General features: G+C 47.7%; 1 protein-coding gene across 6 annotated transcripts; it reads left to right on the top strand.

The window, feature by feature from the left end:
• The first annotated feature begins 12,836 nt into the window (after positions 1-12,836).
• PFKFB3 (6-phosphofructo-2-kinase/fructose-2,6-biphosphatase 3) lies at positions 12,837-83,082 on the top strand. Of its 6 annotated transcripts, XM_074942686.1 has the most exons (18): positions 12,987-13,005; positions 53,835-53,949; positions 62,076-62,201; positions 62,820-62,916; positions 63,790-63,856; positions 64,510-64,584; positions 65,132-65,188; positions 68,396-68,520; positions 70,170-70,377; positions 70,638-70,784; positions 71,365-71,469; positions 73,101-73,230; positions 73,959-74,021; positions 74,507-74,571; positions 76,039-76,212; positions 77,525-77,547; positions 80,805-80,855; positions 82,020-83,082. In XM_074942686.1, the coding sequence occupies exons 2-18, from the start codon at positions 53,871-53,873 to the stop codon at positions 82,024-82,026; spliced, it is 1,599 nt and encodes a 532-aa protein (XP_074798787.1). In that variant the 5' UTR covers positions 12,987-13,005; positions 53,835-53,870; the 3' UTR covers positions 82,027-83,082. The 6 variants fall into 6 exon arrangements, with proteins under 6 accessions (XP_074798790.1, XP_074798787.1, XP_074798786.1 ...); XM_074942689.1 differs by lacking the exon at positions 53,835-53,949 and having other exon boundaries at positions 12,837-13,005; XM_074942685.1 differs by lacking the exons at positions 12,987-13,005; positions 53,835-53,949 and adding an exon at positions 54,059-54,173.
• Positions 83,083-133,182: the final 50,100 nt, after the last annotated feature.

Here is a 133,182-nt window from a genome sequence, read left to right as displayed (position 1 = left end):
TATTACTTGTCTGCAGTAGCATCTAGGAGTCATGGATCAGCCCCCCATTGTACTAGGTGCTATACAAATACCCTACAAAAAGACAGTCCCTGCCCCAAAGCGCTCACACAACAACAGAGACTTTGGTAATCAATGTACTTTGAAAGACAATATGGCCATTGAATAACAGAGAATCCAGCATGAAACCAACTTAAGTCATGTTGAAGTGTCTATCATAAGATTGCACAGATATTGGATGAAATCCACCCCTATCCTGCCCCTCATCAGAAGGGTGACTTTCACCTTTGGAATACTGAATGTCCTCAAGGGGTGGTTTGTTTCCTGTTCCTCTCACTTGTAAAGTAATTTATTTGATAAATATGTTTGGTTTCCCAGTTTTCTAATGTTGACCATGGAAGAGCCGGTGCATTATTTTGCAAGGGATGGCGGCGGGGCATCTCCTAACATAGGGAGCTAGTGTAAGGTTCAGTGCTTAGAGCTGTGGTTAGGGAGGTAGGACGCCTGGGTTCTATTCCTGGCTCTGTTACTGACTTGCTGTGAGCACATAATCTCAGGGAAATCTCTTTACTTCTCTGAAGCTCCATTTATGCATCTGTAAAATGAGCTTAATAATAAGCATTGACCTCAGAGGAGTTTGTGCTTCTTAGATGAATGATGTTAGAGATGGGCAAATTGTGTGTAATTATAATAGTCTGTTATAACAATCTACTGCAGTGGTGCTGAAAATTTTAGCCCGTTTGGAGACTTTCATACACACACACAAACGCATCCATTTATCAGGTAGTCAGGAAAATATTTGTATCCTAAAGATTAATTCTACCTCCCCTCTTTTTTTCCCCCACCAAAGTCTCCATGAACTCTGAAATTCTCTCCAATCAAAAACTAACCTTGTAAAGTCACCTTCCTCTTCCTCTTTGCCCAGTCCCCCCTTCCTGCTGGTCTAGATAAAGTGTTTTTTGCCTTTATTGTTCCTTTAGTGAAATGATTTTTATACGCCATTTCTCGAGTCTTTGAGTCACTATAACCACAGCTCAGCAAGCAAGATAATGTAGGGGAAATTAATGAATGTTGGGCAGGGCTTTTTGCGTTATTAAAAAATGCCGGGTGAATCTGACAGCTCTCAGCTCTCCACAGATATACCTGAGTGCAGCCTTCCCTCGCCATAGAAACAGCCTTTATGATTCTTCCAGCTCCCAATGGCAAGAGTTTATAACAAACTTGATCATGCTAGTCAGTGCTAAAGCCAGCTTACTGGAGTGAGTCATGTGCATTACCATACGTATGCTAACCCTGATCTTGTTTTCTTACCGATTCCATGTCAGGGAGGAGTGTCTTGTAATTAGAATGTGGCTGATGCTCAGAGGAGCTCAACTCTTGAATCTTTTAGCATGAGGGAGCTAAAATGCTAACAGCCCTTCTAAACCAGAGAGCAAGGTTTTACGTGGTTAAGGAGAACAAAGAATGGGTGTGAAGATTGGACGACTGAAATAGAAACTTAGAGAGGGTGAAAGCCAAAGGAACAAAGAGTACTGTTAATTGGAGCGTGTGATACCAGGATAAATTAATGCAGGCTAGTTGTATCAATGGCTATTAACTAAGAGGGTCAGCGTTGCAATGCCATGCTCTGAGTTCCTAAACGTCTGACTGCCAGAAGTTGGGCCTGGATGATGGGATGGATCACTTGATAATTGCCCTCCTCTGTTCGTTCCCTCTGACACATCTGGCATTAGCTACGGTCCGAAGACAGGATACGGGGCTAGAAGGGCCATTGGTCTGACCCAGCACAGCCATTCTTTTGCTTGTGATGCAGTATAGCCTAGTGGACAGCACACTAGGCTGTGACTCAGGAGCTTGGAGTTCTAATCCTGGCTCTACTACTGGCCTCCTGGGTGGGCTTGGTCAAGTCACTTCCCTTTCCCTGTGCCTCATTTTCCCCATCTGTAAAATAGGGCTAATGATTCTGATCTCCTTGTAGAACCGTTTGAGATTGACCAATGAACAGTATTATTTTCTTCACATCTGCTTTCTCTGCTTTCACTGTTGTAGCTTTCCAGTGTTTCCTCCCTTTCTCTTAGCAGTCAGCAGTGGTGAAATCCAGAATAAAGCACAGAGCCCCACAGCGGGTTGATATCACATTCATTTCGGAATATACAAACAAAGCATTGTTCCCACCTGCAAGAATTCAGCTCTCCGAACACACTGAGTACACCAGGGATTTAGCTCAAATATGAAAATAAACTTACTCCTGAAAAGTTGGGCAGCAGTAAGAAGCCACTTGTATTATTGTTTCCGTTCTCCAGTTTACTTTCCATATAATAGTTTAGAAATGCTGCACCCAGTTTTATTTCTAATTTGTCCAAGAAAGCAAAGGCAAATCCTGACGCCCTTACCCTGCTAATAGACATTCCAAGCAAAACTCCCATTTCAGTGGAAAGTTTTGCCTGAATAGAAACTGAATAAAGACTTCAGGATTTAGCTCTCTGTAAATAACCTGCATCACAATAAGGATAATCGTAGCCAGGGCTACATGAAGCAGGATTGGTTTCTAAACACATCTCATCCAAAAGGTGCTGTAAGAATGGCTGAGAGATTTCATTATAGCAGGAATTTTATATTTAGTTATACATGTCGTATCAGTTCTAAACCCCTTGACATCAATAGAATGGTCGTCAGATTCTAAGGGAGAGCTAACTACATGGAAGACACAAGGCCATGCTGCTAAATCAGCTCATGTAGGCAGCTGCAGAAACAGAAGAAAAGCCATGGTGGCAGGGGAAGATGGGGCTGAAGAAGCTATTGCCAAGGGGAAATGCAGTTAGGTCTGATACATAGATTTTATGCCTTCATCTCAAGCATCCAGAATTGACCACTGTTAGAAACAGGATACTAGACTCGTCGGCCCATTGATTTGTACAACAGTGTATGGCTCTGCATTTTTGACAGCTCTCAGTCTAATCTGATGGCTTGTCTTAAGGCATTTATAAAACACCCAATCTCTGTGATATGATGAGGTGAGCTCTAATGCTGGAGTTCAGCAAAAAAAAAAAAAAAAATTCATCTGGGTTAGGCTGCAATACATTCGTTATACAGAAATCCTCATTGGAAACAACCTGTGCTTTACCTTAATCCATAAATGGTGCCCTGTTTGCATCACTGCTCCCACCCCCAATCTTCACACACATCTTTCCATACCCTAACACGTGCTTCAGTATAGGATGACTCTGTTACTTACTGGAACGTTAGAACAGTTCAATACTAATTTCCTGGCTGGGCAGCCACCGATATGTAATCGGCTGTTCCGCATTGAATGCCCTGGGAAAAGCCAGAGAGCTTTCTATGCCTAAAGAAGAAATGCTGAGCACTTTATCCTGGTGTTACATTTCAGCCCCCATACTCTTTACTTATATAAATCCAGGGCGTGCTTAATGTAAATTATTTGTTCAGTGCTTGGACACAAGATGGGCAGGAGATGAGGGTAATACCACAGAGTTGTAGAAAAGAGGGCTTGGTTGTAATGAATGTAAAGGGGATTCTTTTTCCTGGCTGCTGGACACAGAGAAGACCCTGTAATTCTCCTCTGTTTTCTATTTCCAAGGCTGACTGACAGCCTGTGTCACCACCCGGGGCAGACCCAGTCCAATAGCCATGGAAGTTAGTGGGATATTTGCACTGGATCAGATTGATTGTGTGGATGAGACAATGAGCAGTGCAGACTGGTAAATGCCATGCATCTGGGCAGATCACCAATTAAATCATTGACACCAAAATGTCCTAGACGATCTGGCATGCTCATTACTTCTGTGACTTCAGCACATATCACTTCTAGGAGCGTGCCCAGGAAGGAAAAATGTTTCAAGTAATTAGCAGCTCTGAGGGCCAGATCCTGAAGTAGTTTCTCAGGCAAAATCCTCCTCAGTTTTGGTGAGACTTATGCCTGATGAAGAATTTCAGGATCTGTCCCCAGCTCTAATTTATGGGCAGCTAGCTACCATCACCTTACTGCCACTGGCCTGTAGCACAGCAGCCGTCCCCATCCTTACACACCTCAGCTGGGATCTTAATTGAACTTGTGCTTTAAACCTGGGAACCAAAATAACTGAACGCTTTGGACGGCTCTTACAAACAAACCTAAGGGGGGTGGGGTGGGGGGAATATATTCCCATCCCTCTTTTCAGCTTACCCTAGAATCACCTGAGTAAACTCTTTAAAGAGAGGTCATGGGGAGGGTGTGGCTGGGCCTGTTAGGGAAGTGCTAGCAAAACAGCAACCCGCCCCGCATTGTTTCCGCTCTGGCATTGCATGGACAGGTAAGAGCAAAAATCCTTCTGCCTTTCTGCCTCCGAACTGCATTCGGTTTAGTTCAGCTGACGTTTTAGTATCTATTAGAATAGCTTCCTTCCTTTTTTTTTTTTTAAATCTGATGCAAACAGATGGGACCCTGCAACAGTGTGGGTGAGATTTTCAAAGTACAATGATCAAGAAATCCAAAGCTATGGGTCAGCTCTCCCCAACTCCTTTATTTACCTGTTTATAGTACCCAGTTTACACCCTAGGTACTGTCCATGGATTAAAACAACTGTATTCAATATATAAAAAATGAAGATGTGTCTATTCCCCAAGCCCCCTAAATGATCAGAATGTAATGACTCTTTGCTCCAGCACATCAACCTGTTCAATGCCTGGGGGAAAGGCGGGTTTTACAGTCTGCCTGGAAGATTAACAAATCTGGGCTCTCATGGGCTAAGGAGGGAAGTGAGTTTCAAACTTTGATTTACAACTGCACCTTAGATCTCCCACAAAAACAATGCTTGTAGCTAAGCCTACAGTAAACTATCTAAACATTTATTAAATAGGAAAAGGAAATGAGTTATTTACTGAGTTAAAGCAAGTAAACATATACACACAAATGAGATTTCAAAAGATAACAGAAACTTCTATAATAAAAAGTTCATATGGCCTTTGCAGCTGGGAATCTCATGCTTATGCCTAGTAAACTTTGCCCCCTTCCCCAGAGTGCAAGCAGCATAAAGATCCTGTTTCTTCTATTTGGGGTTTTTATCCCCCTCCTGCCACGTGGGGTCTATTTCCGATCCTCTGTCCATTCACGCCTCCGGGCAGAGTTCCTCTGGGCAGCATCCACTGACTCCCTTGACGCCTTTGAAGAGCAGTGGGCACTGTCCGGGGTCCTCTGCTCGGTGTCCCCCTCCGGTTCCCTTCGTTTGACCATTTGACTGCACTCCTGTCCCTGTTGTTCATTAGTTGTCCCCCGTAATTATTTGGTTTTCCAGGTCCTGTGGACCCCCCCTTAGGCTGGGGGGGGATCCTTTAGCAGTGGGCGGGCTTTGCCCGTCCACTTCCTGGATCCCAATAAGGCCATGTGCTCTGAGCTGCAAACTCAGCTGATGGGAGGAATCCACTTTGCAAGACTTGTCTTTATGGGGCGGAGTGTTATACCAATAAATAAAAACCAGCAGAATCTTATTAAAGGGAATAAGGCAAAATGCCACATTTATTGCGAATACAGAAAGAATCATAGTAAGCAGTTAGGTATAGCTATAACATTCCATTCAATTTCATATTTATTCACACATTCATTCATACACACACACAGGTTCTGCAAGGTTGTTATCATAGTTACCAGCCTTAGAGTTGCTCATGCCAAGCCACTGGCCAGGTGGCCTGGACACGAGAAGGGAGCAAGGCCTTGTCAGATGCACGTCTGACGCTCCAGGAAGTTGGTTTGCAGAATCAGAGCCCAAAGTTCTCAGTTTCTAGAGTCCATTTTTATAGGAATTTCTTCTTATGCCAGTCTATGGGAATTGCTTCATCATGCTGTTGCTGAATCAATCAGCAGATGGCACATTCCTGACGGCTCCATGTTGTTCTTCGGTTCTCCCATCCTTGAGGCTGTTGGGTGGATTCCAGTCTGCCCTCCGGGGGTCCTCTGGTTGTCTCCACTTGACGCCTTCTTTGGCCGATGGACACTGGATTCTTAGGCTGGCACCTCCCTGATCATTCAGTTATTATCCATACCAAGCATCCATCCACATACATCCTCTATCTCTATTTTAATCACAATTGTTAACAAAGCGAGATAAATACAACAAAAGGGCGGGGAGTCTCTGTGTGCTGTTTCTGTTGTTACAAAGTATCGCTTTGAGTCTCTCTCTGTGTGAGTAGTTGTCGTTACAAAGTATTGCTTTGAGAACAGACTCTGTCTTAGGATGTACTAACACAATTAGCAGCTTGCAAGTTTCACACGGAGAGGGTGAGAAACAGTAAAAACGAGACCAAAAAACAAGAGACCTCTTAGTTTAAATTCCAGGGTATTACTAATTATGGGGAATCAAACTCATTTGTGATTTTAATACAGAACTTCTTTAATATGATCCAACAGGAGGGCAGAACAACCAACATTGTTTGTTTGTCCTCTTTAACATCCCACAGTAGTCCAGCGGGTGTCAATGGACCTTTCCTGTCGGACAAGATGTAATACCTTCTGCTGGAGATCAGCACTTCATGTTGGTTAATGCCACTCTCCTGTCTAGTGATTTACACAGCCCCTGAGGCTCAAATACAACCACTCAAACATTACCTTGAATAAGGGATAAGGATGTTATAAGTGAGATTAATGCATCCAGCAACTCACAAGCATTCAATCAAGTCTAAACACATTCTTATAATTCTAATACCATTGTAACAATACTAACACACAGGTAAACCAGACTGATTCCAGCTACATATTTGTCAGTGTTCAATTGACACATGGGGACTTCGGCATGAGCTGGCACTTGTCTGGTGGCATCACAGAAAGTACAATTATAAAATTTTCAGAAGACAGCAAACTGGGAGGGGTTGCAAGCATTTTGGAGGAAAGAATTGGAATTCAAAATGATCTTGAAAAAACAGGAGAAATGGTCTGAAATAAATAGAATGAAATTCAGTAAGGACAAATGCAAAGTACTCCACTTAGGAAGAAATAATGAATTGCACAAATACAAAATGAGAAATGAAATTACTGCCTAGAAAGGAGTGCTGCAGAAAAGGATCTAGGGATTATAGTGGATCACAAACTAAATACATCAACACTGCAATAGCGTTCCAAAAAAGCCAAACATCATTCTGGGATATATTAGAGTGTTGTAAGTAAGACACAAGAAATAATTCTTCCACTCTGCTCAACACTATCAAGGCCTCAACTGGACTATTGTGGTCAGTTCTGGGCAGCATACTTCAGAAAAGACATGGAGAAATTGGAGAAGGTTCAGAGGAGAGCAACAAAAATGATCGAAGGTCTAGAAAATATGACCTGTGAGGAAAGATTGAAAAAATTGGGTTTGTTTAGTCTGGAGAAGAGAAGACTGAGGTGGGACATAAGTCTTCAAGTACATAAAAGGTTGTTTAAAAAGAGAAGGTGTTTTCCTTATCCAATGAGGATAGGACAAGAAGTAATGGGCTTAAGTTGCAGCAAGGGAGATTTAGCTAAGAAACTAGGGAAAACTTCCTGTCAGGGTAATTAAGCAGTTAAAGAAATTGCCTAGGAAGGTTGTGGAATCACCATCATTGGAGGTTTTTAAGAACAGACTAGACAAACATCTTTCAGAGGTGGTCTAGATAATACTTATTCCCATTTCAGTGCAAGGGACTGGACTAGATGACCTACTGAGGTCCCTTCCAATCCTACACTTCTATGATTCTCCACCTCCGCTGTGATAGCAAATCGAAGAAAGTATTTTCAATATAGATAAATAACTCCTTATCTATTATCTGTAAGTACATTTCACAATGAGATTAATACCAGTGTGACCCTGGCTTTCATTTAAGACCTCACATGAAGCTCTTTGGAGAGCCAGAATGTACATACCTGAATCAGGGTATTCTTGTATCCCCCTTGCCAGTTGGCCTGGAGAGGTCCATGGGTAACAATTTCTCTTTACATGTCCCTATTAAGTTCTGTTGGCCTATGATGAGAATATGCTGTGAGAAATTAATTGCTCATGTTTACCCTTCCTGGTGCATGCACCTGTTTTGATGTATACACAGAGAGCTGGATTTAGATACCCTTCATCCCACTGAGTAGCACCTTATTTCATGAGTAGCCTCCCTGTTGTAAACTGGGCTAATTGTAAAATAAGGTGCTACTCAGAATCTGGCATGGAGTGAATTAAACACACGTGAAGATGTTGGGGATGGAGAATGAGAACAATAAAACTACTGCTAACATTTCAATGTATGATGAAAATCCCTGATACAGGGAATTTAAAATAGAGATGCAGGTTTAGAGCCATGAATAACATCCTTTCCCCTCTGTGTCCAGTTATGGAGAAAGTGGACTCAGGCTCCTAGCTCAGGGAAAATCCTCGTCTAGGTCAAATAAATAATCTTCATCCCAAAGCATCCCCAAATGCTTTGCAACTCTTCCTCTTTGAGTTGGGGTTGGGTTGCTGTCTTCACAGCATGCAGAAATGTTGCAAGGTTCAGGGCCGGAAGTTAAGCAGCATGTGACCAACTGAATCCACAGAGGAAATGTAGGCAGGATTTAAGCATTCAGATAGGGAATTTGAGCACTGGGGTTGACACACCCTCTCCAAAACTGCCGTGACACTTGTAACAACATACTGCTTCCTAGCACCATGCTCAGTTATTGGCTCGTTACTGACTTGGGCCCTGAGCTTGTAATGAGCACCACCCTGGCATCTGTGCTGAGCCCCATTTACTGCAGTGCCCCACAGCGAGTCAGGATTAGAATCTGGAGTTCCTGGCTCTTACTATGTGTTATGTATATTAGTGGTTTTCAAACTTTTTTTTCTGGCAACCCAGTTGAAGAAAATTGTTGATGCCCACGACCCAATGGAGCTTAGGATGAGGGGTTTGGGGTGTGGAAGGGGCTCAGGGCTGGGGCAGAGGTTTGGGCTGTGGGGTGGGGCCAGGAATGAGGGGTTCAGGGTGTGGGAGGGGGCTCTGGGCTGGGGCTCTGGGCTGGGGTGCGGGAGGGGGTCAGGGCCTGGGGTGCGGATGCAGGCTCTGGGGTGGGGCTGGGGATGTGGGGTTTGGGGTGCAGGAAGGGGCTCTGGGTTTGTGGGGGGGGCTCAGGGCTGGGGCAGGGGATTGGGGTGTGGGCTTACCTCTGGCAGCTCCTGGTCAGCGGCGCAGTTGGGGTGCAGAGGCAGGCTTCCTGCCTGTCCTGGCACCGTGGACCGCACTGCACCCTGGAAGCGGCCAGCAGCAGGTCTGGCTCCTAGGTGGAGGTGCGCAAGCAGCTCCATGCGGCTCTTGCCTGCTGGCACTGCCCCCCGCCCCAGCTCCCATTGGCCTGTTCCTGGCCAATGGGATTGCGGAGCCAGTGCTCGGGGGCGGGGGGCAGCACACGGAGCCCGTGGCCCCCACCACCTAGGAGCCGGACCTGCTGGCCGCTTCTGGGGCGCAGCGCGGTGTCAGAGCAGGTAGGGACTAGCCTGCCTTAGCCGGGCAGCACCACCAACGGGACTTTTAATGGCCTGGTCGGCCATGCCGACTGCTGCCTGCGTGACCCAGTTCTGGGTTGCAACCCATGGTTTGAAAACCAGTGATGTAAATGATCATAAGGCCTAGGAGTCTCAGTCATGGACAAAGACCCCATCATCTCAGGCACTGCATAAATACAGAACAAAAAGAAGGACCCTGCCCCAAAGGGCTTACAATCTATGGCCTTGTCTACACTACAGGCTAAATCGGCACTGCTGCGATCGATGCAGTAGCATCGATTTAACGATTTAACTAGTGAAGATGTGGTAAGTCGACAGGCCAGCGCTCTCCTGTCGACTTAACTTCCGCCTCTTGTTAAGGGGGATTAATTATGTCGACTGGAGAGCATCTCCCATTGACATAGCATGGAGTAGACACCGCTTTAAGTTGATTAAGCTACGTTGACTTAAATTGCATAATTTACATCGACATAGAGCGCTAGTGTAGACCAGGCCTAAGTAGCAGGTAATGTGATTTTAAACACACAGTAAAACACTTATGCTCAATGTACATTTTTATTCTACATTGACAAAGACTGAAGTAGGAAGAAAGCCAAGCTACTGAAAACCTTGTACCTATGCTCTGGCTGTCCCCTCCTTTGTAATTATTATTGCACACAGGCATTTGCATAGCATCCATCAATGTACCCTGATGCCTTAGCACTGTCTTTAATACCGCTCTTTCTGTATTTAGCTGTCTAATATTTACCTGCCTCATGTGAGGAGTTGTGAGGATTCACTAATGACTTGTATTGTGGGGGTGCCTAGAGGCTCTGGATCAGAGTCCCATTGTGCTAGGCAGGTCACAGAAAGATAGTCTTTGCCCTACAGAACAATAAAAGAGATTGAGGAAGCACAGGGCAAAGTGAGACGGTTATGACTATCGTAATCAGCAGCAGTTGCCTGCATAATTGCCCACAAAATGTGGTGAGAGCCCCGGACGAAAGTCACAATAAGAGTGCTGTGACTCTAATAAATTCTGACCACGGGCAGTGCCTGGGCATTGCTGCGCTGCATAGAATGGCATGCAGGGTTTCACAGCGATGGCAGTGGTAGATTTCAGATCCTGCTGTACTAAGGGGAATCAACATTTAACAGTTTGTATATGGCCTATGACTCCATCGAGCAGTCCTGACTCTATTCAGTATAGGGGTATGGCAACATACAACACGCCAGCCAGCTTCTTATTGTTTTGTTGGAAGAAAAATATATTGGATACAGCTCTGTTTAGCATAAGAAGTTTCTCTTGAACGAGGTCTGTTAGAGAGGGCAATGAGTAACCACGGTGAATTTCCAAGGGTAGGTGGCTCGCCTCTTGCAGCTGCCTAATATCCTATTCCAATTTCCCCATCCTGTTCAAATGTAAACAACAGGTTTTACATTAATCCTGGAGAGAAATATCTATCAACTGCATTGCATTTGAAACTATGGGCTGTGCACACAAACATGCACCGAAATAACTAAATTCGTGTTCATTCACCTTTTGTGGTATTCAGTGTATAGGCTAGTCCTATGTCCTTGTAAAGATCACCCTCCCGTTGCATATTAATGCACTGTAATCAGTCATTATAATAATCCGTGTTCCCACATCCATTGCATTTACACATCTATGGCATAGGAAATAGAACTCCTCTCCTTCCTCCCCACTGCATATGCAACTCATTGCGATGGACTGGAAGGCCAACGCATTTACCTTGAGTTCCAAGGGGGGGGGGGGCTGAAATTAGTGATGATTGCACAACAGCAGTTGCAAATGCAATGAGAGGTGGGGTGGAGCTGGAGGTTGCAAGCTGCACACACAATGAGAGGAATTCTTTATTTTTACAGCTCCCCCCCGGCCAGTGCACCTGCAATTCATAGACTGGGCACCAACCCACTGCATTTGCCTCTGTATCACTATTTTGTGGGCAGGGTTTTTTTGTGTTCCTACAGCACTTAGCAGGAGGGGGCCCTGATCCACATAGGGTTCCCAATTTTGGTTGGACGTATTCCTGGAGGTTTCATCGCATGCCATAATCCTTAATTAAAGATTAATCCTGGAGGCTCCAGGACAATGGCAACCCTAGATCCATGGCTGGGGCTCCTAGGTACAGTGGCTGAGTAACGCACTGGCCAGGGGCCCCAGCCAATCTGGGGGCCCTGCAGGAGCACTGGAAGATGTCTAGAAGTGGGGGGAGGCACCAGCAGGGGAAGTGTGGCCCTGCCCCTTGCTCCTCCTCTTCCCCGTAATGCCCCACCCCGGGACAGGCTGGAAGCCAGAGCCAGGCCAGGGAGCTCAGGCCACTGTGGGGAGCCTTGGACCCTTCACCTGCCCAGGGGCCCAAGAGCAGCCCTTGGACCATGTCCCCTCCTCCCAGGGCACATTGTCCAGGGCAGGTGGAGTGTCCAGAGCTCCTCCCAGGGGCCAAGCTGGCTGGCTCTTACTAGGGCCCAGCTCCAGCTTCCAACCTGGCCTGCGGGTGGGGCCTTGGGAGGGAGGAGGTTGAGGAGAAGCAGGTTGTGGGGCCCTGTGGTGAGGGGGAGGGGCTCAGGCCCACCTCAACCCCCCCACTGGAAAGAGGCTGGTGCCGCTAGCAGGGGCTTTGCGCCTGCCTAAGGCTACACCGCCCAGGCTCAAAAGTGAGCGCCAGGCCTGGCCCTCCTTTAAAAATGTGTGTGTGTGTGTGTCGGGGGTGGTGCATGGCTCCTGAGGACTTCCCCAGTTCTTGGGCCCCGGGGGAGCAGGGGGCCCAACTGTTCTCTGTGCCCAGGGTAAATACATAAATCTGAAGCCACCTTTGCCTCGGGGCTGAAGCCAGGCAAATATTAAATAAGAAGGAGACTGGAGTCACCTCTCCACAGCCTCGGTGCATGGGCAGTTTCTGCTCCCCGGCCTGTTTCGCTGTAAACGTCGCCTGCCCCAGCCACGCCTTGGAAAGTTGCCCGCCCTGCACCCCCAGGCAATTGTCCTCCCGGCTGCAGATAGTTCAGCACCCGCCAGCATCCCTCCCGGCTCGATGTCCCCATTTTATAGGGGCCGTCCCGATTTGGGGGTCTTTTTCTTATATAGTAACAATAATACCTAGCTGGGCACCAACCCACTGCATTTGCCTCTCTATCGCTCTTTTGTGGGCAGGGGGCCACAAAATTACCCCCCCTCCTGTTACCCCCCACCTCCGTCCTGATTTTTCACATTTGCTGCCTGGTCACCGGACTCCCTGCCCTCCCGATCTCTGCAGACCGAGCACCCCCGACCCCCGGCCCCCGCCCCGTGCGGCCGCCAGCTCTGCCGGCGGCTGCGGGGAGAGACGGGTTAAAGGGCTTAACTTCCTCCTCTGCCTCCTGCCGCGCTCCGGTGACGCCGCTTGCCGCCGGGACTTGACCAAGTATGTCAGTTCCCCTCTGAGAGAGAGACAGACAGACGGACGGACAAACCTCGCCGGCAGGGGGAGGCTGCGGAACCCAGGCGTCCGGCTCCGAGCGATCCCTGCTGCCGCGCGGCTCATCATGCCCTTCCGAAAAGGTAAGGGCGCCCCTGCGGGCACATGCCCCTGCCCCTGCCCCGCCGGCTCGGCAGGCGAGGCGTGGCTGCCCCACCCGCCCCTGCAGCGGGCTCGGGGGCTGCAGGAGGGTTGAATGGCAAAGAGGAGGACGCTGGGATTTGGGGTGACCCCCCCCCAGCTCAAGGCCGGGGCTGCGGGAACAGTGGGCGCCGCTGATCTGGGGGCCTGGGCCGGACTGCTGCTGCTGGTTTCCGCGCTGTGCTTAGGGGGTGGTTTATGATCATTGCAGCGTTTGAAAAGCTGGTTGGCTTCCTGTTTGCTTGGGCTGGGATTTGACTGTCCGCCTTGCCCTGGGCTATGCTGCGTGTAGGTACAGTGTGTGAGTTAGTCACACACACCCTTTCAGCTAATAATAGGTACATAAACCGATCAAGGTTTAATTGACTTAGAACAAGCACCTGGGATATATGTATTTCCTATTTGAAAGGCGCTGTCTCTCTCTCTCTCTTTTTTTTTTTTTTTTTTTTTTTTACTGCATTGGTCGCCTTGATTAACCGAACCGCTGTTGTACAGTTCATCTCCCACTGAAATGGGGGAGCCAGTCGTTTGAAAATGGACAAAGCAATGGAAAAACATACAGTAGGGACCAGTCCTGCCTTGTTGTGGGATGGACTTTGGCCACTTAGGCTGAGAGGACCTGGCTAGTGTGTGTGTTGTCCTTGCTCTCTGCTGGAGAGAATCAGAACTGCTCAACTGTGTGTCATAGGACCTAGACTGCTAACAGAGATTCTCTTCTAGCAGGGGACTGGGCTTCTGGAGCCAGAGGAGCTGAGTTCTATCCCAGAAACCACAGTGAAATTGTCATAATGTGGCAGTCTGGAATTCCTAGGTGGTCGTGGATTTATTACTGGGTTGAATTCATCCCCCATTTCTGTGAGGTTCCACTTCAGTGATTGACTGAGGTCAGTCCCGTCTGCTTTTCCCAAAGCTCTGCAGGCCAGCATGGGGTTAAAGTGCTATGGGGAACGGACACAGCTTACAGGGGACAAAGGCACCTACTAGCTGTCTTGTGAGCCACTCGCAGATAAGTGTAGGAGTGGTGAGTGCTGCAGAGGGAGTAGATTCTCATCCTCCTGGGGCTGCTGCGATGCAGTGTCTTTACTTTAAGGGAAGCAGACTGCGACGCTGGAGACCTGCACTCAATTTCAGGCTCTGCCAGTGGCCTGCTGAGTGACCTTGGGCAAGTCACTTCACAGCCCTGTGTCTCAGTTTCCCCATCATAAAATGGGAATAGTGACTACTGAGCTCCTCTGCAAAATGCTTTAAGATCTCGCAATGAAGAGGGTTATATAAAAGCTAGGTGGTATTGTTAGTAATTCCCTTCCCATGTACACCCATGTTAGCTCTGTGTGCCAGCAAGTTCTGTGACAGCGGTGACATCCTAGCATGGTGCGTGCCGGGATGCAGAATGGGAATCGGGCAGGACATCTGTGGGAAACCAAAAGGAAGAAAACCCCAGTACATTTCAAATGAACATTGTACTGCTCCTCTCTGAGCAGACGCAGTGTAGCATATAACCCCACAAAGGCTTAATCTTTCCAGTCGCTGGTCGCCTTTTAAAAATGAAGGGCCACGTTCTCCTTTCACTTAACTTGGTGTGTGTCAGAAGTAATGCCAATGAAGTGAGTGGTGTGAGAGGAGAACTGGGCTCGCTGTCTCAAGAAAGTGGGATTGGACTGCAGCTATGAATAATGCACATACTCATTCAAAGGATTAGTACATCAAAACACTTGTGACATAAGCTTCTCTGGGAGGAGAGGGCTCTGTTCTGGTGTCCCTGCTGGGCCAAAACAGCATGACAGTTAGATCTGCAGGCAGAGTTCACCCAAAATGATTGAGGGGACTAGAGGGGTTGACTGATAAGGTAAGGTTGAGTTGAATACATAAAGTTTGGTTGAGTGATAGCCACGGGGGAAATAGTCCCTTCAAGCAAGTGTAGTATCTAACCCTACAGCGCTGCTCAGAGAAGGGACTGTTTAAGGTGGTGTAAAGAGGAATTAAGGGATGAAATTGAGAAAGGGGAGTTTCAGGCTGGATGGTGTGGGTGTGGGTGTGGGTTGGGGGGCAGCAGGGCTGGGACATAGGATTTAAAGTTTGAGCCTCCATCCTATCCTGCTGTGAGCTCTCTCCTCCCCAACCTTTTAAGCAGCTCTCTCTTTCTCACTCCACCAGATCAGCACAGCTGGGCTGTTTGACAGGAGGCGCATTGAACAGAGATGATGACCCAGTGTGATAAGAGTGAGACAGGGTAGGACAACTGCTGGCAGGAGAGGAGAGGCCTGGAAAACTGCAGTAAAATACTGATACTGAACATGTGTGGGGAAGACCAGGAGAGGCCTGAGGAAAGATGGGGGTGACCCAGAGGGAAAGGGAAATGTGGGGAGAAGAGAACTGGTTCTAAGTGTCCGGGTGATCAGGATGTGTACAGGCTTGCTTGCAGGCATGTTAATACAGAGCGTGATCCCAGCCTAGGAGTGTACTTCTGTTCCTTTCTGAGACTCGGAGCAGCATGTGCCGGTTTACATCTTTGCGGTTGGATTGGGCAGCCAATTTCAGATTTGTATATGTATTTCAGGTGAAGGACAGAACCGTTTGTAACAGACTGAGAAACACATGAGCCTGCGGGGAAGAAAGACCAACGGGTCAGAGAATGGAGGCCAGACTTTCAAAAGTGCTCAGCACCCAGCAGCTCCCAAGGAGAATGATGAGGCTTGAGCACTTGTGTTAATCTGGGTTTTTTGTTCAGGTGTCTAAATGGGGGCTGAACTCTTATGACAATCAGGTCGCTGGCCCGCTACTGGTGGGGGGGAGGGGGGGGCTTTGATCAGAGAGAGGCTGCTGTACAAAGGGACCTTGGCCCAAGGATCAGCCAGTCTTGCAATCTCCTGCATTGGAACTGTGAAAGAATACAAACCTTGATTTCACAGTAGCAGCTGTGTTCGTCTGTATCCGCAAAAATAACAGGAGTACTTGTGGCACCTTAGAGACTAACAAATTTATTAGACCATAAGCTTTCGTGGGCTACAGCCCACTTCATCGGATGCATAGAATGGAACATATAGTAAGAAGATAGATAGATAGATAGATATACACACATACACATACAGAGAAGATGGAAGTTGCCATACAAACTGTAAGAGGCTAATTAATTAAGATGAGCTATTATCAGCTGGAGGAAAAAAAAAAAACTTTTGTAGTGATAATCAAGATGGCCCATTTAGACAGTTGACAAGAAGGTGTGAGGATATTTAACATGGGGAAATAGATTCAATATGTGTAATGACCCAGCCACTCCTAGTCTCTATTCAAACCCAAGTTAATGGTATCTAGTTTGCATATTAATTCAAGCTCAGCAGTTTCTCATTGGAGTCGTTTTTGAAGCTTTTCTGTTGCAAAATTGCCACCCTTAAATCTTTTACTGAGTGGCCAGAGAGATTGAAGTGTTCTCCCCCCCAGTTTTTGAATGTTATAATTCTTGACATCTGATTTATGTCCATTTATTCTTTTACGTACAGACTGTCTGGTTTGGCCAATGTACATGGCAGAGGGGCATTGCTGGCACATGATGGCATATATCACATTGGTAGAACCTTGATTGTGTTTTATAAAAACCCTACTTCCACATACATATTTAAGCCTGGCACGCACAGTCCTTGACAAAGCCAACCCTGTGAGGGAGAAACTGCTGCAGGTTGGTTGCGTCACTGCAGAAAAACAACCCAAACTCCTCCCAACCAACCCCTGCTTCCTCTTAGCATACGTGCAACATAAGTGTCAACCCCTGACACTTAGTATGAGCCTCAGGTGACACGTGACCAGGATTCATTACCGAATTTGGTCCACTGGTTGGATCATTAGCTTCCCCGGCCCGGGCTGGGTACTGAAAGCTGATCCGTGCCCTCCATCACCCGATGAAATTGCAGAGCTTTGCTGGGGTACAGTTAAAAGAAAGGATGCCACAACATTGCTGACTTTTCATCTCTAACCTTGACTGGGTTTAACTGGACTTTTTGCAAATGTTATGTGCCAAGCTAAGCTTGTGTGTCACAGCAGTGGAATATCAACACTGTCTCCTGCGGGAAACGGGGGATTATGTTCTGGTTTTGCAGGATAATGATGATCAGTGGCACAGGGCTCCGTGATCATCTCTGCAGTGTTTAGGGCCCAGTAGGAGCCTTCCTGCCTTTGTTTCTTTTTGTTGCGGAGGGAGATAGGAGGAAAGTCACAACCGCTCTCTTAAGATGAGGGCTAGAGCTTTGTAACATGGCCGCCTAACTGCCGGGAGTGTATCTCTAAGGTAGATCAACTTTTTAAGAGCCAGGACATAAGCCAGCCACTAAGTGCCATGGGTTAGTAAGATGTTTCCCCTGTGGCCATGTTATTGCACAATCCTCCATTATGAAGGCACTAGTCACTGCGGGATGCAGGATGCGTGTCTGCTCTGGTAAGGAAGTTCCAGCAAGAGGAAGATGGTGATACCGGCAAGCTTGGAGCAGAGCAATAAGCCCTTTCTTCCTTCAGCAACAGGGCAGGGAAGCTGGCTGCAGTATCTTCCCCTGACAGCAGAGTGCCCACCCAGCCTTCTTAGACATGGGTTTTCTGGGCAAGATGCTAATGTAGCTTTCAGCATGGGTGCAGAGAGCACCTTGGCAGGGCTGCCTGCGGGGGATATGGACCAGCCAGTGGTCTTCCCCCAGGTTTCCTTTTGCCATCAGAGAAAGATACTGGCATCCAAGAAAATGCGTACAAAAATAATGTCATTTCCCCCTTCCCTCACCAGAACACCCCAACCCTAGACAGTAGTGAGGTTCAAGTTGTCTTCTTTGTGGCAGGTGTGGTCCCTCCCTCCTCCTCTCCACACCCCAGCCTATCTGTGGTGGTGATACCTGTCCATGCTTATGTGCCATATCTGTGTGAGATCAGATATACCTACAACACCCACAGCTCTGGCATCCTGAAACTCTGGAGATTTGTGAGGCAGCCCTGGAAGTTTATGAAATTTCCTCCTTCCACCCATATCTGAGGCTAGGGGAGTATGAGCCTTAGGTTATAATTGAGATTATGCCTCCCTTCTCAGCTTCTGGCCTCGAGCAGAAGGGGTATTGGGTGAGCCATTGTGGGGGATCCTGTTGGCTGCACTCTTTTTAAGAGTCCTAGCCAATTCCCATTGTGGTCAATGGGAAGTCTCCTGTTGAACTCAGTAGGAGTTGGATCATATCCTACAGGAGGAGATCTGTACCAGTCAAAGTCCGGAATGCGAGCTGACCGGGTGCTTCAGTGTGCAAACCTTCTGGCTGCCAGAGGAATAGGCTGTGAATGAGCTCCCCAGCTACTTCCATGTTAGGAATTGTCCCTAAACCTCTCCTGATCTCAGTAAGTCCAGACTGACTTCAGTGGAGTTACTCCAGAATTACATGTGGGTGACAGGTCAGATCTGGCCCTTTAAAAACGCTGAATTGGAACCGATCTGGCCCATCCAGGCCTGAGCTCCATGCGCTTGCTGAGTTAACGTTCCAGTGGCCTCTGTGGAGTGGAAGCTGCTGAAGTTTTTCAATAGAACATCACTTTGCTTTGGGCTGGCAGCTGAAGCATGGTTGCGCCTGAAGAATGTTCAGGTCTACCAGGAAAACCCAAAGTACTCCCAAAAATGGTATGCTGTTTGGACCTCTTCTCTGAGTTACTTCGGAGCCAGCACCCTAGCACAGGGCTAGGGGACGCTGTGCTACTGAAGTAACGTCATGTGCATGGGATGGAAAGATCTGAACAGTTGAAAACAAAATACAAGCAAACAAAACCAGAGAGTAGTGAGTGGGGATAGAAAGTAGCCAGGATACTAAGGCTATTTCCCACCTCTGTTCAGGCATTATATTAGCTGTGCTCACCATCACAGCATCTGAGCCCCTAATTACTCATTTGAGCTGATCTGAGATTTGTCCATCAATTGAGGTCTTTCAAGATTGGCTGGGTGTCTAACGGAGAAGTTATGGGCTTGATGCAGGGAGTCCCTGAGTGAGATTTTCTGGCCTGTGTTGTGCAGAAGGTCAGACTAGATGATTGTAATGATCCCTTCTGGCCTTGAAGCCGAGGGCAATTCCCCTGGCAGTTTAAACTGGAGAAGTTATTTTTTAGCCCCTCTCCTGTGTAATGAGGCAGGTGCAAAACCGGTGCCACGTTTTCACGGTTGAGATGGCTCCTTTTTAGTGCTGGGCAAGGTGATGCGTTTAGCTACTGCTCAAGCATGTTGGGGTCTGTCTCATCCGATGAAAGATGCTAAATGCACATACCATATCATTGTTGCTTGTACATTTTCTGGATGTCCACAAGTCAGTGCATGCTGTGCTACACCGAACAACCACTGTATGTCATCGCAGTTCCGCACAGGCAGCCACGCAAGCTTTTACCTAGCCGCAAAGTGTGTTTCCTTAGGAAGACAAATGGAATGGTTTCAATTTCTGCGGCACTTCTTTCCCTGTCCTGTGCTTTAGCCACTAGACAGTAATCAGGAGGTCTGAGTTCTGCTCCCAGCTCTACTAATGAGTTGATATGTATCCTCAGATAAGTCACTTAGGTTGGTATTTTCAGGAGCCTGAAGAAGCCGGGTACCCAACTCCCGCTGAAAGACAAGGGGTTCCTAACTCCCTTGAGGCCATTGAAAGTCACAGACTCGGTTTTCCCATGGCAAATGGCAGTGATAATATCTACCTTCTGGGGGTGCTGTGAGGGTTGATTCATTAGTTTGCAAATCGTTTTGAGATCTTTGCACGGGAGGTGTAATCGGTGCTCAGGTACTACAGTGATGAGCAGAAAAGAAAATGCTAGATAGAGACACACAGAACTATTAGAGCTCAATAAAATCAGCAGATAAGCCACTTTGCAAACCCAGATTTCCCTTGCTCCCTCCCTCCCTGCTTTGCGACCAGAGGGCTGCCCTCAGGGAAGCATCTCCCAAAAAGCTGCTTCTACTAAATTGGACCAAATCTTTGTTCTCTTAGAGGTTCTCCCCTTCCCTACCCCCCCCTCGTTACCCTCCCAAAATGTCTAGGGAATTGTGCGTAATGTTGCAGGGGTGATTTCTGGGGTGGTTCAGGCCCCAATTTAAAGGTGTTTGCGGGGAAGGGCAGGAAGATGGGTTTGCCTTTACAACAATGCTCCTGTTGCTAGAAAGTCTTGCCCCGTGGGGTCAGAGAGCCGAATGCTCCTTAGCCCGAATTCTGCTCTCTGAAATGCACGTGTAGCCCCGGCTGTCCTCAGTGGGACTGGGGGGTGCTGTGGGTGTAGGGTGACCAGATGTCCCGATTTTTGGGCCTTTTTCTTATATAGGCTCCTATTACCCCCCCACCCTCGTCCCGATGTTTCACATTTGCTGTCTGGTCGCCCTGTGTGGGTGAACGGGAAGCCGCGTGGCCAATGGGCCTGGAACACGAGACGCCCCAGCCCCCTAGTGAATTGAAGCCCTCTGATTGGCTGCCCACCCCCTTTGCCCACCTCTTGGGGCAGAACAACCAATCAGCGCTGCCGCTGACAGAGAGGGCTCTCGCTCCCATGGCGACCTGAAGCCGGGTGGCTCTGGCCCCTCGTCCCCCCTCCTGTGAGCAACGGGGACAGGACAGTGCCTCTGTTTCCCCCCCCCCGCCCCCCACCCCGGAGGGGTTGCGGGGGTGAAGAGCCCTTGGAGCTGCCCCCCAGCCTGGAAGGGCAAGAGGGGGCCCCACTGCAGCCCCCCAGGCCTGGAGAGTGGGGTGAACAGCCCCAGGAGGAGCAGAGGGGGGATGAACTGTGGGGGTGGGGATTGTGGGGGGGGCAACACTGGGGGAGGTAGGGGCTGTGGGGGGGTTGAACGGGTGGGGCGGAATTAATAGCTGGGGAGGGGAGGGAGAGATGTTGGGGTGAGAGCTCCCTGCAGCGGGGGCCAATAGCCCCTTACCCCATACAATTGGGAAAGTGGGCGGCACTAATTTTCTCACACACACACCATGGCAATAGGCCGAAATCAACTGACAGACCAAAGAAACATGTTATTGGCTTTGTTTTAAAAAAAAAAAAAAAGATTTTTAGGGCCTGACTCAAGGCTTTTGATCTCTTCAGAGAGTCCAAGGCCAGAAGGCACCATTGTGGTCTTCTAGTCTGACCTCCTGTCTAACATGGGCCAGAGAACTGCCCGCCCCCGCCAAATTCCTAGAGCAGGTTTTTGTGGGAAAACATCCTGTCTTGATCCAATGTGTTGAGGCTGGCAATGCTGATAAAGGGACAGGGCCAAGCCAATGCAACACTCAGGTCCTTCCTCCACCTACGCTGTCCTCTCACATGAAGCCATGTGCTCTCCAAGTTCTGAGACATAATTGTGCTATAGCTCCCCTGTTGGGAAATTGTGCATTGTAGCAGGGTGACAAAGTCTGAGGGTAGAATTTGCCCTTCTTTAGATCTTCACTAGTACAATGGCCAGATGTGTCTTTGGCTATATTCCAGTTTGATGTTTTGTTTGGTTGTAAAGCTCTGTGGGACACAACCCTATGTAGGCTCATATGCCATTGTTTTAAATATCCAGATCATCCTGTGCTTCGAATGTCAGCTTTTAATAATATTTTGCACTGGTGTCGCATTTTCCATCGAGGGAGCTTACATGGGTGTACGAATGCTAATGAATTAAGCTCCTAACACCCCTGGGAGGTCAATGACTTCCAGATGAGGAAACTGAGTCCCATAAGAACAGGTTCCTGGGATGTGACTGTGCCCTGGGTGGCACCCTCCCAGGAGCGGGATGGGCGATGAATGCTCAGCATCCCACAGGATGCAGGAAACTCGTGGCAAAGCCAGACATAGATCCTAGCTCTCCTAAGTCACAGGCCTAGGGCTTCACCCCCAGCATCATCTTGCCTTCAATAAATATGTATCCTGAAAGATTATCCACCAAACTCAGTGATCACAGGCTGGAAAGTCCCCTTTCCTCCCACCTCCTGATTGTGCCAGTTACTTCCTTGCAGCTGTTTGCTTGGTGACGAGGTAGCGAGGAACACCCTGCCTACCCTCACCCCTTTCAGGGGAGGCCTTATCTTTCCCAGTGTGGAAACAAGACTAAGTGGGCAGCCCAGAGAAGAGGATTCCTTTCCCTCCCATCCACTGCCTTCTCCCTCAACTCTTCCTTGGGAAGGTCTGCACACACATAGCCCTCTGCAGCCTCTTCCTGTGAGAGGGCTGCTGTGGGGTTAAGCCTGCGTTGGACCAGCTCTGGAGTAGGGGTTGGGCACCAGCTATCCAGGGCCTGACTCCGATGTGCTGAGCGCTGCTAACTTCCATAGGCTTCCCACCTTGCTGTAGTAAGAGGGGACTCGGCCTACACTGGTTACATTCATCAGTGTCATGAGCCATGAGATGTTAAGGAAACATGGGAAAGGGGCTGGATAACTCAGGATCTTGGTAGCACAACACAGGTCCTTTAGGTTGCTTGTCCAAAGGCAGTACCATCCAATGGTCATTAGCAGGCTCTTGCAGATTGTCATGCGGTGCTACTCTGTGATAAACAGCGACTGTGTTCCATCATGGACGTGGCTGCATTTCAATAACGGTTGAAGCAATTGCTGTGTGTATACGTACCCCTAAAAGGTCGCTGGGAGACACCATGAGCTATAGGGACACCATCAGATGGAAAGCAAGTCCATTTAAAAAAAAATGAGTTAAAAGTAGCCGTTGCCCTTTATATCAAGGGTGGCTATAAAGGATTAATGAATTATTAGGATGTTTTAATAGACTCTCACAGAGCAATAGATTGCTTCTATCCATAGAATCATAGAATCATAGAATATCAGGGTTGGAAGGGACCCCAGAAGGTCATCTAGTCCAACCCCCTGCTCGAAGCAGGACCAATTCCCAGTTAAATCATCCCAGCCAGGGCTTTGTCAAGCCTGACCTTAAAAACCTCTAAGGAAGGAGATTCTACCACCTCCCTAGGTAACGCATTCCAGTGTTTCACCACCCTCTTAGTGAAAAAGTTTTTCCTAATATCCAATCTAAACCTCCCCCATTGCAACTTGAGACCATTACTCCTCGTTCTGTCATCTGCTACCATTGAGAACAGTCTAGAGCCATCCTCTTTGGAACCCCCTTTCAGGTAGTTGAAAGCAGCTATCAAATCCCCCCTCATTCTTCTCTTCTGCAGCCTAAACAATCCCAGCTCCCTCAGCCTCTCCTCATAAGTCATGTGCTCTAGACCCCTAATCATTTTTGTTGCCCTTCGCTGGACTCTCTCCAATTTATCCACATCCTTCTTGTAGTGTGGGGCCCAAAACTGGACACAGTACTCCAGATGAGGCCTCACCAGTGTCGAATAGAGGGGAACGATCACGTCCCTCGATCTGCTCGCTATGCCCCTACTTATACATCCCAAAATGCCATTGGCCTTCTTGGCAACAAGGGCACACTGTTGACTCATATCCAGCTTCTCGTCCACTGTCACCCCTAGGTCCTTTTCCGCAGAACTGCTGCCTAGCCATTCGGTCCCTAGTCTGTAGCGGTGCATTGGATTCTTCCATCCTAAGAAGGTGCCATCTTCTGTAGCACCTTCCACAGCTGTTCTTATAACCACGTATAACACACATAATATTTCTAACTATTAATTAACCTTTTAGAAGCTATTCATAAATGAACCTTTACCGTAAAGTGTGGCCAAAGTAGTTTTATGTCCTAGGCCGGCCCCTGCCCTCCCTAGCCCCTGCCAAACTTTATGGACCATTAAAATCTTATGTTTCTTAGCTGTGTCTTGTGCTGTCTTGGAATCTGGTAATCACCGAGGGGAAAGGTGAGCTGAGCTGTTTATAAGACAGGCTTGTTATTTCCTAGCCTGGCCCCTGTCGGGGAGTCCTGTGCAGTTGTGAGCTGCCTGTCTGAAAGAGTCCCCCCAGTAAACTTGGAGGGCATGCTACAGCTCAATAGCAACTATCCCCCAGATAGCTTTATTCTAGCTAGCTCTGGTGAGGAGCAGTGAGGGGGGAGCTCGGGCTGGCCTTGTGAGTAATTATCCCGGGTCCTGGGCCGGTTTGTACAGCTCGTGCTGAAGCGCATGCTGTCATGGCTTCACCGCTCCAGAACCAGAGCCAGTGAGGTGAAAGCAAGCTGAGGGATGCCTACCCGAGCTGCAATTACCCTGTGATTACAGGGTAGACATAGGCTTTATGGCTTGATAGCTGGATGGTGATTTACTTGCATTCATTCATTTGGAAGATGGATCTATTGAAATATCTTTTTCTTAACCTATATCAAACCACACCACAGATCCAGAGATAAGAGGCTTCTCCCTGAGCATTCGCTGCTGCAGCAGAGGTGGGGCTGGAAATCTGGCACAAGTCCCTAAAGGCAGATGGTTGTCATGTAAACATTTGGGCTCTGATTCATCCTTGTCTCATGAGTAAATATGCAGATATGCAGCCAGCCTTTAAAGGAGCCTGACAAAGGAGAGGCTCCCACGCCTCTTCACCTGCAGCATGCCTCCAGAGGTGGATTAGCATAAAAGAAAAGGAGCACATGATTTCAGAGGGAGTATGGGGGAGGATTTAAAAGATAGCAGCTGTCAGCGCTTGATCATGTCGCTGGGGCCCCTGCTGTATGACAGTTGGGTGACACATGCTCCCTTTGCATTCAAATTCCACTTCACGCTTTGGAGGTTCTCAGACTGGTGACATTTTACTCCTCTCTAGACTGAGACTCCCTCGTTTGAGGTTTATTTTTCACGTCTCTCGTGCTTCTATGGAAGGACTTTGCAATGGGGCTTCATTGAGATATCTGGGGTAAAACTCTGGCCTGCCTGGCTCAGGTGAGCTACAGGAAGAAGGTGACTCAGGGAGCTACTTCCTCCCTGTCTCACCAAAAGCAGGAAGAGGGCTGGAGAGTCTGGGGGAACCCCTGGAGTGCTAGGATTCAGGCCCAGCAGCACCCAAAGGAGGGAGGCCAGACCTCAGCTGCTGTTGGCAACAGTCACTAGGGGGCAGCACAGACTGGAACAGTGGTGGTGAGGAATGCAGCAGCCTGCATTGAGCCAGGGCCTCCCCTGAGCCAGCCTGCTGCGTAGGTCAAGCACCTTTCCTGGGCCTGCTCTGCTGGCTTCCCCCTTGCAACCTCAGCATGCCTCACAAGAGGGAGGTCAGAAAGCCTCTGGTTTAATCTCGGTCATTTAAACAGTGCCATCTTGAGAGCCCTGAGCTTGACCCCCCCAGTGAATCTCAATCACTAACACCTCTCAGAATAGTTTATTCCCTTGTCTAATTCCATGCTAGCCTCACTGAGTGTGCTATCTGCCATGGGACACTTGTGGGTGGTTTAAGTAGAAAGGCAGTGTGGTGTAGTGGGTAGAGCACTGGATTGGGACCCAGAGACCCTGGATTGTGTTCGTGGCCATGTAACCTTAGGCATGTCCCTTCCCCTCTCCAGGCCTCACTTTCTCCTCCCACCCTTTGGTTGTTTGCCTTGTCTGACTAGACTGGAAGCTCATCAGGGCAGGACTCCCTAACAATGTGTGTGTACAGCCCTAGCACAATGGGAGCCCAATCCTGGTTGGAGTGTCTAGCTGCCAGAGCCATACTGCTAATAATCCGTAAAGGTGACTGTGACTCTAGTGTGCGCTGTCAAAGAGGGAACATTACTGAAGGTACAGAATCTGGGCACCTCAATTCTTTGTGCTACAAACACTGGTAACATCTGCAGGGTTGTACCTGCTGGTTCGTCATAGCCATCTTTGTTTTTCCAGCAAAGCTATTGGGTGTGAAGTTCAGGACAGGCCAAGATGAGTAGGGGACATGTTTGATTCTGAGCAGATAGCTATTTACAGGGATGTCAAATCCCATTCAGCACCTCTAAGAGGTATGATTTGAATTGCTTGAGGCCTCAGTGAGCTTATTCATTTATGGCATGAGTGTCCTATGTACAGAATATACAGGAAAGATGGTGACTGCACCAAGGAGTGCATAATCTACATCAGGGAGCGGCAACCTTTGGCACACGGCCCATCAGGGAAATCCTCTGGCAGGCCGGGACAGTTTGCTTACCTGCAGCATCCGCAGGTTCAGCCGATCGCAGCTCTCACTGGCTGTGGTTCGCTGTTCCAGGCCAATGGGGGCTGTGGGAAGTGGCATGGGCTGAGGGATGTGCTGGTCGCCGCTTCCCGCAGCCCCCATTGGCCTGGAACGGTGAACCACGGCCAGCAGGAGCTGCAACTGGCCAAACCTGCAGACGCTACAGGTAAACAAACGTCTCGGCCCGCCAACGGATTTCGCTGATGGGCGACGTGCCAAAGGTTGCCGATCCCTGATCTACAAAGACAGACAATACAGCTCATATTTTATCTATGGTATTTCTAACCCTATGGCATCTGTCGGATGTGCACTAGCTGACCAGACAGTGGGCTTATCACAAATCAGTGAGTAGTTTTTGTTCCCCCCCACCCCTTTGTCTTTTTCCTTTTTTCCCCCTAGGAGTGCTAGGCACTCAGTCTAGCAGATCAGCATTGGAGGATTTCATAGATATTATGTTTGAGTTGCTAAGTCCCTGGACAGTAATTTTAAATATGTAATAGTACCCTGCATTTCTTATCTTCAAATTTTTTACAAACATTAGTTCAATTAGTCTTACAAATCCCCTGTGAGGAAGGGAAGGCTTATTAGCTTGAGTTTACAGATGAGGGAAAACTGAGGCACAGAGAGTTTAAGTGACTTATCCAAGGCCACAGAAGTCTGTAACATCCAGGATCAGGACTCTGGAATTCCTGGCTCCCAGCCCCCTATTCTAACCACTAGACCACAGTTACTAAATTCTGCTGCCTTTTTTTCTCTATCTATCCTGTTATGTTCAGTGTGTGCAATCTGATAGGTCTGGCGTCTGTATTTCAGAAATTACTGGCACTGAAGAGATGGATGTTAACTGTTGGGCTGGGTTTTTTTCAGTGTTGCTGAGTCTAAGATGGATCATGAAGATGCAAATGCTATTCTGGCCTTCCCAGTGCTGCTCACTTGGGAGCAATAAACCTCTTCTCCTTTCTGACCCTGAAGAGTTTTTTTTAATTATCATCTTTTCTCACTTTCCTTTGTTTTTTCCCATGAGAGTTTAGATGTGAAACCCTAGACTCTGAAACTTCTGTTAATGCTCAGATGGGGCAGCGCAGATAAACTCCCCCCACTACTCCCTGAAGCCCAACCATTGGGGCCCATTGTCCTTGGTCCATTCCATCCTAAACTTCTCCGAGACTGCCAAGAATGGGGCCGATAGTGGTGTGTTTGTGTGGCAGAGAGATGAATGGATGTTTCTCCACGTGGAACTGCATTGAAGCCCCTTCTAGTGATTTGTCTCCCTCTAATTGTGGTTTCCCTTTCTCCCTTCGCCACATCTTTGAGTTCTTTTCCTCCTCCTTTCTTTTGTCAACCTCTCCGCCTCCTTTAGATTTCTTCTTTCTCTGGGCAGTTCATTTCCATTCCCTCTCCCTCTGTTGACTTCCTTTCCTTTGTGTCCCTCTGTGGATTTACCACTCTTTTCCTGAATCTCCAGCTGCTGCTTCTGAAGCCAACCGGTGGAAATTTACCCATTGGTAGCCAGGCTGTGTCAGACCCTCGGTCCATCTAGTCCAGCGTCTCTGACAGTGGCCAACCCCAGCTGATTCAGAGGAAGGTGCAAGCAACCCCGCAGTTGGCACATGTGGGATAATCTGCCCTCCATGAAGGTCTCATCCTAATCTCTAACAGAGTTTGGTTTAAACCCGAAAGCATGAGGTTTTCTCTCCCTCTTTTTGTTAGCAGTAGCTATTATAATGCTGGATATTCTGGCTATCCATGTAAACATCCAATCCCTCTTTTCACCTTCACAATTGTATCTTGTTTTCTGCAGCTTCTCCCTCCCTGCTACCCGTCAGCAACAAGTGCAGCTGGCTGTTGCTCTGTTTATTTCCCGCTGCTGCTGTTGGTGGCTCTTGCTGGCTGGGTTTCCTGTTGCTGACAGGAACGGAGTGAGCCGCTGATTGATGGGATCGTTCTGTCATGCCTCTGATCCAGTCTCCCACAGATCCCACAGACATTCCAGACCTGGTGAATGCACTCCCATGTGCAGACAGGGCACACACAGTGGGATTTGATACGGCATGTCAATACGTCGCTGTCCCGTCAGACTTACTTTACCTTGCTGATTGCTGTCATTTTGTAGCAGACGTACAGTACCTCTGCACGTGCCGTCCAGGTCGGCTCCAGAGTCCACTCCTTGCCTTACTTCAGCGGGGAAGCAGGAGCCAGGTGGAAGATGCTGTTGTTTAGTGTGGCTGCTGGGTGTCTTAATCTGGCAGAAAATAACCAGCACAGGTGGCATGGAAATTCATAGCAGCCTTGGCAGGGAGAAACCAGCTACTCATACAGTGGCTGCTTCTCCAGTGCTGGCTGAGGGTGTGAGTGAATTGCCTGCAGGGGGTGCCAGTTAATTTCAGTCCCTTGGTTTTCCAGCACCACCCAGTCCCTCACCTCCTGGATAACTCCATGAGGCTCCAGCCTGGTACTCCCCCTTCTGATCACGCCCGCTGGGAAGCTCCATCTTGCTCCCTAGCTGCAGCATCTCCCTTTGCCTTGCCTCCCCTGCCCTCACCATGAGGCTCCTGATGCCTAACTCCCCAGGGCAGATCTGTTGTGCTGGACGGTGGAGTTCACGGTTGGTTGCCTGCCTGAGTCAGGGGGCAGGGCTGCTTTCTGGTCATCCTCTCCTTTGCACCATGCGTTGCACTGACTAGCCATGTGGTGGTGACGCCATGTGTGCTGAGCTGCCATATCCCTGTAATAATTAATACCTAGCTCTTACATCATGCTTTTCATTAGCAGAGCTCAAAACACATTTTTAAGGAGGCTGGTATCCTTATCCCCCCATCTGTAAAATGGGGAAACTGAGGGACAGAGAAGGGACACGATTTGCCCAAGGTCACCCAGCAGGCCAGAGCTGCAAATAGCACCCAGGTCACCTGAGTCCCTGCCCAGTGCTAGACCACACTGCCTGTACATGGTTCTGGTCTCATCTGCACTACCTTCTGGCTGGTTATTTTGAGAAGCAGATGGGTTTGAGAAGCGGTAGAGAGGGCAGCATAAAACCCAGCTTGTGGCAGATTGGCCATAACTGGGGCAGAGTTCATGATAACGCCCTGAGTCCCATCATGGTAGCTGCTGTTAGCTTCCTCTCCATCCCCCATTATTTTGTCTCACCATGAGCCATGGATTCTTTAGGAGGCACAAACCCAGAAACTGGCTCTAAACCTGAGAGACTGGAGCTGCCGAGTCACTAGGTGGGACCTGGACTCTGCCTGTTACTCAGCAAGTGCATTCCAGGTTTTGCTGTTGAAAGCGGCCCGCTGAGGGGCACGGGAGGAGGTGCTTATAAGGTCTTTTATGTTGTATAAAGAAGGCCTGACTGTGTGTGGGGTTCTATAACAGGTGCCAACTTTCCTTGGCGCCGGTGGGTGCTCGTGGCCCTCCGCCCCGGCCCCACCCCGACTCTGCCCCCTCCCTGCCCCTATTGGACCCCTCCCCAAATCCTCACCCCAGCCCTGTCTCTTCCCCGAGCGTGTCGCGTTCCTCCTCCTCCTCCCCCGTCCCTCCCAGCGCTTGCCGCGCAAAACAGCTGTTTCGCAGCGCAAGCGCTGGGAGGGAGGGGGGAGAAGCAGGATGCGGTGGCGTGCTCAGGGGAGGAGGCGGAGGTGAGCTGGGGTGGGGCAGGGAGCTGCTGGTGGGTGCAGAGCACCCACCAATTTTTCCCCGTGGGTGCTCCAGCCCTGGATCACCCACGGAGTCGGCACCTATGGGTTTGATTATTGGTATGACGGTAGCACACAGAGGCCCCACCTGAGATTAGGATGACATTGTGCTGGGTGCTGTACAGACATGTAATGAGATACAGTGCTGGCTTCAATGAGCTTCCAGTCTGAATAGCCAAGGCAGGCAACAGGTGGGTGGGGAGACGGAGAGACACAGAGAGGAAGTGACTTACCCACAGTTGCACAGCAGGTCAGTGGCAGAGCCAGGACCCTCTTTGGCACCCCTGGCCATTAGACTCTGCTGCCCCTTGCTGCTTGTTTCTTCACTTAAACCTCAAATGCCAAGTCTTCAGATTTTTTGTGTGGCCTCTTGCTTTTCAGAGGCCCTTGTGGTTGATTCGGGGATGAGCACCGTTAACTCTCTCCCACCTTCGTTGCAGAGGCCATGTTGACTCTTTCACAAGGAGCGTTTTCCTTCGGGGTGATAGTGGAACTGGTGAAAACAAGGAAAAGGAATCCAAGCATTTTAAGCAGTTTGACTCCAAATCTTCTCCCCCTCACTGAATGACGTTTCACTTCCATGGCATATGTAGTTTCCTCATTCCACCACTCTTACATGAGAGTCTTCCAGGGATGGGCAACTCTAAACTTCCAGGTTATGTCTACGCTGCACTGTAAACCTGGGCTCAGACTCAGGTTTGAGCCCCCAAGCCCCTTCTGTCCACACAGAAATCAGTCTGACTCGGGCCAGGAACCCTTCTGGACTCAGGCCTGCGGACCCTACTGGGAGGGTGTGTGAGAGCCCAAGTCATGCTTAGATCTGGTCCAAGCGCTGTCACTTTGCAGTGTGGACACAGGTCATGCCACAGACCTGTCAGAAGGTCTGTTTACTGCAGTATGGACGTTCACACAGTTGTGAGGGCCAGGTCCAGCAATTGTAAACCTGGGTTTTACAATGCAGTGTGGACAACAGAGCACGGGCTTGGAAATGCCTGAAACCACAAGCCCGGGTCCCAAAGAACCATCTTTACAATGCAGTGGAGACATACCCGTAATGTCAAGACAAGAAGAAAAAAAACCACTTTCTTGTTCATGTGGGATGGGAAATATACAGACCAAGCTCCCCACCGCGCCTCAGCCATGTGGAGAGCCCAGACTTGGGGCTCGCAGTCCCCTGCCCAAACTACAACCCCATATGGCCTGTCCCGTTACTAATGAATACTGTAACGCAGAGCTTCAAAAATCAACCCCCTGATAAAAACCAGGGCCAGGTATGTTCTGCTCAGGTGACCTCAGACCCTTGGCATATGCCAGGCCTTTAAAGGTGAGCGTGGGGCCAGCTCCCTGGGTATAGGGCCCTATCCAGGCTGCAGCCAGCCCTGGAGCCAGCACTGAAGGGGTTAAGAGGTTCCTATATACCACTGGAGTGGCCATTCAGCAGCTGAAATGTGAAACCCACCCTTTTCTCAATGCCTCCCCACGCCCTGGGTAGCTTGTTGTAAACTTGTTTATCAAACTGGAACTGGAGTGAGCCTTTAACGGGGGATTTTTGCAGCAGCGAGGCAGGTGAAAGCCTCACAGTTCTGGGAAAGTTCCTCTGCTTGGCGCCTGGCAGGACCCTGCCTCTGCATCCCGAGAAATACAATTGTTTTAGTATGTAGGTAAACAGCCGGGGCTGCTTGGGGAGCTCTCCTCCCCCTCGGCCATGTGAGCACTCCAACCACAGCACTGGCTGTGCATGCCCTCTTCACATGTGCAACACGGGAGGAAATGCTGTTGGGCTCTCCTCTCCGTCCCACCCCCAGCTCTGTTAATAGCTCTGATAAAGCTCTTCTCCTCCCTGGACATGTGAAAGGGTCATGAACAGTTATTGTTGCTGCTTCCCTGCCTCATCTGCTTGAAAACTGATTTCCAGGAAACCTTAGGAACAGCTGCGGGTGGTAAACAAGAGGAGAGTGAACTCCCTGGTGCATTAATGTTTTGCTGAGCACTTGAGGGAGAAAACATATAGATTTTTCAAGCTTCCAGGCTTCAGCAGTGACTTTCTTCTAAACTGCTGCTGTCCTTCGAGTGTTGCAAAGTACATCCAATATGGCATTTTCAGGGCTTGGAAATAGCCCCCATTCAGGAAAGTGAGGGTTTGCTTTGGCTGAAGTCATCAGGGCTTTACCTCTGTTTGAAGCATGGGTAAGGCCTGATTAGTTCCGTTGGTGCAAACGCTGGCTTGCCATTTTCTGTGCTTCGAGGAAGGATTGCCAAGTGGTTAGAGCACTAACTTGCCACTCGGGAGAGCTGGGTTTAATTCCCTCCTCCGTCACAGACTTTCTGCGCGGCCTTGGGCAAGTCACTTAGCTTCTGTGGGCCCCAGTTGCCCATTTGGGCAATGGGGATAATGGCATTGCATTGCCTTTCAGGGGCGTTGTGAGGACATGTTCACTGAAGATGGTGAGACAGTCACTAGGGTAATGGGGGGCCATATAAGTACTGTGTCTAAAATAAGCTGTCAGCGAGGGTGTAACTGCTCCAATAGCTGACCGCTGATTGCTGAATTGGAGCTGTTGCTGGGCACCAACAAAACCTGGGAGAGTAAAGAGTACATCAGCCCTGATGTTTTCGTGCTGACCCTGCATAGCTGATGCTGCTGTGGCTGCCTAACTTCCTGCATCTGGTGTAAGCAAAAGTTATAACTAATAGTTTTAATCTCTTGGTTGCCCGTTTGAATCCAGCCCTGGTGCGGGTAGTGACAGACCGTCATTCTGCATGACAGAGGCCTATGTGAAACGAGTTGCCCGTCCGGCCAGTTCCTCAGACAAAGCATGACACTAGTTGGCAGCCTTGTCAAAAGAGTCATGGACTGGTCTGGGCTGTGGAGGCTGATTATCCTCTCCCCTCTGGAGTTGCTCCCACTGGGGCAGGGGGCAGACATGCATCAGGAGGGGACAGCATGGGGGAAGCTGGCTCTGTTGCTGCCGGGCGGGTCTAATTCTGGAGATGAGTCAAGGATGTCAGGTCAGCACTTTGCAACAGTGCAAAATTCATTGTAGAAAAGACTACCATACCATCGGAGGTAAAGTGTTCCTTTAAGGTGCCCCTCCTTTCAGTCTTGGGTTTGATGCTAGCGAAAATTTTCCATGATCTTGGCTGTGCTTAAGATTAGAGGATGCAGTAAAGAGATTTTTGATTCTTACAACTACTACTGTTTACTTGGTGCTCCTTTGCATAAGTGTTCGATATACCGAAATGGAAATCTGTTTGTCACACGACTCCCTGAATCTTAGGCATGTGCTAATTTGTTATTGCAGGGTCCTCATGAGGGCTGGATGGATAATGCTGCGGGGCACCCTGCAGACACCAGCATTCCCCTCCCCACAGAGTCCTGTGGGGCAGCCCCCAGCCCAGACATCAGTCCTTCTCTTCCCCACAGAGCCCAGCCATGGGGCAGCCCCCATTCAGATACCAGCAACCCCCGCCCCACAGAGCCCAGCCGCGGGGCAGACACCAGCACCCCCCTTTCCACAGAGCCCAAACACGGGGCAGCCCCTGGCCCAGACACCCCCTCCCAAGCCTTTACTCCTCCCAACTTCTTTACTGTCCTGGGGGAGGGGGGGATATGGTGTAATGCGGCCCTGCCCTTCCTCACCCTTTGCCAGAGCTGGGTCTCCTAGGCTCTGTCCCGTCCCGGGAGAATGAGGATCAAAGAGTGTACAGTCTCCAGCCCTACTAGGCTGGGTGCTCCGCTCACTGCGAGCTGGGCTCTGCAGAGTCCAGCAGCCCCCTACTGATGGCCAGAAATTCTGCAGGGGAAACAGGGAATTCTGCAAAATTCTGCATTGCGCAGTGGTGCAGAATTCCCCCAGGAGTAGCACACGAGCCTTTATAATGTGTGAGTCCTGGCAAATGAGACCTCAGCCTCTGCTAGCCTTACTCCATTTCTTTTGCACACTCTGTGGCATGTATGCACCATATGTGACTCAGATGCATGTATGACAGCCCCTGCAAGAGTCCTGGCTACACCATATGTGAGCCTCTCCTTCTCACGTATGAAGACAAATGTCCTTGCTGAGATCAGCTTTCACACGGGGGCTAGGGGACCCCAGAGAAGAGAATGGGGTCTGGCTGTAGTCATTAAGTTCAATGAACCCACCCTGAGCTGCACTGTTAGTGGCATGACACAAGCCCATGTTCCAGGAGGCCACCCCCAGAGTCCTGGCAGCAAGAGCAGGGGGAAAGCTGACATCTCTGCCCTGCCATCCAAACTCTGGGCATGGGCCCTTGGGGGTAATGTTGGAACAGTGGTGTTGGGACGATATCACAGCGTCGCGTCTGCTGAAGCTGAACTTGTAGAACATCCAGTGTGGCTCAGGTGTCAAATCTGAACAACACTCTCCACCCTGCTGCCATGTAGAGTGCAGCTCTGCATAGAAAGTCTGAGCTCAGCCGAAGTCCGAGCTATATGTTAGCAGGAAATGCTCCATGCTTTCCTCAGTAAAATCTCTATGGCATAGAGGGCTGAGATTTTCCAAGGTGCCTAAAGGAGATAGGCAGCAAACCCCCACTGGCTCTCAGTGGAAGTTAAACGCCCAACTCCTGTCTCTTAGGTGCCTTGGAAAATCTTTGCCCTAGAACTGATCATCACACTGATCAAGCTAAGGAATGTCCTGCCATGGGTATGACCTTGGGAATTGTTTATTAGGGAATTGCCAGCAGACATTGAATGGGACACTGTATAAGGACCTTCAGATCTCCTGTTGACTCAGACTCTTCTGTAACAGTTGTTTTGAGTCGGCAAGTGTTCCAGGCAAATCGCAGGACTGTGAAATGTGAAACGGTTCCTCTTGCGGTGGCATCCATGGGAGCAAAGCCATGAGACCAAAACTAGTAAACAGCAATTGTGACCTCAGCTTTTATGGAAATGAAGGTGCAGACTGTGCTGTACCCTCTGGAATCTAAGGTTTTGTTTTGAGGGATGGGGAAGAGAAACTTTCAGCCTTCCTGGATGCAATCAGTGTATCAATGCATGATATAGCAATGCATGTGCTTTGGAGAATAGCATTAACATTCAAAATGATCTGGACAAACTGGAGAAATGGTCTGAAGTAAATAGGGTGAAATTCAATAAGGACAAATGCAAAGTACTCCAGTTAGGAAGGAACAATCAGTTGCACACATACAAAATGGGAAATGACTGCCTAGGAAGGAGTACTGCAGCAAGGGATCTGGGGGTCACAGTGGATCACAAACTAAATATGATGCAAAAAAAGCAAAGATCATTCTGGGCTGTATTAGCAGGAGTATTGTAAGCAAGACACAGGAAGTAATTCTTCCGCTCTACTCCACACTGATTAGGCATTAACTGGAGTATTGTGTCTTGGTCTGGGTGCCAGATTTTAGGAAAGATGCTGACAAATTGGAGAAAGTCCAGAGAAAAGCAACAAAAATGTTTAAAGGTCTAGAAAACATGACCTATGAGGGAAGATTGAAAAAATTGGGTTTGTTTAGTCTGGAGAAGAGAAGACTGAGAGGGGACACGGTAACAGTTTTCAAGTACATAAAAGGTTTCTACAAGGAGGAGGGAGAAAAATTGTTCTCCTTAACCTCTGAGGACAGGACAAGAAGCAATGGGCTTAATTTGCATCATGGGCGGTTTAGGTTGGGCATTAGGAAAAACTACCTGTCAGAGTGGTTAAGCCCTGGAATAAATTGCTTAGGGAGGTGGTGGAATCTCCATCCTTGGGGATTTTTAAGAGCAAGTTGGACAAACATCCGTTAGGGATGGTCAGATAATACTTAGTCCTGCCATGAGTGCAGAGGACTAGACTAGATGACCTCTCGAGGTCCCTTCCCGTTCTATGATTTACTTGTTCAGTTTTATAGTCAGCAAGACTGGAACCATAGCAATAAAAATGGTGTGAATTTTCCCAGTCCATCTTAACAGTATATCAGTAAATATTGTAATGAATGGAGCAGCATGTGGATGAACCACTGCTATATATGTTATGGAATCTGCTCTGCTCAACTGCATGTTATAGACCCGATACTGCTAATCTTCTAAAAAGGACACATCTTTAGCTCAAGTGACAGGGGCCTTTTCTTTTGGAGCAAGGGAACGGGAGTTCTATCTCCACTATTGCTCTGAAATGCCAAGTAATGTGCAACACACTAACATCTGAAGTTTCAAAGTACTCAGGGTTCTGACTCACTGTTACATAATAAACCCCAGACCATAGCAGGTAAACATCCAAATGATTTTTTTTTCCAAATAGCTATTAAATATGTCATTGTGGGATGGGGAACGCCTTTGGGAAAATATGTTAACACGAAGCACTAAATATTGTTTATCTTGCCTCATAATTTCAGAGAAATTTCTTGTTAACATTATTTAGGGTGGGTTGGAAAATGTGAAAAGTGGAAATAAAATAGTATAAATATTTTTGTACAGTTTTCTCCCCATTTTCCAGCCAGCTCTCCCCTTAGTGAATGGAGTAAATTAATTAAATGAAATACACAAATTAAAAACAGCTTGTTCATGTTAAGAGTTTAAATTACTTTACTTTAAATCCCTGCCCTGTATTAAGGAAAATTCAAGCAGCTGCTGGTGGGGGAAATATTATTATTCAACTTCTGCATTCCAGTGATTAGTCTTATCTGGTTTCTTCCCCAGAAATTGGCTAGGAAAGCTGATTTAAAAACAACGGAGGTTCTGAAAGATTACATATGGCAGACTTCAATTGGAAATAGCTATGTTAACATCCAGTGGCACCTAGATTCAATCCCATCTCCACTTCTAAAAGAAGTTGGTTGGGATCTCAATTGCATGAGAGATACTGGCATACGGAGCTTTTCATCTCTAGCTTATTGATCCATCAAGCCCTAGCCAGTAGTATCCAAAAGTCATTGCACCTGATAAGGAGAGCAAGAGTATGATCAAGCAGTTCTGACAGTCAGGACTCTTGGATTTTATGCCCAGCTCTGATATTCACTTGCTCTATGGACTTGGGCAAGTTGGTTCACTTCTCTGTACCTCATCCATCTGTGCCTCATACAGGAGCAGCAGAAGTTCCCTAAAAATGGGGGAGGGGGGTCACAGGTGCTTGAACTGTGGCCCTGCCCCCGGCTCCACCCTTTCTTCCTGAGGTCCTGCCCTCACACTGCCCCTTCCCCAGGGTCCCGCTCCCACATCACCTGTTCCCCCCCAAACCTCTGTCCCCTGCCTGTTCCTCTCCCCTCTTCCCCACATCATTGGCCCTTATGGCTTTTGTGTGTGTGTGTGTGTGTGTGTGTGTGTGTGGTGGGGGGGGGCCTGGCCTCATACCTGCCCATCTGAAAAAAGGGAATAGTAACTCTAAGCTGTTGTGAGGTGTAATTCATGAATGTTACCTGCTTGGAGAACACAGCATGACAGGAGCCGTTGGTGAGACTAGGAAGGTTGAGGACTGTCAGGAATCCTTGTAAAATGAACTCTCTGTCTCAGTCCAGTTCCCAGTGAACACAGCTCACAGCTGGCACTAAAAGAGAGGCCAAGGATTGAATTGGACCTCCCCTTTCATGTCTGGAAGTGGTGCCTCCAGGTCAGGGCTGAGGCACATTGGTGGACTGGGGTGGGGGAAGCCAACCCTGCTGCTGCCTGGGCTGTATCTGTTCTGGGGGGTAAGCCCAGGAGTTCAGGCTCTGGCATTGTTAATGTGGTACCAGTCCTTTCCCTCTATACATACAAGGGGCAGGGAAGTAACTGGTTGCCAGGGGATCAGCAATCTCTTGACAGCACCTACTTTGTTTTGAAATGCAAATGGTGAGAAATGATTAACTTTGCCTCCCTAAATGAGCCAGCATTTTGGAGAATGAAATGGCACAGGATGATTACAGCCAATTCAGAGACACAAGGTGCTATGTATGATCTCTGATTATTTGGACTCGTGTTCCCCTCTGACAGTCTGCCCTTAAGAACACTCTGCCGTTTTGGAAGATTCTATCATTTCTAGCAGATGTCACCATTACAGAGTTAGGGACTATCCCTTGGAGAGAGCCAGTTAAGTTTAGACTGAACCAGACTTCAATCAGAAGTGATGGGCTCCAGGCAGGAATCACTGGGGTGAGATCTATGGCTTGCATTATGCAAGTCAGAACAGTTGATCAAAACAGTCCCTTCTGGTCTTAAAATCTAGGAATAAAAAGTTTAGTCTGATCCTTCAAAATTATAGGAATTCTCAGTGCACCCACTGTATGCCTAGGCATATTGTAGAATTACACACTGTTCTAAAGTCCCATCAGCATAGCAGCTTTGTAATCATTAGCACTTACACAGTGCTTTGTATTTCAAAGCTTTGTGCAAACACTGATTTTAATGAGTGATTCCATTAGCTAAGTATTACACCCATTTTATGAGTGGGGAAACTGAGGCACACATCTGATTCGTTAGTGTGTTGCAGCTTGTGTAGTTTACACCCTCGGGTGTAATCCCACCATTCCAGTAATCTCACCATTTCAATGGAAATTTGGGCCCAGAGAGTTTAAGTAACTTGCCCAAGGTTATGCACACACAGCCAGAGGTGATGCTGGAGTTAGAACTCGGGAGTTCCTGGTTTCTAGACCTGCAATTGGTTCGAGGTACTGTGCTGCCTAAAAGCCCAGCATCACCAATCAATAATAATAACAAACGCCACTTTTTCTTCCTCTTTTGTTTGCGTCATTGCTTAAACCAGCTGCTTGCAGGCAAACTTTAAACCACAGCTGATTTGACTAAAAATATCTATTTCCTTTTGCATCTTTGTTGATTATTGAAGTGGTTTTAGTCTAAAGAGAAGCTCCTGCCTCTCTAACTCTGCTACTCCATGAAGTCCCCAAGTTGTGTTCATATAGGGGGTCTCTATTAGTTCCCATGGTAGCAGTGGGGCTGTCACTGCCATTGGCTTGTGACATCACCGGATAAATTAGGCCCAAGAAAGTGGCTGGGTTGAAAAGACAGCCTCAGCTTTCCCACGTGGCAGTGATGGGATAACTGTGGCAATGGAACCTGAGCTGAATGAAAGGTAAATGTAAATGAGAGAGCAGAAAATGCTTCCTACCAGTGAGGATCATTGGATAATGGAGTAACTAGAGTTCTAAGGGTGAGATTCTGCCACCCTTTCTCAGGCTGAGTAGCACAATTAGCCCCATTAAAATGAATGGGACTAACAACAGTGTGAGGTACTAGGGCTTGATCTGTAGGCCACTAACTTCAATGGGCTGTGGATCAGGTTCTTAGTTAGACTGAGTTTAAAGGTGCAAGAATCTGACCCTAAAAGAAGCCATTGGGGCCCTGTTATTAAAACTGCATGACTAATAACAATACCCTGCTCTTAAAGGGCCAGGTTCCTAGCTGGTGTAAGTCTGAGTAGCACCCTTGACTTGAGTGGTCATTTTCACCTGCTGTGAATCTGGATCATCACACCTGCAATCTGAGATCTCAGATTGCTTTACAAACTCTAATTCTCCAAATGTACCCTTGTGAGGTAAAGGATTATTGTTCCAGTAAAGAAGATGCAAATCTAATAGCGATTAAGTGACCGAGGGCTTGGCTACGCTTGCAGATATAGAGCGCTTTGGGTTAAACTAGCCTTCGTACAGCGCAGGAGGGAAAGCGCTGCCGTCTCTCCACACTGACAGCTGAAAGTGCACTGGCGTGGCCACATTTGCAGCACTTGCAGTGGCATTGGCAGCGGTGCATTATGGGCAGCTGTCCTCCCCCCCCCCCCGTTCAAGTGGCTGCAACGTGCTTTTCAAATGGGGAGGGGGTGGGTGGAGTGTGTTGCGTGTATGTGGGGGGAGAGAGAGTGGGGTTTTGGGGTGCTGAAAGTGTGTCAGCATGCAGTCTTGTAAGTACAGACTCTCCTCCCCGGCCTCTCTCTCTCTCTCTCAAAGCAAACATTAGCTGTTTGTTTTTTTTTCCCGGAGCTGATAAGCAGCTGGCACTCCTGCCGGGAGTTCACCACAAAGACAAGAGAGGCCGCTTCAGTTAATGGGATTCTGGGACCTTTCTGGAGGGCAATCAGAGCGCTGTAACGTAACTCCTCATTCACACTGACGCTGTAGCGTCTCACCCAATCCGCAGCAAACCTTATTCCTCTGGGGGAAGTGGAGTATCAGCAGCGCTCTAGCCAGGGAGTCAGAGCGCTCTACGTGCCTTGCCAGTGTGGACGGGGAGTGAGTTAGAGTGCTCTGGCCGGCTTTATTGCGGTATAACATGCAAGTGTAGCTAAGGCCCTAGCTAAGGTCACAGTGAGTGAATGGGAGACCTGGGAATAGAATCTAGTTACAAAATCTTGAAGGCCCAATCTATGCTGGTATAGCTACAGGTGCCTGAGAACCGCAGGTGTAAGACCACGTATATCAGAGATTGAGCTGAATGCCTCCTGAATATTGATGTTTGGATCCAGACTTGAACTTTGCATCCAGCCTCTATTTCTATAAAGGACTGGATCAAATTCCCCAGCTTGAAACATGCTGAGGCCCCATCTTGACTTTCTACACATGTGAGACTGAAAAACTATGCTTGCAGGTTAGAGAGCCACAGTCCGTTACTTCATGACGTAGCAGTTTGCTATATGGCCTCACGTGCTTTGGTTTTGTCTAGTGTTAGATTTGTGCATGCAGGAACTTTCAGAGTACATTGCATAAGCCTCTTCCATACGCTTCCTAGAGGCCTTTTGGTGTTGAGAAATGGTCCTTTTCTAATACCCTAAATGCTGGCTTCAGATGGATGCGTGCAGCTGACCCTCCACCATTGAAGACTTTTTCCACAGAAATTGAGGCAAGACTCAGTGTGTACCTTTAAACGACTTAACTGGTGCCAGGGACTCATTCTATCCAGTGAAACACATTTGTCAGATGATCAAATGGGCCAGTGATGTCCCAGCATTCCACTGATTTCTATGGAATTATGGCAGCTTGGAGGACCAGTAGTCAATGGGTTAAATCTGTGGTTCATAAGCCTGCTATCTGGAAGGCTTCCATAGAGCAGTGGTTGAGTAACTCAGACTGAGTCATTTTAGAGCAATGACAAATGCATATTCTCTTCACAACCTTCGACAATCATGTTTCTTAAATGGAAAGATGCCTCTAAATACTCTAGTGGGTTTAGCAAAGTGCGGAGACCCAGCAACTCCTGAGTTTTTCGCCTGGTGCTGGTTTGCTTTGTGGCCTTGGACAACTCACTAAGCCCTTCATTTTCCAATAGAGGTGCCTCAAGTTAAGCACCTAAATAAATGGCCTGACTTTGAGCCCTCCAGCTCCCATGGACATCTGGCCTGGAGCATGATATCACTGGGATCTCTGCAAATTGGGCCCCTGTAGTTTGGGGCCTAAAATATGGATGAAGATGCCCATTTCAGACTCCCAATCTTGAAAATGTTGGCTTAAATCTCTCCATGTCTGTTTCCCCTCTCTAAAACAGGGATAATAATAACTACCTGCCTTCTTGCAGGGGAGTTTTGAGGTCATAGGGTGAAATCTTGGCCCCAGTGGCAGAACTCCCATTGACTTCCATAGGGCCAGAATTTCACCCATTGAGTCTGTCTCTAAAGTGCCCTGCAGATGTCAACTTTTGTGTGATTGGAAACGACTATTATTCCTGAATCTTGCGCACTGGCTTCTACTGCAGGGCACTAGGAGAGCCTGTATTACTAAAGGTTTCAGAGTAGCAGCCATGTTAGTCTGTATCCGCAAAAAGAACAGGAGTACTTGTGGCACCTTAGAGACTAACCAATTTATTTGAGCATGAGCTTTCGTGAGCTACAGCTCACTTCATCGGATGCATCACGAAAGCTTATGCTCAAATAAATTTGTTAGTCTCTAAGGTGCCACAAGTACTCCTGTTCTTTTTGTATTACTAAACAAACCCTCATGCTGGAAAAAATACTCTGGTATTTAGTCCTCAGTGTTAAATATTTTACCCAGGCACTGGTGTGAACTCCCAGGCTTACAAAATAGACAGTTGAATTTAATGTACAGGCAAGGCCCCTGTTTTTGAACGTCTCATCTGAAAACTACACCCAGAATAAGAACATAAGAATAAATAAAGAATAAACTGCAGGGAGCTCAACTTCTCTATCGCTGAATGATGTAGGGCTGAGCTGCTCTTGCCAGGAACAGAACAGGCAGTTCCCAGTGAGATTAGATGCTCCAAGCCTGATTCTTAGACCCCTAAGCCATCCCTTGGAGAGCAGCAGTGCTTAGCCGCTGCTCATAGAGTTGGTAGGAAAAATTCACATCCCAGTTTTTGTGGGTCCTGTGCAGTTAGTGACTTTTCCCTGTTTCTCAGCAGTGAAGTGGCAGATTTGGACTATTTAGAAATGGGAGGACAAACTTCCCAGGGCAGTGTTTGAACCGAGCTGCTTGTACTGTTATGGCAACGACTCCTCTCCAGTGCACGGGGACTTCCCTTAGCAGCAGAAGTTACTCTGCCTCCGAGCCCAATAAATCGGACTCCATCAAACTGCTCCACCGGCAGCAGCTTTAAGGAAGGCTAAAGTTTGACTCTGAATGTATTGCTCAGCAGTGGGCCAACTGCTCGGCTGCCATTTGAGTGTCTCATTTCTCATAATGGGTAGAATTTTTTTTTTAATGGGGAAGGAAGGAGTTTCGCTTGGTCAGATTTGTCATTCAACCTGATGTGTGTTACAAAACTGGAACAGCGAGTGCTTTGGTGCTGCAATCGTGCGTTTCAGCATAGTGTCCTTCTTTGGCTCTCTCAGGGCCCCAAATCGGTCACCCTCACGCACTGAGTATAGCACCTTCATCCTCCAGTAGTCCCACTGAAATCCATAGAACGACTCCCAGAGTCCAGCATAGCCTGGCCCAGGGAAGATCACACCAGTTCAAGGGCATAGATCCAAATCAGAGGCTTGTATGCCTTTGCTCAGCCACCGCAGAGTGGCGGAAGGAGGCATGGCTGTGAAGGGGGAGCATGGTTTTCAGGCCTTTGTGGCAGTTAAAGACTAGTGCATCCCTTGAGCTACTGTATCACAGTACACAGGGGATGACATGCACAGAGCACCAGGGTCAGGACCAAGGGGAGGTTTAGGCTAGCTTTGCACAGCACCCACTGTGTGCATTTTGGCCATAACCAAGGATTTGGCTCATGATCTTTGCACCTGGTTTTCACCTGTGCACTCTCTCACACTTTGTAGCATTGCGATGGCTGGACTGCAGCACCATGAAAAGAGACCCTAAAGTATTGTAGAGTTGGAAATATTCCTTGTATACCAATCTATTTACTGACTTTAAAAATCAGGGGTAGTTAAATGGTCATGCTGATCTATAGTGACCTATCAAGTGACAGCACTCCTCTCCAGATACCCCTGGCAGGAGAACACAATTTTATTCTGAATTTGTGGCTGGGCTCTGTCAGGCTCAACTATATGCTCTGTTGTAGTTTTTATTTTAAAATAGTTTGTATTAGGTCTTAGAAAATTCTGCCAGATGTGGGGTCAGGAAGGAATTCTGTCAGGAAGGGGTCAGATTGACAGAGATCTTGGGGTTTTTTCACCTTCCTCTATTGTGTGGGGAGCAGGTAGTTTGCTAGAATCATTTGAGCGTATCTGACTTAATCAATTCCCTGCCCCTGCAGGGGCCTCTGGCATTGGTGGAATCTCATAAGACCGGCCATACTGGATCAGACCAATGGTCCATCTAGCCCAGTATCCTGTCTTCCGCCAGATGCTTCAGAGGAAATGAACACAACGGGGCAATTATCAAGCTCCATTCCTTGTTATCCAGTCTCTGCTTCTGACAGTCAGAGGTTTAGGGACACCCAGAGCACTGGGTTGCATCCCTAATCATCCTGGCTAATAGCCATTGATGGACCTATCCTCCATGAATTTATTTAATTCTTTTTTAACCCAGTTATACTGTTGGCCTTCACAACATCCTCTGGCAATGAGTTCCACGCGTTGACTCTGTGTTGTATGAAGACGTACTTCCTTAAGTTTGTTTTAAACCTGCTTCCTATTAATTTCATTGGGTGACCCCTGGTTCTTGTGTTATGAGAAAAGGTAAATAACATTTCCCTATTCACTTTCTCCTTACCATTCATGATTTTATAGACATCTATCATGCCCCTCCTCCCCAGTTATCTCTTTTCTAAGCTGAACAGTCCCAGTCTTATTAATCTCATGGTACAGGGGCTGATTTAAGCGATAGGTTACATACCACAGTTAGTTTTGCAATTTCATATTTGAGTTTCTGCAGAACTCTTGGTGAACACCAGCTGGTCCTGGTGATTTTACTGTTTCATTTATCAATTTATTTCAAAACCTCCTCTGACGCCTTTGATTTGTCACCCAAAATGAATGGCTCAAGTGTGGGACTCTCCCTCACATCCTCTGCAGTGAAGACTGATACAAAGAATTCATTGATTTCGCTTCGCTTCAACGGCCTTGCCTTCCTTGAGCGCTCTTTTAACATCTCAATTGTCCAACGGCCCCACTGATTGCCTGGCAGTCTTCCTGCTTCTGATGTACTTTTAAAAAAATTGCTGTTAATTTTTGTGTCTTTTCCTAGTTGCTCTTCAGATTCTTTTTTGGCCTGTCTAATTAGAATTTTGTCATCCCCTTTAAATAACTGACACTATTGGTCTGTATGTTCTCTCTTTGTGGCACACAACAATTCAGGCTCCTGAGGACTGAAATGCTTTAGTCTAACCCCAGTTATTGGGCTCAACACAGGGGTAACTAGGTAAGTTGACAGGTTTCAGAGTAGCAGCCGTGTTAGTCTGTATCTGCAAAAAGAACAGGAGGACTTGTGGCACCTTAGAGACTAACAAATTTATTTGAGCATAAGCTTTCGTGAGCTACAGCTCGCTTCATCACTTTATGCTCAAATAAATTTGTTAGTTTCTAAGGTGCCATAAGTACTCCTTTTCTTTTTAGGTAAGTTGAGTGGCCTGCGATATACAGGAGGTCAGACTGGATGATCTATAGTCTCTTCTGGCTTTAAACTCCATGAAATTGCCTGATTTTGTGCCAACTTAAGCCGGGTGGGTTTGACTGTAGTTCGAAAGTTAATGGGTTCAACATCTATTTAATAGAGCATGGGCTAAAAAGAACAAAGGCTGAGAGGGGAAAGGCAAGGGGTAGGAAAGAGAGAGAAATCCAGTGGAAATACAGTGTTAAAAATGGAGAAGATGACAAAACCATTACCTCCACTGTAGGAATCACTGGGTGAATTTCTCTGGCCTGTGTGATGGATGAGGACAGACTAGATGATCTAACAGTCCCTTCTGGCCTTAAAATCTGTGAAGGTTGGAGAAACAAACAAGACAGAGAAACATGAAGGTTTGGCAGGGAAAGAGACAGAATCTAAGAGGAGACAGTTTATATCTCCTGTACATGCCACCCACTTGTACCAGCCTGGCTTGTGGGATGGGGTATGATTCGCTAATGCAGAGTGCTGGTTTCCTTGCGGACTTCCACTAGTTTTGCAAACCCTAATGCAAATATTTTCCAATGTTCGCAAAACCTCCTACTCCACAAAATTTTCCCATCTGTGATTTTTCACAGGTTTTTCCAAAGTGTAGCAAGAGAGAATTGTTGGCAGTGAAAATAGCTTCATAAACAGGTCCCAAGACAATGAAATGGCCATCGTCTCTCATTGTGCTTTTGAAAGTCCCAGATTCTGATAGGAGGTGGCAGACAAGTTCTGGTTTTCCAAAGGGTCTGGCTGCTTTTTTTAAAAAAATTTTTTTTTAAAGAAACGAAACCATACATACATGTATGTATGTACTGGAAACACTGGTTCATTTGTTACAGAAATGGAACAAAAGACACCTTTATTACTATTGTGATATAAAACATTTAGCACCTTGATGATTATTTATGAACATTAGGTGATAGGTAATAAGTTATGCACTTTTTATAGATCAGGAAACTGAGGCACGCTCAACCCCCATCCTCTTCTCATTGAGGTCAGTGGCAAAACTCCCATTGACCTCAGCAAGCCCTACAGAGGGTCCTACAGAGGGTAGGTGACTCTCCAAGGCCACACAGTGAGTTGTTGTTGGAGCTCAGGAATTTGGGCCCAGATTTTCAAAAGATTTAAAGTACCTAAATAGCTTTGAGGAGCTGGGCCTTGGGCACCAATTCAGCCAAGCACCTAAGCAGCTGCTTAACACTTCAGTAGTACATAAGTGTGTGTTTAATTTTAAGCACACTCTTAAGTACCTTGTTGAATCTAGACCTCAGGTCCTGGCTCCTTGGCCTGTATTCTGATCATGCCTTTGTCATCAACTTTAAAAAACTGAAACCCTGCCTTCTTTTCCTTCAGCTTCATTATATTACTTTCAGTCATTTCCCATGCGTCCCAGGGGGAAAGTACAGTGGTTTTAGGTACAGTATTTTATAACAGCATCTGATGTAATTCCCAATGAGAACAACATAAGAACGGCCATACTGGGTCAGACCGAAGGTCCATCTAGCCCAGTGTCCTGTCTTCGGACAGTGGCCTATGCCAGGTGCTTCAGAAGGAATGAACAGAACAGGTAATGATCAAGTGATCCGTGTGCTGAATCTGTAGTTACATCCCAGTGTAGCTACCAGTGAATGCCCACTATTTTTCTTGTAACTCTCCTCACTGGCCTGGAAGTAGCTCTCTTTGGAGTGTGATATGGGCCATTCAAGCCATTAAGCTTTGGGCATCTTTTGCATAATACTCTCAATACACACTGACCTCATCTGGCACGCATACTAAGTCCAGAGACATTGTAATGATAAATATATCAAGTCCCTCTCTGAGTCAGTGAGATCTTGCATATTATCATCAGATTGCTCTGACACACCCAGTCTATACACTGCACTTTTTGTGCCACATCATGGAGAAGTGAATCTGGATTCCTCTCCAAACTTCAGACCAGGAAACATGGATGTGACATAAGCTTCTTTGGGAATAAGAATAGGAGTCATGTCTTTTGGGAGCCAGCATTCTCAAAAATAAATCACTGTTAATCTTTATTTCTGTACAGTGGATATTAATAGGAGAGATTTTACCGAAAATGGGCCCAAACTGCCAAATTCAGGTCCAAGTTCTTCCAAAAGTCTAGAGCATTTAGCTCTGGGGCTTTGGGTTGACCCATCAGCGACATAAGGCCCAGCAGCTGCTATGTTTAGAGCCTGACTCATGCGTCCAGAAGGCTTGGGGCACACACACATGTGGGGTTTGGTGCCAGACGCTCATGTATCTAACAGCAGAGAAACAAAAAAGAATTAAACACATAGGCCAAGACTTTGAAAACACAAGCCTCGGTTTTTAAAGGAGCCCAGAGGACTGAAATTCAGTGGGAGTTTGGCACCTAGATCACAGCCATCTAAGACCATAATTAGGCACCTAAATTAGTGGCTTGATTATCAAAAGTGCTGAGCAGTCAAGTAGCTCTTACCGATTTTGCTAAGATCTTCAAAAGGGCGTTTGACATTCAGTTCCCATTAATTTTAACGTGAATTGTTGTCCAGAGCTGCCATAGGGATTGAAAAAATCTCAGGCACAGAGCATTTTACTGTAGTAATAATCCACAGGACAAGAGCATCCTTAAATAAAAAGAGAAAGAAGGAGAGAGATTATTACTGAGGAGATCAGAACTAAAAGGTTACTGGCCCAGAGCTATTTAAAGGCATTTCCAATTCCCTCTCTCTCCAACAGGGCTAGGAACCCTGATTTATCTGCCATGCTTAACTGTGCCGATTTCATTGGGGCTATTTGAAGGGGAAGGTATTACTCAATGTGAGTAACGTTGGTAGAATCTGATAGTAACTAAAAAGCATCTGAAATCCACCAAAATATCATGCATAGAATTCTCCCCCCCCTTAAGTGAAAACAGACCAAAATTACTCCCTCCCCACCCCCCACCAAAAATAACAACAACACCGGAAGTGCTCCTGTGTAGAGACATTGCAGCCAAAAGCCAATTTCACATGCTGAATTTTAAATTCCTAAAGCCAGTAAAGGGAGATGTCTAATGGAAATGGTGGTAGTGTACTGTAATTCCAGGTCCTGCTGTCTATGGTTGACAAGAGGTCCTTGTTTTTCTCTTAGATTCCACACATGTTCTTCCTTTTGATTCTTGCCTGGTTTAGGCTACTTTTTAAATGCAAATGTGCTTGTTTAATTTAAAAAGTAAGTACATTTGTTTCTCCTGATAGCACAACTCACTCTAGTCTAGTGCATGCTAGTTCCTTGCTTGCTATGTGGAGATGCTATGCAAGTATCCCATCCACTCCCCAAACTCCGCCAATGCACATATATCCTCACCCGCAACACCCCCTGCTACTCCAGTTTTGGACCCTGCACAGCTCTGCCCAAGTACCTCTAGCCCTGATCTTGGAAGCACTCAGTGCTATAGTGATGAAGGCTATATAATCCCCTGGATGCATAGATGGAATTTCCAAGATACAGGGCCTTAGCTGTGGCAGTACAAAACGGCTGTAGTGTTGTATATGAACTGATGAAGGATAAGAACCCTGTGCAGGGTAACTTTATTTCTGGAGCAGCAGCATGGCAAATCCTAAAGGGATGTAGCCTCCTTGCAGATAAAGCGCCACCTAGACCAATCTCTAGCTAGGTCCTTTAGTAGTAACATTTTTTAAATGGTGGGATTTGGCTGACCAATGGACAGGAAGCCTTTTGGGTCAAAATCACAGGATTCTTTCCTTCCTGAATATCCCATAATGCCTTTTGTTGTTTGTATTCCTCCCTCTGCATCTTTCTTTACAGCCAGATCCTGTCCATTCCCTCTGGCTCTGCAGTCCACAGAGAACTGGCTTTTTTCCCTTCTGTTTGATAGAGGCATCCCTCACCTTGGGTGACATGCAGGGAACGCTGCGTGACGGGCTGCCTGACACGCAGTCCTGAGTAATACACAGATGGCCACTGCTAAGTGACTTCCAGTCTTGCGCCCTCATAAAAGGGAATTATCTAAACAACTCATGGCCCCGGAATTGGGGAAGCGGTGTGTGAAGTTTACTTCCAAGTGTGATAAGCATGTTGGTGTATGAGAAGCTGTGCTTTTTACCACTGCACTTTAGACAGGAGCTGTTTTACAGCGCCTAGTGCTTTTCCTTATGTTCTGTTTACTTAGGTGACCCCACCACCGTAGCATCTGAGTGCTGCATAAACACCAACGAACATATCCTCAATTTGACTCAGCGGGTGTAGCTGGGTGCTCACACCTTTGAAAATCAGGTCACTTAGGTGCCTAAGTATGAACCTAACTTTAGGCTCCTGTTTTGGGAAATCTTGGCCAATAATTATTATGGAGCCTAATTGAAGGGAGAATCTGATTTTAATTCAATCAGGTTTCACTTCCTTGGTACTTGTGATGTCATTATCCTACCAGTTCTCCAGTCATCCACAAGTCTTCCCGGATAAACAGGATATATAAGTGTCACCGTGTTCTCTGCTCACCACTGGGGTGGCCTGCTTGTGGCTGCATCTGGGGAATAGCTCTGCCTGGTCTGAGACCCCTTTTCCATCTCTCGTGGGCTGCGGTCCTGTTCACGCTCCAGGACTTGTGGTACTTCCTCTATGTGACTTGGCCCTCCAGCCAGGTCACTATATGGTTTCTGGTTTCAGAGTGGTAGCTGTGTTAGTCCGTATCAGCAAAAACAACGAGGAGTCCTTCTGGCACCTTAGAGACTAACAAATTTATTAGGGCATAAGCTTTCGTGGGCTAGAACCCACTTCATCAGATGCATGGAGTGGAAAATACAGTAGCAGGTATAAATACACAGCACATGAAAGGATGGGAGTTGCCTTACCAAGTGGGAGGTCAGTCTAATGAGACAATTCAATTAACAGTAGGATACCAAGGGAGGAAAAATCACTTTTGTAATAAAAAAAAGGAGGACTTGTGGCACCTTAGAGACGAACAAATTTATTTGAGCATAAGCTTTCGTGAGCTACAGCTCACTTCATCGGATGCATGCCACAAGTATTTTTTTGTGTGTGTGTGTGGATACAGACTAACACGGCTGCTACTCTGAAACCTGTCACTTTTGTAATGGTAATGAGTGGCCCATTTCAAACAGTTGACAAGAAGTAACAGTAGGGGGAAATTAGGTTTAGGTTTTGTAATGACCCAACCACTCCCAGTCTTTATTCAGGCCTAATTTGATGGTGTCCAGTTTGCAAATTAATTCCAGTTCTGTAGTTTCACATTTGGAGTCTGTTTTTGAAGTTTTTTTTGTTGTTGTTGAAGAATTGCCACTGTTCTCCTACTGGTTTTTGAATGTTATAATTCCTGATGTCAGATTTGTGTCCAGGACTTCTACTCCCTCCCTGAGTTTCCTCCTTTTCCCTCTCTAAACCCAGAGACTGACTGCAGGCTTCCACACTGCCAGCCTCCTTCTACCCTCTCTTCCTGGCCTTATACCAGTCCTGCTTTCTCCTGTCTAGCTTCTGTTCATCTTCTGTAGGTGTTTGCCTATCAAGCTTAACTATCCTTTAAGTGTGGACCGTCAAGTTACGTAACACCTCCCTCTCTCCAGCAGCCACCTTAATCCTTTTCCAGGGTAGTGTGGCATCACAAGATCTGAATTTTTCATGCAAAGAAACAAGCAGAAGGAAAAAGTTTATACATCATCAGATAAAGGCATGAACACATTTTCCTGCCTTCTCAAGTCACCTTTAAATCAGGAGCAAAACTACAGACTTTAGTGGACCTGGTGTTGCTGTACATTAGCAGCAGCATCTCAGCCCATTGCAATTCAGACACAACTAAACTCTTCTGTGAAACTCACTGTGACTCCTTGGAGAAAGTTGACATGAGAAATTCTTTCACTGATGGAATGGAGAAAACTGAATGCCTTTGCCTCTATGGGTACAACCAAATCAGAGGCTGTACAGCTTGGCAGGGGGTTAGACTGACCCTTGTGGTCCCTTCTAAACCTATGATTTTATGATTCTACCTGTATCCTGTGGCTATATCAAGGATGGTTGGTACATAAATTGTATATTGTAGTATCTGTTTGATCTACAGGGTCTCCCACTTCCAGATTTTGTAACAACTCTCTCTGCTCTTGACATACAATTTTATTTTTTATCAGCCAAGCCCTTTTGGATTTTTTTCCCCCAACTCCCGTACTTGGATTCCCTGCCCCCCCGAGTGTTTCTTGGGACCTTGCATTTTAATCTATTCAATCGAGGCTACCTTTACATGGGTGATTGTATATTTACTGCAAAGTAAAATTGTGGCCAATTATATGCTCTTGCTGTATATTTGTAACAAAAATATAGAGATTTACTTCCAGAAATCAAGGGTGCACTATATAGTGTAAGAAACTAGTTAACACTCTGAATGTTGTTGTGCCAATTTCTTGGAATGGCTTAGTTTTCAAGCACGATAGGTATGTTAAAAACGATTAAAGCAGACTCATGACTCCCAGTATTGCATAAGGGGCTATAATGTAGCATCTAACACCTGTGGTGTGTTTGCCTGTCAACGTGTTTATGTTGTGCTTATCACCACGTCTTGAGTTCCTCACAGCTTCTAAACTTTCTACATAAATGAAGTAGATGAATGGGGGCAGACCCTCACCTGGTGTAAATGGTCATAGCTCCATTGAAGTTAATGGAGTTATGACACTTTACTCCAGCTAAGGATCTGCCCCATCATTCCCAAATGAAGCAGCTTTGGGAATGCTGGGGCCATGCCACTTACAAGCTTGGGGTATATTTTTCTGGCTCTTCCATAATTTTATCTTCACATCTTTATTTGCTATGTTAATTTATTTCAGCCACCCTGGGATTGATTTTATTAAGGCAGTTGTGGTACATCCCCTAGCCTGGAAGCTATTGTTTTAAACTGCAGGAATCTGGCCATCAGATAAAAATCTGTCAATTTAAACATTAAACCTTACTCAGCCTAGTGCATTGCCTTTCCTGTGAAATAAGGACCTGGCAGCACCGAGCTAATGGGCCCTATAGGTCATTCCCTGGAATCTAACCATAATCAGCCTTTAATCCTGCAGGGAATTAACTTTGCCAAGGACAATATTAAGAGTTTATCCTTCTCCTCCCCCCTCAAGCTCATGATTTATTCTTGTGCACAAAAGCTCTCTCTTGCCTTAGTCATTCTAGGCCTGACCCAACGTCCATAGAAGAACCCCCTTCCATGGGTTTTGGAGTAAGCCCCTATGTCCCCTTGGGGAGAGAGACCCAAAATTTCCACTGACTTCTATGAGTATGAAGGGTGCTCAGCACTTCACAGGGCATAGGTCCTGGGACCCTGCAAGTTGTGTCCTTAATCCCTGGATATTAGAAACGAGTGACTTTCCCCCCATTAATCTGACTATTGTATTGTGTAAATTACTATGCTTGTTAATAAAAGCATCCGATCAGTAGGTTATGCTGTTAATAGAGGGCTGCTGGACCAGCGGGAGTACTGTGCCTAGCACTAGGAACAACGCGCTGCTCCTACCGTAACAACCAAACTGAACTAAATCTTGAGTACTGAAGTTTCCTAGCCGCCTGCCAGCCAGCAAGCCTCGCTCGGAAGAGCTGCGCCCATGGGAGGGCTGGAGAGCGAACCGGTCCCAGCGCCAGCTGCTTCCTAGGGCTGCGTCTCCCTGCCGCAGCAAGTGCATCCAGCTGCGATGAAAGGAGCGTCTGTAGCTAGGGCTGAGGCTTCCCCGCAGAGTCATGCGGAACGTGAGGGACGTGCCTGCAGCCGGCAGCCCACACCTCTGCCTGCCTTTTGCCTTTTGTGTCTCTTCCCGGAGCCCCAAGGGGCGGGGGCAAAACTCAGTTCACGCGCTGAAATGCAGCCTGGCTTTCCATTAGGAGGGGAAACGATCGATATAAAATATAATTTTACTATAAAAAATAAGCTCCTGATCTCCGATCGGTTGCATAAAGGTTACATGAGCCTGAATGGGGCAGACGGCAAAAGGATAGTCAGGGATTTTTCTTTGTTGGTTTAAATACAAAATCTTTGCATTTATATTTCACCCCTTAATAGGGAGGAGATCATCCCCGTGCATTGTGTATACACAATATACAGGGAAATAATCCATTGATATTTGGTGTATATCTCAGGGAAATAATCCATTTGGGATTTAGTTTATTCACAATACAGTTCAGTGAAAATACTTATATGTAGCCATATTTTAGAGCTACTATAAAGTACATTAATTTCCCCTTCATCTATACAAATGCATATGAGAACTATCCCCTTATCGTTTCCAGATTTTTATATATGACTGTGCAATAAACGTGTACTGTGTATATATATTATACACGTAGTGTGTGTATAAAATATGCATGCAGGGGTATTTACCAGTGGGTATTGCACCCAGACTAGTATATAATGCTAGATCGAGAATGTATACAACATGCATACATGGGAGCGATACGGTGCTCTCTTAACATTATTCTAGAGTCGCGTAGATTATCCGTGCCATGCATGGATTTTTTGCAAACTTGTCTCACTGATGCGAGTCCTTTGTCTAAGAAAAAATTGATTGCAAATTCCCCGGGGTGGCTGCAACTCGCCTAGCCGCCACGCGACGGCAGCACGGTTTGCTTCTCCCATGCCGGCTGCTCCCTGCAAAGAATTTCCCCCGCCCTTGCCGGCTAGGGGCGGGCTGCGGGTGACGCAGGGTTTGCCGGCCGGTCTTTCGCTGCAGAAATAGCTGGGACGAGGTGGGAGCCGGGGCATTCACACGAGAGAGGCAGGAGGTGGAGGAACGCTCCCCAGAAACCGTCCCCCCGGCATTCCCCGAACGGCTCCCGCAGAGGGAAGCCCCCGGGGAAATTCCGCCCGCCGAGCAGCGTTGCAGGGGCGTGAGAGCGGCTGGTCGGCGAGAATCAAGCCCTCTTGTCCCGGGGAACACGTGCCGCTGGTTTTAACTCTCAGTCGCTGCTGGGATTCCCTCCCCGCCAGGCAGGGTCCCGGCCTTACTTTGCAATCACTGCGTGATCAGAAGCCTTAAGACTAGCTGTAAAGACATCAGGTGCTTGGTTAAAAAAAACAAAAAGCCCCTTTTTATTCTCTTCCCCGTGCATCTATCCACCAAGGCGGACGCGGAGCGCAAAGCGACCTTGGTTATAAACATGCCCATGGAGCTGACGCAAAGCCGGATCCAGAAGATTTGGCTCCCCAATGATAACCGCCCCGCGCTGCCCCGCAGATGTGAGTATAGTGCGGGGGGGGGGGTGCGGGGGCGGAGGGAGGACAGATGTGTGGGAATGGGGGGCAGGGAGGAGGGATAAGCCTTAGCGGTGCCCGCACCTACGTAGAGCAGAGCCAGGCTCTACGCGCGCTGATGCACCACGGGTGTATTTCACTTGCGGTGTATTTGCGGGAGTTGCTGGGCGTGGGGGGAGCTGCGTGCGCCACACGCCTTCCTAGACGATGTGAGTGGGATGCTGGGGGGGGCTCCCCTCGGTGTCATTGATTTATCCCTTCGGGTGAGCATCACCCCGTATTTGAAAACGGATCGTGGGCGCTGTTTGCAAGAGTACACAAGGGCGTAGGACGATTGCACTGGAGAGCAGTGGGAACGGGCACCGGAGACGCGAATACCGGCCAGGCTCCGGGGAACGGCGTTTCCCGAGAAATCAAGCGCGGTCCTGTATTTGGACAGGTCGCTGGTCCCGTGTGTCCCTCCGGCGGGAGGAACGTACTCCCACGTCTGCACCGACGGGTTGACCTGGAGCAGCGCATCCGTGTGGGGCTGAGCAGGGAGGCGCAGCTCCCGCGGACTGGGGGTTTGCTGCACGCAATGGGCCGGTGCCCCGGGCGAGCGGTGCGCCTGCATGGGCGCGTCTCCGGCCCGTGGTTCCGCGTCTCCGTGTCCTCAGTGCTGGCGGGGGGCAGCGCCGCCGGCGGCGGACACGCCGGTGACCCGAAGTGCTCCCTCGCCCCGATCTAGCCGCAGCGCGCCGCCTCCGGCTGCACGCATGGCTGGAGGCGGGGACTGCTGCTGGCGCGTGTCTCCTCCGTGCCCGGGGAGGGGGGGACACACGGGCTGGAAGTGGCGGTGGGTTTGCCGCATCCGACGGCGCATTGCTCCTCGGCTGAGGGGACGGGACCAGGGATCTGTAGTGCTGGGAGGTGGCTGATGTGGCTTCCCCACGTGTAGCGTTGCTGGATTGGGTTGGGAGAGGGAGGGGGGAGAGCATGGATGCTGCATTTTCCCTCCTTCGTTGTTCCCATTTCTTCCCCCATAAGGGAGATCTGAGCCCGGTGCAATCCCACCTCCTTCCAAAAGAAACCCCTGCGCCTAATTCTCCTCTTTGTTAAGGAGCTGCAGAGGATGCATTCCCAATCTGCATCTCTATAGCCCCTTGCACCAAGGGATCTCCAAGTTCTTTATAAATATTAATTAATTAAGCCTCATATACTATCCCCTGAAGAAGAGCTCTGTGTAAGCGCCAAAGCATGTGTCTGTCACCTGCAGAAGCTGGTCCCATAAAAGATGTTACCTCACCCGCCTTCTCTCTACTATCCTGGGGCTCACAGGGCTACAACAACGCTACATCATACCATCCCCGAGCTTTCCCCAAGAGAGCTGATTAAAGTGTTTCTCCCCTGGTGTAGCCCTGAAAAGTCCCATTGCCTTGGGCAAGAAGTAAAGTCTATAGCGTTCCTCCCTCAACTCTGCCAGCATGAGACAAGTGGCGGTGGCTGGGTGCTGCCGGAGTAGTGGGTCACCTGTCTATTTGCCTTCACCTAGCTTCCGATAGGCTCCTCCAATACAGAGAAATTTGAAAGGACAACCCACCGGTGCTATCAGGGGATGCTAATGCTGATCTCTCTAACCCACTTTCAGAGCCCCTGACGTACTGATGGCCTGGCAAACGCCACCTAATTTTGTAAAATTATATGTAGGATTACAGGGGGGTGATACACAGGACTCAAGCTGTTAACCCATTTCACTCATGGTTTATTTCAGCTGGGATTGTCAAAAGCCTGATTCTGCTTGGAGTTTTACCATTGACTTCAATGGGAGCAGACTTAGCGTTGGAAAGTCCCTCAACCTTTGCTTCCATGTGCAAAATGAGCTGCATAAGTGACTTGATTTTGTTAACTGACGGGTTGTGATTCCTTAGGAAGGAGGCGAAAGGGATAAGCGGTGTGAATAATAAAGCTGAAACATTAGCGTCATAATTTGATTTTTTTAAGAAACTGACATGAACGGAAAGCCTCATGGTCAAAAAAAAAGAACCATTCAATTAAAATAAAAAAGCAAACACTGGAATCATGTTGGGGCTGCTGCATCAAATATAAATTTTGACCTTTCGGGAGTTGGTCAACTTATATGTAAGCAAAGCTGTAAAGATGCAAGTCACATAACTTTGACCATTCTAGAAACCTTTGCACAAATACTGCTGTTGTGAGGTGAGGATTGCTTGTACTCTGCACTCTGGGAAGATACAGAAGTAACTTGGGCAGTCAGAGGTACTAGTCTTGTCTTTTAGCTAAGCGTTATCGTTTCAAAGTAGCTTGTGCATTTGTGTCCCTTGACCAGAAACACTGCCCCTTTAAACAGCTGGGGTTAAAAACCAGCCACTGATTGTGCTGGCTCTCTTGCCTATGAAATATGTAAGAGTATGTGTGTCTTGATGTGTGTGTCTTGAATGCCAATGCGATTTTACAACAAATAAGGAAAACAAATGTGGTCTCTGGTCCTATAGAGAAAACTCTGTGATATTTTCCCAATGGATTTGCTAGTCAAATTAAATGAGATTTTTTTGGCTGGAGAAATTATACAAGTGTTGCCAAAGCATAGGAAAAAAAGACCGACCCCTTGGGTTTCTGTCAGAGATGGTACAGTCTGCCCAGAACAGGGCTACGTGTGGGATTTGATACCCCCTGCTTTCCTTTGTCAGTCAGCTGTGTAGAGTAAACTGAGTAGGAAATAGCTTTATGGAGAAGGCTGCATATCTGTGTGGCAGCAGGACCTTGATTTCTGCAGGATAGCACGTCTCCTGTCTGGGGAAATTCACTATATAGTTAGCAGATGGGACTTTTACAGGGTACTCCACTTAGGTGTTTGGCTTTTTAAAGAAATCCTTATAAAACAGATATGGCCCTATACTCGGTACTCCACAGTCATCAACGTCAATTGCTGAGGGAGAGAGAGCTTGTGATGTATTTTGGTTTATCAAGACTTCCCTGGAAGTGCTAGTTGATGTGATAATGGAGTTTGTAATTACTCTGCGTTAACATGGAATGGGTCCCCTCGGGGGTGATTCCTAATAATCTGTTGGAATATACTTCTTTAATTTGATTCATTTGGGCATCAAGGACCCTCCCCCCTCCCGCAACTGCTCCATAAAAATAAAACAAGGAGCACAAACATCACTCCAGACTGCAGAGCAAATCCTGAGCTACAATAGAGATTCTTATCTAATGCAAATAGCATGAAATCCCAAGGAAAGTAGGGAGTGATAGTGTCTCTTTTAAGCATCATCAAAAAGCTTCCTGGGCCAACAGCTTTAATTATTTCATATGCACACACGCAGAAAAATTCATCTACTTGGCTGACTTCTTGCTAGGAGAGATTGAATGGATGTCAAAAGATGCCTTCCTCCCGCCTCTTGGATGGTGATCCATTAAATTTCTGTCAAGTTGCACGTCTCTCACGTAGTCTGTGAAGCCAAGTTATTGCAGACAGCTTAATGGGCAGAGCCACTCACTTTACAAGAGGGGGGGTGTGCATGGAGTATTTGAGGTTGCATGGCTGGTACTTTTCTTTTCCTTCATCCTAGCTCAACATGCATGTGTACCTGCATATATTTTGTGTGCGTGTGTGTGTGTGTACAATTATATACCTAATATATGTATACTGTGTGTGTTGTGCGCATGCAAGCAATTCTGTGGTGTCAACTCCCAGACTACATACCGACACACGCACCCACCATGCTGAAGAGCACCATAGAAATGCTATATGCACTAATTTTACCAAAGTGTTTTTATCTCTCTCTCTCTATAAATCTGTGTGCACATGTGCATATATATTTTTATAAAATATATGCATTGTAGAAAAGTCTAGACAGGTATATTACACGCACCTTTTTTGCAGCCCCTCCTAACCCAGTGTCATTCTGTTGTTTGTCGTGATTCTGCAGCTTGTATTCTTGCAGTCTGTTTGGCATAAACTAACAGTCTTTATTTAAATAGTAAAAATAAAAATTGATTGGGGGGATTTTCTATTTTAAACTCAGGTTGGTAGTAGCAGGAGATCCCCCCCACTCACACAGTTTGGTGAATATCATGGTACATTGGGAAATGTTTGCACTGATTTTTGTGCTTCTAAAGATCCTCGCTGAATCCTCTTTACAGTTGGAACTTGTTTTTGGTTATACTGAAATATGTATTATTTTTAGTGGAGGCCAGAAAGGATTAGCTGAATCTTTGGTTCATTTTATGTGCTCCATGGTTTGCACCTTTCCAGGTTTTTCATTTAGTTCCCGTAAACGTCACTGAAAGACTCCCACTGACTTTGGTAGACTTTAGATCAGGTTCTTAACAAGGAAGCGCACATACAATTCCCAGCTGCTACTTCTCTTTAGGAGACTCTCCCCAATCCTGAGTTTATAGACCTTCCTTAAAATGCATCTGATGGAAAAATTTCCAAATGAAGATGCTCAGCTCCTACAACTCCCATTAAAGTCAGTGGGAGCAGTGTGTGTGCTCAGACTCCAGCACCTCTGAGGATCAGACCCTCAGATTTGCAGATTTGCCTGTGTGTATGTGCATGCTGATCCTTACAGGGTCAGATTTAATTAACTGGAGTATAAGAATAATGAAATATTTAGTGGAGCGAACAGTCCAGTTCCCTTCTCTGTTCAAGTATCTGTTTATTTTTAATGTCGAGCACACTTGGCAAAACTCCTCTTGGCTCAGGGTTGTGGATCTTTTTTCTGCTGTGGGGGAAGGGAGCAAATTAAGTTTCTTCTTTCATCTCTCACCCTCTCTAGCCAATGGTGAGACTTCAGCAGTGCTGGTGTGAGTGTAGGGATGGGGAAACACCTGCAATGCTGCCCTGAGGTCTGGGATTGGGGATCTCTTGTAGGGTGACCAGATGTCCCAATTTTATAGGGACAGTCCTGATTTTTAGGTCTTTTTCTTATATAGGCTCCTATTACCCCCATCCCAATTTTTCACACTTGCTGTCTGGTCACCCTAATCTCTTGTAATAGCTGCAGCCCAGCTCTGATTTGGTGAGCTCAAATGGGAAAGTTGGGGGAACTCTTCTTTAATCCTGTCCTGCAGACCCCAGAGTCGAGATGGTAATTCAGGAGAGCAAGGCTGAACAGACCCGCCAATTAATTTCTCTTTTCAGATTTGCTTTAGCATTTTACTGGCATCTTTTAAGACCTGCTTAATTTTTTTTTCCTTAACACAAGAAAAACTTGTGTGTAGGTTTTTTTTTTTAGCTAAAGTTAACCATTCTATCATTCTTGGATTTTTTTCAGTGTTGACCCCCTATTGGCTAAGATCCAGTCCTCTGTTAGCTATATCAGGCACTGGCAAGAGGAATGACTCAAGGATATAATCGGTCTTTTTCATTGTTGCTATAATTTTGTACCAGGCTGTCCTTTTTCCAATAGCCTTAGGGGTTTTTTTGGATGCAAGGCGGTAGAAATCTGTCCTGATCTAGATGCACAGGAATTTACATAGACACTGAAAGGAATCTACACCCCTTAAATTTGGCTGTGGCTCCCAAATCTAGTTTGAGACAAGCCCCATCCCCCTTCCCTTTCAGCAGTCTGCCTCTTGCTTGCACCATCCAAAACTATTGGTGGAGCTCAGCAAATCACATGATCCAGATTGATCTGATGCAGCCAGATGAGATCGGAGTCCTGTTTATTGCGTGCACAATACTCAGCTTCATTCTATGTGGTTATTACGTTTATTTTTGTTGCTGTAATCACAAAAGACATTCGCTCCTTGCATGCCATTCTGATGAGGCTGACAAACTAGGCAGAACTATCAGTGTGTAAGGAATAGAGGGAAAATGTCCGTGAAAGGCTTGTGTATAAAAATGACGACTGCAGATAACTTCACTCTGAGTTGTCCATGGGTGACTCTTACTTAGGCTCTTTTTATGCTTAGCATGAAGACCAGGAGGTTTTGCATGTGGGATGCCAAGTAGCATTAAGGAACGCAACTATAATCCAGATTCTGTTATGCCATCAATGACAGCTGTCATCCTTTCTTGCATTTTTCTATACTTGGTGGAAGTGTCAGTCCTTTCCTTTGAGGTTTAGGAGCATGTCCTGTGAGTTTCTCTTCCCTTGTGGAGCAGTGGGACTCTTTCTAAAGACCTTGTTGGGGATGGAGATGTCTAAATATGAGAGAAATTTGGCTCAGAATTCTTGCTACTTTTTGGTCATGTAATTAGGTTAAAAGAGGAGGGATCTTTGTTTTAACAGTTAACCTGCTGCTGTGTCAGTGCTTTTACTGATCTCCTCTCTGAACTGAATTTCAATCCATTGACACAGGTCGGGCTTTAAATTTTAAAAAGTACCTGCTTCAAAATAGCTTTATATACATGTGGTAAGCGGTGGAGGCTGTAATGGACCATTTCATTCTTAAATGTCACTTTCTGAATGGCCACAGCTCTGCAGCTAATGTGTATCATTCTATTTCTGTCCTTTTTCAAGCTCAAGGGGGTGGTCAGTTGCATGTCTGTGTTCACTTAAAAGCTGTTACTCATTCTAAGAAAGCTGGTTGGAAGGGACTGTCCAGTGGGTTTATAGCCTTCTCTTTAAGGGCTTTAGAGATCTTCAGTCAGGTCTGCAAGTTTAAGTGCAGCAGTCACATTTTAGTCTTTCATGGATTTTTTTCCGCATCATAAATCCAGTACCTAATTTGGATCTCTTCCTGAGCACAGACGGACAGGACTAGAATGGGCAGGGCGGTTCTGCAGGACCCAATGGAGGTGTATTTGCTAAGTGGGGAAAGAAGTCTGAGCAAGGCCTGCCCTATGCCTAGGTCTGGCTAGTGTTGCTGTGCCTTGCATTTGTGAGCACCAGTTTTGCACTCTGTTACAGGAGTGAAGTAACTAAAGGCCATTTCAGTGAGAAAGTCACTTGCAGTGAAGCACGTTTACACTTCCCCGTGTCCCTGGGGTGTTCAGGACACCGTGCTCCCAAGCACCTCGTTGTGAAAGGACTTCAAGAACACTTGAGTCTTGTGGGAGTGGAGTAAGGAAGCAAAGTCACAAAGTGGGGACTGGGAGTGGTTTAACTTGACCCCATCCGCCTGCAAGTTGATGCTGTAATCACCCAACTCCAGAATGCCCTCGCCTGTGCGCGATGCCATCTTGGCAGTGGCAGCAGCAGAGAGCATTAGCCAGGTGCCAGTTCTGCTCGGGCATGTGTGATCCGTGAACTCCTTGCTGCTACGGCAGGCCTAGAAATGAAGCTGGCACCAGTTGGACCAGCTTTAGTCAGTGCCTTTTGAATCCCAGTGAACTACCCACTTGTATAGAAGATGGTCTAGATTGCTGGAAAGTCATATGCAGGAGGTGGCCCGTTAAACTCCCGAAGAGCTCGGACACTGAGTAACGCTTCTGGGAACCAGGTTCTGAGGAGAAATATCTTGTGTTTCAAACCAGCAAACCAAACATAATGAATCATACCATTGTAGCCTGAATTCCCCTAGCTCTTTATTGAAGTAGACCACCAGTGTCCCTGTGAGGTGGGGGAGGTATTATTGTCCTCATTTTATAAATGGGGAAACTGAGGCACAGAGGGGTGACGTGACTTGACCAAGGTCATGCAGGAAGCCTGTGGTAGAGCTGGGTGTCGAACCATGTCTCCTAATCTTGAGCTTCATCTGTAAGACTGTCTGCCTTCCCTCCCGGTACGTCAGTGCTTCGGAGGAGAGGGGTGCATTCATAGTCAGTTAACGGTTTCCATCTCCCATGCACTGTAGATCACAGAGGTGATGTTTCAAGTATTGCTTGGTTTCGTCAGGCCACTGCATCAGGCTTCGTTACCCAGTGACCCCAGAGCTGTCTGCTGCCTGTCTCTGCTCAGTCTGACATGTTCATTCAGCAGATCCTGTTGCAAAAATGAGTCAGCAAATTTGCAGACTCGAGGCTTCAGTGCCTGGCGCCAGTTGTTCGGATGGGGAGAAGGAAGACTAAAGAGGGAGGTATTAGATTTCCTCCTGCTGTTGATGCACTGAGGGGATGTTGGAGCTGTAGTAAGCGCCCTGATGCCTGCTTTGTCAAACCTCGCAGGGATGATGCTGAGGGATTATAATGGCTGCTTGTGTGTTTTCTCCCCTCATTGTAGCCTGCGGGCCGCAGCTTACCAATTCCCCCACTGTGATCGTTATGGTTGGCCTTCCAGCTCGGGGGAAGACTTATATCTCCAAGAAGCTGACTCGCTACCTCAATTGGATTGGCGTCCCAACAAAAGGTGAGGCCCCAGCCCAGCCGTTCCTGCTAGAAGATATGTGCCCTGGTCCACTGGGGACGTGCCTGTGGAGTTAAACACTCCAATGGATTGAGCCTGGCAGGATCTCCCTCTTCCGTATCCATCTGGGAGAGAGATCCCTGGGAGAGGATCCTGACTGCATGGTGGCTTCTGCCTACCCCCTACCCCTGCCATTGATGAGTGACTACAGAGATGTTAATTTTTCGCCGAGGGGGCCAAGCCCATTTGGTTTGTTTATCGAAAGGGCTTGTATGAGGGATTTCCCAAAGCCTTTTGCGCCTCCTCCTCCAAGGGTGAATCTGGCTCTCGGATCTGTCCAGAGAGTGTGGGCACTTGCCAGAAGCTCCTTGCAGTGGGCTGCTGGGCCCAGCCATGTTTGACACCCTTGTGGCTGGGATCCCTGGAGAATGTCTGCTGGAGATGCTATTTTCGTAGTGCGGGTGTTAGAGAGAGAGAGAGGGTTAACCCTTTTCCTGCCAGTCTCTGGATGGATTCCCGTACATACTGTCGTGCTCCTCCTGGAGCCTGCTGAGCTGTGTATGGGACATACCAGCTGTCCCCTTTCCAATGCTGTGCTCACTGCCTGCCTTCACCTTGCAGTTTTCAACGTGGGAGAGTATCGCCGGGAGGCGGTGAAGCATTACAGCTCCTATGACTTCTTCCGCCCCGACAACGAGGAGGGCATGAATGTCCGGAAGTAAGTTTGCTGTTGTCTTGTTCCGTTAAGCCGCCCGTTCTCTTTGAGCCAAAATCTGCTGTAAATTGGAGGTAACCCTTCCCCCTGATTTGAAGGGAATTTCTCTGGAGTTAGAGCAGTGTAACTGGAAGCACGGTCCGACCCGGTCTCTTAACATTTCCCCCGCTGCCTCACCCCCACCAGCTTCTCTGTCGGTTTCTCATTCAGGGCTTAGGCCCAGATCCTGAAAGGGATTTAGGCACCAGTTCCCTTTGATGATCTGAGCCTTCAGGCCTGATTTTTTCAGACATGCTGAGCACCCACAGCTCCCTTTGACGTTAGCTGAACTTTTGAGGGGGCTCCGCACTTCTGAAAAGCGAGCCCTGAAAGAATCGTCCTTGGAGCCCAGGGACGCCCCAGGCCAGGCTATTGACATTCCTGGTTTGGGGTTCTGTGGTGAGAAAGCGGAGTGCAGCTCCCTCTTAGCTTGTCAGAGCCACCAGAAAGTGCAAGGCCACCCACTGTCCATTGAGATGTTGAATAATATTTAGCCTGCAGAGTGGCTGTATGTTCACAGAGCGCTATAGCTGTTATCTAACCAGGCGCTCACAGGAAGTCAGGATTGGGGTCCCCATCTGCAAAATGGGCAAACCTCATGGATGTGAAGCCGCTTGCCGGTGGCCTCGCGGTAAATGCCAGAACAGGGGCTTTTGGCCGCACAGCTCCGGACCGTCAATCAGGGGATGTCAGTCCTTGCACATACCAGGAGTTGTGGGTTGTGGGAAGGTTAGGAGGAGTTGGAACTTTAAGACTTCTTCTTTAGGACCAATCCACTGGCTCTTACAAGCATCTCTAATTACTTAAGAAACACATCTCTCTCTTCCTCTGCTGCAGACAATGTGCCTTAGCCGCCTTGAGAGACGTCAAGTTGTACCTGTCGGAGGAAGGTGGCCAGATCGCGGTAAGTTCAGATAGGGGTCTGCTAGTTGAAACAAGAGGCCTCTTTCCATCCTCAAAATACTCCCTTGTCAGTGTGTGCTGAGACAGTCCCCCAGTGAAACTCCATCCTGTGGCCCGTTTTCTACACACTGGAACAGTGCCTTGGGGAAGAGGCCGTTCCCATCTTTACAGGACTTCAGATTCTGTTTTCCTTAGATGCTCCCATCACCACAGTATCGAGAGCCTCACAAACCTGAACAAAGTCTTCCTCACAGCCTCCCTATGAGTATTCTACCTGCTGTCTGTAGGGTGAAAACAGGCTGAGGAATTAAGTGATTTGACCAAGGCTACAAAGGAAGTTTGTGGTGGGAGAGCCAGGAACTGAACCCACAACTTCAGTGCCTTAAGACCATCCTTCCTTGCACACTCCATTAGATGCACAGGATCCCTTTTGCTCCCTTACTTGCCTTCTGGAGGTTTTTACTGCCATGGTTTTGTTCTAAGATAGAAAGGCTTAGAACTGAATACTGCCTGAAGTGATGAATTTATTACTTTTTTTTTCTGATTTCTAAACCCCAGCAAATATATTGTCAAACAATATTCCCCTCTTCCCCTCCCCCGAGAGCTATTTAAATGTCCCCTGAAGATGACCACCCTGGCATTTTTATTGTATAGGTTTTTGATGCTACCAACACAACAAGGGAGAGAAGAGGAATGGTCTTAAACTTTGCCAAAGAAAATGGGTTCAAGGTCAGTATACACCAGACTTTTATCTATCTAAGGTACTTACATGGCCTGCGTTACCATAGTATCTGAGTATCTCTCAGGCCTCACAACACCCCTTTGAGATGGGGAAGTGCTGTTTTACAGATGGGAAAACAGAGGCACAGAGAGACTTAGGTCCCAGGCCCAGGTCCTCAATTGAAGGTATTTAGTTGCCTAACTTGGGAGTGAGGAGTCTAAATACCTTTGAGGATCTGGGCCTAAGTGCCCAGGGTCACACAGGAAGTCTGTGGTGAAGCAGGGAATTGACCCTGGGTTTCCAGAGCCCAGGTTAGTGGGAACCAAGCATAAGAACATTTCCACCCTACTCCCCCCTAAGATCTCCAAGCCAAGGAGAATAAAATAGATGAGCTGGTGAGAGGGGAAACTTTCTGCCATATGGTGGATTAGAAAATAGTTTTGAAACAGTCTACTCCGAATTGCATGGAGTGGTTAGAGGAGACATCAGGCTGGATGTAATAAACTCCCTATGTTTCACTGCCAATCTTCAACTGGCGTTTGCTTTGTCTTCCAGGTGTTCTTCATTGAATCTGTTTGCAATGACCCATCCGTGGTTGCCACCAATGTTATGGTGAGAATGGAAAGCTATTAACTATTTCTAAATCCTGTATGTGCACAGATTGTATTTGACCCTAGCTGGTGATCTGCTTATTGTACTTCAGCAGCACTGGGATAATTTACACCAGCTGAGGATTTTTAGTTTTTACCTGTCTCGGGGCAGAAAGTGTGTAAAGACTGTCTGGCAGCAGCCACTTCAGGACTGTGCAAAAGCGTTTGAATACAGCCGTCACTTTCAATCTTTTCTGTGCTCCCCAGTCCTCGTTCTTTTAATACGTACTGCCATACCTCAGCTTTTGAACAGTCTCTTGGAGGAAGCCCTGCAGTGTGCCAGGACCCCCTCCCCCCCACTATGGGGGTCTCACTGTTCCTTCAGGGTAGGCCACACTGCTTCACGGCCTCCTAGACTGAGCTACTGGGCTCCAGCAGCCCTGCTCTGCTCAGCAAGTCCAACAGAGGTAGACTCCTGGTAGAGACGTGTATTCTCTTCAAGGACTAATGCACCCCAGCTGGTATTTGCAGTGCCACCCCCAAACAGCATTTTCAAAACAGAGCAGGGTTTATTAGTCAAGTGGAACACAACATTGGAAGTCCTTAGGTTAGCACAGAGAAATGAAGGTTAAAGGGTAGTCCATCCTGGTCAAGCCACAATTCACCAGCCAAGCTCTGGTGTACTCCATTTTCAAGCTCTTTCTCTCGTTGACTTCCTTCCTCAGTCCATTCCAAGCCCCAAGCTTCTTCCAGAAGCCATCTCTTATCCCCTGTTGGTCATGTCTGTCCTTTGTTCTCCAGGCAGGATCATGCTGAGTTCACAACCCCCCTGGCCAGAGCTTCCTGCTGGTGAGACTCACGTTATGAGTCACTGGAGCTTGCATTGTGTTTCTGGACCCCTTGTAGATCTGGGCTGGTTTCAGCCAGTTTCTTAATGACTCTAATTGTTCTACCCAGACAGAGGTGACACACATCTATATTTTGTAGTCTGCCCTGAGAGCGAACTTAATCCTTTTCCCACTACTTAGTAGCAATCCAAAGTATGGGGGAAACTGAGGCACACGTATGACTTATAAAAATATTACAAAATATTGCCACTTTGTCACAATAACTTAATAACAAATGTGCTTAAGTGGCTGGATTATAAATCCCGTTTTCAAAAATGACCTTGAAGCCCAAATCTCAGTGAAAGTCAGTGGGACTTAGGCTCCTAAGTCACTTCTGTGCTTTTTGAAAACTTTACTCAAGGTCTGCTATTAAACAGATGCACAAGAAAAGACAGTAACCAGGCCTCACTATGCACGTTTTTTTAGCTAGGGAAGAAACATTAATGGCATGCAACTTCCTTCTTGAGAAACTGTCTTTCTGATGTATTTCCCTGCCTGTGTCAGAAGAGGTGACCCCCTGTCTTAGGGTTGGCCAGAGCAGAGAGGGGCTTTTTTTTGTTTCTTTAATGAAAATTCACTTTTCCTGCTAACCTGTTACCAGGCACTGTTCCAACTGCCAATCTTATCTCCAGTTATACATCACAACTTTCCAAGTCATTGTACAGCACCTCAGACTCCATTGGCTGGATGCCAAGAGTTCAAATTTCAGAGTAACAGCCGTGTTAGTCTGTATTCGCAAAAAGAAAAGGAGTACTTGTGGCATCTTAGAGACTAACCAATTTATTTGAGCATGAGCTTTCGTGCAGCATCCGATGAAGTGAGCTGTAGCTCACGAAAGCTCATGCTCAAATAAATTGGTTAGTCTCTAAGGTGCCACAAGTACTCCTTTTCTTTTTAAGAGTTCAAATGGTGGTTGTTCCTAGGTGACAAGGTTTTAGGGCACGGGTTTGTCTTGTATTGGTGTCTGGTGTCACCACAGATGAAGATGACTCATATCTCCCCTTTCCATAGAATTCCCTTAATGGTACTAGCTACCTACGCAGTGTTGAGTTACATCCAGACAGATAAGGGTGCACCTGGGAACATCCTACACTTGAGTGGGGTCCATCTTGTCACCCTCATACAAGCACAGCTCCTGTGAAGAAGTTCAATGGGAGTTTGGTCTCCATGGGCAAAACCTTGGAGAGGACCAGATTTCTCTCTCTCTATCCTAACTCTTGATTTGGTTATTTCCCTTCTTATCTCTATGGATAGCGTACACCTTATTTTACACACATCAGTAACTTCCCTTCAAGTTAATTAATGCATGAGGACGTGATTGGAGATAAAATTGGCTCCTACATGTATGTCAGTTTCTGCTTCACCGGACATTACAGATTAACAGTGTGTTAGTGCTCAGGTGCCATATAAGAAAATAAATTGCAATAATGACAGCAACGACACAAGGCCCTGATCCTGCAAACAGTTCTGCACACACTTAACTTTACTTGCATGAGGTGTTGCATTGGCTTCCATATTACTGACATGTGTAAGCCATTGTAGGGTCAGCGAGTTTGATGTAATTGCAACACCAACACTGTTAGCTGCAATGCCAAAGCCTGGTGCTGCAGCATCAGAAACTTAGAGTAAATGTTGGATGATAACATTGTGGCCTTAGAGCATGTGTCATCCAAGGATCCTAAAGCAATTCACAAATGCTAATTAATGAGGCCAGGGGGAGGAAGTAAAGTACTATTACCTCCATTACGCAGATGGGGAAACCGAGGCACAGAACATTTACATTATTTATAATGCAGTAGGTATTCATGGATTTGGACCCCATTCTGCTCCGTGCTTTACAACTATCTTGCCTAAGGTCACTTGCTTCCCATGTTCCACTCTAACCACGTAGACATCACTGGTTCTCTTTACAAGTAGTTGGATGGTATATTTTTTTCCCTTAGTATGGGTGTGTTCAGCCAACTTGTTAGGCAGCTGTGACTGTCACCGGACTCGCTTCTCTTTTCTTGGCAACAAAATATTGAGGCTAAATCACTGAGAAACACTTGAGCTAGGTAGCCTTTGATTCTGAGAGGAAATGGTAACCCAAGATACATGCTGCAGCCATGCGTTTACCCATCTTACACTTACCATTAATTCTTACTTCTTTTATAATGTCAAAATTCCAGCTGTAAGTGGACTCTTTGTACGTGACTCTTGGAAGGCTTTTGACACCTGATATTAGAACAGCCTGATTGTTCCAAGACATAGCGTGTTTGCACTGTCATTGACTGAGGTACTAGCTTTTGTCTGTACAGAAAGCTTTCTGATGACTCACTGATTTGCTTTCTGTGTTCCTGCAGGAAGTTAAATTGTCCAGCCCAGATTATAGGGACTGCAACTCAGCTGATGCCATGGAAGACTTTATGAAGAGAATCAATTGTTACCAGGCCAGCTACCAGCCGCTTGACCCAGATAACTATGACAGGTAAGGGGTTTTGCTTTGAAAGAGCTTGGCTTGGAGGTGTTTTTGTCTTGGAAGAAAAGGGTAATAAAATATAGATCTGTATTTCAGTGTCTGTTTGAAAAAGTGAATTTATTAGAAGAGAGGTGGGCAAACTACGGCCCGCAGGCCACGTTCGGCCCGCAGGACCGTCCTGCCTGGCCCCTGAGCTCCTGGCCCAGGAGGCTAGCCCCCCAGCCCCTCCCCAGCAGCCACGCCACCGCACGGGCAGTACTCTGGGCTGCGGGGCTGCCCCTCATGCAGGGCAGCGCGGCAGCGTGTCTGGCTCCGGCCGGGCAGCGCGGCAGCCAGACATGCTGCTCTGAGCGGCATGGTAATAGGGCTGGGGCCGGAGGGTTGGATAAGGGGCAGGGAGTCCCGGGGGGCAGTCAGGGGACTGGGGGCAGTTGCGGGGGGGCGGTTGGATAGGACAGAGGTTCCGGGGGGGGCAGTTAGGGGACAGGGAGCGGGGGGGTTAGATAGGGGGTGGGGTCCCGGGGGGCAGTTAGGAGTGGGAGGTCCCGGGAAGGGGCCGTCGGGGGACAAGGAGCAGGGTGGGGGGGTTGGATGGGTTGGGAGTTTTGAGGGGGGCAGATGGGGTGGGAAGTGGGAGGGGGCAGATAGGGGCCAGGCTGTTTGGGGAGGCACAGCCTTCTCTACCCGGCCCTTCATATAGTTTCATGCCCGGATGTGGCCCTCGGGCCAAAAAGTTTGCCCACCCCTGTATTACAATAAAATAAGAGCGAGCCCCAAGCTCTCATTCTAAACTCAAGCCTCTATTGGAGAACCAAGAAGATGTGGCTTTTTCACCATCCTTTATGCTTTTGGCTCCAGCATGGAACCAGAGGACCAGAACATCCTGCGGAAATTTTTACATGCGATTTCTGGGCCGACCAGAAGCAGCATGTGCTGATCTTTTGAGGCTTTCAGGCTGGTTTCCAGACCCAAGAACTTTGGAGGGGCAGCGGAGATTTGGGGTACTTCTGTGAACCTTTTGACATTATCCCATCAAAGCTCTGTAACATTGCGAGCCCTGGGAGGGAGCTGTCCCCTACCGTAATCAACTCTCCAGCCAGAGCAGACACCCAGGAGGCCGTAGTCATCCTAAGTGACTCTGGATAGAGTCAATCAGATAAATATTGCAGTGCTGCAATATTTATCTCCTCTGCATCTCCATTTGGGAACACTATTTTTACCATGAGTAACTCCTCCATCATCCTATGACTTTCTGCACCTGGCGTGGGGCAGCAGGTGGCTTTCTCTGGGCCTTCAGGGTTTCAGTGTAGTCAATCATTCAGTGTGTGCTGTCAGTCTCAGCTGTCCCGAGGTGTGAAAGCCACATAGGGGATGCTGTCTCATCCCAGATCTCTCGTACAATGGAGGCTTGTGCTAGCTACCAGCCGTGGGCTTGGAGTCAGAATAATCTTATTTAATCTCTTTTTAATGGAACAAGGAAAATGGAGATCACCTGGCCAGTCTCAACGTAGCAGTGGTTTCAAAGGAAAGCCTTACAGCTACCATGAAATACCCCTGAAGCAAATCCTTTTAACATGGGGATTATATCCCCTTGACATTTATTCTCGAGAGTTGCCTTTGATTCATGTTTCCACTGCTCCTTGCTGTGGTTTCCACAGGGATGTGTCTCTGATCAAAGTGATTGACGTTGGCCGGAGGTTCCTGGTGAACAGGGTCCAGGATCACATCCAGAGCAGGATTGTCTATTACCTAATGAACATCCATGTCCAGCCGCGCACCATTTATCTGTGTCGGCACGGCGAGAGTGAATTCAACCTCAAAGGGAGGATTGGAGGCGACTGTGGACTCTCCAATAGGGGCAAGAAGGTAGGGGAACAATATCCCTCTTGTATTTGGGCAGGTGGGAGCAAGTCCCTGGTTGTGTAATATGCCGTGTATAAGACAAGGTGGCATCAGATATATATACTTGGTGTAGGCCTGAATGTGTCTTCCGAATTGGCAACATTTCAGTGCACTACTGGCACCTAAATGAGCTCCTCTGAAATCAGGGGTAATTAAGCAGGACCATCTGGAAGCCCTGGGTAACAGAGGTTCAGTAACCACCCTCTGTGTTTTATCTCCTTTAGTTTGCCAGCGCATTGAACAAATTTGTTGAGGAGCAGAACCTGAAGGACCTCAAAATCTGGACCAGCCAACTCAAGAGGACAATCCAAACGGCGGAAGCCCTCAAGCTGCCCTATGAACAGTGGAAGGCGCTCAACGAAATCGATGCTGTAAGCATCTTAACTGGCTTACTAATTGCCGACTCTCACTGAGCGGAGCAGTGAGGGCACTGGCCTTCCACCTCTGCCCAAATGTCACAGTGGAAGCGAGGTTTGCCCGCTCCAACACACTGTGACCTGGCCAGCTCGGCTGGTTTTGTCCAGGAGAGGCCTGGAGCTGTAATAGCGAGCATGGGAAGGGGAGGGCCAGGACCGAGGTGCGGTGGAAGTGCTAAGTGGGGGAAGCTGACTCCGTGCCTAGCTCTGACAGCCATTACTGACATTTCCCAAGCAGTGATGTCAAACCTCTCCAGAGACGTAAAGAGGCAATATTGTTTCCCGGCCTGGTTTTGGTAGCAAATGCGGTGCTGCCAAAGAGCTTGTTAGCTTTTGTCTCTAACCTACTGGTTTAACATTGCTGCCACCTGGGGCCACTGTATGGCTGAATTCTTAGGGGCTCAAGTACAGTTTATTTTCTGAGTGCAGGAGAAGGGTTTGCCGTAAGGCTGCCTGGTACCTGCATTGGTTGGCACCTGCAGCTCTGTTGTCTGAAGCCCAGTAAATAACCTTGGGGGATGTCTTGTTCCCGCAGGGTGTATGTGAAGAGATGACTTACGAAGAGATCAAGGCGCAGCACCCGGAGGAATATGCTTTACGCGATCAGGACAAGTACTATTACCGCTACCCTTCTGGAGAGGTATGTCTGCAGAGAAACCCTCTGGGACGTGACTGGTCTAAAATGCCACATGCTTTCCTATCATACCCGTATAGCCTTCTGCACTGCATCCAAACTAGAGGGCAGAAAAGGAATGCATCAGTCTAAGATTGCTGAGTACTTTGAGTCAAAGCGGTAACTAGATGTGAGTGCTGACCCCATCTGGGCGCTTGTCAAATTTTAATGGGCTGGTTCTGATACCTTCGTCAAGTTGTTGGATGGTCCCGTTGATTTCAACAAGACCGCTCGAGGCATAAGGTGCTGCTTAACCTGAGCAAAGGTATCTGAATCTGGCCCTATATTTAATGTAAAATAGTATCTTCCATCCCAAAGGAGTTCTCTTTACTGCCCTGCCCTAAGGCACCCTCCTGAGGCTGATGGTAGCATTTCTCCAGAGCTCTCTGCTGGCTGGGGGAGTGAGCTGATGGTACATTTTTAGCGGGTGATGAAGGGATTTGTGTTCATTGACATGGGAGTTTAGTTCAGTGCTATGGAATAAAGATAAAGATGTATGAGGAATATCCACCAGTTCCTGGAAAAATACAGGCTTGTGGATTTCAAAGTTATGGAATAGTGATGTGCTTAATATTGACTGTAGGGGCTAAAATTTCCACCAGCTACCACTCTTGTTTCTGTTCTCCAGAGTATATGGCTCTTGTAGAAAAACAAGCTTCTGAAACATAGATATTTATTATCCTCGAAAACTCCATGTAGCTTAATAAACCCTTCCAGTATCCAGTGCAGATATGAAAGCAGAAGTCTGTCTGTTGCTGAGGTTCTTTCTCCTCCCAATACCAGAGCAGAGAAGTGACCTTGTGTTTAGTGTTCTGTCATGAGATGTGGCATGTTCATTTTAGAGAACTGCTGAAATTACTTGGAAGGGATGGCTAATGGGCCATAGAGCCTTTTGCCACAAGTTCACCTGTTCAAATCCATATTACTCGTGACTGAAAGTCAATTCCTAGTGGGTAGATGGCCACCATGCTGGCAGTCTCTGCAGAGAAGCCAAGGACCAGATGTTCCACTGAGCCAAAACTATCTCCTGATTCGTAGAGGGTGGTCCCTATCATTCAGAGTTAAAACAGGTTGGCGGTGTGGGGGATCTCGCACTGTCTCTGCCTCCTGTACTCTGACTAGATGGAAGACCTCAGTCTGTAAGGCTGTTTGATTTAGAACCTTTCACCAAAGCTAAATTCATTTTTGAGCTGAGAGATGTCCATGGTTCAGAACAGATCTGTTTAAGCAGAAGGGCACAAACTCCAGGCAAACTGTCGCTGGCATTGTGGAAAGGTAGGGTGGATCTCAAATGATGGTGGTGATTCTTCTGTATAGTAGGAGAGGAGGGTTGTGAATATATGTCTAGTTTAAAAGAATCCAGTAGGAGAAGGAAACGCCTCTTATTACAGACCTCATGTAAAGCATCATTTCAACAGTGTTCCAGCTGCTTTTGTCCTGTAAGCCATGGATACAGCTCCAAACTCCAGGAGCTTTGGGGGTTTCACTTGGTTTAAAGCATGAACTCAGTAGATGGATCAAAACGGTGGCTTTGCTTTTGACTCCTTGTAATTCCTGACTGTGCTGTGAATTTATCTCTCGCTCTACTTATTTTGCAGTCATACCAAGATCTGGTGCAGCGCCTGGAGCCAGTCATCATGGAGCTGGAGAGGCAGGAGAACGTCCTTGTGATCTGTCACCAGGCTGTGATGCGGTGCCTTCTGGCTTATTTCCTAGACAAGAGCGCGGGTATGTGACACACACCCCGGCAGTCTTAGCCGGAGGCAGTTGGGTCCCATGTTGCTTCCGGCTGCTCTACATTGGGATGCCAGGGGAGGGCAGATGGGGGTATTTTACAGAAGCTCAGAGAGAAAGGGATTCCTTGCACACGCTCCTCCAAGGAGTTCTCCAAGTTGGATGGTGCTGGGAGTGCTGCTTGGTGCACACAGTTCTGTGTCTGCAAAGACTGGGCCATATGACGCTCACAGTATTTTAAGTGGAATTGCACCAGCCTGAGCCCCTGCTGTATCATGCGGTGGGCTGGTCACTGAGAGTGTAGGACGTCTCCTATGCTGCTGGTCCCTGCTCCAGCTTCTGGGCTGCTGCAGTGTCATTCCTCTGAACATCTTTTGGAATCCTGGCACCACCAAGTGAGCTCCAGGGTCGGCCTGAGGAGTCCCCAAGTTGCCGAGGAGGGGGCATTCAGTCTCCCAGTCCGGCCTACTGCTGAAGTGGGAGATTGGAACTAGCCAGGGGCGTTGGGCCAGCTGTAGAGAGGAGCCCTGGGTGGACCCTTGTTTTGCCTGTGCTTCGGGTGACCTAGGCAGTGTGCTAAGTTATACACGGGGAGGGGGGCGGGGAGTCCCACCGGCCTCTACCGAGTCAGTCCATACATATGCAAACACATTTGCAGAAGGGACTCTGCCACTTGTGTTGTCACTAACCTCCCCTCCCCCCCTTGTTTGCCGTTCCTCCAGCTGAAATGCCCTACCTGAAATGCCCCCTTCACACGGTGCTGAAGCTGACACCTGTGGCCTATGGTAAGTGGAACGTTTTCCCTTGGCGTGCTGGCTAGTGCGGTTGGGTGAAGTGTTTGCTGATGGTTACACCTTGGTTCAGGCTAGATTGTAGGCTCTTTGGGGCAGGACTGGAGCGCTCTTCTTGTGTGTTTGTGCACTGCCTAGCACAGTGGGTCCCTGATCCTAACGGAGGCCTTTGGGCTCTACCCTAAAGTAACAAGGAACCATCAGTTGCTCACAGTCTCTCGCTCTCTCAAGTTGCAATGGGGGAGGTTTAGATTGGATATTAGGAAAAACTTTTTCACTAAGAGGGTGGTGAAACACTGGAATGCATTACCTAGGGAGGTGGTAGAATCTCCTTCCTTAGAGGTTTTTAAGGTCAGGCTTGACAAAGCCCTGGCTGGGATGATTTAACTGGGAATTGGTCCTGCTTCGAGCAGGGGGTTGGACTAGATGACCTTCTGGGGTCCGTTCCAACCCTGATATTCTATGATTCCTCATTGCAGGTTGCCGAGTGGAGTCCATCTGTCTGAACGTCGAAGCGGTGAACACCCACAGAGACCAGACAGAGGTGAGTTGTGCTTTGCTTTAGATCTCTGTCACTCTCTCTCCTTCCTCCTAATGTTAGCCGGCAACAAGGACTTCAAGAGGGGCTGGGGGTTGGGGTTCGCTGGGCTGGGCACCATGAGCAGCCGTTTGAGAACTGGCTGCAGGAGTTGCAGGCAGATGAGGAGGCTTCAGAAATTAAAGACCCTAAAACCCCCAACCTGCCTTCAGGTGCTTCCCCTCCATTCTAGGGCCCTGATCCCAAGCGCACTGAAGTCAATGGACAGACTTTCATCGGGCTTTGGATCAGGCCCTCTGACAGCCAATGAGCCTAGACTGATAAATGCCTGAGGAGGAGGCAGGGAATGATTTCTGCAGTGCCGTAGTTAGGGCCAGAGCCATCAGGCCACGTTCCTTGTTAAGCAGAAGGGGTGAGTGCGTTGTATGCTTGTGGAGGGCTAGGGAAGAGGAAGGAAAAATGTTAGCAGTCTCCTTTGGGGAGTGAGATTAATGTGCTGTGGGCATGTAAGCTAAGCAGGGTTAAGCCTGGTCAGTACGTGGCTAGGAGACCTCCAAGGAACATGTAGGTGCTGTGAGCAGTGGTGCTGATGATTTAGGAGACAGCATACTTCCATGGTGTTGGCACTGAAGGCATGATCCAGCATGATGTTCGGGGGTGTTGTGCTGATAGATCCAATTTAAATTGTCCCCCTTTCAGGTGGCTCTTTTTTTCTTCTTCACTTCCTGTCCTAAACTGCATCGTAGGGTTGCCAGAAGTCAGCCTTTCCCGCCTAGAGGTGGCTGCGTAGTCGGCAATGGGTGAAGCAATTCCTGGCTGGGTAGCGTAGATCAAAAGCTTCTGAATCCTGTGACAGCTGCTGTATTGTAGCAATGGGTTCTGCAGCAATAACAAGAGCTAGGCTGTGGTGATAACATAAAGCTAGACAAGCACGAATTGCTCTGGTTATTCTCCTAATATGCTGCATGGGTAGCTGTGCCTCCCTTTCACACGGGACGTGTGGGCAGTTCCAGGAAGCGCAACATCCCCTAGGTGAGCATAAGCTCTTTGAAGTGTAACTTCGCTGGCTGCTCTGTCCAATTGCTGAATCAATCGCTCTCATTGGCTAGACTCGCGCCCGCCTGTGCTTCTTGCTTTTGTGCTCCCCTCTTGCCTATCTGCTTGGGTCAGCAGGAAAGATCTTGAGAAGGAGACAGAAGAGCCTTCCTGTTCTAGTCAATTATCGCTGCAAGTCGTGGCCTTTTCTGCGTAGAACCAGAAGGGTTCAGAGTGTAGGGTTTTTTCCCTTGGAACGTCTCTCCTGACCTTTGTGTTGCACTTGGTGATCAGGGACATTAATGCATCAAACATGCACCATGTATGTAGATGTTTTTTTTTTTTTTTTTTGGGTGGGGAAATAGAGGAGAATTTAAAATTGCTTTTTTTCATAACTTTCGCCTTCTTTCTTTTTGTCTTTGTCTCGCTCTAATTTAGGAAGCAAAGAAGGGACCTAACCCGCTCATGAGACGTAATAGTGTTACCCCTCTAGCGAGCCCAGAGCCCACCAAAAAACCGCGCATCAACAGCTTTGACGAGCATGTGGCTTCTTCTGCTGCTGCCCTGCCAGTCTGTATGCCCCAAGAGGTGCCCACGCAGCTGCCTGGACAAGTTAGTCGAATTCTTCTTCTTCTCTTTATCGTTGTTCGCTTCTTGTCGCTTATTAATCAAAGGAGCAGCCTTTGATTATTTTAATTATGCTGCTGTCTTCGAGCTGCGTTTAGTTAGTTTACCACCAGTGCCCTCCCTTCTATTAAAAGCACCTAAAATTAACTCACTCTTCAGTCTCTTGCTTCTTGGGACCCTTGGAAGCCCAGGAAAATCCAAATCCAGACTGAACTGAGCAGCTGTGTTGTTGAAATGTAATATTTCTCTCTGGCCCCATTCAAGTGCCTCTGAACTCGGCTACTGTGCAAGCTTCTAAATGGGTGCCTGGTGCTGGTTTGCCCACTCCCATTCCAGATCGTTCATTGGCCTCTCCAAGCCTTCCTCCTCTGGGATCTAGCTGTCCCTTACTAGGTTGGAGTTTCGTTCTAGGTGCTGCAATAAAGGAATAATTCTTGACGTTATCTTAATAATGACCTCTGGGAACCTATACCCTGGCCACACCTGCTTCCCTTCCCATCGCTCTCCCAGGAACCCCAGCCTAGCTAGAGGTGGGGCAGTAGAATAGCTAATGTTGCCTTTTTGAACAGCAGCCCTAATGACCAGCTGTCACGGAGCTGATAAACTGGCTGTGACTTGATTCGCAGCCTGGCAGGAACCATCTGCTGTGTACCGTTGCACAAATCCCAAGGGGACACATGGGCTTGCTTGCTCTGTCCATTATAGAGGACGGAGCTCCTCCAGGGGCACCGCTTAGTGCTTACTTCTCCCCATGATTGCTCCTCTGATATTTAATAGAGTAGTAAAACTCCTTCCTCCGAGTCAGTTTCCCCCACAATTAAAGATCTGGGGTACTGGCTACACAAGTGCCCGTAAAAGTGGGTCTCTTCAGGCCTTAGAAGCGACCTTAGTTATAGATGAATTAGACCCTGCTGCCTGGTCTGTCTGCTCTTCCTGTGCCCTGTGGTCCATGTTAATTCCCTGTTGCCCTCTCCACTGCCTTGTAGGCCAGTCCTAAAAAGTAAGGCTGCGAGTTCCTATTCTTGCGGGCTGGGATGAATTGCTGGAGATTCTGGTTGGTGGCTGCTTTGCACTAACATCTGGTTCCCAATTAGCACTAAAGGAGATGGTTAAGGAGGCCTCCAGTTTTGGTGTCCTTCATGCTACCGCTCCTTCCAATTAACCGTCTGCCCAGCTTTGACCTGGAATTGCTCTTTGGTTGGTTGCCTCTTGCTGATTTCAAATGACTCCCTTCCTACATGCACTCTGTTACTGATGCCTCTCTTTCCATTTTCTCTATCTCTTTGTCTCCTTGCAGCCTTTACTAGGGAAGGCGTGTCTGTAAGTATCTTCTTGTGAGTTTTTCCTTTCTGTGTCTCCTACCTTCCAGCTGGCTTTGTTGTTATCTTTGTTGTTGTTGCTGCTGTGAAACTAGATTGAGTTCTGGATTTTAATTCTGTGGCTCCCAAGTCTTCCTTCATAAGGGGGAAATTCATGCATCTTTATGGGGGGGAAGATGGGGCCATCAGTGGTATTCAAACACTCAAGGGTCTTGGATCTGATACTGCTAAACCCCAATCTCTCTCCTCCTTTTTGTCCTCCTCCTGCTCCCTTTCCAAGCATTTGGTCAAGGACATTGGAATCTGTTAAGGATTCTCTTCAGTGCTTGTACCCTCTAATCTGATTTGTAGTTCTGGTTTGTCCTTCCTTCCTGCCTGGGGTCTGGCTTGGCTTCCTGTTAGCTGTGACACTCCTACTTCAGCAGATGTGGTTTAGCAGTGTCTGACTAGAAGGTGGAGAGGGGCTGCTTTGCCTCTGGTGCAATCAGCCTCCACCCTCCCCAACCCATGTCTAGTTAGTGCTGTTCCCTCCTGGCCAGGGACGGCTTGTATCCCTGGCTCGTGGAGAGACTCCCACACAACAGTGTTTCCACCTTCTTAGAATGCAACCAGTGGGAGCAATGTTCCCTCTAATTTTTTTCTTCCATGTGCGGAATGAATTTTATGTGCAACACCAATATCGAGGTGATGTGCGGATGCGCGCCAACTGTGCAAACAAAACACCTGAATTGCTGATCGGACTTAAGCAGCTTTTTGGACCCTTCCACTAAAGGGTTGCTGTTGCTGAAGCTGCATCTGCAGTTGACCTTGCTATGTATTCCTTCTCACTAATCTATATATTATGTATTACTTTTTGCTAAAAAGTAATGCAGGGCCTTGTATCATTTTCTGTTACAAGAGCTATGTAGATAACTGCCATTTAGCATTTGAATTGTCAGAGTTTTCTAATTTGCAAGATTATATTATAACACTTTCTGCTAGGGAATCAGATCATGGCTTTGTCAGTAATTGAATAGGACAACATTGAATCTTTTCCTATGCCTCTGGATATATTGAATATGTCAAGGCACCAAATCCTGTTAGCCTTCTGTATAACCCAGCCAAACCGGTGTGGGTCTACTGCAGAAACAGTGGGCAGGCAGCAGTGGGGAGGGGTGTCTAGCCCTGCACACCCCAAGCTCCCCACTGCTCCCATCCACCCCCTATAACCCCCACCTCACCTTACACAGCCTCTTCGGGATCCAGGCCCACCTTTGGCTGCACGGCTCCACTAATTTGGTGCGCGGCCCTTGATGCCCTCTTTTGCGGTTGCACAGACGCGCACCTTAGAGGGAACACAAAGTGGGAGGTTGCACCAAATGAGCTTCCTGGGGAGGGTCCTGCTTCACGTTGCTCCCCTCACCCTAGAAGGATTTTATCTCCTGTCTCAAGGGAGGCTGTTTAGACTTTGGCTGGGAGCTGTCGGGTCATGGTATCCATCTACCTACAAAACTGTGACAAGCAAATCGGGATTTGAGGCTTCTGGGGAATAGAGTATCCATGTTGGCTTGGGGATAGTAGACAGTAAAGTAGACCCCTCCAGCTATGGTCAAGAATATGATTCTTGCCATTGTTGTATCTGTGCTTTGAATGAATGCCCCTAACTCCTGCTGCTTTTATACTCCATACTGTGTGGCTTTCTACAGATCAGTTGCAGAATAACCGAATGTTAGTTAGAGGGAGCTTAATTGGCACATACTGATGCTCTGTAGTCTGCCAGGAGACAGGTACAGCGTAATGGTGAGAAGGCATCAGTTCATCGTCTTACTCACTGACTGGATCAGCCTGAGTCATAGTTTAATGTTGCATCTCTGTCCTTGTTGTTTTCAGGATGCTGGGATTTGCTGTTAACTAAAATGAGCAGTAGCAGAGGCAGAATTCAGTTATGCTTGAACACCCTGACGAACCTCATTAATTCTTATCATCTCCCTCTCATCTTGTGATAGTCTAGCTGCAATATCAAATCTAATAGCCTCTGTGTTGTTGGGAAAGGGAATGGGTCACGTTAGCAAACCTGGGCATGACATTTTGAAAGATTCTCGTTTGTGGGGAGCTCAGCTCTTGTATGTTAAAGGACAAATGCAGGCTTGTCTTGATTTATGTTGATTTGTCTAGCATGGCATGCATGGGTGCTTTTTCCTTTCCTTACTGCTTGTGAGGGTGCTTCTTAATATTGTCCACGTTGTAATCAAAAGGCACTGAACAGCTTGATGCTGACTGTACCACTGAAAATGCCCCCTCTGAAGCAGAGGTTCACAACCTTTTTGGGACAGCTATCTCAGTTTGCCAGGCCAAGAACTCTGCTGAACCAGCCGATGCTCTCCAAGTTCTGACAGTAGTTGCAAGACTAAAGCTTAGGGCAGACCAGACTCCATTGTGCTTGGAGCTTGCCTTGCTGACTGGCTGGTGGCACCTTTATGCTTAGGTTCCTCTTCCCTACCTTAAATGAGCTAAGGCATTCGGGCCAAATTCAGAGGTGATGTGTAACTGGCATGTTCTTCCAATCCCCTGACTGTATGTTATCCCATTTTAGGCTGACTTAGACATGTGTCTATCATCATACACCCTCCTCCGTGATCCAAATCTCTATGAGCATCTAAGTGGCCTCCTTAGCGGCTAGAAGAGAGGGCAACTTGCACGAATCATAGTCAACCCTGACTTTTACCCCTGTTTGGGGATATATGTTACGCTAATGTACACTCCCTGACTCATTTTGTTCGTGGGTGTAAGTAGGTCTGTGGTGGGGTTGAGGGCAGATGCTCAGCTGATGTAAATGTGTCGTAGCGCCATTAAAATCAGTGAAACTCTGACCACTTACACCCGCTGAGGATCTCGGAGCGTCTAATGTCCCTTCCTTCCGACTCTAGCTCCCAGAGCCTGAAGCATCGGTGGCTGGGAACCACCATCCTAGTATGGATTGGATTCTTTGTTGTTAATAGGATTATATGTAACCTAGAAAGCAGGCAAGAAATAAGATCACATACCAGCAGTCTTGCACCTTTGCTGGGAAGAGACTGTAGTAAGTGCTCATCACTGTAGGATCTAGGCACTGGGGAGCAAGTGTGGAGGACAGCTGTTGCCTTTTGACTATAATGATGTGTGTGTGTGTGGTCTTTTTTTATTTGTTTTGATCCTGAATGAACTTTTATTAAATCAAATTTAAAGTCTCTTCCCCTCCTCTCCCCTTCTCTCTTTTCCCTTCACTTTTCATGCTTAAAGACGACCTGTGTATCACTTCCTTAAAGTTTTCTCTTTACTAATATTTCCAAGGTAAATGGCTCAATGCATGGTCTGGCTTCCCTAACCTGACCCTGTCTCTGTGGATGGGTTGAGATGCTCTCACTGCTACTTCTGTATCTTGGTCCATGCTATAAACCCAGCCAGGACTGAGATTTCTGTTGAGAAACTGGTCTCTTCCCCCTTTTCCCCTCCCTGGGATGTTGTGACGTGGATAACTTGCCAATCGCAACAAACCTTCATATCCCATATCTAGTGGGGGGCTGCTCAGTGTTGTGACCACTGCAGAGGGTGTCAGTCTTGCATTGTGACTAGTGTGTTTAGCTGTTGAAACTTGCATCCTTTTCACCTCTTTGGCATGGATTAGAAAATGCTTTTCTAGTTGACCTTGGTGTTCACTGGATGTCTTTGCAACAGCAGTTCTGAAGAGCTACAGTTGAGGTCTATAGCTGGATGGTGTCTAGACTTGAGCAGCAATGGAAGACCCTAGTGCTTTTTAAAGACAGTATTGGGGCAAGTGAAAAGTCTGGAGATCTTAATCTGTAGTTCACGGTGAGGCAGACTATGGGAAGCCGAGCTCCTTTGCTCAGTTGGAGCAGCCAGTGTGTTCATGTCTCATTCAGCCATTGTGCAGGATAGTGCTTAGCATAGGTTTGCTGACATGAGAACTGGTGGTTCAGCTTTACTAGTGCAAATTACTGAGGGTTCCAATATGTGCTAGGAGGTCTGGAGAAACAAAGGAAGACCCAGAGCCCGAGTCTCCACCCTTGTGTATTCATTTATGCCTGTGCAGAGTGGGTAGCATTTCACATCCACGCTGCACTGGTGTTGATTACTCTGCAGTACAGAATCTGGCACATAGTCCCTGCCCTGAGGCACTCACTGTCTAAATACAGACATGACACAAGCGAGGGCCATGAACACAAACAATAGCGGGCCAAGGGTAAGAGGCAGGCGGCATGCTGATGAAAATCTCCTCTGCTGCTTTTTTGTTTTTTAATCATGGCCGTTCCCTCAGTGGGCATTGTCTGACCTGCCTCCCTAGTAGATGCTTTTGCAGTGATTTCTACAGTGGCTCTGTTAGCCTTCCCTTCCCCATGTCGCATCTGCATGTACGGGATGCTGCTGTGTTTCTTGCTGTTTGGTTTCCGAGTTACAGGGCAAATCCAACCCCTGCTTTGTTTCTTTCTTTGCAAGAACATGAACAGCTCCCAGAAGCAATCGTGATTTCTTCAGGGCCGTTGAAAGCCTACAGATGATGCCGACCCCATTTCATCGTCATTTCTGATGTTTGCTTGTATCGTACTCCTCCATTCAACTCCAAGGTGCCCCTTGGCTGCTTCTACCACAGCTGTTCATCTGCCGACTGGACTGGATTGAGCTGGGGGAGGGGAGAGAGAGAGAAGAGCTCATCAGCCTGGAAAAAGTGGATTCAACAACAGATCCATAGGCCATCTCTTTGTGTGTCTCCTTGGGTGTTTGATATATCTTAGCAAGCTGTAAAGTGCTTCTAGTGCACTGAGTTTCTGGACTTTGTTTTTGTGTATAAGTGACATGACCTTGCAGGGATGGCTGGTACTGCCCCGTCTCCTCCCGTTCGTGTGTGTATATATGTGGAGGAGGCAGGGTGAGCAGAGAAATGCAAAAGGGGAGGGGTGTCTTTAACTCCTCCATGCACCGGACACTCCTTATTGGTACCAGCGATGGCCTGTGATACGCACGCAGCCAGTCTCTTCAGGGCACGTGACCTGAGGGCAGAGACAGTTGGGCAACATCTTTGGCTGTTCAAGCCGAACTCTACAGCCCCTTTTAACAAAACAATCTTACAGCTCTGTAAATATCAGAGGGATCTGCCGAGTGTGTACGTCTGCTTCTGAAACAAATGGAATCTGCATTTAGCCTCGACCTGAGATGCGCTGCCTGAGGGGAGATGGTTTGAGCCACTTGCTGACTTGGCATGGCAGTGAGGCTTGGATTGGGGGGGAAGCCCCACTTTGCTGTTGTTTGGATGAGGTTGGGGGAGGGGAGGAGCACAGGCCTATGTGACCCAAGAGGTGTTTCCTTGTAATTAATCTCCGCACCCTCTGCTTCCCAGAGGTTTTTACCCTGTGCTTGAGCAGGATTTACTGTTCTAAAGTAGGTGGCTAGGCTAGGTTAGGTGGGTTTGGCAGACACACAGCCCTCTTGGGATTGCATGGAGGTCTGTCTGTGAAGAGCAAGTTCTTTTGTGTGTGTGTGTGTGTGTGTGTGTGTGTAAAAATCCACAATCAGAGGCATTTAAACAATAGTTTCTTTTTATAAACTGCTTGTTTTTGCACTTTACATGTGGCAGGGGTGTGCTCCCCCCCCATCCTGCCTATTACAGATGAAGCCTAGATACTTGGATGCTGTACTGCGTGAGCTGAAAGATGAAGACTGCAAAGCAGTGGGTAGTTACAGTGTTAGCTGTGGAGAGGGGAGGAGGGTGGGTGTGAGGTACTAATTTATGGACTAGTTGTAGGGACTGGCCAACTTCCACTTGTTCTGTATGCCAGTCTCTTCTTGGCCGTCTGTTCTGTGCTTCAAGTTAAGGGATTTAAACCCAAGAATAACCACTACTGTGTCATTTGTGCAGAAGTTTGTGTGCCCGTGTGCGCTTGTATTATCCTTGTAGAGCATTTTCTCCAGCCCGGTCTCACTCCAGAAACAGGGAGAGGAGGAGAATATTGAAGTAGTGTCTCATTTTTTCCCTTGGCATGCCAAGCCCTAAATCTTGGCTAGTCCCCGTGCTCTCTTTTGACCCCGCCGCACGCGCTCTCCGGTGCGCGAGCGCTGAGCCAAAAAGCCGAGTAGAGCTCAAGCAATACATTATTGTCTTAACGGTTTAAAGTGCAGAGGAGGTACCGTACAGTCCATTAGCAAAGTGGGCGGGGTCCTGAGCTGTCAGCATTGTACTGGGGAGTTCTCCATTCTCGTTCGTTTTATTTCTTTATATTCATTCTTGCTTCAGGTAACGGTTAGTAGGTGAGGTTCCTGCAGATGGGAGCAGAAAGGCTCTGGTGGAATGTGGTTATTTCTTTGGCAAGGTGAACCGCAGTGCCTAGTGCTTTAGTCTTGCACAGTGAAAATGCTTTGTACATTTGTACCTTTTAAAGCAGCACCAGGGAAGGGCTGGTAGCGGCTCTCTCAGCCCATATCCGACCATTGAAGATATTTTTATTGGTGATCTGCCAATGTGAGGTTTGTTTATATACAGCTATTCTTGTAATGATGAAGTAGAAGATTTTTGTTTTTGAATAGCTGATAAATCCAGAGTTCCCTTTTTGCCTGCGTGTTTTATGTCTGCCATTTAGTTTCATTTGTTTTAGAGAGACTAATTTTTAGAGCGTGAGTGACCTATCTTTGGAACTGCTTCCTGAGGATCTTAACTTTCTCCCCCTGCTACGGAAAGATAATGCAGCAAACGCAAACATTAGGGCCCGTGATCCATTTTACACACACCCAAACTTCAAAACAAACTTTATCTCCGGTTCTGAAAATAACTTCATATTGGTGGGGCCTACAAAAAATAATGTTAATCTGTCTGAAAAGGAGTGTGTTTACTTGAAAGGGAAAGTGGTGGAATATCTCTTGAAACCAATCCCCCGATGCAAAGAGGAGGGAGTTAGGCGGGCAAAGGGGCTTCCTGGGATTGGTTCTCTGTCCATCGTGTTCCCCTGGAAACCTGACACCAATTCTAGAGAAAATATTGGGCATGGGCCGTGCCATTATAAGACAGGGTGGGTGGGCAGAAGGGGCTATTTGAACCACACCAGTGACTTCGTTTGTTTGTTTGTTTTGTGAGACTTGAATTTATTTTTTTATAATTTTGATAGCGAAGTGCTGTTTATTTATTTAATGTATACTGCAGAGCTTGGAGAGAAGGGTAGGTCTTTTGGGGTTTATTTTATTTTGACTTGTGATATGTTGCTTGTATTCTGTATATATGTCTGGAATAATTGCCTGAGATGAAAGCTGTGCCAGTTTAAGAACAGGGTATGCCTTTCAGAAATTTGTATATTTTGCAGTTGCTGGACCAATAAAATACCTTGTTGAAATATACATGGGCGTGAACCTTCCTTTGGCAACGGTATTCTTCTCATTCATGGTTTCCCTGCTGTGCCTAGCGCACTGACAAGCACCTCTTGAATACAAATAATGTTACTATATGCGGGTAAGGCTGTTTCATTGCTGTATAGTCTTGGGACCCTATGGGGTGGGAGGGTCTCCCAAGCCCAGAAGTCTACCCAGAAATGAAACAGCCCTGCAGTCCTAGCCCCGCAAGCCCCAGTCAGCTGGCAAGGGCCAAGTGCAGCTTTTTCTTTGCTGTGTAGACACCCTGAGTCAGTCACTTCTGGGTGGGAGAGTGGCAGGCACTCAGCATACTGTAAAACGGTGGGGGTAGTGGTCACAGCCAGGGGGCAAATCCAGCTCATGTGGGAAAACTCCTGTGGAACCCTTAGCACCCACGCTGCTCAGAACTTTCAAAGGAGGGTGTCCAAAGTTAGGCAGATCTTAAAAATCAGACCACTTCTACTTCGATGTCGAAGACCTTTTAAACAGCTGCAACTTCCAGTGCAGTTGATGGAAGCTACTGATGTACAGCACCTTTGTAAATTGGCCCACCTTTATTTAGCTTAAAGTGCAATAGAAACTGCCTGTAAAACAGAAGTGGTCTTGCTATTAGGGGCCTGCCACTGGTGTGCTTGGTACTGTAGGAGATAAAAATACACAGCCCCTGCCCCTAAAAATATCACAGTCTGGATGGACATCCCCATGCACTGGAAGAGCAGGAAGAAAATTCAGTTATGCAGCTTTCCTAGTGGGTACAGTACATGCCTACTCTGGATTTAAGAGACCATCAGACCTACGGGGTTTATTTCTCAGTTGAATAACTAGGACTCACGGCTTAATGGCCCCAGCCTCTTTAAAGAGGTCTCATTAAGACCAGTCGCACCCCTTGCGCTGCAGGTTTGAATGTGAAATGGATTTAATAGTTGCCATTGAGCATGTATTCAAAGGTGGCTAAAGTTTTTAACTCAAGCCCTCTTTTCTCTTTCCTTGCTAAAAGCAGACAGAGGACTGGCACGCAGTTTTCTTTGGAGACCATCAGCCAAACCAAAAGAGAGCAGGAAAACCGGGAGAGAGTTTTGCTGGTTAACTCCCCTGCAAGGGCTTTTACTGCCTCAGCAGAACAGTAACCAAAGAATACTTTGTTTCTCTGAGGGGATACCTCCCCATCAAGGCTTAGTTCTGCTCCCACTGATGTCGATTGGCAAACCTCCCTCGTTACTTTGAATGGGAGAGGTTCAGATCCTTAGCTGCTGTTACAGAGAGGCCTGAGCAGCCAAGTTCTGGTTCCAGCTTCCCCACAATGTGGGGGCATCGGGTTGGGCCTTTGGGCAGATGGGAGCCAGTTGCAAAGGTTGGATGTGGCTATGAATGTCTCCACAGTCCAGAAGGGTTTGGACCCAGCTGGTTCGGGCTCATCTCTGTTAATTAACCCTTTGTCTGACACAGCACTGGCCCCTCCTATACCTTCGAGGTGGTGCACCCCATAAATAGGCTTTGCAGACGGGGTTAGTCCAAGTCAGGCTTCACCCTCTGCCCCATCCCAACTGGGCTGGTTTAGAGCAGCTCTAACCTCGCTCTTTGAGATGGGCCAAGTTGCAACATGTTGATGCTTTGGCTGTAGTTTAAATCTCTGAACTTTTGGAGGGTTCTGCATTTTATAAACCCCTGCTCCATCCCCACTCCAGAACACACCACAGCTACAGGCCTGGATTATGGCAATCCAGGGTCCTAGGCACACTGCAACACAAATCTGCCTGCACTGCTTCACTCCTGCACTGTGGCCATCCCCCCCGTCTTGGGGTGGTGGTGATGATGGTAGGGCCAGCAGCATGAGGGGGAGGGAATCCTCCCTGCGGAGTAACAGTAAGGTCCCCACTCAGGCTGCTGCTTCCTCTGCTTCTATCCGCTTGGCGGGCGTGGGCTGGGTCTGCGGCAAAACGTCCCAGCAGCAGAGGATCGTGCATGGTGCTTTGTGTCATGTTTTCTAAGATCCTTGGTGTCCTCCTAGCCTGGTCCTGTTGGTGGGGGAGGCAATTGGGTGGTTGCTTCTCTCCCCACTTCCTGTTTTCATGGGCCAGGGACTGGCAGGGACTAGCTCCCAGAATTCCCCTTCAACAGATGGTTAGCGAGCTGTTCTCCATGAATTTTTGTTTGCTTGTTGAGGAGCCAATTGACAGGCCTACTTCCTATTCCAACTCTCCTGGGAGGCAGGTGACTTGTCCAGCCCCTGCTCCCAACCTTACGACTGTAGCAACAGCGTCCAGAAACTCACTGGACAAGACTTCCCAGAGTGCACTGCTGCAGGACAAAACCCTTACAATCGGAGCCCCACAGGGCACTGGGTCATTTAAAGATCCTCAACCGGAATAAACTGAAGTCAATAGAGCTGTGTCAGGGGAGCTGTGTGGATTCACACAAGCTGAGGATCTGGGACCCAGTTTCTGCTGAAGAAATCTAGCCACTAGGCCTCATAGCCAGCCCCCAAACCAGTGCAAGGAGGGAGCAGGCCAGTCAGTCATCTTTGGAAGAAGCCAGAAGGAAGGGGTCGAGACAGCTGCTCCTGCAGCTGAGGAGGGGATGGGGGTGGAGATGGAGAGTCAGCCTAGCTGCCAGCCTAGGAAAAACCCAGAAGTCGTGAAAAAGAGGCAATCCCAATGTTTCCTCCCCATGAGGGTCCACGGTCCGGTAGTGGGTGTCTGAGCCATAGGAAAGGGGGTTCCCCCTGGTTGGATAAGTGTCCAAACTTTGGAATGCTCCTGTAAAGCTAACCCTGACCCTTGCTCATTTATTCATGGTCACGGGCCGCAGCATTCCAGGTGGAGTTTACAATCCAGGCATACTTTCCTTGTTTTCTCTAATGAAGGCAGTTCTCATCTCGAGGCTGTGGACCCTCCTGGGGCGGGAACATGGGTACACTGCAGAAACACCACCACCAAGGGCTAAACTGTGCTCTTCCTTGCCTCCATTAAGCTCAGGGGAGCTGCTGTGGATTTACTCTGAGGTAATGGAGGGCAAAATCTGCCCCCCAGTGATAAACTCCTTGGGCCAGATGGTCAGCTGGTGTGGATCAGCGTAGCACCATTGAAGTTAATGAAGCTAAGCCAGTTTTCACCAGCTGAGGAGCTGGCCTCTTGCATAGAAGCCTAAACAGGCCCAGAGACCAAACTCCCCAATAGACACCAACCCTCCAAGCAGGTTTGAAGCACCCTTGCAGAAGGTGAAATGGGGATGGCGGGGAACTGCCACTGTTACCCGTTCTGTGGCTAAATAGGACCGTGGTCTCCAGCTTGGGACACCAATGGCTTTCACTGTCACTGTGTTTGAAATATTAAATGTTTAAATACATATGGAGCTCGACATTTATGTCTGCATTATTTGGAGGGGGCTAAAAAAAAAAAAAAAAAATCTCGCTCGTATGTGTTACCCAAAGCTAATAATAGCCGTTAGCCACAACATATGAGCACGCTGCCTCCCCTGTTTACCAGACGAGCAGGAGCTGTGCAGAAAGTCCAGATAGCATTGACCTTGCTCTGCTTACCCAGATAAGAAGCTTGCTTGCATAAGCATAACTTGGATCAAGGTATTTTCAAGGCTATCAGGAAATTCCTGCTGCCCTGAAGTCTCTGGTGCATCAAGATCCGCGTTACACCAGTCACTGCCCGTCATACATGTTAAGGTTTTTGAGACACGTGTGACAGCATTGGCAACCAATTTCTGCCTGTGCCAATGGGATTATTCCAACAGTGCCCAACTCATGAGGAAGCCACCGTAGAAGGGTCTATGTGTTAACCCCATGGTGGCTGGAGATTCCAGTGCCAGCCAGGGATCTAATTCTGTGACTGGAGGATACATGCCTTGTTGGCCGTAAAGCAAGTCATCTACTCGGGAAGGAGAAGAGGGCCACCCGAGCTTCTCGTAGCGTATCTAGGATACAATACATCCTGTGGGTAACAGCTTCTGAGATTTGCATGGTACAGTGGTAGGTGCAGGAGAGAGAACTTTTGGGGCACAGACTTGGTTTAAAGGGGCTAATCCTTGCTCAAGTCTCGACCAATCAGGATCCTTAGCTGTGCTATGGAACAGAATGCACAGCAGCGATAGCCCCTGAGTGTCACACCCCCTCAGGAGGCCTCTGCATCCTCTTTCCTGTTGCTCCAGCCCCACCACGTAAAGGTCAAGCATTTCCGCTGCCATCACTGGGTGGAGAGGCCTTGGAGATCAATGGGAGTTAGGTAGAGTACCTTTGTGAATCCCACCCCTGGGACCTGTCATGGCTGCTCTTTCGTATAAGACTCAGGCATGCCGCAGGAGGGTTGCCAGTATATTCTCCTGGTAATCTCTCTTGCGTGGTCTCGATTGTTTGCTGGAATATTGCTCCAGTATTGACTCTTGCTTCCAGGACCAGTCCTGCCAGTTAACTCGGTGCCTCGAACGTTGGCAGGAAATGGAAGGGACGTGATCACAACGGACTGGACTGAATATTGTTGGAAGTATTGGTGAGGTCCTCGCCCACCTCTGTTCAGAACAGTCATCTCAAAAGAGTCCTCTTACCAGGGTGCTTTGGTCTGGCCTGAGAGCCCTCAGCTGCTGCACATGGGGAGCACACGGGTGTGTTACGAAGCATCCAGCCCCCTCACTCCCCTGACTCGTGTCTTTGTGCGGTACATTTTGTACCTTTGCAAAGAGGCGATGTTCCTCCAGGCAGAGCAGCTTTAAAGGTTACTCTTGACAGGAGGCTCATTTCTCTGCTCTTACAATCTCATCCTCGCCCATTCACCAGTCTCTGCAAGCTGCATCAGCAGTGGCAAAGCCACGGAACTTGTGGGTGCCACGACAGCAGAGATCCCAGCTGAGCCAGTTCTGCAAGGCGTCACAGCAAGTAGAGCTACGTTTGTATAACACGGGAAAGGATAAAATCAAAGGAGTGAACCTTTATGGTGCAACAACATCCATGGTACACCCACATCTTGAATACCGTGAGCAGATGTGGTTGCCCCATCTCACAAGAGATATATTGGAATTGGAAAAGGTTCAGAAAAGGGCAACAAAGATGATTAGGGGTATGGAAAGGCTTCCATATGAGGAGAGATTAATAAGACTGGGACTTTTGGGGACTTTTCAGCTTGGAAAAGAGACGGCTAAGGGGAGATATGATTGAGGTCTATAAAATCATGAGTGGTGTAGAGAAAGTAGATAAGGGAGTGTTGTTTACTCCTTCTCATAACACAAGAACTAGGGGTCACCAAATGAAATTAATAGCCAGCAGGTTTAAAACAAATAAAAGGAAGTATTTCTTCACACAATGCGCAGTCAATCTGTGGAACTCCTTGCCAGAGGATGTTGTGAAGGCCAAGACCATAACAGGGTTCAAAAAAGAACTAAATAAGTTCATGGAGGATAGATCCATCAATGGCTATTAGCCAGGATGGGCAGAAATGGTGTCCCTAGCCTCTGTTTGCCAGAAGCTGGGAATGGGTGACAGGGGATGGATCACTTGATGATTCCCTGTTCTGTTCATTCCCTCTGGGGCTCCTGGCATTGGCCACTGTCAGAAGACAGCATACTGGCTAGATGGACCCTTGGTCTGACCCAGCAGGGCCATTCTTATGTTCTTAACAGGAGAGCCCTCCAGAAGTAGGTGTTACTTAAGCTGAAGACAGGCACTTCAAACCCCTCTCACACTTTAAGAAATTGGAGAGAGTCCCAAGGAGAGCAACACAAATGAGAAAAGGTTTAGAAAACCTGACCTATGAGGAAAGGTTAAAAAAAAATGGGGCATGTTTAGTCTTGAGAAACGAAGAATGAGCGGGGCCCTGATAATATGCTACGGGCTGTTATAAAGAGGATGCTGACTAATTGTTCTCCATGTCCACTGAAGGTAGGGCAAGACATAATGGTCTGAATCTGCCGCAAGGGAGGCTTAAGTTAGATCTTAGGAAAAAACTTTTTAATTATGAGGGTAGTTAAGCTCTGGAACAGGCTTCCAAGGGAGGTTGTGGAATCCGTGGCACTAGTGAGTTTAAAAAGCAGGGTAGACTTGGTCCTGTCTCAGTGCAGGGGGCTGGACTAGACGACCTCTTGTGGTCCTGTCCAGCTGTACATTTCTAGATTCTATGCACCTCTCGGCTGAGGGCATGGGACAAGTTTTTGGGGTTTGTCTTCTGTGGCAAGGAAACAAGGTAAACTTGGCTAAATTTTTTGGCTAGTCAAGGAGCAAAAAAATCAGCCATCAGCATGGATGTTACCATCAGTGGTTCCTGCCACCTAGTGCAGGGATGAGCTAGTCCCTCTCTGCAATGCAGCTCTGGTGCGACTGTGCTTGGAATCTGGCCACCCAAATGCCGGCAAGATGTAGACAAACAGGAGGGAGTGACAAGAGCTCCAGGCAAGGGGCCGAAGGGATTGATTTCTGAGGGAAGAGCAAAACCGTTCCAGGAGATGGATAGAGCTTAGCTAAGCATCCCACTGAGATAGGCTGTGATTAAACAAGCTGCAGTTTCCAGTCACACCTGGTGCTTTCACCACCCAAAGTTCAGGACTGATTTGATCTTAGAGATTGGAGACCAGCCAGGCCCACCCGTGACTAGACCATTGCCGTCTGCCCCCGCCAAAAAAAAGATAACTCGTCCCAAACTCTCCATCGCAGGGCGGCTGTTTGTACTCCTCCAAGCAGCGCCTCAGAGTGAGACGTGTTATGAAACACCAGTGGTCGTGCTGCTCCACGTGGGGAGGTTGTGGGAAGCATGATGGACAACACGTGGGGGGTGCTCACTGGCTGTGGCGTTGGCTCAACTCTTCCTGGCCAGGTCCTAGGAGTGGCCAAGTCAGGACCAGAACCCCAACAATTTGCGGGGGAGGGTGGGATGGGGGCATTCAGCAACAGTTATTCCAACTCTCCAGGCTCGATGGACCCTTCTGGGAGAGGGTGGGACACGCCGGGGAGCAGCGAAAGCCGCTCGGTAATGGCAGTTAGATTTTGTCTGGCTGCTCTGTTCTAACCCCCCTGTCTGACTTCATCCTCTGTCAGCTGCACCGGCCCCCGCCTGCCCACAGCATGTAGGTTACCAAAGGCCACATTCAAAGCTGCTGATCCTGATGTTACAGGTCCGCGTGCCTCGCAAACACAGGAGTGGGGGGCAGGGGCGCTTACAGCCCAGGACTTGCTGGTTTGTTTTGCTTGTCTCTCGTCGGCCATCCTGTTTATTTTAGGGTAGGGTGACCAGATGTCCCGTTTTTATAGGGACAGTCCCGTTTTTTGGGACTTTTTCTTATGTAGGCGCCTATTACCCCCTACCTCGTCCCGTTTTCTCACAGTTGCTATCTGGTTACCCTATTTTAGGGCCTCAAGGGAAGGGCATTCAGAATCAGCTGTGGAACCACACAAGGGACAAATTTCCTCCAGTCTGTAAGCTGGCTTGGATCCTGCTAGCTATAGGGTCTCCCCGTCCCAGCTCAGGCATGTCTCACGCACACGGAGTGGAAGGGAGTCAGTGGTACATGGTGCAAGACCGCAGAATCAGGCCCCAATTTAGACATGAATATCATCACTATTGTGCATTTGTAGCAGTCCCGTCGGCTGGCCAGCAGCGGCACTGCTCAACTGTGTGTCATAGGCCACCTAGCGCTAACAGCTGACGGAGATTCTCCTTTAACTCTCTCTAAATGCCAGGTTTGTATGGCACCTGTCACAATGACAGCTAAGTGCTAGATGTCTCTGCTTCCGGAGCAGAAGGACTCGAGTGCTAGTCCTGCTGCCATGAAGTTCTGAATGGCCAAATGTGCAGCATAGGAACAATTGTGAATCCCTAGGTGGCCACTGATTTGTTGCACTATGTGGACCAGATCCTCAGCGGGTAACTGATGCAGCACCCTTTCCTTTCAGTGGAGCTGAATGTTGATAAATGCAGAGTAATGCATGTTGGAAACATAACCCCAACTATACATATAAAATGATGGGGTCTGAATTAGCTGTTGCCACTCAAGACGGAGATCTTGGAGTCATGGTGGACAGTGCTCTGAAAACATCCACTCTGTGTGCAGTGGCAGTCAAAAAAGCGAACAGAATATTGGGAATCATTAAGAAAGGGATAGAGAATAAGCCAGAAAATATATTGCCTCTATATAAATCCATGGTACACCCACATCTTGAATACTGCGTGCAGAGGTGGCTGCCCCATCTCAAAAAAGATATATTGGAATTGGGAAAGGTTCAGAAAAGAGCAACAAAAAATGAATCGGGGTATGGGACGGCTTCCATACGAGGAGAGATTAATAAGACTGGGACTTTTCAGCTTGGAAAAGAGATGACTAAGGGGGGATAGGAGAGAGGTCTATAAAATCATGAGTGGTGTAGAGAAAGTCAATAGGGAAGTGTTATTTTCTCCTCATAACACACAAACTAGGGGTCACCATATGAAATTAATAGGCAGCAGGTTTAAAACAAACAAAAGGAAGTATTTCTTCACACAATGCACAGTCAACCTGTGGAACTCTTTGCCAGAGGATGTTGTGAAGGCCAAGACTATAACAGGGTTCAAAAAAGAACTAGATAAACTCATGGAGGATAGGTCCATCAATGGCTATTAGCCAGGATGGGCAGGAATGGTGTCCCTAGCCTCTGTTTGCCAGAAGCTGAGAATAGGAGACAGGGGATGGATCACTTGATGATTCCCTGTTCTGTTCATTCCCTCTGGGGCACCTGGCATTGGCCACTGCCAGAAGACAGGATACTGGGCTAGATGGACCTTTTGTCTGATCCAGTATCGCCGTTCTGATGGTCTTATGAGCTATACTGATTTACACCAGCTCAGGATCCGCTCCTATATGTTTGATAAACCATCACAGGCTGCATGGAGGGAGAAGGCATCATAGCAGCAGCAGGATTCCACCTGCAAAGCAGTTGCATTTATTGTACTGACAATGATTTTCACATAGCGCCAATGGTGTTAACTGATTAACAGCAAAATATATGGGTAGATTCCCTGCCCCCAGGAGCTTACAGTATGAGTCAGACAGAGCACGGCTAGGGATTTGCCATGAAATGAGTCTCCATAGCCGATGTGAGCCAACATCTCTTACCTCATGGCTAATTGCTTTCAATGAAGAGCAGGCCAGCCTCTGTGCCATACAATATTTCAGAGGCACAAAGGGAAAGCAGCCAAGTGGCTGATACAGTTTATTGCCCACAAGTTTATCACCGACAACTTGCTGCATCAGTGCAGGGCTCCAGGAAACTGCTGATTATGTTTACACAGCTCTTCCAGGGATCAAAGGGCTGGCTCTGTGGGGCTCCGGGACCAGAGCCTGGCTCCCTCTCCCCATGTTGGGCTGGCTCCGGGAAGCTCCGGGACCAGACCCTGGCTCCTTCTACCTGGGTTGGGCTGGCTCTGTGGGGGTCCAGGAACAGAGACCGGCTCCCTCTGTCCAGCACAGGCCAGCTCTGTAGACAAATATTTGATTTTTTTTTAATTTTCAGGGGTCTCCCCTGTCACATTTTTACTTTCCCTTAACCCCCCCCCACCTCCCACTGGAAAAAAAAATGGAAGGGAAGAGAATACACTAGAGAGAAAGTGAGAATTTTCAATACTGTTTTCCCTACCTCATAACAGAAAGGAGGTCAGAGACAGGCAGTGAAAATGATCAGAGCCAAGGAAAGATTGCTGGAGGGAGGGAGAGATTGACAAGATTGGAGCCATTTAATTTAGCAAGGAGATGATGGAAGGGACTAAGAGGTGCAGAGGAAGTGATTCAGGCACGCCTAGCTGTGGTTTCATTCAACCCATCCTCGCTTTCAAGGGCCATGCAATGAAACAAAAGGCAACACATTTCAAACTGCTAACATGGCTGGTAACTAGGCTGTGAAAGTCATTTTCACAAAATAGCACTCGGGCCTGGAGCTTAGTAGGATTAACAAAAGGTTCAACTTAAGGAGCACATCCACAATTAGAAAAGGGATAGAAACCTTCAAGCTTCAGGGCATGAGCCAACTGATAGCCAGAGATAAAGGAAAAGTTTGCTCTGGGCACCTCATCCATTACAGGGTTCCTTGCACGTCCTCTCATGCTGGCTGCTGTGGGAAATGGGATGCTGGACTAAGCAGACCGCTGCTCTGGTGTGGCAATTCCTCTGTTCTTATTCCTGGAGAAGGGACAGAACCAAAGCCTTGAATTCCAGCCCCCCAACTTGGAAATCCACATCCAACAGTGCTGGAACAATGTGTGTAGTGGGGGTGCTGAGAGTCATTGAACCAAACTATAAACCCAGTAGATAATGGAAACCACTTCAAGCACCCCCAGCACCCCTCGTTCCAGCACCTTGGTCAGGGGTTCTCGCAACAAATTTCTGGTGGCCTCAGAGTGCGGCTACCAACTCTCACTTGTGGCCACGCTGACAGCTTTTTTGGTAAAATACTTAATTAACTTTAGGAAAAACAATTAACATCCAGATCATTGTAATGTATATTTGTAAGGTTTTTTGGCAGACTCAATAACGACGCCTTCCCCTTCGGCCCCCCCGTCCCCCCATCAGGGCTCAGTGAATCCTGGGGCCTGCTGTGAAAAGTGATATTTGTATATTTGTTAATATCACGGCACACTGAGTAGCTACCTGGGAGGCTCTGAAAAGTGATAAGTGACATTAACAGACATACAAGTCTCACTCTTCACAGATAGCTAGTAGGTCTGCTGTGAGAAGTGATACTTGCATGTTTGTTAATATCACATTTCTCAGCAAGCCCCAGAACCCTTTAAGCCCTGGATGGGGGCGCCAGAGGGGGAGGTAGCAGGGGCCAGAGGTGATGGTGGGATGGATGCAGGGCCGGGGGAGACAGCGGGGGCCCTGGCAATGGGGGTGATGGATGTGAGGCCAGGAAGGCAGCAGGGTCTTGGGGGGGGAGATAAGGACAGGGCTGTGGGAGGCAGCGGGGGCCAGAGGCAATGGGGATGGGTGATGAGTCCCACTGTCGCATGGCCAGAGCCACAGCCTGGTGTCTGCTGCCATGCGGCCAGGGCCGGGGCTCAGTGCCCGCGGCCAGAGCCAGCGCTCGTTGCTGCGCGGCCAGGGTCAGGGATAGGCACCCAGGGCCAGTTCCCACCACCGCATGGCCGGAGCCTGGGAACAGAGCCGTGGGTCAGCACCTGATGCTATGCAGCTGGGGCAGGGGATCAGTGCCAGGGGCTGGGGGCGCGCGGCCGGGGCCGTGGATCAGCGGCTGCTGCTGTGCAGCAGGAACCGGGGACCGGAGGCCGAAGCCCCACAGCTGGAGGCCAGGGCCACGTGGTCAGAGTCGGGCATGTGGGGGGGGGCGGGGGGGGGTCAGTATCCGCTGCCCCATGGTCGGAACCCAGGGCCTCACGGCTAGTTTCCTGAATCCCACTGCTGGAGCCTGCCGCCCAATCCCCCTCCCCCAAGGTGGTTCAAGGGGCTTGCTCCTGCAGTGTTGTGCCCCACCTCTCTCCAGGGGCAGCGCATCCAGGAGCAACAAGGAGGGAGGGGCCGATGCTTTGTGCCCCTCCTCCCCCCAGTCTCCGCACAGGAGGCTGTCGTGGCCACCCAAAAATCCCCTGGTGGCCGCACGCAGCCATGGTGGGCGCGTTTGAGAAACGTTGCCCTAGGTCCACATCTGAGATTTGTGATTCGGATTCCTCTCGGCTTAATACAAAACCGGAATTCCAGGGTTAGTGGTGCTCAAACACGTGCCGGCTGTATCGCAAAGGAGGTCCAATGGACAGGGCGCTGGGCTAGGACTTAGGAGACCTGAGCTCTGCTGCAGACTTCCTGGGTGACGTTGAGCAAATCTGTGTCATGAGGCTGCTGGCAATGCCCTATTTCAGGGGGGTGTTGTGAGGTGAACACTGTAAAAGGATGTAAGGTGCCCAGATACTGTGGTCCTAGGAGGCTCCAAGTACCTTGGATAGAGAGATGTGCCTTTAGTCAGTCACTCAGACATACCCCTACAAATAATGCAACAGTTTCCCCTCTGCCGTGGTTACCTGAGGCCCTACCCACCGCATCGCGTGGTGTTTATTAAGGCTGCGATCTCTTGGGACTTACAAAAAAAATTCAAGCTTGAGACCACAGAAGGCAAAGGGAAGATTGTTCCATTTGCACAGAGATGGCGCAGTTGTCCATGGGCTTGAATCTATGTCGACTGTGTGCAGAGAGGGAAAGAAAAGGAAACTCCCAGGAAATTCCAAATGTGGGGGAAACAGCGAGCCTGCGGGCTCTACATGATGAGTTACGAGGGGGAAGTGAAGTCCCTGGTATCTTTTCACCCGCCACCCCCAATCGCTCTGGCAGAGACAGAGGTTGGAATGTATCAAGAGAACATCAGCATCCCCTGCCCACATAACACGCAGCTCCAAAAGGGTTAATGGATGCTGAACCATCCTTCAGGGAGCTGGCCCGAAATAGCTGGCCCACTCGTTTCTGTGCTCCGTTACCTTGGCGACTGACTGCAGAAGGGCCGAGCAAGGGCGAGGAGGACAACTCCTGCCTTCCCAAGGGGGGCGTGGGGCGGAAGGGCCTGGATTCTAATTGGATCTTGGGAGAGATCAGGCGATGCTTCTCTGCAAGATGCTGTGCGAGGTAGAGAAGAGCAACTACGGACACAGGGGATTTGCATGCTGGAAAGGAAGGGGCCAAAGAATGGAGCCGTGCGGCTCCTGCTCTGCCCTTGTTAACCAAGGGTTGTGTTTTAAATCACACCACTTACTCCCTGTTACATGGTCAATGGACTCTGGGCAGGGCAGTGGGGAAAGGGAGAACATAACGCCACACCATCTCGGTTCTCACCCGGGAAGTCTTAAAGGGGCAGCTTATTCTCGATGAATGGCATTAACTCTCCAGAGCCCTCGGGGGCTTGTCGTGCCTGCCCACAGGACAGTGCTTACTGAGCCCTAAGGAAGTGGCGCCTTCCCTCTGCGGGCACTGAGAGTTAAAAAAACTTCCTCTGATCATACACAGGGGCATTGGAACAATGTGTATAGTGGGGGTGCTGAGAGCCATTGAACCAAACTATAAACCCTGTATATGATGGGAACCACTTCAAGCCAGGGGTGCAGTTGCATCCCCAGCACCCCTAGTTCCAGCACTTCTGATCGTACAGAGCAGTTTCTTCAACATTCTTCAGCTTGCTACAAAGTATTTCCAACCTGCTCTGTTCTTTACCTGGCTACAACTAGAACTATTTCTAGCGTTTCCAAAAATAAAATTCCCTTCCTAACAGGAGGTCTCGCTTTCCAGCAGGACTAATTATAGAGCAGGTCAGTCTCGGTCGTGGTTCCTATAAAGCAGGGGTCCCCTGACGTTTTCCTAGGGCAGACCCTGGCTCAACAATGACGCCACACTTCCCCGCCAATTTGCAATCGCTCCGACCTCCTTCCTTCCCATGCATAGGTGCTGGAACGAGGGGTACTGCCTCTCCCCCTGGCTTGAAGTGGTTCCCATCATATACAGGATTTATAGTTTATAGTTTGCTTCAATGGCTCTCTGCACCCCCACTACACAAATTGTTCCAGCACCCTTGCTCCCACGGGCAGTTGGCTAGTGTCCCTGGACAGACACAGTGATTGCCTGCATGGAAATGTAATGTTTGGCTAGAGTGGAATGTATTGTTATCTTGCTCTTAATACAATAAAAACAAAGCTGCGTAGTCCAGGACCGTGGGACAAACCAGCTCTCTACAGACCACCAGCAAGTGCTCCACAGCTCTGTTCACAAGGGTAGCATCCCCACTACGCTTCTCGACCCCCACACAAACAAAATGCATCCCCCCCGGCAAAGACGTCCCCCTGCCTGTTCTGAGGCAGAATATTATTACGGACACCCGGCTTAACTTCGCTACAGCAGGTGGCTTGAGTCAGCGCTCTAGCCCCCCTCAAGCGGGAGCAACAAGATTTCAGCACAACGATTGAGTTACACAGTGGGATTGGATTAGCAGCACAGAGTAATTGGATTAGCCACTGCTGAATTGTTGCATGACTGCCTCAGCATCAGCATCACTTGGGTCAGCTAGTTAGAGTTTAGCTAACTGTGCTATGAAGATGTATCCTCGGTGGCCACGCGCTAGAGGCATAGAGCACAGCCTAACCCCCGAGAAGAGTAACTATGCAGCCAGTGGGACAAAGGAGAGATGGAACCAGAGAGATACTTTCTACTCCACAATCTCCAAGGAAGTGTGACAAAGATTTCCATACGCTATCAGGAAGCATAAAGGATGTCTCAAAGAGTGAGGACGAAAGACGGTGCTGGACCCTCGGAGAAAGGAGAGCGATGGCAGAGATGGCCTGTTGCAGGAATGTCACAGCGGATCAATCCCCAAACACAGTGTGTGAAATGCTCTCCTGGGTGTATCATACCCACTGACAGATGCTCCACAGACCTGTCTTTTCCCTACACTTTAGCAACACTTGGCAAGCTTGTCCAGCCAATCAAACGCCTAGTGAATTTGACCAAAATCGATGGAACTAAAATGTATGCCAATTAAACTGTTCTAGGTTTCTAAAGATCACCCAAAGACCTTGAGTCAAAGCTGATGGTGACTCGTGCCATTGATTTCCATTGCCTTCAGATCAGGCCCTCTGAGACTATTTCGTAATTTGCCCCCTTTCCTTGGGGACAACTAGACCCAAAGCCAAGCACACAACTAGAGATGGGCTAGTTCGTCTTTTCTAATTCTAGCTTCCTTGAGTCCGTGGGCAAGCTAGTTAATTACACAGAAAAACTAGTCTAGGTCAAACGAGTTGGTGATCCCAGCTCAGTTCCTAGCAAACACGTAGCTATGAGACAGAACCTACCAACTCCTAGTTAAAGGGTTTTAGAAGATAATTTGTTGGCAGTCTTAGAAGACTCAGTACAAGCTTCCCTATTGATCATCATTGTCCAAGGTCCAAAAATTGCATGGACCTTGTTGAATGGTGGGCCTACAGATCAGCACAGATCTTTATTGGAGAAGCTTGCATTGTGGCTGCCCATTCTGCTTTTGGATAAATAAAAGATCTCAGTTTCATGGCTTTTTAACGCCAGACCTGGTGCCAGTGCTAAATTCATGTTCAAATCCATGTCAATGGAGCTTTACACAGGCCAAGCATCTGGCCCAAACAAATGGCTGTGACCAAAAAGTATCACTGAAGTTTGGACACGAGCAGAAATGATAATCATGATCGAGTGAAGAAACATCACCCTGGATGAAAGTACTAGAATATGTGCAACCAAAAATCCAGATGTTCCCAGAAGCAGTTTAAATCCCAGAGGTAAGGCTGTGATTTTGGTCAATATAGGGACTATTTCCAGATATGGGCCTTGCCTTTTCACTGCTCTGTCTATCAAAAGAACTAAGTCAACAGCAAGGAACCTCCCTCCGCCCATCATAAATGTGATCCAAACCAGACTTCGTGCATACATTACACCCTCCAACGTTGGAGGCTGATATGCAAGCAAAACCACCATCCTCAGATGGGTTTTGGCTAGCAAGGAACATTATTTTCTCCAGGAGGTTTAAAAATACTTAGTCCTCCCCAGATCGAAGGGTGCTTAGAACAGGGCAAGATGGATTTAACCATTTGCATCTTATTGCATCTCACCACCCCGCCCATCATCTGTGCCCTTACGGTGAAGTTCTACAGGATGTAATAGCAAATTACATTGCTGCCGTGGAATGGGACGATGGTATGAAAAGACCTAGAGGAAGGATTTCATGCGCTATTGAATGCTCTGGGGCAGATCCTCAGCTGGTGTAAATTGTCGTAGTTCCATCCGTGGAGCTCTGACATCATGCACCAGCTGGCAATCAGCTCCTGTGGCACTGAAGAGTAATTTCTGTAGAACCCTAATAAATGGCTGTCCAACCTTATTGGTTTCATCTTGAATAAATTTGGTCGGGGTTTCCCATAAAGGGATGCCACTATTTAGGGCTCTTACTCAAATAGAATCATAGAATACCAGAGTTGGAAGGGACCTCAGGAGGTCATCTAGTCCAACCCCCTGCTCAACGCAGGACCAATCCCCAATTTTTGCCCCAATCCCAAATGGCCCCCTCAAGGATTGAACTCACAACCCTGGGTTTAGCAGGCCAATGCTCAAACCACTGGGTTATCCCTCACACTGAGTAGTACTTTACTCTGAGAGTAATATACAATGAATGTGAGTAAAGCTATCAGAATCTAGCCCTTTTTTGTAAGCTCCTCAGATAAGGGACTTTATTTTCTCATTTGTCTGTAAGGTGTCTAGCAGACTTTGGTAGCCACATAAATATGTAATAAAATAATAAGACAATAATCAAACATCATTGTTAATTTGTAATAACGGGCATTTTCCAGGTTTATTAAACCAGCACACGGGTTTATTGCAAGCACCTATGAGCATGGACACTACAACAAATCCTATGTCTTGGCAGGGGGTTAGAGTAGATGACCCTTGTGGTCCCGTCTAACCCTATGGTTCTATGACAGAGACCAGTCTCAGATCTCCCATTAGGACTGAGCTGTCAGGGAGAGGCCTGTACTCTAAGTTGTCCAGGGTAACAAAAGTCTGATTCAGTCTGTCATAAAATGGTCTGTAAAAAAAGCCAGCAGTAGTCGGCGACAAGTGGACCAGGACAAGTTGGATTGTGTACGTTAAAAGTACTGTAAGAAGGAGTCTTCCAGTTTCCTCCTAAAGTCCTGGGCTAGTGAGACGTAAATAACAGGAAGCAAGGCAGAAATAATTTACTCCAACTAAAGCTGGGCGGGGCCCACACAACGTCACTGTTTACTATTGTAAAGTTTCATTAAGATCTTCATCTGTTTTGGTGCCCTTATCCACCCAACAGGTCACATTACCATTCGCCCGAAGATTTTACTTTGTATGCAGCTAGAATTCATTGCAGCCCGCTTGACACCACACTCGGCCCCCTTGCACTGAAGCTCACAGAAAAACGGAGAGAGGTGCTTTCGAAACGCCATGCACAGCCAGCGAGGTGGTAATGGACATGCTATAAAGGGCTGTCTGCCTGTCTATGGTATCTCTAAGGCCCCTATTGCTACTGCATCTAGGCACCCTAGATGGCTTGCTGGGGGGAGGAGGGGCATGTGTAAGTCTATAAAAAGAATTCATTTCAGCATGTGAAGTGGTGGTGGAGGGAGGGCTAGAGAGGACAGGGAGAGTGTGTCTTCTGCATGACTTAACAATTTCGACAGCTCTTCACGCCGTAAGGGAAATGTGTGTGTGTGTGTGTGTGTTCTGGGAGCGGGTGTCAGTGCTGAGTAGCTGTGTCTGGAATTTAGGCCAATGCTATTCATCCTTTGGAATGCAGCACACAATTGCATGTCAGTGTCTGAATATTTGAAGCCCGGGGCCGCCGGGTCCTCATGAATGTGCAGTGCAGCACCGCAGCATGGCTCAGTAGAATGCTAATTGCGTCTTCCCAACTGCTGGAAAAGATGCCCCATTGTAAGATGCCAGCCCCTGCCAGGCTCACATACAACCCCATTGCTGCTTTCTTTCCCTGGAACAGCCTGCCAGTGCAGTTTCTGCTGCCTCGTAAGACCCATTGCACCGTGGTCTGTCAGCTACAGGACCACAGCTGATGATTGGTAGGCAGAAGATCAAGAACTGCAAGGATGCCAGCCAGCCAGCCTCAGAGGAACTGGGCTCTTTGCCACAGCTGAAAAGCTGGGCTGAGTGTGAAGAGCTGATTTGGTGGTGGAAACCTGAGCTTGTGTATTCCAAGTTCATCTAGAGTCACCTTTTCTTTTCATGCAAAGGCTGCTGGCCAGACAGCTCTGGAGTCTGAAATCATCTATTGATACGTATCTGCAGCATAGGTATTGGCTTCCGCCACACTGCTGGGCCGATCTGTCTCCATGGTGTGCTGATTTGGAGGGCAGTTCAGTCTCCATAGCCCAGTCTGTCCTAGGCACCTCTGCTGAGACTCCCAGTTAGAGGGCCAATTAGTGCTCACAATGCTGACACTTTCTGTGATGCGGATAGCTGTCCGCTATGAATAAACGGAGACCAACACATTCATTTTGAACAGGCCACTGAGCTGCCTTCAGATAATAACATGAGTCATCCTATCTGTGCATCACTTGTGGGTTTTGAACTGAGAAAGCAACACTAGGTCGAGCAGCAAATAAATAATCAGACTCCAGGAAAAGACATTGAAATGTTAATGTGCAACAATGAAACTGACTTCCTAGTGAAATGCAATTTACGGTCACTTAACATTGGGCTCATGACACCATTGTTAAAAATCCAGCAGAACCATACAAACATTTTACATACAATTGCTTCTTTGAATGTGTTCTATTTGGAGACTTGTGGGACTCACTGCTGCAGGAGTCAGAGGTCAATGCTGTGGAAGGCTTTTTAAAATGAAAGGATAGTTTTCTGATAAATAATAAATAATGTCTCTGGAAGAGTTTTCTATCAAAAATGCAATTTTGTCCGAATTAAAATGTTTCATGGGGATGTGTTGATTTTGATTGGGAAAAGGCAGACTTTTTTTTGACTTTCTTGTTTTGTTTCGATAACGTTGAAATAGTTTGTTCTGATTTATTTTATTTAGACATTATAATATATTACAATATAATAATCCACGTGCAATGAATCAATGTTACCAAAATGAAATATTTTTTCTGTAGCAAAATGAAATGCTTTGACATTATCAAAAGGAAGTGATTGGACGTTATTGAAATGAAACATTTAGATGGCTCTGACTTTGAAAAACAATCAGAATTTTTGCACCATGTGGAATTTCAAACTTTCAACTTTTAATTTTGATTTGGAATGATTTTTTTTAAGTTTGAAATTTCTCATGAAACAGAAATGCCACTTTCTGACCAGCTCTGCTATTAGCAAATAATTCATGCTGGATATGAACAAGCTATAGCCCACCAGACCAGGAGGATGAGGTAGACGAGGCTTTCTTTGGACAACTAACAGAAGTTTCCAGGTCACAGGCCCTGGTTCTCATGGGGGACTTCAATCACCCTGACATCTGCTGGCAGAGCAATACAGCAGTGCACAGGCAATCTGGGAAGTTTTTGGAGAGTGTTGGGGACAACTTCCTGGTGCAAGTGCTGGAGGAACCAACTAGGGGCCGTGTTCCTCTTGACCTGCTGCTCACAAACAGGGAAGAATTGGTAGGGGAAGTAGAAGTGGGTGGCAACCTGGGCAGCAGTGACCATGAGATAGTCGAGTTCAGGATCCTGACAAAAGGAAGAAAGGAGAGCAGCAGAATATGGACCCTGGACTTCAAAAAAGCAGACTTTGACTCCCTCAGGGAACTGATGGGCAAGATCCCCTGGGAGGCTAATATGAGGGGGAAGGGCATCCAGGAGAGCTGGCTGTATTTTAAAGAAGGCTTATTAAGGGCACAGGGACAAACCATCTCGACGTGCAGAAAGAATAACAAATATGGCAGGCAACCAGCTTGGCTTAACATAGAAATCTCTGGTGAGCTTAAGCACAAAAAAGGAAGCTTACAAGAAGTGGAAACTTGGACAGATGACTAGGAAGGACTATAAAAATATTGCTCGAGCAAGCAGGGGTATAATCAGGAAGGCCAACGCACAATTGGAGTTGCAGCTAGCAAGGGATGTGAGGGGTAACAAGAAGGGTTTCTACAGGTACGTTAGCAACAAGAAGGTGGTCAGGGAAAGTGTGGGACCCTTACTGAATGAGAGGGGCAACCTAGTGACAGATGATGTGGAAAAAGCTGAAGTACTCAATGCTTTTTTTGCCTCGGTCTTCACAGACGAGGTCAGCTCCCAGACTGGTGCACTGGGCAGCACAGTATGGGGAGGAGGTGAGCAGCCCTCAGTGGTGAAAGAACAGGTTAAGGACTATATAGAAAAGTTGGACATGCACAAGTCCATAGGGCCAGATGCAATGCATCTACCGGTGCTGAAGGAGTTGGCTGATGAGATTGCAGAGCCATTGGCCATTATCTTTGAAAACTCATGGCGATCGGGGGAGGTCCCGGACAATTGGAAAAAGGCAAATATAGTGCCCGTCTTTTAAAAAGGGAAGAAGGAGAATCTGGGGAACCACAGACTTGTCAGCCTCACTTAAGTCCCTGGAAAAATCATGGAGCAGGTCCTCAAGGAATCCATTTTGAAGCACTTGGAGGAGAGGAAGGTGATCAGGAACAGTCAACATGGATTCACTAAGGGCAAGTCATGCCTGACCAACCTGATTGCCTTCTATGATGAGATAACTGGCTTTGTGGATATGGGGAAAGTGGTGGACGTGATATACCTTGAGTTTAGCAAAGCTTTTGATATGGTCTCCCACAGTATTCTTGCCAGCAAGTTGAAGAAGTATGAATTGGATTAATTGACTATAAGTTGGATAGAAAGCTGGCTAGATTGTCATGCTCAATGGGTAGTGATCAATGGCTCGATGTCTAGTTGGCAGCAGGTATCAAGCGGAGTGCCCCAGGGGTCAGTCCTGAGGCTGGTTTTGTTCAACATCTTCATTAATGATCTGGATGATGGGATGGATTGCACCCTCGACAAGTTTGCGGATGACACTAAGCGGCGGGGGGAGAGGTAAATATGCTGGAGGGGAGGGATAGGGTCCAGAGGGACCTAGACAAATTGGAGGATTGGGCCAAAAGAAATCGGATGAGGTTCAACAAGGGCAAGTGCAGAGTCCTGCAGAGTCCTGCATTTAGGACGGAAGAATCCCATGCACTGCTACAGGCTGGGGACCGACTGGTTAAGCAGCAGTTCTGCAGAAAAGGACCTGGGGATTACAGTGGATGAGAAGCTGGATATGAGTCAGCAGTGTGCCCTTTTTGCCAAGAAGATTAATGGCATCTCGGGCTGCAGTAGCAGGAGCATTGCCAGCAGATGGAGGGAAGTGATTATTCCCCTCTATTCGGCACTGGTGAGGCCACGTCTGGAGTACTGTGTCCAGTTTTGGACCACCCGCTACAGAAAGGTTGTGGAAAAATTGGAGAGAGTCTAGCGGAGGGCAATAAAAATGGTTAGGGGGCTGGGGCACATGACTTACGAGGAGAGGCTGAGGGAACTGGGCTTATTTAGTCTGCAGCAGAGAAGAGTGAGGCGGGATTTGATAGCAGCCTTCAACTACCTGAAGGGGGGTTCCAAAGAGGATGGAGCTAGGCTGTTCTCAGTGGTGGCAGGTGACAGAACAAGGAGCAATGGTCTCAAGTTGCAGTGGGGGAGGTCTAGGTTGGATATTAGGAAACACTATTTCACTAGGAGGGTGGGTGAAGCACTGGAATGGGTTCCCTAGGGAGGTGGTGGAATCTCCATCCTTAGAGGTTTTTAAGGCCTGGCTTGACAAAGCCCTGGCTGGGATGATTTAGCTGGTGTTGGTCCTGCTTTGAGCAGGGGGTTGGACTAGATGATCTCCTGAGGTCTCTTCTAACCTAATCTTTTATGATTCTATGAACAATCAAATTGCATTAGTCAGGGCATAAACTGATCGTTGCAGAGATCAAGACAGAATTTTGACCCTAATACAGAATTGAACTATTGGTAGAGCCCTTACTTGGTTTGTTTGTGGATAATTATTTCCCTTTCTTCTGAAGCATCAGGTAGTGATCAATCCCAACAACTGGACATTGTGAGCAATTGTATTTCCATTCAACAATCTGTCACCAAATCCATTGACCTAACGTAGGCTTGAGTCCTTTAAACTTTGGCCCAGAGCTGTAAAGGTATTTAGGTGCCTAACTTCCACTGAAATCAATGGGAGTTGCCTACATACCTTTGAGGCTCTGGGCCCTACTCCCATGTGGAGTGCTTTACTACCCTGGATAGCTCCTTTGAATAAACTGGAGTCCCTCGCAGTTGTAAAGACTACAACGTTTATGTCTTGCTTCTGGATGCAAAAACATCTTTGTGCCAAGACAAAGTTTGGGACCTGTCAAACCTGTCTACTACCTGTATTGCTATCTGGGTCAGAAATCTGGACCCTCTTGTAGGCAGGCTTGGAGTGGCTATCCAGATACGCTATCAGCACGAAATGTCACAATCTCGCAGAGATCTGGCCTTCCTCCAATTGCTCATCATATTCAGAAGCAGCATGGCATGCTCTTCAGCCGTGTCGCCAAGATGGACCAAGCCACCCCAGCAGACTGTGCTCTCAAACTGACACACAAAGTGGTGTACACCCTGACCTTACCTGGCGCTGCTTGCAGGGCCACCCCAGAGATTAATAGATTTGTAGGATTGGGCCAGATCTGGGAACTTCACTACACAATGCCTGGTGCGATGCCATCAACTGTGGTCACTCTGGCTGGTGCAATGGTCCTCCGTAGACTAGGCATGTTTTATGACAAAAAGTAGTAAAGACTGCCAGTAGCATGGTAAGAATTGGGCCCTTGATCATCTCCTTTGAATTAGATACATTTTACTACTGAGTCCCTGTTAGTTGAAATTTGGGAGAATTTCCTGTCGTTGCATGGTTCTAACCTCAACGATCATGATTACTGGTTAAAATGGATGAGGATATTCCACCTCTACAGACATTAGGCTGCACAAATGGCAGATGTACTGACTCCAGATAAATGCATTCCCTTTTTATTTAAACTAATTCTCTGAGAGGTCAATGCAAAATGTACAAAGGATCCAGTAAAATTAACTTGGATTAGTCAGTTACAGAATTCTTCTTGTCCCTAATGCTAATACACCTTTTATAGCTTTTCAGTCTAAAGAGAAAGTAGCTAAGCCTGGGGGGAGTGTCATGCCAGGCACTGTAGCACAGGCTGAGGGTTCAGTCCTGCCCCATATAAGCCAATGACAAACCATCTTCTGATTTAGATGGGCATGGGCGCAAGCTGTGAATTGGCATAGAAGGGTAGGGTCATTAATTTCAGTTTGCTAAGGTTTGGGCTAATGCCTGATTCACTTTCAGTACAAGTAGATTCACACACACCCAAACCCTGAGTTTCAGTTTCAGACCAATCCCGAAACTCAAAGTGAAACCAGGTCATAACAGTCAAGACTCACCCAGCTTTGCCTGGAAACTCTGAGGCTCAAGAAACTGCCAATTTCACATGGTTTTGATGCAAAATCATAAACCAGATTCACTCGTAACTATCTGGTTTGCAATGGAAGCAGGCAAACTGCACTGTTTCCGGTTCCATGGTGGTCATTTTGCACAGAGCGTCTTGAGGGCCTGTTTTATAATGTCAGGGGAATAAAAGCTTCCCCCGAAAGAAAGCTGTTGTACAGCAAGCAAAACCAATGTGTGTTGTGCCTTTCCAAGGAAAGGAGATGTCCTGCCCTGGGTAAGGATAAAAGGGGTAAAAAAACCCAAGGATGATGCCATGGTAGAGATCTGCTATAGACCACCTAACCAGGAAGAACAGGTGGGTGAGGCTTTTTTGGGGTGAAGGGATCATGAAATGATGAGTTCATGATACTAAGGCATGGTAGGAGGGAAAACAGCACAATAAAGATAATACATTTCAGGAAAAAGAAAAGGAGTACTTGTGGCACCTTAGAGACTAACCAATTTATTTGAGCATGAGCTTTCGTGAGCTACAGCTCACTTCATCGGATGCTCATGCTCAAATAAATTGGTTAGTCTCTAAGGTGCCACAAGTACTCCTTTTCTTTTTGCGAATACAGACTAACACGGCTGTTACTCTGAAACCTGACATTTCAGGAAGGCAGACTTGAGCAAACTCAGGGAGTTGGTAGGGAAGATCCCATGGGAAGGGTGCCTAAGGCCTTGTCTACACTACACAGTTTTGTCGACAAAACTAAAAGCCAGCTGTTGTTGACAAAACAGTGGACGGGTAGACGCAGAAATGCTCCTCCCACTGATGTAACTCGCCTGCGATGCCGACATAATAAAACCACCTCCACGAGAGGCATAGGGCTTATGTCAGTGTAGTTAGGGTGATGCAGTGTCTGTGTAGACACTGTGTTGCTTACATGGGCTGTTGGCTTTCATTCTTGTCAATTTCATAGCGTACTGGAGCTGTCAAATTGACGAGAAAGCAGCTGCTGCCTGGTATCCTCTCCAAGCTGAGCTGCCACCCAGGCTCTTGGCTTGGGCTGTTGCCCAGATTCCCTGCTCCTCACATGGAGCCCTGCTGCCTCCGGGATCCCGGCTCCCTGCTCCCCACTGGGAGCATGGCAGCTGACCGGACTCCGGGCGCGGATCTCTCCGCCGGAGGTGAGAAGCCCTGAGCAACTTTTCCCCTGCTCCTGGCTGGGATAGAGTAGGTGAGAAGCCCTGCGGAGCAGCTGGTGTCCTGGTGGGGAGCTGCATGGAGTGGAGAGCCCTCGCTCTCAATCCCCCACACTGCCTCTCTTCAGTCAGGATGTGCACCACCGACAGAAGGAGGGTAGTGCGGACAACAGCCACTGTAATAATTAATGCAGCGGCTGTAAGTTGACTTATCTTTGTAGATTTATCTTTGTAGCATAGACATAGCCTTAGGGGGAAACCAGTTTGAGAGCGTTGGCAGTTTTTCAAAGAGACATTATTAAGGGCACAAAAGCAAACAGTCTCACTGTGTAGGAAAGATAGGAAGCCTGGCAAGAGGCCACCCTGGCTTAACCAGGAGATCTTCAATGATCTGAAACTCAAAAACAAGTCCCACAAAAAGTGGAAAGTAGGTCAAGTTACGAAGGATGAGTATAAAAAAAAATCCAAAAAACCCACAGAAGCATGTAGGGACAAAATGAACAAGGCCGTGGCACAAAATGAGATTAAACTAGCTAGAGACATACAGGGTAACAAGAAAACATTCTACAAATACATTAGAAGCAAGAGGAAGACCAAGGATAGGATAGGCCCGTTACTCAATGAGGAAGGAAAGCCAATAATGGAAAATGTGGAAGTAGCAGAAGTGCTAAATGCCTTTTTTGTTCCAGTTTTCACCAAAAGGTTAGTAGTGATCGGACATCTAACATAGTGAATGTCAGTGAACAAGAGGTAGGACCTGAGGCTAAAATAGGGAAAGAACAAGTTAAAAATTACTTAAACAAGTTAGATGTCTTCAAACCGGCGGGGTCTGATGAAATACATTCTGGAAAACTCAAGCTCCTGACTAAGGAGATATCTGAGCCATTAGCCATTATCTTTGAAAAGCTGTGGAAGACAGGAGAGATTCCAGAGGATTGAAAGAGGGCAAATATAGTGCCCATCTATAAAAAGAAAAATAAGGCCAACCCAGGGGAATTACAGACCAGTCAGCTTAACTTCTGTACCCAGAAAAATAATGGAGCAAATAATCAAGCAATCAATCTGCAAACACCTAGAAGATAATAAGGTGAAAAGTAACAGTCAGCATGGATTTGTCAAGAACAAATCTTGTCAGACCAACCCGATAGCTTTCTTTGAGAGGATAACAAGCCTTGTGGATGGGGGGCCGGGTATAGAGGTAAATGTGGTATATCTTCACTTTAGTAAGGCTTTTGATACAGTATTGCATGACCTTCTCATAAACAAACAAAGGACATACAACCTAGATATAGCTACTATAAGGTAGGTGCATAACTGTTTGGAAAACTATTCCCAGAGAGTAGTTATCAGTGGTTCACAGTCAAGCTGGAAGGGCATAACAAGTGGGGTCCCACAGGGATCGGCCCTGGGTCTGGTTCTGTTCAATATCTTCATCAACGATTTAAATAATGGCACAGAGAATACACTGATAAAGTTTGTGGATGTTACCAAGCTGGGAGGTGTTGCAAGTGCTTTGGAGGACAGGATTAAAATTCAAAATGATCTGGACAAACTGAAGAAATGGTCTGAAGTAAATAGAATGAAATTGAATAAGGACAAATACAGAGTATTCCACTTAGGAAGGAACAATCAGTTGCACACATACAAAATGGGAAATAACTGCATAGGAAGGAGTACTGCGGAAAGGGATCTGAGGGGTCATAGTGGATCACAAGCTAAATGTGAGTCAACAGTGTAACACTGTTGCAAAAAAAAGAAAACATTATTCTGGGATGTATTCGCAGGAATGTTGTAAGCAAGACACGAGAAGTACTTCTTCTGCTTTACTCCGTGCTGATTAAGTCTCAATTGGAATATTGTGTCCAGTTCTGGGCATCACAGTTCAGGAAAGATATAGACAAATTGGGGAAAGTATAGAGGAGAGCAACAAAAATGATGAAAGGTCTAGAAAACGTGATTTATGAGGGAAGATTGAAAAAATTGGGTTTGTTTAATCTGGAGAATCGAAGACTGAGAAGGGACATTATAACAATTTTCAAGTACATAAAAGGTTTTTACAAGGAAGATGAAAAATTGTTTTCCTTAACCTCTGAGGTTAGGACAAGAAGCAATGGGCTTCAATTTCAGAAAGGGAGATGTAGGTTGGACATTATGAAAAACTTCCTAACTGTCAGGATAGTTAAGCACTGGAAAAAATTACCCAGGGAGGTTGTGGAATCTCCATCATTGGAGATTTTAAAAAAGAGATTAGACAAACACTTGTCAGGAATGGTCTAGTTATTACTTAGTCCTGCCTTGAGTGCAGGGGACTGGACTAGATGATCTGCTGAGGTCCCTTTCAGTCCTACACTTCTGAGCCTTTCTGGCTCTGTACCACCTGAGGTTTCCCTTAGGCTGGAGGAATCCTGCACCTGACAATTAAGATCCCAGGGTAGTGTAAAGCAGCTGTAGCAGGGGCCAGGATATGGCCCTGTTGCTTTTGTATGAGCTCATGTCTTGAACAGTTGCTGTCATTAAAAACCTGATTTAATTTTCTGCAAGAGTAGGAAGTTTATCAATCACTGACATCCTGGCCAGCCTTGGATATGTGCAATCTCATTTTGCCTACCTATATCCCGCAGAGTGGCAATGGGCTATGACACCTTTCTTTACTTGCTGTGCTTTGATCAACGGTTGTCTCATTCCACCCCAGAAATGACTGCATTTTAGTGGTGGGCAAAAGGATTCCTATCTGTCTGGCTGGCTTAGGTTTTTCTAAGGTGTCTGTAACCAAGGTACATGAACACGAGTATGTATCTTAATTTCTGTATTAGTCTGGTGCCTCTTTTGATCTTTTATTTCAAGAGGTGAAGACGACTTCCCAGATTGTTGAATGGTAAGGGTCGTAGTTTTCAGGGCTGGATGGTGAAGCTACAGATGTTGGAGGCAGCTGGTGGCAGTAAGAACCCGGATGTTGGGGAAAGTGGGTTGGAGGTGACATGGGGGCACAAGGGAAAGAGTTTTGGGACAAGGGCTGCAGGGGGGGCCGGGCACGGTAGTGCTCCGCCTGCATGGCTACAAGCGCCTGGATCGAGTCCACTTGACGCTCCGTTCTGCTTATCAGCCGATCCATGCTTTGCTGCTGGAGCACTGCGCTTTTGTGTCGGTGCTCCTCATTCTGCTGGCGGATCCTCTTTGCTCTGTCCCGCCACTCCTGTACTTTTCGATTTTCATTACTTGAATGCTGCATTACTTCATGCCACATGTCTTCCTTGCGTTTACGTGGCCTCTTTCTGATTCTTTGGGGTCTTTCGGCCGGTGATAAGACGGACTGCTGAGATCTCAAGGTTGCATCTGTAAAGGCGAAATGCAACACTTAACAGAGGCAGCATTGTTCACACCAGACAGAGCAATGATTCCCCCGTACTTAAGGGCAAGCACAGTCTACACAATAGCATAATTTGCCCGTCCCAAAGCGAGCGCACATAACCCATGGGAGTCCCAAAATGGTGAGTAAGCACAGGGTCAAGCGTGACTGATTGTTTCATGGCCGTACTGTCCTCTGGGTTTCTGTGCTTTGGGGAGAGCCAACAGCGGCAGGGGGCCCCTATACTGACCACTGTCCCCACATTTTCCACAGGAGTTCGTCCTGGAAGATATCTCGCTGCTGAGGGTGACCTGGGAAGCAAGGGAGGGTCTTCTACTTCAATGTGGCTTCCGCCCTGGCCCATATGCAGCTTGCCTGTGTGGAGCAATGGTCCCTCCCGCCCCTCATGGCACAGTGGTGTGGACATGTTAGCCTGACTGGGACAAGGACCACGGTGGCTCTCCCAAGAAACCTGTGCAAGCACATTGCCCAAGTTCTGGATGAGACCTTTGAAGAGATCACTGAGGCCGATTACCGCGATGTGAGAGAGCACATCAACGCCCTATTCTGCATCTAGGCATGCATGCAGCCCAAACCCTCCTCACCCCAAGAGCCCGCACTGAACAACTTTCATCCCAAAATAAAAGCTGCTTACCGGGAACCTCCTCTGGTGTTGTCCTTCCCCAAGCACCGGCCGCCGCGACTGGTTACCTTCCTCCTGGCTTGAGAACAGCTCCTGGCTGCATGCATCTAGGGATTCCGGGGTGTCTTCCTCCGCCTCAGCACCCTCGCTCCCGCTTTGTTGCTCCTCCTCTTCGTCCTGCCTTGTTGAACTGGGCTCTGAAGGGTCCACGGTGGTCTTTGGAGTGGAGGTGGGGTCGGCCCCAAGTATCGTGTCCAGCTCTTTGTAGAAACGGCAGGTCGCAGGGGCAGCACCGGAGCGGCGGTTTGCCTCGCAGGCTCTTTGCGGTAGGCATTCTGCAGCTCCTTCACTTTAACCCTGCACTGCAGTGCATCCTGGTCATGGTCCCTTTTCATCATGTCCCTTGATATCTGCCCGAAGGTATCATAATTCCTACAGCTGGAGCGCAGCTGGGACTGGACAGCTTCCTCCCCCAAACACTGATGAGGTCCAGCACCTTGCCGTTGCTCCATACTGGGGCTTGCCTGGTGCGTGGAGGCATGATCACCTGGAAAGATTCGCTGAGAGCACTCCACGCCTGGCTGAGCAAACAGGAAGAGGATTTTCAAAATTCCCAGAGAATTTAAAGGACGGGTCCAATGGTTGGTCACCTGAGGGCAGGGCAGTAGAGTTCAAAGTGATGACCAGAGTGGCTAGCACAGGCATTGTGGGACACTTCTGGAGGCCGATCAGAGCGCACTAACAGACCAGGGCATCCACTCTGGCACCGCAGTGCTCTAGCGGGGGTGCAGCAAACGTTATTCCACTCGCCGAGGTGGAGTACCAGGAGCAGACCAGCCACGGAGTCAGAGCGCTGTACATGCCTTGCCAGTGTGGACGGGGAGTGAGTAGTGCACCCGGGGCTCCTTTATTGCGCTGTAACTCGCAAGTGTAGCCAAGCCCTCAGTAAGCATGAACTCCAGAAGGAACCTACCACTCAGGCCTCAAAGCAAAGTTAGGCCTGATCTATACTAGGAAACTAGGTTGATATAACTATGTAGCTCAGGGGGGTGAAAAATCCATAGCCCTGAGCGACACAGTTAAACTGATCTAACCACTGGTGTAGAAAGTGCTAGGTGGATGGGAGAATTTTCCCACTGACCTAGCAACTGCCTCTTGGGGAAGTGGAGTATCTGTCACGACGGCAGAACCCCTCCCCTCAGCGTAGGCAGTGTCTTCACTGATTCACTGCAGCGTTTTAAACGTAGACAAGCCCTTAAACCAGTTTGGTTTTGATTCCAAAACTTTCCACGGGTCCAGTTGATTACCTTGCCGGGAGTGAGCTCCTGTAACTGAGACTAAACAGACAACTGCCTCCTTGAATTCCTGGGATTAGTATTTGTAAGAATTGACAATAGGCTGTATTAATTTCCATGCTTTTGATTATGGACTATATTAATTTGATGACTTGACAAATTGGTGATTCAATTCAGTATCACTGCTAATCTATTGATTTATTGAGTCGATTCCAATTTGTGAGCTTGATATTATAATTGTGTTTTCTTAATTAGTTCCGTAAAAGTTCATAGTAGTTAGGCATGGTGATAAATGTGTTTGATTGCATGTTTGCTGGCTTATTATCTTTTAATAATTTCCAAACAAAGTATACAGAGCGGATTCTACTTTCAAATAAGCAAGTTGGGTCAGAAGCCTTGAGGACAAAGGTAACTTAGCCAAAGTATCTCAGAGCCACTTGGCTTGTTCACTGAATTAAACCTTTGGTTTCTTATGCATGGTGGGTAGAGTCAGTAACTGAGCTTTGCATCCCTTCCTGCTCTTGTCAGCAAAAGCAAAGAGAAGAGCTTGGCTTATGCGTGAGGGACTGGTGAAGGGGTTAGGGGAGGAGGAAATAATGGACTGGATAAGGAGTGGAAGATGTGGGAGAACTGCTGGTTTTGGGAGGTTTAGGTAGTGTAATATACTTTGTGCAAGCTCCATTCCAGCTGCAACACAATGCCATCCAAGATCGCCTGGCCAGAGCCATCCCACCACCTGTGAACTCCCCCATCCCCAGAACCGACAGCCAGTTGCGACCGGACACCATCATCGCCAATGAGGACCGGAAGAAGATCATCATGGTGGATGTCACCGTGCCCTTTGAGAACAGGATCCCCGCCTTCCAAGATACCCGAGCTCGAAAGAAATACTCCCCTCTAGCTGAAACCTTGAGAGCTAAGGGTTACCAGGTTTAGACACACGCGCTGGTCGTCGGAGCCTTGAGCGCATGGGACCCCAGTAACGAGTGAGTGTTGAGAGAAAGCGGACTCGGTCAACGCTACACTCGGCTGATGCGGCAACTCATGGTGTCAGACGCCATCAGATGGTCGAGGGACATCTACATAGAACACATCACTGGACATGGGCAATACCAGAAGGGATGAGCTGGAGTGCCAATGAGAAATGCAGTGGGGAAAGTAACTGAAATACCCTAAATGCTCAATTACTGAGGGACTATTTACACTCATTCCTATATTTGCTTTCCACAAGCAACTCTCTGTATAACTTTTCATGAGTGATGTACCCAGGTATTCGGATTCTAATATCTAAACTGTATTGTTACATTTATTCACCTAAATTTGGGTTATTGCTGATTATGCACTATATGTATCTTATGACTTTAAAAACAAAACCTTGTATTTGTGGATAATCTAAATACTATACCCAGATGTACAGACACTCTTTTCTTAACCTGCGTATTATATAATTTTTTAACATTAGGTTTAATAAAATTTTTATACTTTGTGCAACATGCATGCGTAATTTATGCAAAGTTCATAATTAATTTATGCAACATTTGTGCATAATTTATGCAGATGTGTCCCAGACTTTTTGCTGTGGCGGTGTAGATGGGCCTTCTCCCTTTGTGCTGCCACAGCAGAGGCAATCAGCTTCAGAGCTCTTGCAAACCATCCCTCGGTTTGACTGTCTGGGGGCTGGTGGCAGGGTACCCTCAGGGAAAGGCTCTCGGCTCTTGAATTCACTTCCCCTTCTGGTCTGATGGTCCCCTCTGTTTCCTGGGGCCTGATTCTGCTCCACGCTGGTTCCCTACCCACATAATTCTACTTGTGCCAGTGGCCTTACTCCTAACTTAAAGCTGACAGGCAGGGAACTATCAGTTCTTCAGCTTGTACCTGATGGGAGTCATTGGCTCGTGAACATAAAATTTACTTCGTTAGGTGGGGGATTGATTTTCATAGGTGCAGAACATCTGCAGCTCCTCTAGACTTCCCAGGCAGTTGCAGCTGCTCAGCACCTTTGAAAGTCAGGTCCCCAGAGCCATGAGTTGTGTGTTTTGTCGGTAATGTTCCACACTTGTACAGCGCTTAAGTCCAGAAGGGACCAATAGATCTTCCAGTTTGGCCTCCTGTATATCACAGGCTATTAAATGTCACCCAATAACCCCTATATTGACACCAACTTAGAATCATAGAATCATAGAAGATAAGGGTTGGAAATGACCTCAGGAGGTCATCTAGTCCAATTCCCTGCTCAAAGCAGGACCAATCCCCAACTAAATCGTCCCAGCCAGGGCTTTGTCAAGCCGGGCCTTAAAAACCTCTAAGGATGGAGACTCCACCACCTCCCTAGGGAACCCATTCCAGTGCTTCACCACCCTCCTAGTGAAACAGTGTTTCCTAATATCCAACCTAAACCTCCCCCACTGCAACTTGAGACCATTGCTCCTTGTTCTGTCATCTGCCACCACTGACAACAGCCGAGCTCCATCCTCGTTGGAACCCTCCTTCAGGTAGTTGAAGGCTGCTATCAAATCCCGCCTCACTCTTCTCTTCTGCAGACTAAACAAGCCCAGTTCCCTCAGCCTCTCCTTGTAAGTCATGTGCCCCAGCCCTCTAATCATTTTTGTTGCCCTCTGCTGGACTCTCTCCAATTTGTCCACATCCTTTCTGCCGTGGGGTGGGGAGGGGGAAACTGGACTTGGGATACACTAAAGCATTCCAGGCCTCAGGAGACTAACCTGTGATGTGCCACTAGCAGCGAATAGGAGGACACGAGGTGGCACCAATGCCTGAGGCCCCTGCAATGGCAGGGAATTGATTAGGTGGGACATGCCCAGATGATCCCTGCAGGCAACCCACACCCCACGCTATAGAGAAGGAGAAAAACCACAAAGTCCCTGCCAATCGGACCTGGGGGAAAATTCCTTCCCGGCAGCAGATCTGGTAATCAGTTATGCCCTGAGCATGCGAGCAAGGCTCATCCGCCAAGCGTCTAAGGCAGGGGTCGGCAACCTCTCAGAAGTGGTGGGCCGAGTCTTCATTTATTCACTTTAATTTAAGGTTTTCGCTTGCTAGTAATACATTTTAATGTTTTTTAGAGGTCTCTTTCTAGAAGTCTATAATATATAACTAAACTATTGTTGTATGTAAAGTAAATAAGGTTTTTTAAAATGTTTAAGAAACTTCATTTAAAATTAAATTAAAATGCAGAGCCCCCCCCCGGACCGGTGGCCAGGGCTCAGGCAGTGTGAGTGCCGCTGACAATCAGCTTGTGTGCGGCCTTCGGCAGGCATGCCATAGGTTTCCTACCCCTGGTCTAAGGGCAGGTCTACACTTGTGGTGGGATGTAGAGAACAGACATGGCACGCCCAGCTAGCACGGGTATAGCTAGCCCTGTAGCTGGTGCAGGACAGCTGAGGCGAGTAGAGGTCAGACATGCCAGAACCTTAGGGCACATCCCCTACACGGCTCTCGGCATGCCCACGCTGTGCTGAGCCTCCCTCTTTTTAGCAGTGTCGTGTCACGCTGCCTTCCCTCTGCCAGAGCCTTTCTCCGCCAGCGTGAAAGACTCTGGCAGTGGGGAAAGGCTCCTGCAGCTCTCCATTGCCGGAGCCTTTCCCCACTGCCTCACCCATGCCAGAGCCTTTCACTGCCGCATGCAGCTATTTGTACCCTACATGCCACTGCAAGTGTAGGCCAGGCCTAAGAAAGAGGATTCACTGTACCACCTCAGAGCACTGGCTCACCCCATCTGGTATCCCATCTCTGACGTTTTAGAGAAAAGCTAAATAACCCCCAGCGTACGTTAGGCTAATTGTGTATCGTCAGGAAAAATGTCCTTCCTGACCCTTGCAGGTGACCAGCTGAAGCCCTGAAACATGCGATTTGATTAAAAGTCATTGTCGTAGTACAGAGCTGAAAGTGTTGAACACGTTGAGGGCAAGGCAGGCAATCCTGTTCTCCCTGTGGCCCAGGAAAGGAGGGAATGAACAGGGGGATTTATAGATTCCAAGGCCAAAAAGGACCACCTCCAGCTCTCCCTCCACCACTCATGTTAACCATGCTTATTACCGCAGTGCCTATGGTCCAACCAGTATCAGAGCCCCATTATGGTAGGCACGGCACAAACAGGGAGAAGCAGACGGTCCCTGCCTCAGTGAATTTACAGCCTCGGTTATTGTATGGATGTGCCCATTCACGTTGCAATGGGTGTGTTTATAAATCATAGGGAAAGAGATCAATACAATAAAATGGGCCAACTCCTCAGTTACCTCTATTCGGCATAGGTGAGGCCTCATCTGGAGTACTGTGTCCAGTACTACAAGAAGATGTGGAAAAATTGGAAAGAGTCCAGCGGAGGGCAACAAAAATGATTAGGGGGCTGGAGCACATGATTTATGAGGAGAGGCTGAGGGAACTGGGATTATTTAGTCTGCAGAAGAGAAGAGTGAGGGGGGATTTGATAGCTGCTTTCAACTACCTGAAGGGGGGTTCCAAAGAGAATGGATCTAGAGGGTTCTCAGTGGTGGCAGATGACAGAACAAGGAGTAATGGTCTCAAGTTACAGTGGGGGCGGTCTAGGTTGGATATTAGGAAAAACTTTTTCACTAGGAGGGTGGTGAAGCACTGGAATAAGTTTCCTAGGGAGGTGGTAGAATCTCCTTCCTTAGAGGTTTTTAAGGCCCAGCTTGACAATGCCCTGGCTGGGATGATTTAGGTGGGGATTGGTCCTGCTTTGAGCAGGGGACTGGGCTAGATGACCTCCTGAGGTCCCTTCCAATCCTGATATTCTCTGATTCTATGATACTTCTGTGCAGCTCTGCCAGTCACACCAGCTATGCCTCTAGGCCAGTGCTCGTAAACCACTTGTAGGAAAGTGGCTATTAGCTACGCAAAGTTACACAATTATGAAAATATCAAATGGACCACCAATACCTGTTAACATAGTGTGTAAAGAGTTAAGTAAAAGGGGCAAGAACACTGCCCCCGGTTTGACCAGGTATGGGGAGACTACAGCTTTAGTCGGACACCATCCGATGGTCCAGGGACATCTACATTGAACACATCACCGGCCACTGACAGTACCTGGAGGTGTGAGTTGGTACGACATCGTGCATCAACTACGAGAAAGGGACCGAGATACTTTTTCCATTGGACCATATGAACTGGACATTAAACTCACTGAACATTAAATCTCACCAAATGAGGGTAAATCCATCCTCATCATTGTATCCACTCATCATACTCCACACCTGAACATAGCCATTATATGAACAACATACCCCCATATCTCAATGTCTGTACTTTGACCCGTTAACCTTTTACCCCCAATCAGGGATATTGCAGATTATGTATCTCTTATGGCACCTGTTCCTAAACCGAACTTCGCACCCCTTGATAATCTGTACCTTATTCCCTGATAACCAGAAACTTCTATGTTTAAACTCTGTACTGTTTTCTTTTTATTTTAACATCATCTTAATAAAATTATTAAATCCTCTAGAAGCCAGGCGGTCAGACACTGGACTGTCTGTCATCCAGCTGCAGTCTTGTCCCCTCCTCCAGCTCCAGGGCTGTGTTGGCTCTGGGGAGAGGTGAGAAAAGGACTATGTGACCTAAGGCAGGTTTTGCTTCTGCTTATTCCCCTGCAGCCAGGGAGCTGAGTAAATATCAGGGTCTGTGACTGAGAGCACATATGGAGCCTTGTTAACACTTCTCCTCTATTTCAGATCGCCTGCCCCACCCCCTCCTCTTCCTCCTGCAGAGGTGAGCCTGACTAGTCCAGATTTCTAGAGCACTTTCCCTTTGTCTCTCTCTCTCTGCATTACTCATTTCTCTGATCTGCTTCAGTGCTCCCCAGCCTGCCCTGGTAAGGCTGGAAGAGCAGCAGCTTTTGCTATTCTTCAGGCTGGATTTTGGATCCTAAATTCCTACAAATCTGTAATGTTCCACCCCACATAAACCTGGAAGCTGATAAAGATCCTAAAACCCAGCAACCGCTAAGGAGAATCACTTGATAAGGCTGCAGCCCTGTGTGTGAGATAAATGCCGGGAGTTACTTGGCCCCCCAAATCCTAGGTTTTTCTCTTTGTCATTACACACACACACACGGTGCATTAGGCACACACACACACACAGTGCATTAGGCACTAGCATTAGCTGTGGCTCTGGGGCTCTTATCTCTTTAGATCGGGGGTATTTCAGAAAGAGGATGTGCTACACTCTGAGGCCTTCCCTACACACAAAAGTTGTACTGCTTTAACTACAGAGGGCACGTCTACACTTAAAACCCAGCACTGGCTTAGCTGTACTGCTGCAATGAAGATGCCCTGCACCGACGGGAGAGAGCTCGTCCATCGGCGCTTAACCCACCTCCCCGAGAGGCGGTAGCTATGTCAGCGGGAGAAGCTCTCCGGCCGACATGGTGCTGTCTACACGTGGGGTTAAGGTCTATGTCCCTTAAAAGGGGTGGATTTTTCACATCCCTGAGTGATGTAGTTAAACTGCTGTAGGTCTCTAGCGTAGACCAGGCCTTAGATGTGATGTTCTTTGGAGCAGGGACTGTCTTTTTTGTTGTGTGTTTGTACAGCACCTGGCACAACAGGGTCCTGGTCCATGAAGAAGGCGCCTAGGTGCTACAATAATTACAATAATAAATAATAATAGTAATCTACCTGTACTGTTAAAGTGGTAAAACTCCTGGTCTGGGTATAGTTATACCTGTATAATGCTGCCTTATCCCAGTATAGCTTATTCCCAAATGGGAAGGGGAATAAATGGTACTGGGAAAGGCACCTGTACACTAGGATAACTGCATCCACACAAGGGGTTCTGCTAGTACAGCTACTTGCTTAAAAAAATTAATAAATCACATGCTCAACCCTGATCGTAGAATCATAGAAGATATGGGGTGTAAGAGACCTCAGGAGGTCATCTAGTCCAATCCCCTGCTCAAAGCAGGACCAACACCAACTAAATCGTCCCAGCCAGGGCTTTGTCAAGCCAGGCCTTAAAAACCTCTAAGGATGGAGACTCCACCACCTCCCTAGGGAACCCATTCCAGCGCTTCACCACCCTCCTAGTGAAACAGTGTTTCCTAATATCCAACCTAGACCTCCCCCACTGCAACTTGAGACCATTGCTCCTTGTTCTGTCATCTGCCACCACTGACAACAGCCGAGCTCCATCCTCGTTGGAACCCTCCTTCAGGTAGTTGAAGGCTGCTATCAAATCCCGCCTCACTCTTCTCTTCTGCAGACTAAACAAGCCCAGTTCCCTCAGCCTCTCCTTGTAAGTCATGTGCCCCAGCCCTCTAATCATTTTTGTTGCCCTCTGCTGGACTCTCTCCAATTTGTCCACATCCTTTCTGCCGTGGGGTGGGGAGGGGGAAACTGGACTTGGGATACACTAAAGCATTCCAGGCCTCAGGAGACTAACCTGTGATGTGCCACTAGCAGCGAATAGGAGGACACGAGGTGGCACCAATGCCTGAGGCCCCTGCAATGGCAGGGAATTGATTAGGTGGGACATGCCCAGATGATCCCTGCAGGCAACCCACACCCCACGCTATAGAGAAGGAGAAAAACCACAAAGTCCCTGCCAATCGGACCTGGGGGAAAATTCCTTCCCGGCAGCAGATCTGGTAATCAGTTATGCCCTGAGCATGCGAGCAAGGCTCATCCGCCAAGCGTCTAAGGCAGGGGTCGGCAACCTCTCAGAAGTGGTGGGCCGAGTCTTCATTTATTCACTTTAATTTAAGGTTTTCGCTTGCTAGTAATACATTTTAATGTTTTTTAGAGGTCTCTTTCTAGAAGTCTATAATATATAACTAAACTATTGTTGTATGTAAAGTAAATAAGGTTTTTTAAAATGTTTAAGAAACTTCATTTAAAATTAAATTAAAATGCAGAGCCCCCCCCCGGACCGGTGGCCAGGGCTCAGGCAGTGTGAGTGCCGCTGACAATCAGCTTGTGTGCGGCCTTCGGCAGGCATGCCATAGGTTTCCTACCCCTGGTCTAAGGGCAGGTCTACACTTGTGGTGGGATGTAGAGAACAGACATGGCACGCCCAGCTAGCACGGGTATAGCTAGCCCTGTAGCTGGTGCAGGACAGCTGAGGCGAGTAGAGGTCAGACATGCCAGAACCTTAGGGCACATCCCCTACACGGCTCTCGGCATGCCCACGCTGTGCTGAGCCTCCCTCTTTTTAGCAGTGTCGTGTCACGCTGCCTTCCCTCTGCCAGAGCCTTTCTCCGCCAGCGTGAAAGACTCTGGCAGTGGGGAAAGGCTCCTGCAGCTCTCCATTGCCGGAGCCTTTCCCCACTGCCTCACCCATGCCAGAGCCTTTCACTGCCGCATGCAGCTATTTGTACCCTACATGCCACTGCAAGTGTAGGCCAGGCCTAAGAAAGAGGATTCACTGTACCACCTCAGAGCACTGGCTCACCCCATCTGGTATCCCATCTCTGACGTTTTAGAGAAAAGCTAAATAACCCCCAGCGTACGTTAGGCTAATTGTGTATCGTCAGGAAAAATGTCCTTCCTGACCCTTGCAGGTGACCAGCTGAAGCCCTGAAACATGCGATTTGATTAAAAGTCATTGTCGTAGTACAGAGCTGAAAGTGTTGAACACGTTGAGGGCAAGGCAGGCAATCCTGTTCTCCCTGTGGCCCAGGAAAGGAGGGAATGAACAGGGGGATTTATAGATTCCAAGGCCAAAAAGGACCACCTCCAGCTCTCCCTCCACCACTCATGTTAACCATGCTTATTACCGCAGTGCCTATGGTCCAACCAGTATCAGAGCCCCATTATGGTAGGCACGGCACAAACAGGGAGAAGCAGACGGTCCCTGCCTCAGTGAATTTACAGCCTCGGTTATTGTATGGATGTGCCCATTCACGTTGCAATGGGTGTGTTTATAAATCATAGGGAAAGAGATCAATACAATAAAATGGGCCAACTCCTCAGTTACCTCTATTCGGCATAGGTGAGGCCTCATCTGGAGTACTGTGTCCAGTACTACAAGAAGATGTGGAAAAATTGGAAAGAGTCCAGCGGAGGGCAACAAAAATGATTAGGGGGCTGGAGCACATGATTTATGAGGAGAGGCTGAGGGAACTGGGATTATTTAGTCTGCAGAAGAGAAGAGTGAGGGGGGATTTGATAGCTGCTTTCAACTACCTGAAGGGGGGTTCCAAAGAGAATGGATCTAGAGGGTTCTCAGTGGTGGCAGATGACAGAACAAGGAGTAATGGTCTCAAGTTACAGTGGGGGCGGTCTAGGTTGGATATTAGGAAAAACTTTTTCACTAGGAGGGTGGTGAAGCACTGGAATAAGTTTCCTAGGGAGGTGGTAGAATCTCCTTCCTTAGAGGTTTTTAAGGCCCAGCTTGACAATGCCCTGGCTGGGATGATTTAGGTGGGGATTGGTCCTGCTTTGAGCAGGGGACTGGGCTAGATGACCTCCTGAGGTCCCTTCCAATCCTGATATTCTCTGATTCTATGATACTTCTGTGCAGCTCTGCCAGTCACACCAGCTATGCCTCTAGGCCAGTGCTCGTAAACCACTTGTAGGAAAGTGGCTATTAGCTACGCAAAGTTACACAATTATGAAAATATCAAATGGACCACCAATACCTGTTAACATAGTGTGTAAAGAGTTAAGTAAAAGGGGCAAGAACACTGCCCCCGGTTTGACCAGGTATGGGGAGACTACAGCTTTAGTCGGACACCATCCGATGGTCCAGGGACATCTACATTGAACACATCACCGGCCACTGACAGTACCTGGAGGTGTGAGTTGGTACGACATCGTGCATCAACTACGAGAAAGGGACCGAGATACTTTTTCCATTGGACCATATGAACTGGACATTAAACTCACTGAACATTAAATCTCACCAAATGAGGGTAAATCCATCCTCATCATTGTATCCACTCATCATACTCCACACCTGAACATAGCCATTATATGAACAACATACCCCCATATCTCAATGTCTGTACTTTGACCCGTTAACCTTTTACCCCCAATCAGGGATATTGCAGATTATGTATCTCTTATGGCACCTGTTCCTAAACCGAACTTCGCACCCCTTGATAATCTGTACCTTATTCCCTGATAACCAGAAACTTCTATGTTTAAACTCTGTACTGTTTTCTTTTTATTTTAACATCATCTTAATAAAATTATTAAATCCTCTAGAAGCCAGGCGGTCAGACACTGGACTGTCTGTCATCCAGCTGCAGTCTTGTCCCCTCCTCCAGCTCCAGGGCTGTGTTGGCTCTGGGGAGAGGTGAGAAAAGGACTATGTGACCTAAGGCAGGTTTTGCTTCTGCTTATTCCCCTGCAGCCAGGGAGCTGAGTAAATATCAGGGTCTGTGACTGAGAGCACATATGGAGCCTTGTTAACACTTCTCCTCTATTTCAGATCGCCTGCCCCACCCCCTCCTCTTCCTCCTGCAGAGGTGAGCCTGACTAGTCCAGATTTCTAGAGCACTTTCCCTTTGTCTCTCTCTCTCTGCATTACTCATTTCTCTGATCTGCTTCAGTGCTCCCCAGCCTGCCCTGGTAAGGCTGGAAGAGCAGCAGCTTTTGCTATTCTTCAGGCTGGATTTTGGATCCTAAATTCCTACAAATCTGTAATGTTCCACCCCACATAAACCTGGAAGCTGATAAAGATCCTAAAACCCAGCAACCGCTAAGGAGAATCACTTGATAAGGCTGCAGCCCTGTGTGTGAGATAAATGCCGGGAGTTACTTGGCCCCCCAAATCCTAGGTTTTTCTCTTTGTCATTACACACACACACACGGTGCATTAGGCACACACACACACACAGTGCATTAGGCACTAGCATTAGCTGTGGCTCTGGGGCTCTTATCTCTTTAGATCGGGGGTATTTCAGAAAGAGGATGTGCTACACTCTGAGGCCTTCCCTACACACAAAAGTTGTACTGCTTTAACTACAGAGGGCACGTCTACACTTAAAACCCAGCACTGGCTTAGCTGTACTGCTGCAATGAAGATGCCCTGCACCGACGGGAGAGAGCTCGTCCATCGGCGCTTAACCCACCTCCCCGAGAGGCGGTAGCTATGTCAGCGGGAGAAGCTCTCCGGCCGACATGGTGCTGTCTACACGTGGGGTTAAGGTCTATGTCCCTTAAAAGGGGTGGATTTTTCACATCCCTGAGTGATGTAGTTAAACTGCTGTAGGTCTCTAGCGTAGACCAGGCCTTAGATGTGATGTTCTTTGGAGCAGGGACTGTCTTTTTTGTTGTGTGTTTGTACAGCACCTGGCACAACAGGGTCCTGGTCCATGAAGAAGGCGCCTAGGTGCTACAATAATTACAATAATAAATAATAATAGTAATCTACCTGTACTGTTAAAGTGGTAAAACTCCTGGTCTGGGTATAGTTATACCTGTATAATGCTGCCTTATCCCAGTATAGCTTATTCCCAAATGGGAAGGGGAATAAATGGTACTGGGAAAGGCACCTGTACACTAGGATAACTGCATCCACACAAGGGGTTCTGCTAGTACAGCTACTTGCTTAAAAAAATTAATAAATCACATGCTCAACCCTGATCGTAGAATCATAGAAGATATGGGGTGTAAGAGACCTCAGGAGGTCATCTAGTCCAATCCCCTGCTCAAAGCAGGACCAACACCAACTAAATCGTCCCAGCCAGGGCTTTGTCAAGCCAGGCCTTAAAAACCTCTAAGGATGGAGACTCCACCACCTCCCTAGGGAACCCATTCCAGCGCTTCACCACCCTCCTAGTGAAACAGTGTTTCCTAATATCCAACCTAGACCTCCCCCACTGCAACTTGAGACCATTGCTCCTTGTTCTGTCATCTGCCACCACTGACAACAGCCGAGCTCCATCCTCTTTGGAACCCTCCTTCAGGTAGTTGAAGGCTGCTATCAAATCCCCACCTCATTTTTCTTTTCTGCAAACTAAATAAGCTCAGGTTTCAGAGTAGCAGCGTGTTAGCCTGTATTCACAGAAAGAAAAGGAGTACTTGTGGCACCTTAGAGACTAACAATTTATTTGGTTAGTTTATTAGTCTCTAAGGTGCCACAAGTACTCCTTTTCTTTTTGTAAATAACCCCAGTTCCCTCAGCCTCTCCTTGTAAGTCATGTGCCCCAGCCCCCTGATCATTTTTGTTGCCCTCCACTGGACTCTCTCCAATTTGTCCACATCCTTTCTGTAGTGGGGGTCCCAAAACTGGATGTAGTACTCCAGATGTGGCCTCACCAGAGCCGAATAGAAGGGAATAATCACTTCCCTCGATCTGCTGGCAGTGCTCCTACTAATGTAGCCCAATATGCCGTTAGCCTTCTTGGCAACAAGGCTACACTGCTGACTCATATCCCTCTTCTCATCCGCTGTAATCCCCTAATGGTTAGACAGGTACAACATCTGTGCCAGGCCTAAACACCGATCAGCCCGTCTAACTGTAATCACTAAAGAGAGGAATTAAACGCTATTGCTGGCTAATGATACAGCCATGGAACCAAAGGACATATCCTGGGCTGATAGGCCCTATAAATGCTAATAGACCTTAGTCAAAAAGGAGTTGAGTTATGGCTGCAGTGGATGAGATACAGGGGTGTGAAGCAGCAGCTGGGAGAAAAGCGCTCCTTAATTGGGTACACACACAGATCCTTTGGGATAAGAACTACTACACTTTGATCCCTCCAGTGATTAGAAGAACATCCTTGTATTGAGGAAACTGAATTTAAAATGTTGACAATGGTGATTAGATAAGCAAACTTGGTGAGAAGTCTGAGCTCCTGTCTAAACTGGTAATGATGGCCCTTGACATATTGAATAACAAAGAGTTACCAGAGGGCCAAGGGAGGTCTTAAACCATGCACAGGGGAAGGTGCTTTGCAGGGTCACGCAAGACGGAGGAGAGGGAGTTTCTCAGTGAACTTGTGGCTGCTTTATTGGCTTACAGAACCAGTATCTTAGTTAGATGTAACTTGAATTTAGATTGGACTTTTAGGGAGAAACTCCCTGAGAAAGTTGCACTGGTATAACTCGAGGTGTGAATTTAAACCCATAACTCAGGTGTGAATTTAGACCAGTAAATCAGACCAGCTCAAAGGGCCACCTGAGCACTCTTTGTGGTTTGAGTGGCTTATTTCTGTTTAGTTTCAGTCAGTTAGGAACAGGTTTAAAAGTAACCCAAAATAAACTGCTCAAAATAAACTACTGAAATCAGTGTCAACAGAGAGGTTTGCACCTGTTTAAAAAGGTTTAAAAAGCTTATTCAAGCTACAGTGGCAACTTTCTCTTATAGATCAGCCCTTAGTGTTGAAGGGGACAAGGGCTGTTTGCTCATCCCTAGCAGCAAGACTGGCTCTACCTCCATGGATTGAGGGTGAAGAGGTAATGGGAACGGGGACTAACAGGTTCACAGATCATGATGTCAGATGGGTCCTCAGACCTTTGGGGTACCAGGCCTCAGTGACCTGCCATTGTTTGGTTGTATGAGGGGAGTAGTTATAGATCAACTTCACTGAATGCATCCGATGAAGTGAGCTGTAGCTCACGAAAGCTTATGCTCAAATAAATTTGTTAGTCTCTAAGGTGCCACAAGTCCTCCTTTTCTTTTTGTAAATACAGACTAACACGGCTGCTACTCTGAAACAGATATAATGTTTGTAACGCAACAACAACTTGGGAACTTGCTGAGAACAACTTGCTGAGAACTTGAGAACTTGCAAGTTGTTGCATGAAGAGAGCAGTCTACTTCCAAGCATCTAAGATCACTTTGCAGACACCAGAGAGACACCATCTATTTGAAGTCAGGTCAATGAAGGTAAACGAAGCTCCTTTTATAGCCCCTCAGCCTGAGCCCCATGAGCCTGAGTCTGCTGATCTGGGCCAGCCATGGCCATGCCGTGGGTCTTTTACTTCAGTGTAGACATATCCTTACTGACCCAAATCTGGATCCTTATGGTGTAAGCATGTTATGCAGCCACTGACCAACAGAGACAGGCTGCCACACAATTCAGTGCTTCTAACCAGCCCTGCGCTGCGTCCATCACCAGGTAGATAATACAGGACAATGTAGAACACTTCTGCCTTTTTTCCCCAAACCATCAGAACTGTGAGGTACGCTACTGAGCACAGGGTTGTTATTCTCCCGATGCAGCAGGATCCCATGATAAGCTACGGCATGTTCTGCCAGATAGTCGGGTGACTGACTGCTCAGTCGTAAAACCTCATTGCCACACAGATAGTTGCAAATTCCCATCAATCTGAACCTACCTCCGGCACAGTCTCACTATAAGACCCAGACACACCGATGGTGCTATAGACATATTAATAGACTGGAGAATAATTTAGCTCCTTTTCCTTCTATAGCTGAGACAGCATTGAACACTTCCAGCAAATGTCCTGAAGGAGTGAAATGATAGAGTGAGATGCAGAAAATGATGGAGGGGGCCATACCTATGTCCTCCATTTAGAAAACTCGGACATGGTTTTTCACTGATCAGTTATTATTTATATTACTGTAGTGCCTAGGAGCACTAGTCAGGGACCAGGACCCCACCGTGCTACAAACACAGAATACAAAAGACAGTCCCTATCCCAAAGAGCTAAGTACAATCTAAGTATAGAAAAAGAGACAATAGATGGATACGGGCAGACAGGGAAGTAGAAGGAGTCAGTCTGATAGGTGGTGATCTCACCACACCAGCAGCAGCAGACCTTTATCAGGGTCTTTGTAGGACTCATGGCAAAGGAGAATTTTAAGGAGGGCTCTGAAGGTGGCTAGTGATGTAGCTTTGCAGATGTTTATGGGGAATGTCCCACAAGTGAGTGGGGCAGCATGGGAGAAAGCATGAAAGTGCTTGTTGGAAAGTGTCACAAGTGGGTGATGGAGGCCAGCATCGTGAGCCAATCGGAGGTGAGCGTCAACAGCTCTATAGGGAACGAGAGATGATAGGGTAGGGTGGGGACTGACTGTGAAGGACCTTGACACTGAAGACAAGCAGTCGATGTTCGGTGGCCTATGGTTTGTTGGGCTGAGGCACTAGCTTAGGCAGGAACTACAAAGTCTTACGTCCTGCCTCTACCCTAGGGACAAGAGTTGAGTTTAGATTGGGTTTAGCTAGGCCCAACATAACTCAACCGCTCTTCCTAGTCAACACAAATCCAGAGGGGTCGAGGATTAAATGGGCCATGGAGAGTGTACTCCCCCTCACCCTCTCGGTGGTCCCCCCTCTTAAGAGCTCATATAAAGAGCTGCACAGAGGAAGCCATTTGCAGGGCACAAGAAGTTTTATTGGTCCTACCCAGCCTGGGAATGTATTCTTGAGCGCCATCTACTGGCACCTCTATTAACTAACTATTGACATATGTCAAGTATCAGGGGGTAACCGTGTTAGTCTGTATTCACAAAAACAACAAGGAGTCTGGTGGCACCTTAAAGACTAACAGATTTATTTGGGCATAAGCTTTCGTGGGTAAAACCCCACTGCTTCAGATGCATGGAGTGAAAATTACAGATGCAGGCATTATATAATGACATGTGAAGGGAAGGGAGGTACCTCATAAGTGGAGAACCAGTGTTGACAGGGCCCTGTCAACTCCCTTCCCTTCATGTGTCATTATATAATGCCCGCATCTGTAATTGTCACTCCATGCATCTGAAGAAGTGGGGTTTTACCCACGAAAGCTTATGCCCAAATAAATCTGTTAGTTTTTAAGGTGCCACCAGACTCCTTATTGACATATATGTGGCCCTACAGTTCTTTCAGCACCTCCAGGGCTAGGAAGCATTGTCAGGAAAACGTGTAGGATAACTTGTACTGACTGACTGCTGCAGCTCTGTTGTCCCTGGACTCTGGAGAGAGGACCAGAGTCTCTGGGACCTTTTGCCTTACAAAATTCACAGAAAATGAAAGGCGAGGAAAATGTAATTATCAGAAGAATGAAATACTTTTGTCTGGCAATGAATAAAAGCTGGACAAAAGAACATTGCTAGCCACCACACTTCCATTCTTCCTAATCTACTTTTGGCTACAGGCTAGCCCCTTCAGTCAGCACAATGTTATTTCACACAATTTAGTGAAGGTCAGAGTGAAATTGAGTCAGATGATATATATCCAGAGGAGCAGTAATTTGTTTTTGAGTTTATTGGCTAATCTGTTATCTGATCCAAAATGTTTCATGTGCTGAAAAGTAAAAGGAAAGTTTGAAAAAGAACAGTAAAGACGTGAGAGGTGTGGTGCAAATGGATTAGCTGGCTCTGGGTCAAATTCTACTTTCAGTTACAGTACTGTAAATATGGATTAGCTCTACCGAAGTCAATGGAGTTACCCTGGATTTTCACCCGCATAAGGGAGAGCAGAATTTGGCCCTATATGTTCAAGTTAAACAGAACACATGTAGGTCTAAATTGGTCCCACTCAATAGGTCATAAACCTATCCATGGAAGCTCTACTCTGAGAAAGGAAGAAACAAGTCATCCTTAATTGCGTCTTATATAATTTTACCAATGAAAGGACTTTTCTAATGACCTACAATAGGGTGCGTCCATCCTCTTATTTAGAAGGTGGTGTCCTGCCTGGGGATTTTTCTGGGTTAATTTCTGCCCCTGGACACTCAGAGAGCAGTGGTGGCCAGAAATGCTTGTGTTCATTTCTAGCTGGCCAACAGGTTTCACCTGCTCTATGCTGTGGCCTAGCTGCGGTGATCTGGCCCTAGGCTATTGCCATTCACTGTACCTGAGGATGATCCTGAAGGCCAGGCAGATACGCCAGCTGGTTCAGAAGACTGGGGCCCATGTTCTAGGTAGCACAGATGTGTGAGAACATCACACCAGTGCCTTGCTGTTTTCAATGGCTTCCAGTCCAATGCTAGGACAGATTTTTAAGGTCCCTAACTTTACTGTCCTGGGTGGATTCCGATAGTTTAGAGATCATCACCGGTATTAGTGCAAATATTTGTGACTCCTGGAAGTATCAGTCAATTATCCTCTTGTTTAAAAAGTCCCAGTTACCTACTCAAGCACAGACTAGCACATACCAGCAAAAGGGATTCATGGATAGTCAAAGGAAAAACGGGTAATTTGCAAAGATCAACAGGCTGGAATATGTTCATATTCATTTAATACTTATGGTTAGCGAATATGTCAATAGGAATCAGGATCAGTTTGGGAACAAACAAAAAAAAAGGGGCTGGGGGGCGTGTGGCTAAGGCCTTGATTCTGAAAACATGAATCTGCTTCGCTTTAAACACCTTCCTCATGGCTTATGGTCAGGGTGAAACGGAGAGGCCCACACACAGATTTCACATCTGCAAACTTTCTCACAGTGTCCGTGCTGGAGGCCGTGAGCAGCCAAAGCACTGGAGCAGCTCACAGGCCAGACTCCTGTCCTCTCAGGGGCTTGATATACATGTACACCATCAGATCTCATGGGTCCTGCAGACCTGAACAGGCTGCATCTCACTGCAGAGGAGTTTCTAGAGCAAATGCTGAAGGGAAATATCCGGGGTCCGCTATGATCCAAGCACTGGTATCTATTGCCTGGAGTTGTGTGGTGATAGGCAAGCCCAGTTCAGCATTCCTGACAAGGAGAGCAGCAGAAATATAAGCAAATGAAAATTTCTTTTTACCAACCGGCTCATAACATTTTATTTTATTATAAACCCCCCAAGATTGATGGTGATTGACCACATCTGGATCCATTTATCCAACCCTTCCCACCCTATTGCTCTTTGGGAGGTTGGCTAAATCAGGACTCCGTTCTGAACCACCACGGGGTATGGTTCTGCAAATAAACTAATGAGGTTTTTTGGAGGCAAAACTAAAACCCAACCTCTGGGCTTACCCTGCTATAGAGTAATCACTTTGCTTGCTGACCTAGAAACAGGAATGTGAACAGTAAACCCATCTCCCAAACAAACACCTCCCCTGCACTTCTAGCATTGCTAAGCCCATGAACGAACCTCTGCCAGCCACCGGGATAATGTAATTACAGACATGTCAAACTACTTGAAAAGAACCTACATGTAAATAAACCTGAGCACCTGATCGTCATGGCCCAAGGCTCCTGAGGGCAATTTGATGCCTGGAATGTGTAGATTTGTCACCAGGCTTGTATTCCAATTTTGCAGTCTGGATTTTTTGGTTGGTAGATGTGTGATAACATCTGTACCCTCCCACCTGCAGTGCTGCTACGGTGCCCTGACATTGATGGGTATGTGCTCTGCATGGCTACCCATGCTAGCTTGATGAGAGCTAGTGCAAGTAAGTGTATACGAGCAGGGAAAACACACCTCTAGCTCATAGTGTGGATGTAGCCAATGTTGCAATGCCCACTGGGGGCCCTAAGCAGGAGTAATCCCCCCCCACAAAACACAATAAAAAGCAAATAGGGGGCCCCCTTGAGCTGCTTGGGGCCCTAAGCATTTGCTAGTCTGCTTATGCCTAGTGCCGACTCTGTTGCAATGTGTAGAAAATCACTGGGATTCACAAACCGGGGGTAAGTTCCCAAGCTCCCTATAGAATGAACAGGGAGAGAAAGGCTCGGAAGAATGGAATTCATAAAAACCAGCCCCTTGAGCAGGGAGTCACCTAAACTAGCCAATGGGAGATGCTGATTGAGAAGGTTGTCTCCTAAGCCCCTCCCCTCTGGGGGAATTCAGCACCTGAGTCAAGGCTGCAGAAAACGGCCTATCTCTGCTTGTGAACTGCAGCCTGGAGTCCGTCTCCTGGAGTCAAGCATCTAAGCTGGTTCTTGCAAGCCCCATCACTGTCCACCTTATAGCCCCATTGTTAGCTCACTTACCTAGGATGTAGGCTACCTAGGTTCTATTT

Source organism: Natator depressus, chromosome 1 (assembly GCF_965152275.1).
Source record: "Natator depressus isolate rNatDep1 chromosome 1, rNatDep2.hap1, whole genome shotgun sequence".
Lineage (NCBI taxonomy): Eukaryota > Metazoa > Chordata > Testudines > Cheloniidae > Natator > Natator depressus.
This window is presented reverse-complemented; position numbering and strand designations above follow the sequence as displayed.

Bases quoted from the DNA above. Each gene is read 5' to 3' on its own strand.
- PFKFB3 (XM_074942685.1), top strand. From the start codon at position 54,083: ATGCACCACGGGTGTATTTCACTTGCGGTGTATTTGCGGGAGTTGCTG. The intron at 68,521-70,169 runs GTAAGGGGTTTT...TGGTTTCCACAG, and splicing joins GACCCAGATAACTATGACAG to GGATGTGTCTCTGATCAAAG. The intron at 71,470-73,100 runs GTATGTCTGCAG...CTTATTTTGCAG, and splicing joins ACCGCTACCCTTCTGGAGAG to TCATACCAAGATCTGGTGCA.